At 43.6% G+C, this 116743-nt stretch overlaps 1 protein-coding gene, 1 long non-coding RNA gene and 1 pseudogene across 9 annotated transcripts, besides 3 other annotated features; 2 read left to right on the top strand and 1 right to left on the bottom strand.

Moving 5' to 3' along the window:
- Positions 1-5721: 5721 nt before the first annotated feature.
- Positions 5722-52815, top strand: ADGRE4P (adhesion G protein-coupled receptor E4, pseudogene; annotated as a pseudogene). 2 transcript variants are annotated; one of them, NR_024075.2, is made up of 17 exons: positions 5722-5774; positions 12723-12808; positions 14736-14786; positions 17162-17284; positions 18725-18877; positions 21803-21846; positions 22358-22493; positions 26218-26325; positions 28899-29082; positions 31169-31333; positions 32210-32404; positions 39728-39963; positions 42532-42598; positions 43185-43276; positions 46349-46529; positions 48874-48969; positions 50255-52815. The product of NR_024075.2 is annotated as an adhesion G protein-coupled receptor E4, pseudogene, transcript variant 1 (transcript). The 2 variants fall into 2 exon arrangements; NR_174976.1 differs by lacking the exon at positions 42532-42598 and having other exon boundaries at positions 21803-22493.
- Positions 15552-15611: a silencer, noted in NCBI's record as "silent region_9970". NCBI's record gives its function as "represses an Ori minimal core promoter by ATAC-STARR-seq in GM12878 lymphoblastoid cells {active_cell/tissue: GM12878}" and the evidence as "EXISTENCE:reporter gene assay evidence [ECO:0000049][PMID:35858748]".
- Positions 52816-63122: 10307 nt separating the features above from the next.
- Positions 63123-115994, bottom strand: ADGRE1 (adhesion G protein-coupled receptor E1). 6 transcript variants are annotated; one of them, XM_011527794.2, is made up of 23 exons: positions 115934-115994; positions 113030-113092; positions 107032-107175; positions 106269-106424; positions 106026-106145; positions 105111-105266; positions 104876-104987; positions 101552-101706; positions 99623-99763; positions 99391-99537; positions 97052-97140; positions 94801-94884; positions 89743-89920; positions 87205-87324; positions 83826-84025; positions 81690-81860; positions 78701-78895; positions 76972-77207; positions 75362-75428; positions 68495-68586; positions 66162-66330; positions 65925-66029; positions 63123-63549 (listed from the first exon to the last, which is right to left on the bottom strand). In XM_011527794.2, the coding sequence occupies exons 1-23, from the start codon at positions 115962-115964 to the stop codon at positions 63544-63546; spliced, it is 2937 nt and encodes a 978-aa protein (XP_011526096.1). In that variant the 5' UTR covers positions 115965-115994; the 3' UTR covers positions 63123-63543. The 6 variants fall into 6 exon arrangements, with proteins under 6 accessions (XP_011526096.1, NP_001965.3, NP_001243182.1 ...); NM_001974.5 differs by lacking the exons at positions 104876-104987; positions 105111-105266 and having other exon boundaries at positions 101552-101698; NM_001256253.2 differs by lacking the exons at positions 78701-78895; positions 104876-104987; positions 105111-105266 and having other exon boundaries at positions 101552-101698.
- On the top strand, positions 64870-101581 carry LOC105372256 (uncharacterized). The gene is made up of 3 exons (XR_936288.4): positions 64870-64932; positions 91185-91288; positions 101515-101581. It is a non-coding gene; the product is annotated as an uncharacterized LOC105372256 (long non-coding RNA).
- Positions 77049-77288: an enhancer, noted in NCBI's record as "active region_13869". NCBI's record gives its function as "activates an Ori minimal core promoter by ATAC-STARR-seq in GM12878 lymphoblastoid cells {active_cell/tissue: GM12878}" and the evidence as "EXISTENCE:reporter gene assay evidence [ECO:0000049][PMID:35858748]".
- Positions 115941-116000: an enhancer, noted in NCBI's record as "active region_13868". NCBI's record gives its function as "activates an Ori minimal core promoter by ATAC-STARR-seq in GM12878 lymphoblastoid cells {active_cell/tissue: GM12878}" and the evidence as "EXISTENCE:reporter gene assay evidence [ECO:0000049][PMID:35858748]".

Below are 116743 nucleotides of genomic sequence, written 5' to 3'. Positions count from 1 at the left end.
TTCAAGCTATAATCTTAACACTCTACTATTTGAGTGCTTTTAAAATCAGTAGGGTGTTATCAGTGGGAGGAAATTTATATGTCTCTTTTATTGTCTGATTGAAGAAAAACATTTATGAGCCGGGCGCGTTGGCTCACGCCTGTAATCCCAGCAACTTTGGGAGGCCGAGGCAGGAGGAGCACAAAGTCAAGAAGTAGAGACCATCCTGGCCAACGTGGTGAAACCCTGTCTCTACCAAAAATACAAAAATTAGCTGGGAGTGGTGGTGTGCGCCTGTAGTCCCAGCTACTCAGGAGGCTGAGGCAGGAGAATCACTTGAACCCAGGAGGCAGAGGTTGCAGTGAGCTGAGATCATGCCACTGCACTCCAGCCTGGCAACAGAGCGAGACTCTGTCTCAATTTAAAAAAAAAGAAAAGAAAAGAAAAAGAAAAACATTTATGACTACACAGAAGTTGCCCAAACTTTCCCAAATTGTAAAAATACATCATTAGAAATGTAGTAATTTGACCAGGCACAGTGGCTGATACCTATAATCCCAGCACTTTGGGAGTCCAAAGAGGGAAGATTGCTTGAGCCCAGGAGTTCACAACCAGCCCAGGGAACATAGCAAGACTCTGTCTCTACTCCCCTCCACCAAAAAGTAGCCAGGTATGGTGGTGGACACCTGTGATCTCAGCTACTTGGGAGGCTGAGGTGGGAGGATTGCTTGAGCCCAGGATGTCAAGGCTACAGTGAGTCTTGATCATGCCACTTCACTCTAGCCTGGGCAACAGAGCAAGACCCCGTCTCTATCTCTAAAATAAATATAGTAATTAGTAATTTCAAGTTTATTTTATTTTATTTTATTGAGACACAGTTTCACTCTGTCGCCCAGGCTGGAGTGCAGTGGCGCAATCTCAGCTCACTGCAACCTCGCCTCCCAGGTTCAAGCAATTCTCCTGCCTCAACCTCCCAAGTAGCTGGAATTACAGGCACCTGCCACCATGCCCAGCTATTTTTTGAGTTATTAACAGGGACAGGGTTTCTTTTTTCCTTTTTGAGAACAAGTCGCGTTCTGTCGCCCAGGCTGGAGGGCAGTGGCATGATCTCAGCTCACTGCAGCCTCTGTCTTGTGGGTTCAAGCCATTCTCCCACCTCAGCCTCCTGAGTAGCTGGGATTACAGGTGCCCACCACCATGCATGGCTAATTTTTGTATTTTTAGTAGATGGGGTTTCACCACGTTGGCCAGGCTGGTCTCAAACTCCTGACCTCAAGTGATCTTACCTGCCTCAGCGTCCCAAAGTGCTGGGACTACAAGCATGAGCCCCCGTGCCCAGCTAATTTGAAGTTTATTTAATTTTTGCTCATAGAAAAGCTTTCCATCATCAGTTCAAAGTCATCTGGTTACCTCCTGACTTAACGTTTTTGTTTCATTGTGTCCAAAGTTATTATTGATCTTTTATGTGTAATACTCATCATGTTAGATCATAATCAGACAAGTTCCTTGTCTGATTTATCTCTGAAAGTGTATTACCTAGCAGGAGATTGGGGTCACTGATTGGGTTTATAATGTTTGTTGAATGAATACATCTGGGAAAGACCGTGTGTCAATCTACTGCACAGCAACAGAATGTTATTCTGACATTCTGTCTCCTGAAGAGACACTCTTGGTTTTTTTTTTTATATCACTCTTGGTTTTTTTTTTATACTTTAAGTTCTAGGGTACATGTGCACTCTTGGTTTTATAAATAACGTCATGGGCTGGATGCGGTGGCTCACTCCTGTAATCCCAGCACTTTGGGAGGCTGAGGCGGGTGGATCATGAGGTCAGGAGTTTGAGACAGCCTGGCCAACATGGTGAAACCCCATCTCTACTAAAAATACAAAAATTAGCCGGGGGTGGTGGCAAGCGCCTGTAGTCCCAGCTGCTTGGAAGGCTGAAGCGGAGAATCGCTTGAACCCGAGAGGGGGAGGTTGCAGTGAGCCAAGATCATGCCACTGCACTCCAGCCTGGGCGACAGAGCAAGACTCCGTCTCAAAAAAAAAAAAAAAAAAAAAAAAAAAGAAGCTACTACTGTCTTAAGATAAGATCTGGTCCTGTAAGATGCATAGAGTTATTTTCTATTGTCAGTTCTATTAGTTAAGAAGTTACAAAGCCCAGATACAAGGAGATAAGACATAGACTTCAGCTCTCCAGAAAAGAATGTCAGAAAGTGTGGGGACATGTTTTAATACCATCTCAGGCACCAAGCACACTTAGCATAAGAGGTTTGTTAGAAACAAAGGTGACAATATTATCTAAGGGCATAATTCCATTGGTGTCCAGTGAACTGGCAAGAAAGATCATACGTACGAGCCACTGAACATGACCTTTTAGGCATCAAGTCTGGGCTGCCATTCTGACAGAGCCCAGGTTCTAAGCTCTGATTCCTATATCCCATTCTTTCCAAGTGGACCACCTACGCCATATTTCCAGCCAATTCACATACTGAACACCACTATTTCAAGGCATGGGAAGTTTGCTGAGAAACAATTCCTCTTAAATGATTGGCAAAGGAGGAAGTGATATTTGTGTTTTGTGGTTCAGTTCCACATGTTGGTCAAAGAATGGTGTTTTCTTCTTTTCTTGAAATAAGGGTTTCCTCTTCTATGACAGTTGATAAGAAAGCTAGAATAAGCAGAATCAGGACCAAAGTGTGTATTAATTGGTGACATGGGGAGAAACAGCTGCCCACTCAAATGAGTTAAATGAGGAGGGTTTAATGAAAGGACTGTTTATTTAGGTGAGGGTAGGGCTAAGGGAAATCAACAGAGGATGGTGAGGCACCCTGGGATTAGCAATGTGGGTAATCCAATGGGATTGTGGGTGCCATTGCTAATGGCACCCTGGGATTAGCAATGTGGGAAGCCAACCACTCGTTGGCTTGAAGGCATGAAGGCAGGGAGCATTTATAAGAACCTGGAAAGGGCTTTAGCCTACAGCAGAAAAACCCAACCTCTGTCCAAATGTGCAATGCTGGCAGGGAAGAGGAAGCTAGAGAAGTAAACACCCCATCTCTAGCTGCATCAGCTGTCTTTTCTTCTTCCGGGGCTAACCCTGGTCAAATCCAGCTTCACAGCAGAGTACACAAGTGCCTCATGATCCAGAACATACAGGGAAACCTCTTAATGCACAGGGCCGGTTGCAGAAGGATGGAGAACAGGTGTTTCTCACAATTGCCCAAAGTGAATTGTTAAATGCTTGTTAAAGTTTGGGAAATGACCAGGCCATATCAAACGTTCCTAGACCGAACATTTGCTCCTTGGGTTTTGAAATGGGCTGGTTTCTCTGACGGTGACAGTGTACTGTACTGCTCTACCGAGGCAAGGTGAGATACCCAACGTAGAGATTGGAGAGGAAGGTCATCAACAGATTCTCCTATCCAACGGCTTCTGCTTTTGTTGTTTCTTAATTTGTTCATTGCAGCTCATGAGTCACGCTGCTGTCTGTATCCCTTTCTGGGACTTATTCAGATCCCTCAAGAGAGACACAGTCTGAATGGATTGGTCAGTCAATATTCAATATACAGAACTGTTTGAAGGTACACTTATCTTCTTGGCCATCTCATAAGTTGTTGTTTGCCATATGGACCAATCCATGTTCCAATCAGCTGTGGTTGGGAGGTAGAGTTAAATAATACCATGTCTGACAACAAGAGTGCAAATAACCTATTCCAGGACACCTTGGGAAGTGTCTCAGTTGGCCTTGGGTGTATAACAAACCATCCTCTCCCCATTGAATTTTTTTTTTCTTAAAATAACAACTATTTCATTTAATTCATGATTCTGTGGTCATTCTTCAGATCTGAGCTGGCTTGTTTGTTCCATTCATACGTGTTTATCAGTTGGTGGGTATGCTGGTTGAATAGATGATCTGACACGGCCTTACCCACACATGTGGTGATCGGCAGATTGGCAACCAAAGTGATGAATTATTGTCTATCAAGCCTTGGTTTCTTCAACATGGCCTCTTACACTCCAGCAGGCTAGCATTTTTTTTTTGCATCCTGTTAGCTGTTGTTTCATTGGCCAAAGCCAGTCACATGGCCAAGATTAGAGCCAGAGACTACACTTAAAGATAGAGAATTCTTCCATCCCATGGTGCAATCTATCGCGTGCAGAATTGGACTATGAGCACACAGAATGCTCAGAATTTCAGGGACTTCCTTTGGGTTTAGGCATTTCAGTTTTACATGCAGACAATTTTGTCTTCAGTACAGCTGACAATGGCAGGCTTAATCCGTCTTTCATTTGTCATTTAAAAGATGATGCAGCAGGCTGGGCGCGGTGGCTCACGTCTGTAATCCCAACACTTTGGGAGGCCGATGCAGGCGGATCACCTAAGGTTAGGAGTTCGAGACCAGCCTGGCCAACATGGAGGAAATCCCGTCTCTACTAAAAACACAAAAATTAGCTGGGCGTGGCGGTGTGTGCCTGTAATCCCAGCTACTGGGGAGGCTAAGGCAGGAGAATCGCTTGAACCCGGGAGGCAGAGGTTGCAGTGAGCCAAGATTGTGCCATTGCACTCCAGCCTGGGTGACAAGAGCAAAAGAAACTCCATCCCAAAAAAAAAAAAGATGATGCAGCAAACATTTTGAGTGGTACATGGAGGAGGTGATTACCAGCCCAGCTATCCAGCCATATCTATGTTATTATTTGCATAATTTATTGCATTTACTCATGAATTTATAAAAATAAATGGAAAACAGAAAGATGAAGGTGTTAACGTTAGGGATAATAAGACCACGTTTCATATATGTAATAAAATCAAGACAAGAAGTAAATTGCTTGATGTGTATTTGGACTTGCCAAATTAGGGCATATTTGCCATATTCATGCTGGATCTTACGAAGATTCTTCTTCTTTTTTTTTTTTTTTTTTTTTGAGATAGAATCTCGCTCTGTCGCCCAGCCTAGAGTGCAGTGGCGCAATCTCCGCTCACTGCAAGCTCCGCCGCCTCCCGGGTTCACGCCATTCTCCTGCCTCAGCCTCCTGAGTAGCTGGGACTACAGGCGCCCGCCACCATGCCCGGCTAATTTTTTGTATTTTTAGTAGAGATGGGGTTTCACCGCGTTAGCCAGGATGGTCTCGATCTCCTGACCTCGTGATCTGCCCGCCTCGGCCTCCCAAAGGGCTGGGATTACAGGCGTGAGTCACCGCGCCCGGCCACGAAGATTCTTCTAATACAAATGAGACAACAATTTCAGAATACCACCCTAATGAAACCGTTGAAAATCTTATCAGCCAAGTCTATCAGTGTAATTCTCTTCAATGGTACCATCCCAAAAACCAAGAATATGGATGAGTCATTTTCCCAAGTTGGTCAACTGGAATAGGAAATGAAGCAATACAAAGATATGCTGACTCCTTCCCACACTCTGGCCTTCAACTCTGGTAGTGAAAATTAAATTAAAAAGACCTCTTTGAAGTTGAACCCATATCCTTGGAAGTTGGCTTCACTCTCCATTATCCCTCTCCATTTCCCACTGATCACCATCACCATTTCCCCATTCATTTTCTGAGGCACTTTGATATGGTCCACCATGATAATGTACCACTTAAATTACGGCAGTGGAAAGAGAACTAATAGACCCTGCATTATGCAAACTCCCCAAACAACAACGCAGCCTCCGTGTCCACCCACAAGACTCCTTGAGAAACCGGAGCTCAAGATAAAGAGCGACGTACTTCCTCTTCTGTCAGTTCTGAAAAGCTACCAGACTCAGTGAGAGGCAAGGACTTTTCATCTTTAGGGTAAGTAGTATCTTCCTATAGAAAATAGGAAATATTTTACTTGTGATCATGAATCTAAGAAAAATATTCTGGTTCTGGAAACATTTTCAAGGAGGCCTCATTACATGTCCGGTTACTTTATTTCTTGAAAGCTGCTATGTCGGCTTCTATCTCACATTCATTTTTCCACTTCTGCTTGGGCAAGGAGTGTGTGTGTTGTTATGTGATACTCTGAAACCTGCTGGGATGCCTTATCACGCACAAAGAAGGGGGCAATGGTGTGGAAAGGGGCTTAAGGTGAACTAGAATGATCAAGATTCAAGAAGAGTCTAAGATGAACATAGCTTATAACGAACGTGTTATGAAAAACAAGGAAAACAAGATCTAAAAAGATGAGCGAGTTTCCTAAGTCTGTAGGGTGAATTAACAGCTTTTCCATACACCTGACACCCATAATGTACACATCAGCACATGTGTTTAAATGCCAGCCTCACAGTCATCATCATTATCATGGTGGAAGGGTTTTGTCCTTTATTCATGACCAAAGCAGAGGGATTTACATGTCAACTTTTTCAACCGGCTGGTTATGATCCACAGGAGGAGGCTGGTCCTCTTTAGTGGGTAACGACCACCATGGCACCACCTTAGTGGGTAACAACCAACAAGGCAACAAGCAGAAATGAAAACAACTATAATTATAAAATATCAGTCGCTGCAAACAGTGAGTTTCTTTGTGTGTGATCCTTGGCTCAGTTCTCTGTGTCTGCCTCTCTTTCTCTCTGATGTGAAATTCTTTTCTCACAATTGGTTATGGCCGAAAGTCCCCTACAAATCAGCATCTCTAGAGGCCTCGGCTGTTGTGAAAAATCTTACCACCTTTTTCCTTTCAAAATACTCACTTTAGTTAAACTTGTTTCAAATCAGGCCTCAGCAAAGAAATGCCCTTACCTGGACAGGGGTTCTTTTCATTGAGAATTTTCCAGTTATATTTTAGAGTGGACTTTTTGAAGGGTGGAGCAACATGACTCTAAAAAGAAGACAAATTTTGAAAGAGGAAAGGTATCCAGAAAGTAATCAAGTATAACTCCACCAATGGGACACAAGATTCCCGCAACAGAAATTGATTTCAGTGAAGTAGTATTGTCTACTGCAGAGATTGAAAGTGGTTGGTCTCCTGGTTCTGTATTTAAGGAAAAAGTGGGTGTGGGTGTCTCTAGATAGCCTTTGGTCTCCAGTTCCCCACAGTCCTTATTACGTCCCACCAATGGCCTTATGTATTTATGTCGCATGTCTAGATCTTGGTAGACACTGGAGTTTATGATCTTGGTGAGGTGGTTGTGCATGGGCTTTGGACTCAAGCTGACATTGTCCAAATCTTAGCTTTGTATTTTCCTAGCAGCACAATCTTAAGCAAATGATATCATTGTTTTGAACCTCAATTTCCTCATCTGAAGACTTAGGAGATAATTATAAGACCTACATCATGGCCGGGAGCGGTGCCTCACACGTGTAATCCCAGCACTTTGGGAGACCAAGGTGGGGGGATCACCTGAGGTTAGGAGTTCCAGACCAGCCTGGCCAACGTGGTGAAACCCCGTCTCTACTAAAAATACAAAAATTAGCCGGGCGTGGTGGTACACACCTGTAGTCCCAGCTACTCGGGAGGCTGAGGCAGGAGAATTGCTTGAGCCCGGGAGGCAGAGGTTGCAGTGAGCTGAGCTCGCACCACTGGGTGACAGAGAGAGACTCCGTTTCAAAAGAAACCTACATCACAAGATGGTTGTAGCTTTCAATAAGATAATAGCCACAGAGTTCTTAAGGCACTTGGCCCATAGTAGAAGTTCCGTAAGTGATTTTAGGAGGCAGTAATGGAAGGGGTGAGAGAAGCATCTGCAGCAAAATTTGACTTGCAAGAGGATTCCAGTGCATGATGTGCAGCTGCCTGCTTGGGAATAGGGGGTTCCATGGGATGGGTCTTCTTAGGCCACTACTGTGTTCCTGTGGGGACTTCACAGGACCCTCGTTAATTCTCATTACCACTGGGTAAAAGGTCAGTCCTTAGCATGCAAAGTTGTGATTACAATTGGCACCAGGGAAGGGACATGAGAGATCTCCATGACCGCTTTCATCACCATCATCAGCATCAGCATTACTGTCACTTCCACCATCCTTGCCACCATCACCACAACCATGCAGTCCCTCTTCGCTATTACCATCACTGCCATCACCACCACTGTCATCACCGTCACTATCAGCACCACCATCACTATCGTCATCGTCACCACCATCACCGTTACTACCACTGGCATCACCACCACCAAGACCATCATCATCACCATCACCACTATCACCATTACCACCATCACCATTAGTACCACCATCACCATTGCCACCATTCCTATCACTACCATCACCATTATTACCACCACCATCACCATTGACACCATCACCACCATCACCCTGATTACTACCATCACCCTTGCCACCATCACTGTCACCACCATCACCATCACCACCATCACTGTCACCACCATCACCATCACCACCACTTTTGCCACCATCACTATCACCATTACTATCATGTCCACCATCATAACCACTGTCAGTACCATCACCACCACTGCCACCTTCATCACTACCTCCACCATCATTATGATCTCCACTCCCATCACTACCATCACCATCATGACCACTACTATCACATCCACCACGACCACCACCACCACTACCACCATCATCATCCTTCCCACTTCTCTTCACAGGTAGCTTTATTCAGGACTTACCATGTGCCGGCAGGTCTGAAGGGTCATCTCACTGAATCAGCATGAAACTGTAAAATATGTGCTCTTTCTTAGCTACGTTTTGCAGACGAGAGGCTTGGAGGTAAAGTCACAACCTCAGGGCCACTTAACTAGTAGTTGTAGATTTGGGATTCAAACCCAGGTTTGCCTGTGCACCAAATTCTAAAGCCATCTGACAGTGTATGGCCAGCAAGTAACTGTGCGTGAAGCATGGAGGGAGAACTGTCACATAAACACACAGGCAGCCCCAACAGATTCCAAACTCAGAGATCAAAGCAGCATGAATATATCAAAGCAGGAGTATAGACCTCCCAAGAAGAGTTTTTAAAGTAATTTTGTGGCCGGGTGCGGTGGCTCACGCCTGTAATCCCAACACTTTGGGATAATGAGGTGGGTGGATCACTTGAGGTCAGGAGTTCGAGACCTGCCTGGCCAACATGGTGAAACCCGTTCTCTACTAAAAATACAAAAATTAGCTGGGTTTGATGGTAAGTGCCTGTAATCCCAGCTGCTTGGGAGGCTGAGGCAGGAGAATTGCTTGAACCTGGGAGGTGGAGGTTGCGGTGAGCCAAGATTGCACCACTGTACTCCAGCCTGGGTGACACAGTGAGACCCTGGCTCAAATAATAATAATAATAATAATAATTATTATTATTATTATTATTTTGTTTCCTCTTTTATTAAAACGCTTCATTATATTATTTTTATTGCTAAGGCAATGTACATAATTTAGAATTACAGCTGAAAAAAGAGAAATTTAAAATCACTCATACTGACATTCTTCTATTAACATTTAAGATTCTCTTACATGTAATATACTTTCTTTATAACCTACATTTTGTATTGATACATAATAGTGGCACATATTTATGAGTTACATATGATATATTTTGATACATGCATACAATGTGTAATGACAGAATAATATAACCTCCTTTTGCTCCTAATGCTACGTCATAATCACTTTCTATGGTTGTTTATTTATTTATTTATTTTGAGACAGAGTCTCGCTCTGTCACCCAGGCTGGAATGCAGTGGTTTGATCTCAGCTCACTGCAGCCTCCACCTCTTAGGTTCAAGTGATTCTCATGTCTCAGCCTCCCAAGTAGCTGGGATTACAGGCACTCACCACATTGCCCGGATAATTTTGTGTTTTTAATAGAGACGGTGTTTCACCATGTTGGTCAGGCTGGTCTCAAACTCCTGACCTCAAGTGATCTGCCCGCCTCTGCCCTCCAAAGTGCTGGGATTATAGGTGTGACCCACCGTGCCCGGCCCTATGTTGTTCTAATAGCCTCCTACAACATTATTTTTGCATGTGATATCAGATTGTTTGCATTACACGTAATTGTTGTTTTCCTTCCTGCTTACATTTTGTGAAACTTTTCTGCAAACTACTTAAAGCATCTTCTCCATCAGTGCCTCCCTCATCATTGGCAGCGCCTTTGAAAGGCTTCACAGATCTGCAGAGCACAATATCTTTGCTAATGTGCACTGGAGGTTTTATCTTAAACCCCAATTGGCCACCGACATTACCTTAGGAGAGTGCTTTCTGCATTTTAAATTGATATCCATAGGCCAACGCTTACTAAAATGATCCTTAAAGTCTTCTTTGAAAGACTCATTTAGGCCTGGCTTGGTGGCTCACGCCTATAATCCCAGCACTTTCGGAGGCCCAGGTGGGTGGATCACCTGAGGTCAGGAGTTCAAGACCAGCCTGACCAACACGGTGAAACCCTGTCTCTACTTAAAAAATACAAAAATTAGCCAGGCGTAGTGGCGGGAGCCTGTAATCCCAGCTACTCGAGAGGCTGAGACAGGAGAATTGCTTGAACCCAGGAGGCGGAGTTTGCAGTGAGAAGAGATAACGCTATTGCACTCCAGCCTGGGCGACACGGTAAGAAAGGCTCATTTATAGTAATGTCTAGTACTTCCACTATTTTCTCTGTTAGAAATGATTTATGTTTTGAACAGAAAAGATCTTCACTTGGCTCAAGATTCAAAAGATAGAAGAGGGTAAACTGAAAAGTCTCCTTGCCTCGGCTTCCCAGCCACTTGCTTTCTTTCTCTCTTTTTAAAATATCTTGTTTTATTTTCGGCTGAGCGCAGTGGCTCACGCCTGTAATCCCAGCATTTTGGGATTGGGAGGCTGAGGAGGGCCAGCCTGGCCAACATGGCGAAACCCTGTCTCTACTAAAAACACAAAAAATTAGCCAGGCGTGGTGGCAGGTGCCTGTTATCCCAGCTGCTGGGGAGGCTGAGGTAGGAGAACCGCTTGAACCCGGGAGGCGGAGGTTGCAGTGAGCCGAGATAGGGCCATTGCACTCCAGTCTGGGCGACAGAGTGAGACTCCGTCTCAAAATAAATAAATAAATAAATAAATAAATTTTACTTTATTTTAAGTTCCAAGATATATGTGCAGGACGTGCGAGTTTGTTACATAGGTAAACATGTGCCATGGTGGTTTGCTGCACCTATCAATCCATCACCTAGGTATTAAGCCTCGCATACATTTGTTTTCAAAAGCAACCGATGCTATGAGTTTCTTAGGTACCTTCCAGGAATATTTTATGCAAATACAAAATTATCATACATATATACATGCATTTGATGCATTTATATGTTTGTACATTTGTATGTATGATTTTGTATATACACATATAAATACACATACATGCATATATGGATAATTGTATATAGAATGCTAACATTTTCCTAAAACAGATAGTAACCTTTTATATAAATATATATTAAATATATATTTAATATTTATTAATATATTAATGTATTAATGTATTATATTAATATATTAATGTATTAATGTATTATATTAATATATCAATGTATTAATGTATTATATTAATATATCAATATATTAATGTATTATATTAATATATCAATATATTAATGTATTATATTAATATATCAATGTATTATATTGATTTAGTATATTAATATATTGATGTATTACATTAACATATTATATTAATATATTAATTTTATTATATATTAATAATATATTATATATTAATAATATATTATATATTATATTATTTTCACCATGTTGACCAGGCTGGTCTTTAACTCCTGACCTCAGGTGATCCGCCCACCTCGTTCTCCCAAAGTGCTGGGATTAAAGGTGTGAGCCACTGTTCCCGGCCTATATTGTGTATTTCAAAATGGCTGAAAGAGTAGATTTTAAAAGTTCTCATACCGAAAAATGATAGGTATGTGAGGTGATACATACGTTAATTGTCTTGATATAATCATTCCACAATGTCAGCCGGGGGCGGTGGCTCACGCCTGTAATCCCAGCACTTTGGGAGGCCGAGGCGGGTGGATCACAAGGTCAGGAGATCGAGACCATCCTGGCTAACATGGTGAAACCCTGTCTCTACTAAAAATACAAAAAATTAGCCGGGCGTGGTGGCGGGCGCCTGTAGTCCCAGCTACTCGGGAGGCTGAGGCAGGAGAATGGTGTGAACCCGGGAGGCGGAGCTTGCAGTGAGCCGAGATCGCGCCACTGCCCTCCAGCCTGGGCGACAGAGCCAGACTCAATCTCAAAAAAAAAAAAAAAATCATTCCACAATGTCAAAACATATTATAGCCCATAAGCATATATAATTATTTATGAATTTAAAAATTAAATATAAACAAATCAATGACAGCAATGTAAAAAAAAAATAATAATAAATAAATAAAAAGTGAGTAGTTTGTCCTGTGGAGTTTTGCAGTCTTGATCTTGCCGACTGCGATAGAACAGGATTTTAAATTCCAGCCTTATATTTCCTCAGATGCATCCGTTTTTTTTAGCATTTGTTGGGTGATAAACTTGTTCCCTATAACCAAATACGCTAAGATCATCCTCGCAGGGTGTTTTCCTTGAGAGAGTTACCCAGAGGCAGAATTATTGGGTCAAACGAGAGGGAGAGATTAAAGGGTTTTTTTTGTTTGTTGGTTGGTTTGTTGGTTTGTTGGTTTCGAGATGGAGTCTTGCTCTGTCGCCCGGGCTGGAGTGCGGTGATGCGATCTCGGCTCACTGCTACCTCTGCCTCCTGGTTTCAAGCAATTCTCCTGCCTCAGCCTTACATTTTGATAAGCACTGGCCACGGGGCTTCTGAACTTGGGACCATCAGAAATTGGATTTCATGAGGTTTATTTGTTCCAGGCATTCTGACCACGTCCTGCTTCAGAGAGATTGTTCCCGGCGTCTCAGTGCTATGGGGAGCAGGTTCCTCCTGGTCCTGCTCTCAGGTAAGTGGAGCAAAGAACTCCCTTTCCTTCTCCTCATGCCCCTGGTGTCCTCGCTTGATTTGCTTCCTCAAATTTGGCATTTTCTCCAGCAATAACTGCGTGTGCCTGTCCTAGTAGAAACTCTCCTCTTGAGTCAGTTAGGCTGGGCTGCCCCAAAGCAGAACGAAAACAAGGACTCATGTGTGTAAATAGTTTTTTTGGGAGGGGATCCCAGGAAAGGAGGGTGTGGGGAGGCCACGCAAGAAAGAGTGAAGAGCACTTTAGGAGGCCAAGACGGGTGGATCACTTAAGGTCAGGAGTTTGAAACCAGCCTGGCCAACATGGTGAAACCTCGTCTCTACTAAAAATAAAAAAAAAGTTAGCCGGGCGTGGTGGCAGACGCCCATAATCCTAGCTACTCTGGAGGCTGAGGCAGGAGAATCACTTGAACCTGGAAGGCAGAGGTTGCAGTGAGCCAAGATTCCGCCACTGCACTCCAGCCCTGGATGACAGAGTGAGACTCTGTCTCAAAAAAAAAAAAAAAAAGAAAGAAAGAAAGAAAGAACGAAAAAGAAAGTCATCTGCATTTATAGGAACCCTCTCTGGGGTAGGCTAAAGGGTCACTTCGAGTATCTGCTACATGGATTGACACCAAATGGGTCCGCACTTGGAGCGTCATAGCTCAGTAAGTTACAACCTAGACCTTCCCACCCTGTCCTCTGGGCTTTAGGGTCTTAGAGATGAGAAAAAGAAATCTCCATAGGAGGCATCAGATGCAGTTTAAGGATGGAAGGTTTGTTAAGAGACCTTACAGGTAAGTGATGTTCCATACTCTATGTAAGGGGCAAGCATATTTTTTTCTGTAAAGGGACAGGTAATTTGAATTTCAGCTTTGTGGCCCGTATGGTCTCTGTCTTAACTACTCAACTCAGCTATTCCAGCCCTAAAGCATCCATAGACCTCATGTAAATGAATGGATGTGGCTGCGTGTCAGTAAAACTTTATTTACAGACATAGGCAGCTAAAATTCACATGGTTTTCATGGCCATTAAGTATTCTTCTTCTTTTGTTTTTTTCCAACCATTTAAAATGTTTTATGTAAAAAATATAAAAGTCACCTCAACTCATAAGTCCAGTTTGCTGTCCCCTACCCTATGGGAATCAAGTGATATTTCTCTCTGAAAAAAAATTATTCACAGGAAAATTGGTGTTGAGTGTTTTAGGTCATAAAAATGTCCATGTCAGCCAGGCGTGGTGGCTCACAGCTGTAATCCCAGCACTTTGGGAGGCCGAGGTGGGCGGATCACAAGGTCGGGAGTTGGAGACCAGCCTGGCCAACATGGTGAAACCCCATCTCTACTAAAAATACAAAAATTAGCCGGTCATGGTGGTGGGTGCCTGTAATCCCAGCTACTTGGGAGGCTGAGGTGGGAGAATTGCTTGAACCCAGGAGGCGGAGGTTACAGTGAGCTGAGATCGTGCCACTGCACTGCAGCCTGGGCGACAGAGCAAAACTCTGTCTCAAAAGACAAAAAATTGTCGGTAATGGAAAATTTAAAAGGACCTATGGGGTTTCCATTATATTTTTCTCGGACAGTGTGTGGTTCGAGGTCTGGACTGATATTAAAATAAACTGTTGAATATGGAAAGGAGATTGCCAACTTGGTCTTTTGGTGCTAGGATGTAGAGAAGAAGCTGAATTTGCTGCTGAGTTTTCTGAAATTGGGAAACACAGCTGCAATCAGATGCACTTCTCATACTTCAGAAGGATGTGATGTCCAAATCTGTGACTCTTGTGTTTGTAACCTGCCTGGAAGATGCTATGGTGAAGCTTGCACGTGTGACTGGGCAAAGAGTTAGGGTTAGTTGCCCCTAACTCACCTAGTCTTCAGCCACGCAGAGTCCAGGGGATCCCCGTCTGAATGATCCCCTCCTCTCTCTGTTCCAGGTCTCACTGTCTTACTGGCTCTGCCAGGATCAGAAGCCAAGAATTCTGGAGGTGAGTCTATTCATAGCCAAAGGCCAGGGGAAAGGAAATTGGGATCTGGAAGCTTCCTTTGGAGGAGGGAAGGAGCTTTTTCAAGAGACAGAGCATGGAGTCTCTGGCACTTTCTTCTGACTCTTTGGAGGTCCCAAGAGCTGTTTTCCCATCTCCATCATCACCATCATCTGCATTTACATAGCAAAGCACATCACACGTGCCATCTCAGTTAATCCCCACAACAATCCTACAAACTCAGCATGGGCATTATACCCACTTGATCAAGGGTCCTCCAGAGAAGTGGCTGGCTCAAGGTCACATGGCTGGTGGATGCTAGACTGTCCTCTTTCTTTCCCCAAACCTGTGTCTTGAGTCATTCCAGGAAATACTTTGCCTTCACCACAAGTCATTGCTTGGGTTCCCCCAGAAGCCGACCCTGAGAGCAACTCGTTGTTCTGGGAGGGAATCCTAGGAGGCACCAGCTGGGAGTGGGCAGTGGCATAGGAAGGGGAGGAGCTCATATAGGATCTTTATCAAGCAAGTTAGATGCGGGCAGCTGGAGTTTAATCCCTGGAGGCAGCTGTTGGGTATGGCATGGAGCAGGCACCTCAGATTTGTACCCCTCAATGGGTAAGGAAGCTATTGATTATGACTATGTTCTAAATTGTGGTAAAATGTACACAACGTAAAATGTAGCTTTTTAACCATTGTCAAGGGTACAGGTCAATGCCATTCAACATTTGCACTGTTATGCAACCATCACCACCATCCACCCACAGTGTTCTTTCTAGTTGCAGAACTGAAACTCTGTCTCTATGAAACACGAACTCCCCATTCCTCCTCCCCAAGGCCCTGGCACCCGCCATTCTACTTTCTGTCTCTATGAATCCAGCAACTCTGGGATTGGATCTCATAGGAGTGGAATCATACATTATTTGACGCTTTGTCCTGGCTTATTTCATGGAGCATAATGTCCTCAAGGTTCGTTTATGGTGTAGCATGTGTCAGAATTTCATTCCTTTTGGCCGGGCGCGGTGGCTCACGCCTGTAATCCCAGCACTTTGGGAGGCCGAGGCGGGTGGATCATGAGGTCAGGAGATCGAGACCATCCTGGCTAACAAGGTGAAACCCTGTCTCTACTAAAAATACAAAAAATTAGCCGGGCGCGGTGGCGGGCGCCTGTAGTCCCAGCTACTCGGGAGGCTGAGGCAGGAGAATGGCGTGAACCCAGGAAGCGGAGCTTGCAGTGAGCCGAGATTGCGCCACTGCAGTCCACAGTCCGGCCTGGGCGACAGAGCGAGACTCCGTCTCAAAAAAAAAAAAAAAAAAAAAAAAAAAGAATTTCATTCCTTTTTTTTTTTTTTTGAGACTGAGTTTCACTCTTGTTGCCCAGGCTGGAGTGCAATGGTGCAATCTTGGCTCACTGCAACCTCCACCTCCCGGGTTCAAGCGTTTCTCCTGCCTCAGCCTTCCAAGTAGCTGGGATTATAGGCATGCACCACCATGCCAGGCTAATTTATTTATTTATTTATTTTGCATTTAGTAGAGACGAGGTTTCACCATGTTGGTCAGGCTGGTCTCGAACTCCTGACCTCAGGTGATCCACCCACCTTGGCCTCCCAGAGTGCTGGGATTACAGGCATGTGAGCCAACATGCCCGGCCAGAATTTCCTTCTTTCTAAAGGCTGAATAACGTACTACTGTGTGGATGGACCACATTTTGTTCATTCATTTATTCATTCGTGGGCACCTGGGTTACATACAACATTTGGCTATTATGAATAATGCTGATATGAACATGAGTGGACAAATATCTCTTCTATACACTGCTTTTGATTCCTTTGCATATATTCCCAGAAGTGTGATTGCTGGATCATATGGTAAGATCATATGGTAATTCTGATTTAGAATTTTTTGAGGAATTGCCATACTGTGTCTCATAGACAGTGCATCATTTTACATTTCTACCAGCAGTGCACCAGGGTTCCATTTTCTCTACATTCTCACCAACACTTGTTATTTTCTGTTTTTTTTTTTTAAATAATAATGAAATTGGCTTTTTTTTAATGCACTATCTTCTATCAATCATTGATAAAGGGAGCTACTTAGGAAAGGCATTGTTAACCTGCCATGTGATGAACAAAGAGAATTCTGGTAGCCAGGGTTAGCCTGCAAGGAAAGAAACACAGGTGCCGGCATTTGGAGGTTCACCTATCTGGCAAAAGTGGTGTTGGTGGCAGAAGTGGGACACGGCTGGGCACTGTGTGCCACTGTGTTCAGCAATGGGCTGGGTGCCAAAAGGATGCCAACAGAGGCATTCCTAAGATGACATTCTTCTGACCGCAGCATCGGTACGTGGTAGATGCATACTGAATATTTCTGTTTCTCTGCAGCTTCCTGTCCTCCATGCCCTAAATATGCCAGCTGCCACAACAGCACCCACTGTACTTGTGAAGATGGCTTTCGGGCCAGGTCTGGCAGGACATACTTTCATGATTCCTCTGAGAAGTGTGAAGGTAAAAATATTAACGGGGTTTTAATTTAATCTCTCATTAGTGATAACTATTCTGTTCCATGTGTCCTCTGCCCAAAACACATAAACCCATAGCCCAAATAAAACCCGTACCTCTTCAGCAGACTATTTGACAAAGTACAGCCATTGGCCAGGTGTGCTTGTCCCTGAGTCCTTCAGATGGAGAGCACAAGTATAAGTCTGTGGTCCAGAGCACCTTCTGCCTGTGGGTCCCTTGCTTGAACCTCAGCTCTGGTCCATTCAGCACGGAAGGCTGATGTGGTTGGGAGAGGCAAGACACATAAACATTGCATAAGTCACTGTTGCCCAGGCTGGAGTGCAGTGGCGCGATCTCTGCTCACTGCAAGCTCCGCCTCCTGAGTTCACGCCATTTTGCTATCTCAGCCTCCTGAGTAGCTGGGACTACAGGCGCCTGCCACCATGCCTTGCTAATTTTTTGTGTTTTTAGTAGAGACGGGGTTTCACCATGTTCGCCAGGATGGTCTCAATCTCCTGGACTCGAGATCCGCCCGCCTCGGCCTCCCAAAATGCTGGGATTACAGGTGTGAGCCACCGTGCCCCGCCTTTTTTTTTTTTTTTTTTTTTTTTTAGTCAGAGCCTCACTCTGTTGCCCAGGCTGGAGTGCAATGGCGCGATCTCAGCTCACTGCAACCTCCGCCTCCTGGGTTCAAGCGATTCTCCTGCTTCAGCCTCCTGAGTAGCTGGGATTACAGGCACGTGCCACCACACCCAGCAAAGTTTTGTATTTTTAGTAGAGACAGGGTTTCACCATGTTGGCCAGGCTGGTCTCGAACTCCTGACCTCAGGTGATCCACCCGCCTCAGCCTCCCAAAATGCTGGGATTACAGGCGTGAGCCACCGTGCCCGGCTGAGCCAGGATTTTAGTAGTGTGGTCCTTCCTCATCTCTCTCAAGCTTTTCTAATAGTGTGTTAACTTACCGTATATTTATTCCCCTGCTATGCACTATGTGTGTTAAATTGATTTAGCAAATGGCGTGACTTAAAAACAACATTAAAAACAGCAACATTCCATCCTTATTCTAGTGATTTGACATGCCACCTTTACCATGTTCTAAAGCTCCATAGGTACTTGCATCTGTGTCTGGACTTCTAGTCTATTCCATTAGTCTATTTTTATTTATGCATGCATCAGTACCTCTTTGTTTAGTTGCAGCTTTATACTTTGTTTTAATGTCTGGTTCCCACCTTGTAGTTTTTTCTGGCTACACCTGCATGATAGTAACAACTTGTCTCTCACCCCGTAAAATACATGTAGATGTTTTTAAAATTGGAATTGCATTGGATTTATAAATTAACTTAGGGAGAACATTGATGGACAATGGTTGGGCAATAAAAATTTCATGGGCAAGGGAAATGGTATAATTCTATGAAAATGAAAGCAACACTTTCTCTTGATTCACAGATATTAATGAATGTGAAACCGGGCTGGCAAAGTGCAAGTATAAAGCATATTGTAGGAATAAAGTTGGAGGTTACATCTGTAGCTGTTTGGTAAAATATACTTTATTCAACTTTCTGGCTGGTATTATAGATTATGATCATCCGGATTGTTACGGTAAGAACCTCCAAATCCTATTTCCACTATGAAAAATGGTGGGGACTTGGGGGAGACTCTGAGAGATTCTCTAATTTCAGGCCAGGGTAAGAGTGCAAAGCTCCATCCTAACCCTCGTCCCTCATTCCTTTGTTGTCTTTGATGATATTTTCCAAGATGGTGTCATCCAAGCCTTGGCATCAATAACTATCTCTATATAGATGCTTCCAAATGTATGTGTCCAATACAGGTCTGTTTCCTGAGCTTCCAAAAGGGCAGCTCTAAATTTCTTCTGAATTTCTCTATTTATTCATCTCTCACTCACCTTAAATTCAATTTTTATGTCTATCTACCTATCTACTAAATCTGACGAATTCACACTGATACCTCTGGTTCCAGTTCAACATCAAGGCTTGTCGGAAACTTCCCTCTTTCCTTATTTGTAGCTTCCTTCTCCAACAATGAGAAACCTGTCTCTCACTATCCACAATTTATTTATTTGTTTAATTCCAGTATTATTTCACTTTTTGGGTAAGAGAGATGGGATTTAAGTGCTAAATCTTCCACTTACCATCTGGTTTTCAGTTAATGACTTAATTTCTATATACCTCATCTTTAAATGGGAGTAGTAATATTAATAGTATCTACTGTGTCAGTTCTGTGTTGCTGCATAACAAGTTATCCCCAAATTTAGTGGCCTAAAACAACACATATGTATTGTTTCATAGTTTCTTTGGGTTAAGGAACTAAGCATGGCTTAGCTGAGTCTTTTGCTTCTGGGTCTATCACAGTTGCAATTGAGGTTTTATCCAGGCTGTGGTTTCATCTGGAGACTCGACTGGGGCAGGTTCTGCTTCCAAGCTACTCACAAGGTTGCTGGGAGAATTTAGTTCCTTCAGAGCTATTGGACTGAAACCCTCAGTTCATTTCTGGTGGCTGGTGGGAGGCAGCCTTTAGTTCCTAGATATGTGGGTCTCTACAGCTTGCTTTGTTATAGCAAACACATTAGAATAGCCAGAAAGAGAGCATGAATAAGACAGGAGTCATAGTCTTTTATAACCCACTCTCAGAAGTGACATCCTATCATGTTTGCCATATTCTGTTCCTTAGAAATGAGTCACTTAGTCCAGTCCACAGTCAAGGGAAGATTACCCAAGGATGTGAATTCCAAGAGGCAGGGATTATTTGGAGCCATTTCTGATTCCTTCTTACTGGGCTGAATAGTGTTCTCCCCAAACTGATTCCACCTGGAATCTGTGAATGTGATCTTATCTGGAAATAGGGTATTTGTAGATGTAATAAGTCAAGATGTGGTCATATTAGATCAGAGTGGACCCTGAATCCTACATGACTGGTGTCCTTATAAGATGAAGGATATTTGGACACAGAGACACACACACAGGGAAGATGGCCATGTGAAGACAGAGGTGAAGATTGGAATTATGCTGCCAAAGGGCAAGGAATGTCAGAGATTGATGGCAACCACCAGAGGCTGGAAGAGGCAGGGCAAGGTGTTTCCCTGGAGCCTTCAGAGGGAGCATGGTCTTGCTGGCATCTTGATTTGGACTTCTGCCCTCCAGAACTATGAGACAATATATTTCTATTGCTTTAAGCCACCCAATTTGTGTCACTATATTATGGAAACCCTAGCAAATTAATACACCTTACCTATTCATTATTATTATTTTTGAGATGCGGTCTCACTCTGTTACCCGGGCTGGAGTGCAGTAGTGTGATCTTGGCTGACTGCAACCTCTGCCTCCCAGGCTCAAGCGATCCTCCCACCTCAGCCTTGAGTAGCTGGGACCACAGGCATGTGCCACCACACCTGGCTAATTTTTGCATTTTTGGTAGAGACAGGGTTTCACCATGTTGCCCACACTGGCCTTGAACTGCTGACCTCAAATGATCCGCCCGCCTCGGCCTCCCAAAGTACTAGGATTACAGGCGTGAGCCACTGCACCCGGCCCCTACTCATTATTAATGTATGTGAAATATTTAACAGTCCTAGGCACCTAGGAAGGGTCAGTTAATACTGGATATTATGCTGTATATGCCTTTTCTACAACCTTCAGTGTTCCTTGAAATGAGATAATATATATGAAGGCACGTTATATACTGTGATGTGTAGGCAACTGCTTCTATAATATTAACTCAATTAACACTGATTTCTTCCATGTCACCCTGATGTGTTGGGACCCTCTGCTATATACTCCCACACCATTGTGTCCTATTTATTATTGATTGATTGATTTTGGGAAGTCCTGTTTTATTTTATTTTAGGTTTGGGGGTGGTACATGTGCAGGTTTGTTGCGTGGGTAAATTGCGTGTCTCTGGGGTTTGGTGTAAGAATGTTCCCATCACCCGGGTAGTGGGCATAGTACCTGATATGTAGCTTTTCAGCCCTCATCAGCCTCCCACCCTCTCCCTCTAGTAGTCCCCACTGTCTATAGTTCCCATCTTTTTGTCCACATGTCATGTTCTATTTATTAAGAGCGTCCCTTGCAATTGCTTAATTATTTATTGATAATAACTTGCTTAATGACTTTCCTGCCAGACTTCAGATTCCACAAGGGGATACCTTGGTTTCTTTTCCTAGCCTATATCCATATAGTTCAGCGTTGTGCCTGGTATTGAGTAGGTGCCGAATAAACAGTGTTGACTAAAGCAATAGGTTGGTGCAAAAGTAATGGCGGTTTTTGCCATTTCTTTCAATGGCAAAGATGACCATTACTTTTGCACCAACTCAATATGAAACTGGAAGACCCATTCTAATTCTCTTTTATAATTCTACTGTGCAATACCTTTTAGGCTTCTTAGAGGGGAATTAGGATGGGCTGCAGAATTATTAGGGAAAGACTCAACTTGAGGGTGACTAGAAGAAGGGATGTAAGCAGGGTGTATTTTCTCCCATATCTCTTTCAATGACATCTTTTCTTTCACAGAGAACAATAGTCAAGGGACGACACAGTCAAACGTGGATATTTGGGTGAGTGGGGTGAAGCCTGGATTTGGGAAACAGCTGGTACGTATAACTATGCCATTTTCCTACCCAAACATTAACATGTCTTCCTGTGATTTTTAGGGTAGGGTAGTTCTATCCAGGGGTAATTTTGTCCTCTGTCCCAAGGTCATCTGTCAATGTCTGGGGACACTTTTGGTTGTCATACCTTGGGGGTGATGTGTGTGACTGGCATCTGGTGGATGGAGACCAGGGATACAGCTCAACATCCTACAGTGCCCAGGACAGCCTCCCACAATCAAGAAGTGCCTAGTGCCACATGTCCATAGAGATAGAGAAATACAAGCGTAGGGGGAAAGTGCCTCAGCTGGCATTCAAAGACCTACATCAAGCACCTAGATTCTCAATGCCACACGCACCTTGTAGCACCTTAATAAATATCGTTGCCTTCTGGGCTCCCCACTCCAACACTTGTGCATATTCCCTATTTCTTACATTTCAGTAAGAGTCAATCTAATTAGCTTAATTTTTTTGGAAGGAAAATCTGAGAAGAAATGGAAGCAGAGAGGACTTTGCAAGAAGGGCTACTCAACTAATTCAAAGCGTGGAGTTGAGCATCTGGAATGCGAGTTTTGCTTCTCCAGGAAAGGGTCAAATTTCTGAATTTGATATAGGTAAGAGAGGCTGAGTAGAGTCTTTATGACCCTCCATAAAGACCATAAAGACGTCTGGGTCCTGGCTTTGTCAGGGTTTCTGAATGATGAAATCTGTGGGCTCTCAGGATCACAGACCCTCTACACCAACATTCTACATGAGAAGGACTCCATTTTCAAAAATGCAAATTCAAGGGACAAGAGAATAAACCAGCTCTCTTCTTCTTTTCAACTTCCCTTGGTATGATGGAAAGTATTTAAGAGCATATTCGCTATGCCACCATGGCTAGGGGATAGAAAAAACCTCGGTTATTTTCCTACTCTACTCTCACATAGTAACAAGAACACGGAATACTTCATCTCTGGTCACCAAATTATTGTGGGCTCCTTTTCCACACTGACCACACAGTTCTCCAGTGGACCCCAGCTGGGTGTTCTACAATTCAATTATGACATTATCTGACATTATCAACCAAAGAGAGCGTCAGATCCCACAGGCTGCAAGCTTAGTCCCACAAAAGTATTCTTCACCTCAAATGCCAATCCCAAGTTCTAGGTTGTAACCCGTACGTCCAACTGACAGGCAGTAAATTAGAGTCCCATGACCCCTTCCTTGGGTTTGAGTAATTTGCTAGAGTGACTCGCTTAACTCAGGAAAGCACTTTACTTACATTTATCCATTTATTAAAAATATATTACAAATGGGCTGGGTGTGGTGGGTCATGCCACTTTGGGAGGCCGAAGCAAGTGGATCACCTGAGGTCAGGAGTTCAAGACCAGCCTGGCCAACATGGCAAAACCCCATCTCTACTAAAAAAAAAAAATACAAAAATTAGCTGGACATGGTGGCACGCATCTGTAATCCCAGCTCCCCAGGGGGCTGAGGCAGGAGAATCGCTTGAACCCAGGAGGCAGAGGTTGCAATGAGCTGAGATTGCACCACTGCACTCAAGCCTGAGCAACAGAGTGAGACTCCATCTCAAAAAATATATATATTAAAATAAAAATATAAAACATAAATATATATTTATATATATTATATGTGTGTATGTGTGTGTATATATATACACACATTTATATACACACATTTATATACATATATATACACACACATATACACACACACACACACACACACACACACACACACACACATATATATATATAAACAAATGATACAGATGAACAGCCAGATGGAAGACATGCACAGGGCAAGGTATGGGAGAAGAGGTGCAGAGCTTCCAAGCCCTCTTTAGAGGTGCCACCCCGGGGACCCACACATGTTCAGCAATCTAGAATCTCCTAGACAGCTTAACAAATCTTTTGGATTTGTATGGAGGGTTCGTTAGTTAGGCACGATTGGGTACATTATTGGCCATTGATACCAACTCAACATTTAGCCCCCCTCCTCTTCCTGTATCTGGGATGGGGGTGAAACTGAAAGTTCCAACCCTTTAATCTCACCATTGGTTTCCTTGGCAACCACCCCCATCCTGAGGCTATCCAGGAGCTGGCTAAGAGTCACTACATTAGAATAAAAGATATTTCTATAACCAAGAAAGTACAAAGGATTTCAGAGTTGAGTCACACACTCCTGTCACTCAGGAAATTACAACGGTCTTAGGGACTATATGTCAGCAACTTGAGTCCAAGACCAAATATCAGAACAAAAGATTTTCCTAGTGATTCTATTGCTCAGGAAACTCTAAGGGTTTTAGGAACTCTATGTCAGGAACTCTGGTTTCTTTCTGACCTCTGTATCTGTTAATCATTTCAAAGAACCAATTTTTGGCTTTGTTGATTATTTATATTATTATTCCATTTCCTTTCTCTTTGATTTTTGTTCTTTATTATTTCTTTCCTTTTACTTTCTTTGGGTGGAACTTGCTTTTCATTTTCTTTCTTTTTTTTTTTTTTTTTTTTTGAGATGGAGTCTCGCTCTGTCGCCCAGGCTGGAGTGCAGTGGCGCGATCTCGGCTCACTGCAAGCTCTGCCTCTCGGGTTTACGCCATTCTCCTGCCTCAGCCTCCCGAATAGCTGGGACTACAGGCGCCCACCACCACGCCCGGCTAATTTTTTGTATTTTTAGTAGAGACAGGGTTTCACCATGTTAGCCAGGATGGTCTCAATCTCCTGACCTCATGATCCACCCGCCTCGGCCTCCCAAAGTGCTGGGATTACAGGCGTGAGCCATCACGCCGCGCCTGGCCTTGCTTTTCATTTTCTAACTTGTTGTCTTGGTTATTTAGATTACTAATTTTAAACCATTCTCCTTTCCCAATATATGCATTTAAAACTTAAAACTTAGCTATAAATTAGAGCTATATATTTCCCTCTAAGCACTGCTTTAGCTGCATCCTGCAAGTTTTCATATACTGGGCTTTCATTATCATTTAGATCAAAATATTAAAACATTTCCTGTGTAATCTATCATTTAACTCATGGTTTATTTAGAAGTGTGTTGCTGAATTACCAAATATTTGTGGCTTTTTAAGGTTTCCTTGTGTTAATGGCCTCATTTAATTTATTGTGGGTTTTAATCAAGAAAGGATATTGAACTTTGTCAAATGCTTTTTCCTACCTCAATTGAGATGATCATTTTATCATCAATTGAGATGATTTTTATCTTTCATTCTGTTAATGAGATGAACCCTATTGATTGATTTACATATGTTAAACCAGGCTTACTTACCAGGAAAAAATAGTTGTGATATATACTCTTTTTGATGAGTTGTCTGAGCACACACTATGTAGGATTTCAATCCTTTTGAATTTGTTGAGACTTGACTGATGGTCTATTTTAGCAAATGTTCCATGTGAACTTAGTGTCTGAATTAACATACCAAATCTGGTGGTATAACCGTGGTAAACAGCAGCTTAACCATTATTTCTTGAATAGTTTGAGCATAAGTGAGTCAGGGCTGATGTAGCAATACCATGCCAGCTCTGTGCTCTGCTGTCTTCAACATTCACCTTCACTTTGTGATACAAGAGAGTTGTTGTACTATCACACCCTTTTACCAGCCAATGAAAAGGGGAGAAGAGAAGTTGAAAGGATGCCTGTTTCCCTTAGCACATGCCATTCTGTTCTTTGATCCGTTGGCCTGAAAATAGTTGCATGGCTCTGCCTAGCTGCAAGGGAAGCTGGAAAATGGCTTGTCTTCAGCTTAAATTTAGTAGTTCTAGATGCAAAGAAAGAATAGGTAAATGGTGATCACAGGTAATAAGCAGTCTGCCATAGCACCTAGGACAGTTTTCTCATTTGTTCTGAGACAAACTCTGTATACCCCAAAATGTTGAGGTTGACCTCACAAAATGATCAGCTCTTGTGTTTATAGGTTTACAGGGATTCTTCCCAAATGCAGAAGTTCTGTTCCTAGTGACTATTTTTTTTTTGGAAAACATTTAAATGCTTAGCTACTCTTGCTTATAAAGATTGCATTCTCCCCTAACCAGGGACTCCGGTACCATTAAGTGTCCTGTGGAAACTGCTTAGCTTGCCTATCAGAGTACCAGTTCTGGGAAGCATGCCCTTCTCCTCTCTTGGGCTGTGGCCAGTGTGTTGCTAAGGCCATTTTGGCCACTCCATTTCTACCAGCCAAAGATGGGAACAAGGTGCCACGTGGCCAACCTTGCATAGGAGAGATGGAATCACCAGTAGGAGGTCTTCCAGAAAAGGGAGTTCTTTAGCAAATTATTTAGGTATGAGACTTGAGAACAGGACTGACTTTCTTAATGTTTTCAGTCTATGAAACCAAGAGGTGCAATGAGACAAGGGAGAATGCTTTTCTGGAAGCTGGAAATAACACCATGGATATCAACTGTGCTGATGCTTTAAAAGGAAACCTAAGAGGTACCATATCTCCGATGAATTATCTTGACTCCAAATTCTACACATCATTGTTTTATTTCTAGGCGATTAAACCCTGGGGTGAGAATTCACAAAGCTTTTAAGGTAGGGAGATTCTACATGGTGGAATAAAATGATCTTCCGTAACCACTAACTAGGCATTTTGCAGAGAGAAGTCGGGCTGTCACATGGGGTGTGTATTTTGTGACATACACAAAGGTTTGCATAAGGATTCCTTGAAATGCCTCCTTAAAAGGGACTGGCTGGGCGGGCACAGTGGCTCACGCCTGTAATCCCAGCACTTTGGGAGGGTGAGGCGGGTGGATCACAAGGTCAGGAGTTTGAGACCAGCCTGGCCAACATGGAGAAACCCCATCTCTACTAAAAACACAAAAATTAGCCAGGCATGGTGGTGCGTGACTGTAATCCCAGCTATTCGGGAGGATGAAGCCGGAGAATTGCTTGAACCCAGAAGGCGGAGGTTGCAATGAGCCAAGATCGCACCATTGCACTCCAGCTTGGGTGACAAGAGTGAGATTCTGTCTCAAAAAAAAAAAAAAAAAAAAGGGACTGGCTGATGCATGCTCTGTTTCCATGTAATGGTCTGAAAAGGTAACACTCAATGGTGTCAGATTGCCTTGAACACTTCCTTGAGAAGCGTTTATGTACACCCTTTTTAAAAGAGCTGCCGAGTCTTGTTCTTTACCACAGATTGGAAAACAAATGTTCTCTACAAGGTCCAGAGAGTAAATATGTTAGGCCTTTTGTTCCAGATGACCTTTGTCATAACTACTCAGCTCTGCCATCAGAGTGTGAAAGCAGCCATTGATGATGTGTCAGTGAAGGAGTGAGGCTGTGTGTCTATAAAACTTTATTTACAAAAGCAGGTGGCAGGCTGGGTTTTACCTTCACGGCATAGTGTTTCACCCACACTTTATCTCATCACCTGAAGTCTCTGCAAAGCTCCTGCACTATGTATTTTTTCTAATTTATTTATTTGTTGGTGGCCCATCTCTCTCACTACGACATCGTCAGCTCTCTGATGGCAGGGGTTTTGTCTGTTTTGCTCACTGCTGTATAATAATTCCTAGAATGTCTGGCACACAGTAGAGGATACATAAATATTTCCATGAAACATAAATGAATGAATGCATATAAACTATTTCAAAGAGAAAAACCTGGTTACCTTAAAAATGAAATATCTGCTGCATTTCCTCCAAAAAATTCCTGGTTATTCATTAATCTTCACTCCTTACTGTGAGCGGTAGAGTAGGGAAAGGGAGGAAAGGGATCTAAAAATGAGTTGATTTTGTTGTTGTTGTTGAGACTGACTCTCACTCTGTTGCCCAGGCTGGAGTGCAGTGGCACAATCTCGGCTCACTGTAGCCTCTGCCTCCCGAGTTCAAGCAATTCTCCTGCCTCAGCCTCCCAAGTAGCTGGGATTATAAGCACATGCCACCAAGCCCTGCTAATGTTTGTATTTATAGTAGAGACGGGGTTTCACCGTGTTGGCCAAAGTGGTCTCGAACTCTTGACCTCAGATGATCTGCCCGCGTCGGCCTCCCAAAGTGCTGGGATTACAGGCGTGAGCCACCACGCCCAACCGCGTTGGATTTTTTAAATGGAGCAAATAGAAATACAGATGATAAGTAGCTTTGGTCAAAAATGGGATGGTAGCACGTGGATAACTGCAATTTGGGAAACACTCCCATCATACGGGTGTCCTGTGTGCACTGAACCTCCATGATTTTTTTTCTTTTTTTTTGGAGTCGGATTCTCCATTCACCATCTCGGCTCACTGCAACCTCCGCCTCCTGGGTTCCGGCGATTCTCCTGCCTCAGCCTCCCGAGTAACTGGGATTACAAGCACCCGCCACCACGCCTGGCTAATTTTTGTATTTTTAGTAGAGATGGGATTTTGCCATGTTGGGCGGGCTGGTCTCGAAATCCTGACCTCAGATGACCCACCTGCCTCAGCCTCCCAAAGTGCTGGGATTATAGGTGTGAGCTACCGCGCCCGGCCTGAACCTCTATACATTAAACGGTGGCTTCATGAAAAGGGGAGGGGGAAAAGGAAGACAGGGAGAGGAAGGGTAATAAGATGAGAAAGAGAAAAAATGAGTGAATTAATTAAATACAGTGGGTCATTCTGCATACCTTTCCACTAAATTAGGTACCCCGGAGTGAGCTTGAGGTGAAGGCTGAGAGAGTGTGGTTTTCTTAGCCTGCGTGAGTTCCATGTGCCCTTCTGAGGACAAGCATCTTGCCTCACAACTCTGGTTGTAATGCTCAAGGGCTCATATATATTTTTAGGACTCTGAAGAGCATAATTTGCACATATTTTGCACATATTTTGCACCGCTTATAATGTATGGGGCATTATAATACATATTACGTAGACAAAAATGCTGCACCCCAAGCGACACACGGTGTATTGAACAGCATTTAAGGGATTTCCAAGGGCAGTTTTAGCCATTCATTGCCTGCCCTACGACCCTCACATTAGAGAGTACTGTACTTTCTCTCCAAACTATGGATGGCCACTAACAGTATTTCTTTTCCATTTTTTTCTTCAGAGAGCACTGCAGTTGCCCTATCACTTATCAATCTCTTGGGGATATTCTGAATGCATCCTTTTTTAGTAAACGAAAAGGGATGCAGGAAGTAAAACTGAACTCTTACGTTGTGAGCGGCACCGTCGGTTTGAAGGAAAAAATTTCCCTCTCTGAACCTGTGTTCCTGACTTTTCGCCATAATCAGGTGAGAAACACCCAGGGCTGGGTCTCCATGCAGTACCTTAAAGGGTGAGCAGGTGCAGTCAGCTTCCCAAGTAGGAAACGGAATTCAGAAGTAAGAGAACACACAAGACACGCTGAGGCATCTTCAATGAGATTTTGCTTCACCACAGTGAGGATGGCTATTACCAAAAACTTAAAATATCAGTATGTGGCAAAAAAAAAAAAAAAAAAAAAAGAGGAACCCTTATAGATCTGCTGATGAAAATGTAATGTGGTACAGCCATTATGGAAAACAGTACAGAGGCCTCTCAAAAAGTTATAAACAGAATTATCGTCTGTTCCAGCGATTCCACTTTGGGGTATGTGGCCAAAAGAATTGAAATCAGGATCTCAAAGAGATAACTGCACTCTCGTGTTTATTGCAGTATTATTCACACTAGCTGAGATATGGAAACAGCCTAAGTATCTGTCAACAGATGAATGAAGATTTTTTTTTTTTTTTTGAGACAGAGTCTCGCTCTGTCGGCCAGGCTGGGGTGCAGTGGCGTCATCTCGGCTCATTGCAACCTCCATCTCCCCAGCTGAAGCAATTCTCCTGCCTCAGCCTCCCGAGTAGCTGGGATTATAGGAGTGTGCCACTACACCCAGCTAATTTTTGGTATTTTCAGTAGAGACGGGGTTTCACCATGTTGGCCAGGCTGGTCACGAACTCTTGACCTCAGGTAATCCGTCCACCCCAGCCTCCCAAAGTGCTGGGATTACAGGTGTAAGACACCATGCCTGGCCAATAGTTTTTGTTTTTTTTTTTTCTTAAGGGACAGGGTCTCACTCTGTCACCCAGGCTGAAGTGCAATGGTGCAATCTCGGCTCACTGCAACCTCTGCTTCCTGAGTTCAAATGATTCTCCCACCTCAGCCTCCCGAGTAGCTGGGATTACAGACACCTGCCATCATGCCTGGCTAATTTTTGTATTTTTAGTAGAGACAAGGTTTCACCATGTTGACCAGGCTGGTCTCAAACTCCTGACCTCAGGCGATCTGCCTGCCTCAGCCACCCAAAGTGCTGGGATTACAGGCATGAGCCACCATGCCCAGCCTAATGTACAACACTCAATGTAACTACACTTAATAATGTATTGTACACTTGAGATCTGCTGAGAGAGTGCATTGCAAGTGTATTCACCACGCACACACACACACACACAAAAATATGTGAGGTGTTGGATGTGTTAGCTTCATTGTAGTAATCATTTAAAAATGTATACATCTATCAAAACGTATAAATACAAATTCTTCTTTGTTAATCACACTTTAGTAAAGCTCAGGAAGAAAGGAAGTGTTGAGGCATCCAGAGCTTGCCACAGTGAGATGCCATTCTCACGTTGAAGCCAAAAGGCAATGGAGGAGAAGCTCTATTGAGCTCAGTGGAAGCTGGAGGCAGGAATGAGGGATCGCTCTGCAGAAACTGGAGATGGCTCAAAGCAGAAAGGGCACAGGGAAGAAATACTTTATTTCTCTCTCTTCTCTCACCCAGTGAGTCTCACCAATGCCTCTCTTTGCTTCTATAAATAGCAAGGAAGCTGGCGAAGCCATTCAGAGGGTCAACCCCAGGGTGCTGAGCTGACCAGAGAAGGGCAGAATAGATGGAGAATAAACCCACCGCAGGCGTGGTGATGTGAAACTCTTCCCCTACAAGTGTATTTCCGATCCAGTTTCCAACACTGTGCATTGTGATTAACCTGTAAAGTTGAAATAATATGCCAGGCATGTTGGCTCATGCCTGTAATCCCAGCACTCTGGGAGGCCGAGGCAGGCGGATCACTTGAGGCCAGGGGTTCAAGACCAGCCTGGCCAACATGGCAAAACCCCACCTCTACTAAAAATACAAAAATTAGCCAGGCATGGTAGTGTTCACCTGTAGTCCCAGCTACTTGGGAAGCTGAAGCAGGAGAATCACTTGAACTTGGGAGGCGGAGGTTGCAGTGAGCTGAGATCACACCACTGCACTCCAGCCTGGGTGACAGAGCAAGACTCCATCTCAAAATAAAATAAAATAAAATAAAAAATAAAACCAGGAAGAGACCCACTTTCATACTATTCTCTTTCCAGCCTGGTGACAAGAGAACAAAACATATCTGTGTCTACTGGGAGGGATCAGAGGGAGGCCGCTGGTCCACGGAGGGCTGCTCTCATGTGCACAGCAACGGTTCTTACACCAAATGCAAGTGCTTCCATCTGTCCAGCTTTGCCGTCCTCGTGGCTCTTGCCCCCAAGGTACCAAGATTCATTCCTGTGAACCTGTGTATGTCCGAGAATTTGTGAGTTATCCTCTGCATTTCTTACAAAAAGATTCTAAAGGTCGGGCGCGGTGTCTCACGCCTGTCATCTCAGCACTTTGGGGGGCCGAGGCAGGTGGATCACTTGAGGTCAGGAGTTCAAGACCAGCCTGGCTACCATGATGAAACCCCGTCTCTACTAAAAATACAAAATTAGCTGGGCATGGTAGTGCACACCTGTAATCCCAGCTACTCAGGAGGCTGAGGGAGGAGAATTGGGTGAACCCAGGAAGTGGAGGTTGCAGTGAGTCGAGGTCATGCCACTGTACTCCAGCCTCGGTGACAGAGGAAGACTCCATGTAAAAAAAAAAAAGAAAAGAAAAAGAAAAAAGATTCTAAGACAAGGAGTCAAATGGTAGTAGCTTACTTGAAAGGGGATTACAGGAAACACTAGTGGGGGACTGAGACAATGAGATGGAAGTAAGACAGGTGTCAGTGCAGACAGCATTATCAAGCCAGTTACCACCATAGGTAACTGGAATTTATTCCCTCTGGGGGACTCTGGGAGTCAGTGTAGAACTCACATCTCTGGGTCATTCTATCTGAGCAGCAAGGGAGCTGGAGTATTTATACACTAACTCCCATTAGTCATTTGTTAAGAGCTGTATCCAGCACTGGTCTAGTTGTTTTGGTTTTTAACATTCCTGTGTGATGAGTGTTACTACTGCCCTCATTTTGAAGATGAGAACACTAAGTCTCAGAAAGGTAAGTCAATTGTTTCAGGGACTGAACTAGGAAGCCCATCTGGCACTACCTCAGGAAAATAACAACACCATCGGACACCATAATGGATTCCCCCTTTGGTGTTTTGCAGGAGGACCCTGTGCTGACCGTGATCACCCAGGTGGGGCTGACCATCTCTCTGCTGTGCCTCTTCCTGGCCATCCTCACCTTCCTCCTGTGCCGGCCCATCCAGAACACCAGCACCTCCCTCCATCTAGAGCTCTCCCTCTGCCTCTTCCTGGCCCACCTCCTGTTCCTGACGGGCATCAACAGAACTGAGCCTGAGGTAGGTAATTTACCCAAATTACCTCATTGCCATAACGAATCCAGCCATCTTGTCCCACAAGAAGATGGAGAGCAAGGCATTAGTCAGCAGTGATGATGTAGAGAGGAAAAGTATGAGCTCCATTTCAGTTGTCCTCCTATAGAAGTTGGAATAAGACCTTTACATTCTGAGGGGCCATTTAGCAAAGTGATGGAGTGTCAGGCTGATGGTATTAAATAGGGTAACATTAGCGGTTGTTAGGATCAACTCCAGAATGTCACAGGCTTGCCACAGTAGGAGTTATTTTTTCCTTATGTATCAGTAGAGGGTGAGCAAACAGGTCTGAAGAGTGTCTATCCTGCACCCTCAGGTTGAGGGAGGCTCTGTCATTTTCCATACACAGCTCCCAAGGTCATCGTGGTGTTCACATATCAGCCAACCCGGAGGGGGAAAAGAACATGGCTGAGTTCCCATGGGGGAGGTTAACATGTGCCACATCATGAAGTGGTGCATATCACTTCCCCTCACACTCTATTGGCTAGGACTCGGTCACATGATAACACATAACTGCAAGGGCAGTTGGGAAATGTGGTCTCTGTCTGGGAAGCCACTTCCTAGTGACAAATCTATACTCTGGATTTGAGGGTGGGGAAGAGGCTTGCATTTTTGGTGGGCAGTGGGTTTGCTGCACTGATCTGCGCTTGAATCGCAGCTCTTCACCCTACTTGCTGTAAGACCTGTTGAAGTGACTTCCCCTTTTAATTTATTTAAATTTAATTTTTAAACTGAAAAATATAAAGTATATGTATATTTTTTTTCTGTACAGCATGTTTTGAAATATTATACGTCATAGAATGGCTCAGTTGATCTAATTAACATTTGCATCACCTCACATACTCAGCTTTATTGTGTGTGTGTGTGTGTGTTTGTGATGAGAACACTAACGTATTCTTTTAAAAGTTTTTAAGAATACATACATTGTTACCATGCAACTATGATCACCATGTTTTACAATAGATCTCTTGTGGCTTCCCCTTTTTAAACTTCCTCTGCAAAACAGGGGCCTAATCATAGGATTTAGTAAGAACTTAGCAAGACAAAACATAAAAGATTATGAATTAATCACTCAGAGAACAATGTTCACTTTTATCTTTATCATGATCCTGGCCATCATATTATCCAGGAAGATTTAAAGCTAGATGGTTCTCTAAGTCTCCTGTTAACCCTAAAACACTATGATCACACAGCTAGAAAGTTACAAAAGCACTCTGTTTATATTTAAATTTTTTTTCCTGAGAAATAGTATAGTTTTATGGTTAAGAGTAAGTACATTTTCTGGAGATAGTTTAGGTTCAAATCCAATTTTATTTTTTACTCGCTGTGAGATTTGGGGGCCAGATTTTAACCTCTTGGTGTTTCATTTGAAAATAGGCAGAGGTTGGGAAGACACAGTCCTCAGGCCAAATCTGGCCCACCTTCTGTTTTTGTAAATAAAGTTTTATTAAAACACAGCCTCATCTATTCATTTATATATTGTTTGTGGCTGCTTTTACGCTACAATGGCAGAATGGTGTAATTGCAATAGAGATTTGACTGCATAGCTTAAAATTTGGCCCTTAAAATTTTTTTGTCTCAGAGTATTGAGACAATAATATGAGTTAATACTTAACAAAGCAATTTGATCAGTGTTCACCCATAGTTAAGTGCTCGGAAGGTACTAATTACTTCTCTGATAAAATTTTCAAATGATGTTTTTAAAAACTGTAAAAATAATATTGTGGGTAAGATGGAGTTGACTTAGTCATCTTGAAAATATATGCTTTTATATAATGCTCTAAAATCCTACCTCTTATTTTATTTATTTATTCATTTGATGGATATTTTAAAAATACCCACTGTGTGTCAGGCATTGTGTTGCAAATACATTAATAATTAGGGGACTAGGGGAACTACCTCAGTTACTTTCCCCATAGAGTTCACAGCTTAGAAACATGTGCTGAGGCCAGGTGCGGTTGCTCACGCCTAATCCGAGCACTTTGGGAGGCCGAGGTGGGTGGATCACCTGAGGTCAGGAGTTTGAGACCAGCCTGGCTAACATGGTGAAACCCTGCCTCTACTAAAAATACAAAAAATTAGCCAGACCTTTGGTGGGCACCTGTGATCCCAGCTACTCGGGAGGCTGAGGCAGGAGGATCACTTGAACCTGGGAGGCGGAGCTTGCAATGAGCCGAGATTGCGCCACTGCACTCCAGCCTGGGCAACAGAGCGAGACTTTGTCTCAAAAGAAAAAAAAAAAAGCAGCCACAGATAAAAGTAAATGAATGTGTGTGGCCATGTGCTAATAAAACTTTACTTATAAAAACAGATACTGGGCCAGAACTGGCCCAAAGCCACTGATTTCCTAACCCTGCTCAAGGCAGCAGTGGAAAGGACTTCAAGCTGGGAATGACAGAAAATACTTATCAGGACAACAAAAGTTGAAGGTAAAGATAACTGCAGTGAGATGAAACTAGCAGCAGAAAGAATAGCAACAGGGCTATGAATGGTCTAAGTGGGAGTTAATAAAAATATGGGCCTGGCACGGTGGCTCACGCCTGTAATCCCAGCACTTTGGGAGGCCAAGGTGGGTGAATCACTAGGTCAGGAGTTCGAGACCAGCCTGGCCAACATGGTGAAACCCCGTCTCTACTAAAAATACAAAAAATTAGCTAGGCGTGGTGGCGGGCACCTGTAATCCCAGCTACTTGGGAGACTGAGGCAGGAGAATTGCTTGAACCCGGGAGGCAAGTGTTGCAGTGAGCGGAGATCATGCCACTGCACTCCAGCCTGGGTGACAGAGGGAGACTCCATCTCAAAAAATAAAACAAAATAAAAAAATAAAAACATGAACACTGCTAAAGGAAGTGGGCCAGATTTTAGAAATGTTTGTAAGGGGAGTTGGTAAGACTTGAGGCCCAAATAGATGTGGAAGTGGTGTGTGTGTGAGAAAGCAGAAATAAGGATGAATTAGAGGTCTCCCATTTGGGAGGTTGGGTAGATGGATGGCGAGAAAGAGGAACAGACTTGGAGCGAGACATAGAATGAATTCGGGTTTAAATCTGTTAGTTAGAGGTGCTGGTCAGACACTGGAATTGAGACATACAATAGAAAATTGGAAATAGGAATTTTGAGCCCAGGAGAGATTGAAGCAGGAGAAAGGGATATTGGAGTTTTCTACACGAAGGAGACACTTCAAGCTACAGAAATAACGATCAGTGATAAGTAAAATGGATTAAGAATAAAGCTCTGTGGAGGAGGAAGGAGGCGGTAGAGGGAGGAGGAGGAGGAAGAGGAAGAGGGGGCGTTGGGACAGGAGGAAGAAAGTTCCACACGTGGTCTCTCCATAATTCTCTCCAGAGTCCTTGAGGCCATGCTCTCAGAATAGAGGCCACTCAGTAAGGAGGGTCTTCACAGGTGCCAGGCCCTCTGCAAACACCTATGAGGTAGGGACCACCAGGATGTAGGAGCCACAGTCTCCACATTCTGGATGGGGACACAAAGGCTTAGAAGTCACCCCAGCCTAGTCCACATTTTAATTGCCAATTATACTTCAAACCAGTTCTTCCTTAAGCCTGAATTCTATTTTCTCTTGAAAATCCCCAGAGCAATGGTTCTCAGCATCTTTGAAGTTGGATCCCTCTGAGAATTTTGTTGAAAGCTAAAGCCCTTTTTCCCAGACAAATGTACCTATACACAAAATTTTGAATAAAACTTCAGTTAATTCAGGGACAGGAAAAGCAAATTCAGGCCAGGCGTGGTGGCTCACGCCTGTAATCTAAAGATTGGGAGGAGGAAGATACATGAGATAGACGAGAAGACTCAAAGATAAGCAGGTGAGAATTCCTGGATAGATGAATGTCCAGGACATCAAAGGACAGAAAGTGCCAACTAGGTTGATCAGCTTCTGCTGAAAGGCCAAGTAGAAGGACGGGCACAGTGGCTCATGCCTGTAATCCCAGCACTTTGAGAGGCCAAGGCGGGTGGATCAGGAGTTCCAGACCAGCCTGGCCAACATGGTGAAACTCCGTCTCTACTAAAAATACAAAAATTAGCCAGGCATGGTGGCACGTGCCTGTAATCCCAGTTACTCTGGAGGCTGAGGCAGGAGAATCGCTTGAACCTGGGAGGTGGAGGTTCCAGTGAGCCGAGATCATGCCACTACACTCTAGCCTGAGTGACAGAGCAAGACTCTGTCTCAAAACAAAAAACAAAACAAAACAAACAAACAAACAAACAAACACACAAAAACAAACAGAAACGCCAAGTAGAGAGACTGCTGGATTTGGTAGTTAAGAGGCTGTGTTAGTCAGGGTTTCTGGAGAGACAGAAATAGTAGGATGTGTGTATATTACCTGATTGGATTTACCTGCTTTGTTGCATGCCTGCTATTTTTTGTTTGAATGCCATTCTTGGTGAATTTTAAATTATGAGTGCTGTATCTTTTCAAAAAAATTATTTAAACAGTTTTAGGCTTTTGAGGGGACATAATTAAGTGACTTGGAAACAGTTTGATACATTCAAGTCTTGATTCTAAGATTGAATAGAGTGGTCACGGAATTCTCTTTCGTCTAGGGCTCATTTGGCCCCATTAATGATATAATACTCTCCTGATAATTTTACCTGAAATTCTGGATGTTAGGAGAGTCTGCTCTAACATACAGAGAGCCTGTTTACAGAAAATCTGCTCTAACATACAGGGAATCTGTATATCAGACTCCCCTAACACACAGAACTTCAGGTAAAATTGGGTAATAGGAACAAACCATTTGGACAATAGGAACAAGCTATTTCCAGTTCTGTGTGAACTCAGAAGATTGTTCTGCCTACTCCTCTTTAGGAGCCTTCTCCTAGTTTTGGTTAGTCTCCTTGCAAGCATTTGCTGATAAGTAATCAAACCCTCTGCCAATCTCTCCCCTTCCCCGCTTCCCAACCCCACTGTAGCTCCCTACCCTGTGGTATTTTGCCTCATAAATTCTTTTTTTTTTTTTTTTTTGAGATAAAGTTTTGTTCTTGTTGCCCAGGCTGGAGTGCAATGACGCAGCCTCCGCTCACGGCAACCTCCACCTCTCGGGTTCAAGTGATTCTCCTGCCTTAGTCTCCCAAGTAGGTGGGATTATTGTGCCTGCCTCTATGCCCAGCTACTTTTCTTTTTTTTTTTTTTTTTTGTATTTTTAGTAGAGACGGGGTTTCACCATGTTGGCCAGGCTGGTCTCAAACTCCTGACATCAGGTGATCCACCCGCCTTGGCTTCCGAAAGTGCTGGGATTACAGATGTGAGCCACTGCGCCCAGCCTGCCTCATACATTCTAGATAACTTGGTCTCTGTCTCCATTTTCTAGAGCTGTCATAATGAAGAGCCACCATATGGACGGCTTAAGCAATATAAATTTATTGTCTCACAGGTCTGGAGGCCAGAAGTCTACGGTCTATGTGTTGATAGGGTAGGTTTCTTTTTCTATTTGTTTTTATTTTTTATTTTTTTTATTTTTTTAGACAGAGTCTTGTTCTGTCACCCAGGCTGGAATGCAGTGGCTTGATCTCGGCTAACAGCAACCTCCACTTCCCGGGTTCAAGTGATTTTCCTGCCTCAGCCTACCGAGTAGCTGGGATTATAGGCACATGCCACCACACTTGGCTGATTTTTGTATTTTTAGTAGAGATGGGGTTTCACCATGTTGGCCAGGCTGGTCTCGAACTCCTGACCTAAGGTGATACATGCCTTGGCCTCCCAAAGTGCTGGGATTACAAGCGTGAGCCACCTTGTCCGGCCTTTCCCTCCTTTTAGAAATCACTGTAAACATAAATATTCAATGCCTATTCTCCAATATCTGTAACTCATAATGTCATACATGTCATTTAGCATTTAGTTGTTTAATGTGGGAGGGTAAATCCCATCCTCATTATGTTATCACGATTAGAAATGGAAGCCTTATTCCGCACATTGAATGGAAAATTTTGTGTCTGTGAACACATCTGGAGAATTATGAGAAATCATGAAGCATGACTTCTATAAAAGTATATTCATTTGTTCTGGCTGCCATAACAAGGTACCACAAACGGAGTGATTTAAACAATGGAAATTAATTTTCTTACAATTCTGGAGGCTCATGGTCTGAGATCAAGATGTCAGCAGGGTTGGCTTTTTTTGAGACGCCTCTCCTCGGCTTGTTGATGGCCATCTTCTCCCTGTGTTCTCACTTGGTCATCCCTTTGTGTGTGTCTGCACTCTAATCTCCTATTTTTAAATTTTTATTTATTTATTATTATTTTTTAAGATGGAGTTTCCCTGTTGTTGCCCAGGCTGGAGTGCAATGGCACAATCTCAGCTCATCGCAACTTACGCCTCCCGGGTTCCAGCGATTCTCCTGCCTCAGACTCCAGAGTAGCTGGGATTACAGGCGTGAGCCACCACGTCTGGCTAATTTTTGTATTTTTAGTAGAGAGGGGGTTTCTCCATGTTGGTCAGGCAGGTCTTGAACTCCCAACCTCAGGTGATCCACCCTCCTCGGCCTAATCTATTTTTAGATGTACATAACTTGTATTGGATTAGGGCCCACATATCTGAACTTATTTTAACATAATGACCTCTTGAAGAGCCCTGTCTCCAAGTACACTCACCTTCTGTGATACTGGGGATTAGAACATCAGCACATGAAATTTTTTTTTTTTTTGAGATGAAGTCTCACTCTTTTCACCCAGGCTGGAGTGCAATGGCACAATCTCAGCTCACTGCAACCTCTGCCTCCCAGGCTCAAGCGATTCTCCTGCCTCAGCCTCCCAAGTAGCTGGGATTACAGGCGTGCACCACCACACCTGCCTAATTTTTGTAATTTTAGTAGAGATAAGATTTCACCATGTTGGCCAGGCTGGTCTCAAACTCTTGACCTCAGGTGATCCACCCACCTCGGCCTCCCAAAATGCTGGGGATTACAGGCATGAGCCACCGCACCTAGCCAATAGATGTTTCCACTATAGACATTTGGAGCTCAATTCCACCGAGGATCTCCAGGGGGCAGTGTAGAGCACATGTCTTAGATTGGTAGATTCTACCAATTTTTGTTTATTATACATTTGGGGGCTGTTCCCACGACATGTATTCCTTGGGTTTCTACCCTGCTCTATGCATGATGTAAACAGACTTCAATGGCTAGCAGAAGTCTTCAGAAAATGTGTAGCCCCCAGGCAAAATGTTACAGATGCTCAAATTGAAATTCCAGGCCACATCCAGGAAATGCTAAGTGCTGAGCATATAATCAGGTACAGACCACATCTGCTGCACACCCCTAACTCTTCTGTTCCCTCCAGGTGCTGTGCTCCATCATTGCAGGGCTGCTGCACTTCCTCTACCTGGCTTGCTTCACCTGGATGCTCCTGGAAGGGCTGCACCTCTTCCTCACCGTCAGGAACCTCAAGGTGGCCAACTACACCAGCACGGGCAGATTCAAGAAGAGGTTCATGTACCCTGTAGGCTACGGGATCCCAGCTGTGATTATTGCTGTGTCAGCAATAGTTGGACCCCAGAATTATGGAACATTTACTCAGTAAGCATAATGTGTGTCTTTATGATGGTAGTAGCAATGGCTACTGTAAAGAATAACACCAATATTACAACTATCAAAGCCCTATGGTGCATCAAAAATCGTGCTTCCTCTATGCAGTAGCTCATGCCATTCTCACCATGACCCTATGACGTCAGCAGTTTATTTTCTTACGCACAGGACACCTGGGCCTGAGTGCATTTCATAAACTTCCCCAAAGTCAGAGCTGCAAGGCAAGTAAGTCAGAATTTTCAAGGAAATAGTCTGAATAGCCATGTTTTATTGCTTCAGTAATGAAGCTTGCAAAACTCAACACACAACAGTTAGTTGAAGAAGTCAATATTTTGTTAATGGTGCTTGGGTTAGGAAGTAGGTTGTGCACACACTAAAACATCATGTATGTTAGTTACTGTTGTCCCTTTTTTTTTTTTTTTTTTGCGACAGAGTCTTGCTCACCTGCCCAGGCTAGAGTGCGGTGGTGTGATCTCAGCTCACTGCAACCGTCTCCCGGTTTCAAACAATTCTCCCGTCTTGGCCTCCTGAGTAGCTGGGATTACAGGCACCCGCTATCATGCCCTGCTAATTTTTGTATTTTTTAGTGGAGACGGGATTTCACCAGGTTGGCCAGGCTGGTCTTGAACTCCAGACCTCAGGTGATCTGCCTGCCTCGGCCTCCCAATGTTGTCCCTCTTAAAGTCAAAGAGGTGCTTTGTCCTCTTAAAGTCAAAGAGGTGCTTTGTTTCCAGCTTGAACTCTATGTCCTACCAGAATGCTGGAGATAGAACGGTAGAGGAGTTGACCAACATTTTCTTTTCTTTTTTTTTTTTTTTTTTTTTTTTTTTTTTTTTTTTTTTTTACAATTTTAGGTACTCCCTTCTGATTTTTTTCTATTATGGAAGATGGAAATTTGGTGGTTTTTTTTTTTTAATTATACTTTAAGTTCTAGGGTACATTTGCACAACATGCAGGTTTGTTACATATGTATATATGTGCCATGTTGGTGTGCTGCACCCGTTAACTCGTCATTTACATTAGGTATATCTCCTAATGCTATCCCTCCCCCCTACCCCCACCCCACGACAGGCCCCGGTGTGTGATGTTCCCCACCCTGTGTCCAAGTGTTCTCATTGTTCAGTTCCCACGTATGAGTGAGAACATGCGGTCTTTGGTTTTCTGTCCTTGCCATAGTTTGCTCAGAATGATGATTTCCACCTTCATCCATGTCCCTACAAAGGACATTGACTCATCCTTTTTTATGGCTGCATAGTATTCCATGGTGTATATGTGCCACCTTTTCTTAATCCAGTCTATCACTGATGGACATTTGGGTTGCTATTGTGGAAGACAGTGTGGCGATTCCTCAAGGATCTAGAACTAGAAATACCATTTGACCCAGCCATCCCATTACTGGGTATATACCCAAAGGATTATAAATCGTGCTGCTATAAAGACACATGCACACGTATGTTTATTGTGACACTATTCACAATAGCAAAGATTTGGAACCAACATTTTCCATAAAAGGCCAGACAGTAAATATGTTTGGCTTTGCTGGCCACAAGGTCTCTGAGGTGACTACTCAATGTTGCCCATGTAGTGTGAAAGCAGCATTGACAATATGTAACCGAATGAGTTGATTGTCTTTCAGTAAAACTTATGAAAGCAAGTGGCGGGCTGGATCAGACCCGTGGGCCATAGTTGGCAGCCCTTCGGATAGAACTTAAGTTTGGAAGCTTTTCTGCCTACTGAATGTTAGAGATTCAGGCTCTCAGCTTCCCTTTAAAAATAAGGTATGCTACCTTTGCCATCATAAGCCAAGAAAGAATACAAATTATCTGGACAACAGAGTACCTGGTGCATGCAATATGCTTAATTAGAGTTAGTTTTTATAGCTGTAGTTATCGTTTTTACTATCTTTCTCATTATAGCAATCATTATCAACTTGCTAACTACATTTATTACCGTTAACTCATTGCTAGGAACTGTACTCAAAAACTTTAAGCACATTATCTTATTTAATCTTTCCTACAAGTTCTATATGAAGGCAGTGACAAAATTCTGATGAAAAAAATCAAAGGATATCCAAATAGATATTCTATGTTCATGGATAAGAAGACTCAACGTTGTCAAGATGGCACTTCTTCCCAACTTGATCTATAGATCCAACACACTCCAAATCAAATTCCCAGAAAATTATTTTGTGGATATTGGACAAACGGATTCTGAAGTTTAGATAAAGGAGGCAAAAGACCTAGAATGACCAACTCTATTTAGAAGGAGAACAATGAAGCCAGAGAACTGACATTCCCTGACTTCAAGCCTCAGTAGACAGCTACGGTCATCATTTAATCTTTCCAGTACTTTGATTAGCTCTATTATACACTTGAAAAAACTCAGCCTCAGAGCATGCACCTGCATCAAATGAGAACTCACATCTGACTCCATCTAAAATTCAGGATTCTGACCGAAGTAACTCCTGGCCCTGTTCACATCTTGCCCCAGGAGCCTGTATTCAAGTTCTCTGCCTTCTCCCAAGGAAGAGGCAGCTAATGCTTCTCTCTGTCTCAACAGCTGTTGGCTCAAGCTTGATAAAGGATTCATCTGGAGCTTCATGGGGCCAGTAGCAGTCATTATCTTGGTAGGCGATAATTATTTATGGGTGTGCCCGCCTTAGGTTGACCAAGCATACAAAATGTTTTTCTTATCTAAGGGGAAATGAGATGAAGATAAGAAATAACAGCTTAATGTGATCAGCCCCTCTTCCTGAAAGTACTGTCTCCACTTTTCTTTCCTTGGATTCCTCCTGGCTCACTTGTTGCTTTGATGTAATAATATCACCTCTCCTGGGACTTCTTTTCAAAATGCTGTTATTCATTCCATTCAACAAATATTTAATGGTTGGCTTCTCTACACAGGGTGACATGGTTTCCTGTTTGCCGGAAACTTTCTGATGACACCTGTTCCCTGGTAGAGACATTAATAGCACCTTTCCACTTTCAAAGTCTCCTGGTTTGAATGATAAATTCGATAGTTACCTAATCAAGCACCAAATGCTACAGGGTATATGCTGCGTGTTGTACGTAATAGACCAGAACATATGTGCATACCATCTTTATAAAACCTGTGTCTTTTGGGAAAAGATTCTTAGGCCCTCCTCAAATTAGATTGTATAAAATGGCTCCAAAAGAAAATTCCAAGTCACTTTTTTCATGCGGTTCCCACAGATAAACCTGGTGTTCTACTTCCAAGTTCTGTGGATTTTGAGAAGCAAACTTTCCTCCCTCAATAAAGAAGTTTCCACCATTCAGGACACCAGGTAAGAAGGCATCAGAATCAGTGGTACCCAAACATTATTCCTACGTGGCTGCTCTTTTGGGAAAGAAAGAACCCAAGCAGAAATATGATATAAATTATTCTGGTACGCGATAAAGAGCATGTGAAGGACAATTTATAGAAGAAATAGAAACTCTGATTTTCAGGTAACTTCATTTCCTTATTCAATAAATATTCCTGCTGGGTGTAGTGACTCACACTTGTAATCCCAGCACTTGAGGAGGCTGAGGTGACAGGACTGTTTGAGTCCAGCTGCTCAAGACCAGCCTGGCAACATACTGAGACCCCTGTCTCTACAACAAATTTACAAAATTGGCTGGGCATAGTGGCGTGCGCCTGCAGTCCCAGCTATCTGGGAGGCTGCAAAGGGAGAATCACCTGAGCTGGGGAGGTTGAGGCTGCAGTGAGCTACGGATCATGTCACTGTACTCCATCCTGGGCAACAGAGCGAGACTCGGTCTCAAAAAAAAAAAAGAAAAGAAAAATAAACATTTATCAAGTGCCTCCTTTGTATAACACACTCTTATTATGAAATTAATTCCAAGAGTATCAACATCCTCCTCTCACTCCACCAAGAGCCCATATGCCCCTGGACTCCGTTTTCTTTCCTTTTCTTTTTCTTTTCTTTTCTTTTTTTTTTTGAGACTGAGTCTCACTCTTTTGCCTAGGCTGGAGTCCAGCGGCACCATCTCGTCTCACTGCAACCTCCCACTCCCGAGTTCAAGCAATTCTCCTGGGTTCAAGCAATTCTCCTGTCTCAGCTTTCTGAGTAGCTGGGACTACAGGCACACGCCACCATGCCTGGCTAATTTTTGTATTTTTAGTAGAGACAGGCTTTTGCCATATTGGTCAGGCTGGTCTCGAACTCCTGACCTCAGATGATCCACCCGCCTCAGCCTCCCAAAGTGCTGGGATTACAGGCATGAACCACACCGCACCCTACCTGGACTCCATGTTCTTTGGTTGTAGAAACTCAATTCTCATGGGTACCAATCTATGCTATTAAAAATAATGATGACAAAAGCTAATATTCAATAGAATCTTGATAGATGCTGGATCCTTACCCCAAGAGTGGGTAAGGATCTTGCATTGGTGAGTCACGTGCATGAAAATTAAAGGACTGTCTAATTTCAGACCCTGTCTCAAGACTCCTCTACTTATCAGACCAGTCTGACATTTCTTAAATTTGGTTTCCTCAATTCTTGAGGGTCAAAGTGCCACCCTTCTTGGTGTTTCCCCATCCCCCCATTTCTCAATTCCTTACCCTGTAAGGGCTCACTTCTTCCTTAGAACTGCAAACAGCAAGCTCCATGTCTGACCTCATCCCAGCAGCCATGCCCTGCTGCCAACCTCTTCCTCTTGCTGGTGAATAGACAGTTACCCTGTTGTGCTACACTAGGTTAATGTCACACTTTGGGGTAGAGATTAACTATCTCGTCTATTTCCTAAGTAATAAATCCGAGGTTAACATTGACATGGTGGAAACATCATGCTCTTTCAATAGGAAGGACTTGGATTCTAGAAATTTCAGACATCATGGCAGGAAGGGGAGGCTGGGAAAGAGTTGTTGAGAGACTTGTTCCAGATCTGTTAGAAGCCCCCATCCACTTGAGTCCCTTTGTCTCCTAAGCTCCAGAATTAACCATTGTGATATGGAATCGCATATCTGGCTGGGCGCGGTGGTTCATGCCTGTAATCCCAGCACTTTGGGAGGCCGAGGTGGGTGGATCACAAGGTCAAGAGATCGAGACCATCCTGGCCAACATGGTGAAACCCCGTCTCTACTAAAAATACAAAAATTAGCCAGACATGGTGGTGGCACACGCCTGTAGTCCTAGCTACTTGGGAGGCTGAGGCAGGAGAATCGCTTGAACCCAGGAGGCAGAGGTTGCAGTGAGCCGAGATCGTGCCACTGCTCTCCAGCCTGGGCAACAGAGCAAGACTCCATCTCAAAAAAAAAATCGCATATTTATGGCTCCCTTTCCTGCACCTTGGCTCTGTCCTCTTCTCCCTGCAGACTGACTTCCCACAGCTGATGAACAGGGCAGAGCCACCTCAAAGGCGTCTCACAGGTCCATTCTCCAAGCCTCTTACTTCAAATGCTTAAGAGACAAAATCTGGTTGGCTGGGGGGAAAATGGATTGATTGACTCCTTATAGGTCAGGTGTCTACTGTGGGGCAACTGGCTATGGTCAGTGGGGATGAAGCCATATGGCACCATTTAGGCCAAAGAGAAAGTTGTCATGGGAGAATCCTCATATACCAGTGATTATGCTGTCTCCTAAATGTGGACATAGGTAGGTTTTCTGTCTTTTCTATAAGTATATATCTTTCTGTAAGTGCAAATGGAAGGAGGGCTGGATGTAAGAAAAATCACCAAGCTAGATAGCAGTTGTGGAAAACCTAGGAACCAAATCAGGAACAGGAAGGACTAATTAGCAAGTTTATCACAAACCATAATATTTATTGAGTATCTACTATGTGCTAGGCATTGTTCTAAGGACTGGAGATAAAGCAGTGAGTAAAACAGACCAAAATCCCTGCCCTCATAGAGTTTATATTCCCAGGGGGTAACACAAAAAGTAAAAAGTGAAGTCACACACACACACACCTATACACACACACACTCATCAGCTCTCCCAGCCAGCTGCCATCAACAATCCCACTCCATTATATGAAACACAATATACTTTGTGTGAAGAAACCCAACATTATGTTATGTTCTAAAGTCAGGAATTCACCATTATTCAAATGTTTTAATACAAATTTCTAGAAGGCATTTTCCCATAAATCTTCCAAAAAATCTAGGCAGAAGACATGCAGAGAAATCAAATTATTTTCAACGGTGGGGAGAAAGCACTATTCTCAGTGATTTGCCATGACTGAAGTCATGGGTTCCACTTCATCCTCAAGCTGTGTGACCTTGTTGTATACGTCACTTAACTGCATGAAGCTGTTGTGAGATTTAAATAAGGGAATGCACACAGAGCATTTAGTTAGCACTTGTAGTGGATACCTGGTAAACCGTAGTTATTATTACTTTTATTCCCTGCAGAGTCATGACATTTAAAGCCATTTCTCAGCTATTTATCCTGGGCTGTTCTTGGGGCCTTGGTTTTTTTATGGTTGAAGAAGTAGGGAAGACGATTGGATCAATCATTGCATACTCATTCACCATCATCAACACCCTTCAGGGAGTGTTGCTCTTTGTGGTACACTGTCTCCTTAATCGCCAGGTAAGGCTAATTATTTTGTCTGTCATCAGCCTAGTCCCAAAGTCTAATTGAATGGTTGTTCACGTTCTCACTCTTCCCTGACCTTTTATAATTGTATTTTGGGTTTGTCTTGATTTGGGGATGAGGGTTTAGGTGCTGCTGGGGTATGCTGTATGCTGTGGGTTTCATCTGTTTAGCATCCTAACATATCCTGAAGAGCATGGGTCAGTCAGGATAAAGTGGATTATGCTGCAATAACAAATAGCCCCTTGCCTCCCACACTTAATCTTAGCAACTTAAAACAATAAATATTTATTTCTTGCTTGTGCTACATAACTGTGACTTAACCCACATCGTCTTTCCTCTGGAGTGCAGGCTGAAGGTGTGGCCCCCTTTTTAGAACATTGATGGTTTCATGGCACAGGAAAAGGAGATTGTGGGAAAGCACAGCTTAGCTCTCTTAAAGCTTCTACCTAGTAGTGGTGCACTTCTGTTCTGCTCTCATTTAATTAGTCAAAGCAAGTCACATGGCCATACCTCAGTTCACCAAGAAGGGGATGAATAATCCTTCTGTAGTGAGGGGCACTACAAGAAGTGATGCTGAAATATGTGGCACAATCTACCACAAACTCAAAGAGACTTCAAGTCTAATCCCAGTTCTTCCACTGAGTAGGTGGCTGTGTGACTCTGGGTAAACCGCCTATCCTTTCTGAGCATCATCTGTAGTTTTCTCATCTGCAGATGTGGTGATGCCTTCATTACAGGGTTGAAGACTTAAATGAATCAGTGCAAACTCCTAACATAGTCCTTAGCACACATTAAGATCTCAGTTAGTGTTGTTATTAAGATCTCAGTGAGTGTTATTTCAATTTTACTCTCCATAGAAAATTAGGACAAATTTTCCTGGCATTTTCCCTTTGCTGTTGAATAAAACTACCAGCAGTTAAGACGCTAGTGGCAAAAGGCTATCTTAACACGTCATTAATTTCTCTTCAATCTTTTAGTGCCTTCATGCTTGGTACTTCTCACTCACAGAAGAAGTAAAATATAATTTAATTGTCCTTGTGAAATGATGTCGAGCATTAAATCTTTAAATGTCATTTTTAGCATGTTAAGGAGGTTAGAGGAAGGCAATTCTTGGAATCACAGAGGATGGGTGATTGTAATGGTTAGCGTCAGGGCTCTGAGTAAGATGACAAGGTTTCGAGTCCTGGCTGTGTGACCTTGGGCATATCAATTTAACTGCAAGAGTCTCAACTTCGGATCTTTAATTGTGGGTAGGAGAAATGTCTTTCTTACTCCATTTATGTAAGAATTAAATGATATATTGCATATACAGTGTCTTGAATATAGCTAGTGTTCAATAAATGGTGACCTTCACCATCATATAATCACCAACACCCCCACCATTATCATCTAACCATCATCACCATAGTCACTTTTGTCATTATCACCATTATCATCTTTATAATAATCACCTTCACCATCACCACCTTCATTACCTTTATCACACCTTCATCATCTTTACTATCATCACCATCACCATCATCACCATTACCATAACCTTCATTATCACCTTTATCATCATCACTGTCATCACCATCACCTTTATAATCATCACCTTCACCATCATCACCTTCATCATCTTCATCATCACCATCACCATCATCACCATCACCATCATCACTATCACCATCATCACCATTACCATCACCTTCATCATCACCTTCACATTACTTTCATCATCACTATCACCACCATCACCATGACCTTCATCATCACCTTCACTACCATCACCTTCATCAACATCACCATCATCACCCTCATCATGATCATTTTAATCATCACCGCTACTTTTACCATCGTCCGTTCCATTATCATCAACTTCATCATCATCACCTTCACCATCATCATCACTATCATCACCTTCATTGTCATCATCTTCATCATCACCCTCACCATCATCACCATTACCATCACCTTCACCATCATCAATTTCATTACCTTTATCATCATCTTCATCATTATCACCTTCATCACCATCATCACCATTACCATCACCTTCATCATCACCATCATCATCTTAATTACTTTCATTACCACCACCACTATCATCAACAGTCACCTTCATCACCATCATCATCATCATCTATTGAGTCCTATAGTGTCTGATATTTAATACACATCTTTTTTACAACTGAGAAGTTTGAGTTTAAATAAAATGAATCAACATGGGCATGGCCAAGATTATATGGAAAACTAGAGAGTAGGGCTTGGTGTCTTTATCTTTAGCCTCCCATTTTAGGATCCTTTCTCCCAAACCAAGCTCTGGATGTAACACGGACCTCTCCACTCAAATTTCCAGGTTCGAATGGAATATAAAAAGTGGTTTAGTGGGATGCGGAAAGGGGTAGAAACTGAAAGCACTGAGATGTCTCGCTCTACTACCCAAACCAAAACGGTAAGATCAGCTCCTTCTGAGTGCTTTATTGGAATCCGACATCTCATGCCTCTAGAAGCTTTCTGGTTCCTTGATCTGAAAGAAAAGAGAAATTGCATTAGGTTCCTGTATTATGCAGCTGAAGTTTCTGGGTTTTGAGACCAAAACCAGAACCCACCCACCCTTCCTTTCTTCCTTCCTTCCTTCCATCCTTCCTCCCTCCTTTCTTCCCTCCCTCCCTCCTTCCTTCCCTCCTTTCCTCCTTCCTTCCTTCCTTTTCTCCCTTTTTTCTTGCTCTCTCTCAGTCTCTTCCTCTCCCTCATTCCTGGTTTCCCTCTCCTTCCTTACGTTTTATTTCTTTCTCACTCTCTTTTACACCATCTATCTTTTTCTCTCCCTTCCTCCTCTCTCGTTTCTAACTCTCTGTTTCATTCTTTCTATCACTCCCTCCTTCTCTTCCTCTCTCTTTTCATTTCTTCCTTCAACAAACATCCAAGGGATATTTAACAAAAAAAGTTTAATTTATTAACAACACTCATTTAACACCTATTTATTGTCCGCTATGTGCCAGGCACTGTTTAGGTGCTGGAGAACCATCAGTGGACCCACTGACAGTAGTCCTTGACCTCACAGAGCTAACATTCTAGTTGGGTGAGGGAACTGACAACAGACCCCAAAAAGTGAATTTTATGGTATTAGAAAGTGATAAATGCTTTAGAAAAAATAGAGCAATGGAGAGCAGCCAGGAATGACAGGGTGGGAGGATTCCAGTTTTAAATAAGGTGACTACAAGAAGCTGGCACTTGACCAAAAATCTGAAGGCTGTGTATGATAAAAACGACCTCCGGTTTGTGAAATTACCTAGATTTGGAGGGCTAGGAAGAGACTCTTTTTGGTCAGAAACCACAGATTCCTAAGTGCTGTGACTCGTGAAACTGGGTTTGCCCCTTGCGGCAGCCTGAATGCTAAGACCATGGAGCTATTACAAAGATATGAGCTTTATTTGGGATAAAGAGCTTCTTAGCAAGGGTAGCACTTCTCATTGTGAAGATTAAATGATGTCAAATAAGTTAAGCGCTTAGAAGGCTGCCTGGCACCACAGGAAGCCCCTGTAAATGTTTGTGAAAAGATCAAATAAAATAACCATTATTAGATGGTGGAGTTTTTTTTGGAGGATGGGAAGTTGTAATGTCAGATATTGAGCTTTGGACCTAACAGAAATCCTAGCTTGTCATCTCTGGGCAAGTTAGAAGTTTTAGTTAATTTCTCTGTCACCTTTTCTCCTTATTATCTTCCCCGCAAGTAGGAAGAAGTGGGGAAGTCCTCAGAAATCTTTCATAAAGGAGGCACTGCATCATCATCTGCAGAGTCAACCAAGCAACCGCAGCCACAGGTTCATCTCGTCTCTGCTGCTTGGCTAAAGATGAACTGACCTGGCAAGTGCCATGGCAATGACCCGGAAGTTACCGCTCCTTTCCGTTTGTCTACAGCGCCCCTGTGGTCACACATAGATTGGACAAATGCCACTATTTCTAGCTTTCCTGTGAAAAGTCTAGGCTCATTCACCTATTTTGGCTTTTTATGTTCATAGAAAGAACAAGACATTTGGGAGAATTCTTAGATCCAGAGTCCAGTAGTGTGGCACGTGCAATGAAGTGTCGGAAGGATGCATTTTAAAGATGGCGGGCGGGAGAAGTGGATTTTCTTCTTGCAGCTACTGCCACCTTGCCAGAAACTCACTAACTGGCATCTGGATTCAGCTCATAGTTCCCTTTCTGGCCTCTCTGCTGTATTTTATGCTCCCAAAGATCTTACATTAACACTCCACATTCACATAATTCAACAATTTTCATATGGATCAGTATTAAAGAGGGTGTTGCATTTTGCAATACAAAAATGCATTATCAGGTGCTGGAGAGGATGTGGAGAAATAGGAACACTTTTACACTGTTGGTGGGACTGTAAACTAGTTCAACCATCGTGGAAGTCAGTGTGGCGATTCCTCAGGGATCTAGAACTAGAAATACCATTTGACACAGCTATCCCATTACTGGGTATATACCCAAAGGACTATAAATCATGCTGCTATAAAGACACATGCACACGTATGTTTATTGTGGCATTATTCACAATAGCAAAGACTTGGAACCAACCCAAATGTCCAACAATGATAGACTGGATTAAGAAAATGTGGCACATATACACCATGGAATACTATGCAGCCATAAAAAATGATGAGTTCATGTCCTTTGTAGGGACATGGATGAAATGGGAAATCATCATTCTCAGTAAACTATCGCAAGAACAAAAAACCAAACACCGCATATTCTCACTCATAGGTGGGAATTGAACAATGAGAACACATGGACACAGGAAGGGGAACATCACACTCTGGGGACTGTTGTGGGGTGGGGGGAGGAGGGAGGGATAGCACTGGGAGATATACCTAATGCTAGATGACGAGTTAGTGGGTGCAGCACACCAGCAAGGCACATGTATACATATGTAACTAACCTGCACATTGTGCACATGTACCCTAAAACTTAAAGTATAATAATAATAAATAAATAAATAAATAAAAAACCAAAAACAAAAATGCATTATCATCCTAGCTTAGGGGTGTATTGTCACTGCGCAGGCTCTTTTGTCCAAGACACTGACATTTTCCCCATTTTCTTTGCCTGAGACTTTTTTATTTATTTATTTATTTTTTTTTGAGACAGGGTTTTGCTCTGGTTGCCCAGGCTGGAATGCAGTGACATGATCTCTGCTCACCGCAACCTCTGCTTCCCAAGTTCAAGAGATTCTCCTGCCTTAGCCTCCTGAGTAGCTGGGATTACAGGCGCCTGCCACCACGCCCAGCTCATGTTGTGTATTTTTAGTAGAGACAGGGTTTCACCATGTTGGCCACGTTGGTCTTGAACTCCTCGTCTCAGGCAATCCACCCTCCTTGGCCTCCCAAAGTGCTAGGATGACAGGTGTGAGCGACCTAGCCCGGTCTGCCTGAGACTTTTGGAACCTACATGTACACATGGGTTAAAGATCATTTTGTTTTCTTAGTGTCCTCTTGAACATGTCCCAGTACAAATGTCTGGAAACAAAAAACGTGGGTCATTCGGACTCATTTTTTCGTTTTACCATGTCTAATTACTTTTACAAAGTTACTGGTTTTTAGGTATGTTTTCAGCATATTAATAAATGTGTGGATGATTGTTATGACAGAACAGCTCCAAAAAGATTTTAAATGCTAATGACTGTCAATGTTAAAATAGGCAAGAGTTATCATCATTTATTTGAAGAAATTTCAAACCAGGCGCGGTGGCTCATGCCTGTAATCTCAGCACCTTGGGGGGCTGAGGTAGGAGGATTGTTTGAGGCCAGGAGTTTGAGACGCCCTGGAAAACATAGTGAGACCCCATATCTACAAAAAATTTACAAAATTAGCTAAGCATAGTGGTGCATTGCTGTACTCCCCACTACACAGGAGGCTGAGGCGGTAGGATTGCTTGAGCCCCAGGAATTCGAGGCTATAGTGAGCTATGATTGCACCACTGCACTCCAGCCTGGGAGGCCGTGGTACTCTGTCTCAAAAAAAAAAAAAAAAAAAGAAAATCATGTGAGGTCTTCTTCTAGGGTTGCAGACAAAGGGTTGAGGACTTTTCTGCTTAATTAAAGCAAATGTCTCCTCCATAGATATAAACAGAGTAGTGTACATCCACTCCACCTGCTGGCTTTGAAGTTATGGGATTCCTTTGGAAAAGGGAAAATGAAGGGATATTCACATGGTTGCAAAATGTGTGCATGCAGCGCAACTTTTTGTTTTGCATAATTTCAAATGTACACGAATAAAGGCTTCGTAAAATGCAATATTCCTGGGCAGCTGAGAAACCCTTGTGCCGAATTCCTAGTCATGTTGCGATTGCTCTCTGGTCCATGGCAGTTGAAGAAAGACAGAATAAATAAGCCATGTATTCTAGGTGTTGCAGATTTGAATTCAGACTCCTCTATTGGCCATTTTTCCTCCCTTCCAACTTGAAGGCTGCTTTCTTCTTTTTTTCTTGTTCTTTTTTTTTTCTTTCTCTCTCTCTCTTTTTTTTTTTTTTTTTTTTTTTGATGGAGTTTTGCTCTTGTTGCCCAGGCTGGAATGCAATGGCACAATCTCAGCTCACTGCAACTTCCACCTCCCGGGTCCAAGTGATTCTCCTGCCTCAGCCTCCCGAGTAGCTGGGATTACAGGCATGCGCCACCACACCCAGCTAATTTTGTATTTTTAGTAAAGATGAGGTTTCTCCCTGTTGGCCAGGCTGGTCTCGAACTCCTGAGCTCAGGTGATCCGCCCGCCTCAGCCTCCCAAAGTGCTGTGATTACAGGCGTGAGCCACCACTCCCGGTCGGCTGCTTTCTTTCCTTCCTGCCTCTCTCATTCTTTTCCATTCTTTTTAAGAGCCAATCTGGCTTCTGCTTCCTTCAAAACCGATTTCTTATTCAGGCTTTCAAATAAATCCATCTTTTAAACTCAATTTATTCAGGTCTGTACAACATGACTTACCCTTCTACATGGTGTGCTGTTTCACAAATGATGTCACGTGTGTTTGTAAATCCTGCCTCCCTGAATTAGAAAATTCGTGAAGGCAAGAATGGCAGAGATGATACATTAAATATTCTCGGCCTCCACCTAATTATTATGTCTCAAACTCTGCGCTATTGATATTTTGGGCTGGATAATTTATTTATTTATTTATTTTCTTGCGACGGAGTCTCGCTTTGTTGCCCAGGCTGGAGTACAGTGGCGCAATCTTGGCTCACTGCAACCTCCGCCTCGCGGGTTCAAGCGATTCTCCTGCCTCAGCCTACTGAATAGCTGGGACTACAGGCGCATGCCACCACGCCCAGCTAATTTTTGTGTTTTTAGTAGAGACGGGGTTTCACCATGTTGACCAGGATGGTCTCGATCTCTTGACCTCGTGATCCACCTGCCTCGGCTTCCCAAAGTGCTAGGATTACAGGTGTGAGCCACTGCGCCGGCTGATAATTTCTTATTTGTAAGGGGTTGTTCTTTGTATTGTAAGGTGTTTAGAAGCAGCTTGGCCTTATTCAGTAGGTGCCAGTGACACTTCCCCACCAGTCATGACAATCAAAAATGCCTCCAGAGGGGGGGTGCAGTGCCTCACACCTGTGATGCTGGCACTTTGGGAGGCTGAGGTGGGCGGATCACTTGAGACCAGGAGTTCGAGTTCCAGCCTGGCCAACATGGTGAAACCCTGTATCTACTAAAAATACAAAACAAATCAGCTGGGTGCAGTGGCTCACGCCTATAATCCCAGCTATTCAGGAGGCTGAGGTGGGAGGATTGCTTGAACCCAGGAGGTGGAGGCTGCAGGGAGCCGAGATCGTGCCACTGCACTCCAGCCTGGGCTACAGAGAGAGACCCTGTCTTAAAAATATATATATATATATTTTTATTTGAAATATAAATATTTTTTATTTGAAAAAATATATTTTTAATTTGAAATATATATTTTTTATTTGAAATATATATTTTTTATTTCATATATATATAATGTATATATATAATGTATATATATTGTGTATATATATAATGTATATATATATAATGTGTATATATATATAATGTGCATATATATAATGTGTATATATATATATAATGTGTATATATATATAATGTATATATATATGCTTCCAGACATTGCCACCTGGGAACAAAAATGCTCCCAGTTGAAAACCATTGGTCTAGGGATTAGTTTATAGGTAAGGACAAAGTTGCAGTAATAAATGCAGATGTCTGAGGTGATTTAGGGCAAGAAAAATGAGAAAAACAATAGCTCTGAAACGTGCTATTGTGAATAGCACAAAACGTGAAAGTTTTCAGTTAGTGAGTCAGACCCAGTTCCAATATCCAGGGATTAAAATTGTATAATATTAACATAAGTTGGTAAAATGTTTCTATTCAATTACAAGGAACTAGGGGAATAACTGAATTCTATCTTATGTTAGCTTTGAACTTCCCTGGGATTGGGTGTCCTGCTGAGGCAGGAGAATTGCTTGAACCCGGAAGGCAGAGGTTGTGACGAGCCGAGATCACACCACTGCACTCCAGCCTGGGCAACAGAGCAAGACTCCATCTCAAAAACAAAAAAACAAGGGAACAAACAACAGATACCAGGTCCTTCTTGAGGGTGGAAGGTGAGAGGAGAGGATCAAAAAACTACCTATCAGGTAGTAAGCTTATTACCTGGATGATTAAAAAAAGTCTGTGCATGAAATCCCCATGACATGCAACTTACCTATATAACTAACCTGCACATGTAACCCTGAACCTAAAATAAACATTAAAAAAAGAAGTCTAAGTGAATGGCAGAAAAAAATTTTTTTTTTTTTTTTTTAGTAAGTGAAATGCTTACTGGAATGTCTAAGAAGTTTGCAATATCATTAGAAACAATACTCTTTTTTGAATGCAGTTCAAAATCTCATGACAGTGAACTTCAATCAAGTATCTAAGGGACTCATAGCTTTCTTTTTCATATTTGATGATCATGAGCAGAGTAGCTGGTACTGTTGCTGCCCGTTCCTAATTTCCTTTTCAGCCCCCATCCTCTTCTCCAGGAAACTGGTTTCAGCTGAACAGGAAGTGCTCCATCTGGAAGGTGACGCACTGCCCTACCATTGTCGGGGCAATGTAGCCAATAATTGACTGACACAGGCATAAACAAGGCTTGGGCCCTTGACTCAAAGTGAGACCAACTCTGAGGTATGACTCATGCTCCAGCGCTCCCCGGAGATCAGGCTGCAATCACTTCCAGCTGAGACCATAGCCTTACCCTCCAACTTCCCAACCCCATCCTGACTCCCTCACTTTTCTCCTCCAAGCACTCCCTCAGTAAATCATGGGCACCACAATCCTGGTCTCAGGCTCTGCTTTTAGAACACCTGACCTCAATCACTTATTGTCATTTTATAAATAGTAATATTAGTAATAGAATGAGCACAGGGTTATTGTTACTGGAAAATTAAACAAAAGAGATCTGTTTTGAAGATTCTGAAAATCAGAATCTGTTATTTATAAAACCAAGAGTGATCACTTCACGACACAGAATATCAGAATAGTGTTCTGTTGCTGTGCAGTAGATAGACACACTCTCTTTCCTGGATATATTCATTTAACAAATATTATTAACCCAATCAGTGACCCCAATCTTCTGCTGGATAGTAAACTTACAGAGATAAATGAGACAATGAACTCATCTGAAATTGATCCAACATACCAAGTATTACAAATAAAAAGTTAATAACTTTAGGCAAAATGGAACAGAAAGGTCACATCAGAAGGCAACCAGATGGCTTAGAACTGATGATGGAAAGATTTTCTGGGAGCAAAAATTAAATAAACTTCAAATTACTATATTGGTCTATTTATTTATTTTTTTTTATGAGATGGAGTCTCGCTCTGTCGCCCAGGCTGGAGTGCAGTGGCGTGGTCTCGGCTCACTGCAAGCTTCGCCTCCCAGGTTCACACCATTCTCCTGCCTCAGCCTCCTGAGTAGCTGGGACTACAGGTACCCACCACCACGCCTGGCTAATTTTTTTGTATTTTTAGTAGAGACGGGGTTTCACTGTGTTAGCCAGGATGGTCTCTATCTCCTGACCTTGTGATCCACCCGCCTCAGCCTCCCAAAGTGCTGGGATTACAGGTGTGAGCCACCACACCCAGCCAAATTACTATGTTTCTAATGGCTACTTTTAAAATTATTTTATTTTAAATTTTTATCTATTTATTTATTTAGAGACCAGTTATGAGACTGGCTAATTTTTGTATTTTTGGTAGAGACAGGGTTTCGCCACGTTGCCCAGGCTAGTCTTGAACTCCTGGGCTCAAGTCATTCACCCACCTCAGCCTCCCAAAGTGCTAGGATTACAGGCATGAACCACCATGCCCAGCCTCTAATGGTTTGTTTTTTACAGTTTGGGAAAGTTTTGGCAGCCCTTGTATAGTGAAAAATGTTTGTCTTTAATCAAACACTAAGGGGAACATATAAATTTCTTCCCACTTATAACCTATTACTAATTTTAAAGTCACTTATGCAGTAGAGTGTTAAAATTTTAGCTCAAAGATGTTCATTACAGTGTTGTTTATAGCACTGAAAATTTAGAAATGATACAAACTGGGATTAAATACTTTATGACACATAAACACCCTAGATTACCATGAAGAGCTTCAAAAAAAAAAGTTTTAAAATATTTGGGGCTAGGTGCAGTAGCTCATGCATGTAATCCCAGCACTTTGAGAGGCTGAGGTGGGTGGATCACCTGAGGTCAGGAGTTTGAGACCAGCCTGGCTAACATGGTGAAACCCCGTCTCTACTAAAAATACAAAAAAAAAATTAGCTGGGTGTGGTGGTGCATGCCGGTAGTCCCAGCTACTCAGGAGGCTGAGACAGGAGAATTGTTTGAGCCCAGGAAGTGGAGGTTGCAGTGAGCAGAGATTGTACCACTGCACTCCAGCCTGGATGACAGAGTGAGACTCCATCTCAAAAAAAAAAAAAATAAAGAAAAAGAAAAAAAATATATTGAGTGGCTGAATGAAATTTTTAAAAGACCAAACTGTATGCTTCTTACAAGAGACTCACCTCACCATTAAAGACAAACAGACTGAAAGTGAAGGGATGGATAAAGATATATCATGCAAAGAGAAACCAAAAGTGAGTGGTATAAGTCATACTTATACCAGATAAAATTGATGATAAGTCAAAAACTATCGTAACAAAAAGAACCAAAGAAGATCATTAGCTAATGTTAAAGATATAGCAGTTCAGTGAACCCAGGAGACGGAGCTTGCAGTGAGCCCAGATAGCACCACTGCACTCCAGCCTGGGCGACAGAGCAAGACTCTGTCTCAAAAAAAAAAAAAAAAGATATAGCAGTTCAACAAGAGGCTATAACCATCATCAACATATATACACCCAACGCCAAAGCATCCAAATATATAAAGCAAATGTTATTATATCTAAGGGATAGATAGACTGCAATTCAGTACTTATAGGGGACTTTGACATCCCACTTTCAACAATAGACAGATTGTCTAGTCAAGAAATAAACAAATACACATGGATTTAAACTATTCCATAGACCAAATGGGTCTAGCACACATTTACAGGACATTCCAACCAACCAGTGAAGAGTATACTTTCTTCTCAACTATACGTGGAACATTTTCTAGGATAGATCATGTTAGTGTCCATGTAATGTCTTTTTTTTTTTTTTTTTTTTGAGACTCTCGCTCTGTTGCCCAGGTTGGAGTGCAGTGGCACAATCTCAGCTCACTGCAACCTCTGCCTCCCAGGTTCATGCCATTCTTCTGCCTTAGCCTCCCGAGTAGCTGGGACTATAGGTGTCTGCCACCATGCACGGCTAATTTTTTTTTTGTATTTTTAGTAGAGATGGGGTTTCACCGTGTTAGCCAGGATGGTCTCAATCTCCTGACCTCATGATCCACCCACCTGGGCCTCCCAAAGTGCTGGGATTACAGGCGTGAGCCACTGCGCCTGGTCAGAACAAGTCTTAACATATTTAAGAAGATAGAGATCATATCAAGTATCTTTTTGGACCACAGTGGAATAAAACTAAAAATCAACAACTATAAAAACCTTGGAAAACTTAGAGCTATGTGGAAATTAGACCTTATGCTCTTAAATAACTGATGGCTCATTGAAGAAATTAAAAGGGAAATTTAAAAATTCCTTGAGACCAATGAAAATGGAAACACATCATACAGAAACCCCTAACACATAGCAAAAGGAAAGTTCATAGCAATAAACACCCTACCTCAAAAAGAAGAAAGGTTTCTAATAAACAACCCAACTGTGCACCCCGAGGAATTAGAAGAATAAGAACACAGTAAGCCAAAAATTGGTAAAAGGAAGTAAATAATAAGACTCAGAGCATAAATAAACAAAATACAGACGAAAAGCAAGTCAAAAAATCAATGAAAAGAAGAGTTGGTTTTTTTGAAAAGATAAAATTGACAAACCTTTAGCTAGACTAAGAAAATAGAGAAAATATCCAAATAAATGAAATAAATACAATATAATATCATTAGCTATAGTCTTTATGCTGTACATTAGATTTCTAAACTTATTTTTCCTACATAACTGCAACTATGTGCCCTTTGACCTACTTCTCTCCATTTCTCCCTCACCTCATCCCTGTTCCTCATAACCGTTATTCTATTCTTTCAGTGTGTTTGATTTTCTCAGATTTCACATATGAGATCATGCAGTATTTGTCCTTCTGTGCCTGGCTTATTTCATTTAGCGTAATGTCCTCTAGGTTCATTCTTGTTGCTGCAAATGGCAGGAATCTCCTTTTGTATGGCCAAATAATATTTTTTTAATGATTTTTCTTTTCAGACACCAATTTAAAAACTGTTATTGATGAGTTTACTTCCATTAGAACCAGTAAAGTATAATTTTAATAATTCTAGTTTGGGAACTATAAAATACTTAAATTTAAAATACTTTTTAGGTTCTAAAATAATTACTTTTCAATGTTTCAATGTTTTTAACTACTTCAGTGTTTGAGGGGGAAGCACAATAGAGGTGGTCAATACATTTTTTTTTCTGAGACAGAGTCTCACTCTATCACCCAGGCTGGAGTGCAGTGGCGCGATCTCGGCTCACTGTAAGCTCCGCCTCCCGGATTCAAGCGATTCTCCTGTCCCAGCCTCCCGAGTAGCTGGGACTACAGGCGCCCGCCACCACGCCCGGCTGATTTTTGTATTTTTAGTAGAGACGGGGTTTCATCGTGTTAGCCAGGATGGTCTCAATCTCCTGGTCTCATGATCAGCCTGCTCCGACCTCCCAAAGTGCTGGGATTACAGGCGTGAGCCACAGCACCCGGCCAATAAATATTTTTTGAGTGAATGGATCTGTAATTTTCTGTACACAATTATTTGGATTATAAGATAGCAAAGTTATTTCACATTATATTCATGGGATTTGCAGCCACTTAGGGTTTTCCATATATAATATCTGTACATATTTATGGGGTACATGTGATATTTTGTTGCATGCAGAGTTTGCAATGATAAAGACAGGGTATTTGGGGTGTCCACCATCTTGATCATTGATCATTTCTAGCTGTTGGAAACATTTCAAGTTTTCTCTGCTAGATATTTTGAAATATGCAATACAGTGTTGCTAACAATAGTCACCCTACTCTACCAGTGAACTTCAGAACGTATTTCTTCTACTCATGCATTTTTTTTTTTTTTTTTTTTGAGATGGAGTCTCGCTCTGTCACCCAGGCTGGAGTGCAGTGGCACGATCTCGGCTCACTGCAAGCTCCACCTCCCGGGTTCACGCCATTCTCCTGCCTCAGCCTCCCTAGTAGCTGGGACTACAGGCGCCCACCACCACGCCCGGCTAATTTTTTTGTATTTTTAGTAGAGTCGGGGTTTCACCGGGTGAGCCAGGATGTTCTCAATCTCCTGACCTCGTGATCCGCCCGCCTCAGCCTCCCAAAGTGCTGGGATTACAGGCGTGAGCCACCGCGCCGGGCCGCATTTTTTTTTTAATTGTCTCCTTTCTCCCTCTAGCGGAGACATATGAGACCACAAGGGTAAAAAAAATGTACCAAGTATAGCTTGATGTGTGTAGTACGAAAAAAATCCTGCATGGAGGTCACACCTTTATCCACTTACCTTAGAAATATAGAGCTTCTTAAGGTGACTATATTTCAGACCAACATGTAACACCGTTGTACAGACAGACAAAGCCTTAGGCAAATCTTCTCTCAGGAAAAAACTTTATTCAAGTAGTACAGAATTTATTATCCTGATATCTCAGAAGAAATTGAGATCAAAATTCTTTCTTTTTACATTCCAAATTGTTGCAGTCCAATGCAGAATGTTGACCATACTTTGGTTGTTGTATCCATCAGCAATTGCTACAAATAAATGCTTCATAACAAATAACTCCTGAAACTCAGTGTCTGAAAAATGATACTTTCTTGCTGCTCCTCAGTCTGTTTATGGGTTGGCTGAGCAGGTCTGCTGATGTTGGCTGGGCTCTCTCCTGTGATTAAAGCAGCAAGTTGGCATGGTGGCTGGCTGAGGACAACCTCCACCAGTGTAACTGCGGTGACTTACCCTTCATTCTGTGTTTCTCATGTCCCTCCAGCAGGCGGGCTTGGGCATGTTCACATGGTGGGGGTAAGGAAGCAAGGTGAGCAAATGTAATCGTGTAACTGGTAAGAAGGATTACACATACGATTTTGAAACTTACGTTCCAGTCACATTTCCTAACCTTCCACTGGCTGCAGCAAATCTCAAGTCCAACCCCAGAGTCAGACAAGGAGAGAGTTACAAAGTTACAGGAAAGGGATGTGGCTAAATGGAGACCATTATTGGGCCCATTGATGCCATTGACCTATGACAATTGGCTATGGATAGGAGCAGTGCCATCTCTTGCTTCCATCTCTCTAAGAACTATCACCTCTGTATTGAGCACTCTGGATAAGCCAAGCGTTGAAGACTAATTTATCATAGATGAACTCTTGTTCACAAACATGTGTCCCACCTCCCAAGTTAGGCTGCCAAGAATAACAAAGACAGAGCCTCCATCAACTGAGTTTAATATTGTTAACAAATTGTCCAGTGCATGATATGACTGAGCTAATTGAATCCTAACTGCTTAGGTGACTCAGAGTAAATATTATTCTAGTCTCTGTAACCCTAAACTAAGTATTCCTGGCACGAAAGGAAGAGAAAAAGGGGAACAAGGCATCTGGAGAAGGAGCTTTATGGTCAAGAGCTCAAAACCCAGCTCAACGACCTATGTGGCTGTGTGATCCTGGGATAGTCACTTAACCTCTCTGAGCTTCAGTTCCCCTGTCTTCAAAATGAAGAGTAATCATTCTAATCATTCATTCATTCATTCATTCAACATATTTGTTGAGACGCTACTTAATGCAAATCTCTGTACTTACGAAGCTCACAGTCTATGTTGGAGACACCCAACAAAAAGAGAAATCATAATACAGGGTGAGAAAGCATGAAGCTTTTTGGCACACACAAAAATAATGCCAAATTCTACTGTAGGAGATTCAAAGAATGCTTCCTAGCAGAGGGGATGACTACACTGCAACTCAAAGAGACAGAAGACATCAATTGAGTTTTCAGGGAAGTTATTCTAAGAGAAGATGCAAAGGGTCCAAGTCAAGAAGAAGACATTTCTCTCTGGCTTTAAAGACAAGCTCTGCTGTCAGCATGGCAAACAGAAGAATGTTCTACAATAGTGCTTTTCAGACACCCATGGTTATATTCATCCCCTGGGGATGTTAACATGCAAGTCCTGATCTAGGAGGTCTGGAGTGGGGTCTGAGATTCTTCTTTGCTTTTCTAACAAGCTCTCAGGTGATGCTGATGATCCAGGGACCACGCTTTGGATTGGGAGGTTTTACAGTGCCCATAGAAGTGAAAATACCTGCATTTAAACCTTCATCTTCTTCTCTCCCAAGCTCAAGAATTTAAGGATGGTGGCCGGGCGCAGTGGCTCATGCCTGTAATCCCAGCACTTTGGGAGGGTGAGGCGGGTGGATCATCTGAGGTCAGGAGTGCAAGATCAGCCTGGCCAACATGCTGAAACTCCGTCTCTACTAAAAATACAAAAATTAGCCAGGCGTGGTGGTGCACGCCTGCAGTCCAGCTACTTGGGAGGCTGAGGCAGGAGAATCACTTGCACCCGGGAGGCAGAGGTTGCAATGAGCCGAGATCATGCCACTGCACTCTGGCCTGGGCAACAGACCGAGACTCTGTCAAAAAAAAAAAAAAAATTAAGGATAGGTAGCGATAACTGTGATAGAGAAAATCCTAAATCCTAGCCAAGTCATTAGAAAGTTTCTAGAAAACAGGGAGGTCTTGGTTACCTGAAGGACCTCAGGAAACCAAAGCACTTTCCAAAGGTTGTTGTCACCAAGTGCTTCAACCCTCCAGGGAGTGCTAGAATTCTGCTACATCAAACATCCCCCTACTTACCAACACAACTATTTTTAAGTGTTTGTGCCAAAGTAGCTTATCTGTCTATGTGCCGTCTTGGTTCCCTGGGACTCTCATTACAGTTTTACTGACCATTTCTTTAAAATCACAAAGAGTCTTTATCCTAGGGTAAATCAGTCAGACAGGCGACAAATCATTTATTGAGAGGTTCTCTGTATCAGGCGTATGATAGGCTCTGGAGGGGCATGCTTAGAACCATGCACCAACAAGGGCAGGAGAAAACAAAATGGTAGCCAGGTGTTCTTGGTCATGCCATTGAATTTGGGTCTGTTCTCAGAAACTCTGGAATTGAAGAAGTTGCAGAGCACGAAGATAAAATGGTCGTTTGGAGCAGAAACGCCTGATTTCTCATCAGTGCATACAACCACAGGAAGACCGCCCCCAACATTCTTCCCCAGAGGGTTCTGGGGCTGGTGGGATCCTCATTTCCATGTTAAGCTGAGAAGAGATTTCAGGGTAGGCTCCTGCAGGAAACTACTGTCCTCAACTGTGGCTCCATAGCATATTTGAAAGCAAGAAAGGACTTTAACCCTGTGAGAGAGAAAAGAATTTCCTCAGAGTCTGCAGCAGAATTAATACAAACGTGATTCCAAGGGTCATGTCTACAGGGACAGAAGTATTAAAAATACAGTAACAAAGACTAGAAGGATAAACACTAAAATGTTAAATGCGATTGTCCCTAGTGTGGCAGGCAGAGTTGGAAAACCCAAAAGCCATTCTCAACCTCCTCAGCATTGACAGCGCCCACTCTGGACTTTAGGAAGCCAAACAGCTGTTGGTTCAAAATTTTTTGCCCATATGAGTGGTCACATGATACACTTCTGACCAATTAGGTAAAGGGAAATCTGAGAGTTTTCTGGGCTTTCATTTACTGTTAAAGACAAAGACATGAAAGAAGGGCTTTCTGGTCCTGTCCATCCCTCTTCTTCTTGACTTGAACATAGTCATGATGTCTGGAGCTGTGGCAACCATATTGCAACCATGAAAATACAATAAAATGTCAACATGTTGATGGTGGAATGGAAAACTGGGGAAAACCCAGATTCTTAGTTTAGAGCCTTTACAACACCACTAAGCATAGAACCAGCAACACCAGCAATATTCGCAACACCTAATTCTGGACTTCTTGCAAGGAAAATCATTTCCCTATTTAATTAAGCCACTGGATCTAAGGTGCTTGCATCCAAAAATATGACTCACTGGGATCTGTATGTGGTGGGATAATGGGAAATTTTATTTGTTTTCAATGCTTACAAATGTTTTCTAAAATGTTCTATACCTATACTGTCTTTTTCATTAAAACTATAGTAAACTGCATTATGTTTAAAAATGTATTGCCAAGAGAATATGTCATCCATGATATGGGCAATTTTTCCAGTGGGGTGATTCCTGTGGCTCATTCTGAAATCACTGGACTTAACCTCTATGACATTCGGTTTCCTCATAATGAAAATAGACCAGCTGGGCGTGGTGGCTCACACCTGTAATCCCAGAACTTTGGGAGGCTGAGGCAGGTGGATCACCTGAGGTCAGGAGTTCGAGACCAACCTGGCCAACATCATGAAACCCTGTCTCTACTAAAAATACAAAATTTATCTGGGTGTGCTGGCGGGCGCCTGTAATCCCAGCTACTTGGGAGGCTGAGGCAGGAAAATCGCTTGAACCCAGGAGGCAGAGGTTGCAATGAGCCAAGATCACACCACTGCACTCCAGCCTGGGTTACAGAGCGAGACTCCATCTCAAAAAAAAAAAAGAAAAAAAGAAAGAAAGAAAGAAAGAAAAAAGAAAATAGAGCAGTGATACCTACCTCACTGGACTTCTGCAAGGCTTAACACTGAGATCCTGCTATGTCCGAGGCACTCTTCCAACCCCATTGCATACTGGTTCATCTAATATCTAGTATAACCTTCCAAGGTAAGGATTACCATTATCCCCATTTTATCAGTGAGGAAACTAAGCTATTGAATTATTATTTACTCAGAAAATATTCACTAAGAACTTACTGTGTGCTAGACAGCATTTTAGGGGCGTGGAATACATTGTTGAAAAAAATAAGACATTCTAGTGGGAAAACCAGCTTTGCCTCCATTTGCATATTCATTCCAATATTTCAATATTCCTGAAAATCTACATATATAAATGTTATCCATAATACATAAAAATTTTCTCTATATAAATATACATGTGAAGATATCTATATTTATTTAATTTTTTTTTGAGATGGAGTTTCGCTCTTTTTGCCCAGGCTGGAGTGCAATGGCACAATCTCTGCTCACTGCAACCTCCGCCTCTTGGGTTCAAGCAATTCTCCTGCCTCAGCCTCATGAGTAGCTGGGATTACAGACACCTGCCACCATGCCCGGCTAATTTTGTATTTTTAATAGAGATGGGGGTTTTGCCATGTTGGCCAGGTTGGTCTCGAACTCCTGGCCTCAGGTAATCTGCCCACCTTAGCCTCCCAAAGTGTTGGGATTACAGGTGTGAGCCACCGCGCCCAGCCGGTATCTATATTTAAACTTACATCTTACATTTATATGTATATAATATTATACATTATATGTATATAATAAGTGCATATAAATGTATTTTATAAACATAACATATAAATATGTATTATTTTTAATATGTTACATAATTCATATACAAATGTATCTATGTAAATCTGTTATAAATTATATATGTCTTATTCTTGAAATTTTATTTAAATAGAGAGATAGATAATGTGTGTGTGTCTGCTAATATATACATATAAATCCCCAGTCTTCAACTCCACACTTCATCCATGAGCTAACTAGGGTGGGCACCCTCAGCTCCCATTCAGTACCCAACACGTGGCAGAGCTGAGTGTCACCAAGAGGCCGGCACCTCCCTCGACCAGCACCTGCAGGGAGCATGCAGTCTCTCACCGTCTTGGAAGCGGATGGCATGGAGGACAGCAAGATCCTTGAGGTCTGGGACTGGGAGCTGGGCTTCGTCTTCCCAGTGATCCACCTCTTGTATTCTTCTCGTACCTGGAGAAGGAGACACATCATCCAGATGCAGGGAAATGGTCCAGTGACAGGGATGTTGGGTGGAGGGATGCGGTGGGGAAGGGGGGAGAGGGGGATGGGAGGAGGGGGATGGGGAGGGCAGCAGCTACACACCTGGCCGTTGAGCAGACAGTGGATGAGGAAGATGAAGGCCCCCTGCAGGCTGTTGATGATGGTGAACAGGTAAGCCATGACACCTGCCACAGGTCCAATCTGAAAAATGCCCAGCACCCAGGAGCAGCCCAGGATGAAGAGCTGGGCAAAGGCCTTGAAGGTCAGTAACCTGGGGAGAAGATGTACAGCATGTAAGGCTCTGGGAGGTGGCTATTGTCCTTGCAGGCCACACTTCCAGGAATGGTCTGAGGTGGCCACTCTCCAATTTGCCACCTAGGTGTGGACAAATGTAGGGTGGGGTCTCCAAGCCTAGGTGTTGCAAAATCAAATCCTATAGACATTTAAATGCAATCAGGCTGGGTGCGGTGGCTCAAGCCTGTAATCCCAGCACTTTGGGAGGCCGAGGTGGGCAGGTCACCTGAGGACAGAAGTTCGAGACCAGCCTGGCCAACATGGTGAAAACCCATCTCTACTAAAAATACAAAAATTAGCTGGGTGTGGTGGTGGGTGCTTGTAATCCCAGCACTTTGGGAGGCCAAGGCTGGTGGATCACCTGAGGACAGGAGTTCGAGCCCAGCCTGGTTAACATGGTGAAAACCCGTCTCTACTAAAAATAGAAAAATTAGCCGGGCACGGTGGCAGATGCCTGTAATCCCAGCTACCCAGGAGGCTGAGGCAGGAGAATCGCTTGAACCTGGGAGGCGGAGGTTGCAGTGAGTCGAGACCGTGCCAATGCCCTCTAGCCTGGGCGAGAGAGAGACTCTGTCTCAAAAAAAAAAAAAAAACAAGGATTTGCCACTAGATAGTGGCGGTCACTGCCCAACACTGTGAATGTACGAAAAGCCACCGAGTTACACGCTTTAAAATGGTTAAAATGGTGAATTTCATCTGATGTGAAACTTATTGCTTACATTTTCTGCTATGAGTATGTGTATGTATCAACTTTGTTTTACCTTTTTGTCTTTTTTTTTTTTTGGAGATGGAGTGTCACTCTGTCACCCAGGCTGGAGTGCAGTGGCGTGATCTTGGCTCACTGCAAGCTCCGCCTCCTGGGTTCAAGCTATTCTCCTGCCTCAGCCTCCCAAGTAGCTGGGACTACAGGTGCCCACCACCATGCCCGGCTAATTTTTTGTATTTTTAGTAAAGACAGGGTTTCACCATGTTAGCCAGGATGATCTCGATCTCCTGACCTCGTGATCCACCTGCCTCAGCCTCCCAAACTGCTGGGAATACAGGCATGAGCCACCACACCAGGCCTCCTTTTTGACTTTTGTACTAACTTTTCAAACATATTTAAAATGGATAAGGGATTGGATACCGAAGAAAAAAGAAGCAAAGAATGTTATTAGGTTACTGACAATAAAACCTAGATGATGGTTGCTGAAGTTTCTTAAAATGAACAGTAGTTGAGTGGGGAAGTTAGGAAACACAATTGACCTGTAAAAATATTTAAGAAGTCCCAAATCCCTAATATAAAATATGTATAACAAAAGTAATGAGATAGAATATTTCACGCATTAAATCAGCAGAAAATACATCAAAAACAATAAACTCCAGTGTTGACAATGTTGCAAGTAAATAGGTATTCTCACCGTCGGAAACAAATTTTCTGAAAATCAATTTACGACGCACATTCTAAAAGCATTACAGTCCAACCTACTCTTCAGGCAGTTGGATTTGGGTAGTTTCATGTTTAGTGTTGTAATTAAATAACCATGGTGTGGAAGGATTTACCTACAAGGGTGCTCAAGGCAGTATTGTTTATACAGAGAACAAACCAAAACCAAAAACACATAGAAGCAAATTAAGTGTCCATGAATATGGTATGACTTAAATACAATGTGCTACAAATTTACACCATATTGTAGAATAATATCTAATGAAGTCAGAAATCATCAGGACATTCTCGAGAGAAAAAAAACCATAAAAAACAAAATAGTATGATTCAGTTTCTTGTAAATGTGCACATATAAGTATACACAGAGAAAAATTAGAAAATTTATTAAGAGTTGTAGTATATGAAACACTCACTGTTCCTAGTAACCGTGCTAAATGCTTTGTAAGGCACCTAAAATAAGCAATGTTAATATCCCCATTCTGTAGGTGAGGCAAATGGGCTTCTGAGAGGTTACGTAACTTGCCTAAGGTCACACAGCTCGTAAATAGTTGAGCTGGACTTTAAGCCTCCAGATCTAGATGGTGTGATATGCTAAACAGACCTCATCACCTCTGTCTCAGGCATAGGACCCAGCACACAAGAAGTGCTCAAAGAACTTTTCTGGGAAGAAGAAAGAGGAAATTAAAAGAGGGGGGGAGGTGAAAGAGGGCTTTACCTGGTGTCTTTTAGCGTTGAGACTTCGGCATTAACACTGGAAAGCCTCTGCCTCAGGATCCACAAGGTCCAGGTCAGGAGAAGGGAGTTGATCTGCAAAGTCAAGCAGAAGGATGGAGAGACTGGATATACAAATAGACAAGGGCCAGAACACCTATAAAAAGAGAACTCTGGGCTGGGCGTGGTGGCTCACGTCTGTAATCCCAGCACTTTGGGAGGCTGAGGCGGGCGGATCTCTTGAGGTCAGGAATTCGAGACCAGCCTGGCAAACATGGTGAAACCTGTCTATACTAAAATACAAAAAAAAAAAAAAAATTAGCCATGCATGGTGGTGGATGCCTGTAATCACAGCTACTCAGGAGGCTGAGGCAGGGGAATCACCTGAACCTGGGAGGCAGAGGTTGCAGACAGCTGAGATTGTGCTACTGCACTCCAGCCTGGCAACAGAGTGAGACTCCATCTCAAAAAAAAAAAAAAAATACAAAAATTAAATTAGGCAGGTGTGGTGGTGCACACCTGTAATCCCAGCTACTTGGGAGGCTGAGGCATGAGAATCACTTGAACCTGGGAGGCAGAGGTTGCAGTGAGCTGAGATTGTGCCACTGCACTCCAGCCTGGCAACAGAGCAAGACTGTGTCTCAAAAAAAAAAAAAAAAAAAAGAAGAAGAAGAAGAATTCTGACCCACGATTTATAGCAACCAATCCAGAAAGCCAAAGAATGATCCATGCAGCAATTGAACCAAGACAGCAGGACTTAGTTAGTAATTGACAGCTTCCTTAATTTTTGTCCCTACTTCCAACTTAGGACCAACAGGTAGAAGCCAATAGGTACCCCTAACCAATCACACAGGATACCCCGCTCCTAGTTAGCCACCTACAGCTTGCCCATCCGTGCAACAGCCTCCAAGCAGGACTTACCTGTAGCCTTCTCTTTTTTTCCTCTATAAACCTTCCCCACTTCTCTGCCTGCCTTTGAGTCTGAGCCAACGCGAGTGATGATGGTAGCTGACTCTCGTACTACTGGACTACAGAAATCTCGGAATAAACAGCCTTTGCTTGTTCTCAATGGGGCGGTCTCTGTGTATTTTCCCAAAGTGCATCCAGTACGTTAGGACATAGACTGCGAACTTGAGTGGAGTTTATTATCTTGAGTTTATCTTCTAAAGCCCTCCCTCAAAAGCATTCCTGAGCAAGATATACATACACCTGGCGCAGGGCCTGTTCACCCACGGCAATACTGACATTTGGGTCAGAGCATTCTTGGTGTGTGGGGGCAGCGGGGAGAAGGGGGCTGCCTTGTGCACGGTAGGATGTTAACCAGCATCCCTGGCTTCTATGCACTAAATGGCAGTAGAACCCACCTCTCTAGTTGTAACAACCAAAAATGTCTTCTGGTCGGGAGCGGTGGCTCATGCCTGTAATCCCAGCACATTGGGAGGCCAAGGTGGGTGGATCACCTGAGGTCAGGAGTTCGAGACCAGCCTGACCAACATGGAGAAACCCCATCTCCACTAAAAATACAAAATTAGCTGGCCGTGGTGCTGCATGCCTGTAATCCCAGCTACCGCAGAGGCTGAGGCAGGAGAATCGCTTGAACCTGGGAGGCAGAGCTTTCAATGAGCAGAGATCATGCCATTGTACTCCAGCCTGGGCAACAAGAGCGAAACTCTGTCTCAAAAAAAAAAAAAAAAAAAGTCTTCACACTTTGCCAACTTCCCCTTAGAGGGAAAACTGCACCAGTGGAGAATCACGGCCCCAGGGGAATTATTTTTTCCAGATGAGTAGAACTTCCAAGAAAGCCCAATGTCCTTGAAGATTTGGGAATGGGTAAGATAAACATTGCATTACTATTATTATTGAGACGGAGTCTCGCTCTTGTCTCCCAGGCTGGAGTGCAATGGCGCAACCTCGGCTCACAGTAACCTCTGTCTCCCAGGTTCAAGCGATTCTCCTGCCTCAGCCTCCTGAGTAGCTGGGATTACAGGCGCGGGCCACCACACCTGGCTAAATTTTGTATTTTCAGTAGAGATGGGGTTTCACCATGTTGGCCGGGCTGGTCTCAGACTCCTGACCCGAAGTGATCTGCCTGCCTTGGCCTCCCAAAGTGCTGGGATTACAGGCATGAGCCACCATGTCTGGCCAACATCATCATAATTATTATTTCCATGATTGTTCATACCTAATATTTACTGCACTCTTGGCAATGCCTGGCATTGTACTAAGCATCTCACACATATGGTTTGTTCATCATCACCACCACCTCCATGAGAGAGGTCTAGAGGGGAGAACTTGGCATTTCAAGGAAGTAGAAAGTTGGCTGGTACAGCCAGAGGGCCGAGCAGGCAGGAAAAAGCCAGAAAGGGACCCTAGGGAAGTTGGGTAGGGCCAGGCAGTGAAGGATCTGAGGTGTCAGGCTCAGGGAGTGGACATCACCCTGAGTGCAATGGAGAAGCTATAGAACAGTTTCACACAGAAGAGCATCAGGATCAACTTTGAGTTTTAGGAATCTCACTCTGAAAATCCCTCTCGCTACAAAACACCAAAAATGCTGGAGGAACCCCAACAGATAGCCTTTTAAATTTATTTATTTATTTATTTTTATTTTATTTTTTGAGACCAAGTCTTGCTCTGTCACCCAGGCTGGAGGGCAGTGGCGCCATCTCGGCTCACTGCAAGCTCCACCGCCCAGGTTCACGCCATTCTCCTGCCTCAGCCTCCTGAGTAGCTGGGACTACAGGCGTGCACCACCACGCCTGGCTGATTTTTTGTATTTTTAGTGGAGACGGGGTTTCACCATGTTAGCCAGGATGGTCTCGATCTCCTGACCTCGTGATCCGCCTGCCTCAGCCTCCCAAAGTGCTGGGATTACAGGCATAAACCACCACGCCCGGCCCAGAATTTTATTTTCTAGTCCACCCTTTCAATAAGAATGGGGTCTTTATTTTATTTGGTGGACTCTACACCTTCTTCAGACCCTAGGGCTTGCCCATCCAACTCCACAAATGACCATTCAATCTCCAAGGTTTTAGATTCTTGATTTTAGGAAATACCCTTAGGGCAGCTACAGCATTCTGGTTCATTACTGCTGTCTAATTTATGGCCTCTGAAGATTTGTTTTTATTTTCTTAACGAGCTTAAGAGGCTGTCTGTTGGGGCCAGGCGCCCCAAGACCTTATTTGGAAATAGAATCTTTACAGAAATAATCAAGTTAAGATGAACTCATTAGGGCAGACCCTAATCTGACTGAAATATGACTAGTGTTCCTTTTTTTTTTTCTTTTTTTTGAGACAGTCTCCCTCTGTCACCCAGGCTGGAGTGCAGTGATGTTATCTCGGCTCACTGCAACCTCTCCCTCCAGGGGTCAAGTTATTCTTGTGCCTCAGCCTCCCGAGGCTGGGACTATTGGTGCCTGCCACCACGCCTGGCTCATTTTTTGTATTTTTCAGTAGAGACAGGGTTTTGCCATGTTGGCCAGGCTGGTCTCGAACTCCTGACTTCAGGTGATCCACCCGCCTCGGCCTCCCAAAATGCTGGGATTACAGGCATGAGCCACTGCACCTGGCCGGTGATCTTACAAATGGGAAAATTTGTTGGAGAGGGGTCTGGAACAGACCCTCCCTCGTGTTGTCATGGGGAGCGTGGCCCTGCCAATACCTTGATTTCAGGCTTCAAGCCTCCAGAACTGTGAAACAACAAGTCTCTGTTGTTCTAAGCCACCCAGCATGCAGTAGCTTATTACGGTGACCCCTGAAAATTAATACATGCCCCCCATTAAAAAAAATCTGATAGACATCAGCACAAAACCTCTGTGGAGGAATATAATTTCAAGCATTCCCAAGACTTAGATCAGTCAAGTAAACATTACAAATGAAACTAGGCACAGAAAGACACATTTCACATGTTCTCAGTTCTTTGTGGGAGCTAAACATTTAAAACAGGTGAACTCATGGAGCTAGAGAGTAGAACAGCAGTTACCAGAAGCTGGGAAGGATAGTGAAGGGGTGGGTGGGGAACAGGGAAGAGGGGATGGTTAATGGGTACAAAAAAATAGAAAGAATGAATAAGATCTAGTATTTGTTAGCAAAACAGGGTGACTATAGTTAATAATAATTGCATTGTAGATTTAAAAATAACCAGGAGAGGCTGGACACAGTGGCTCATGCCTGTAATCCCAGCACTTTGGGAGGTCGAGGCGGGTGGGTCACCTGAGGTCATGAATTCGAGACCAGCCTGGAAAACATGGCGAAATCCCGTCTCTACTAAAAATACAAAAAATTAGCTGGGCGTGGTGGCGCACACCTGTAATCCCAGCTACTCGGGAGGCTGAGGCAGGAGAATCGCTTGAACCCAGGAGGCAGAGACTGCAATGAGCTGAGATCATGCCATTGCACTGCAGCCTGGGTGACAGAGCAAGACTCTGTCTCAAAATAAAAATAAAAATAAACCAAACAATAAAACAAAACAAAAACCAGAAGAACATAATTGGATTGTGTGTAACACAAAGGACAAATGCTTGAGGGGACAGATACCTCGTTGACTCTGATGTGATTATTATGTATTCTGTGCCTGTATGAAAATATTTCATATACCCCATAAATATATACACTTACTTTGTGCCCACAAAAATTAAAAATAAAAAAAAATTTAATCCTCGAAAAATATGACAAAAGACATAAGGGAATGAGCCACCATGAGTGAGAGTCAGAAGAATCATCATCTGGCAGGGCTGTCAAGTCTGGATGGAGGTTGGGAGGCAAAGAGATGGGTGTTTAACATTCCCTGGCCTCCCTTTGCCTCGATCCACCATTTCCCTCTGTCATCTCACTCCTTCCCCCACAATTCCTCCTAATTTCTTTTTACTTTTTCTTTCATTCAACATCTGTGCCTAGGAGATGACATAGGATTTAAAAAAGATTTATTTAGGCAGATAGTGAGGGTAAGGAAGTCCTCGGTAAGGTTTTCCTTTTAATGAAAAGCAGCTCCCAAATCATTTTCTTTTCTAATGGAGAGCAGCCGGTAGAATCGAGCTATAGACATAGAAAGGCAAGCTAGAAGCTTGCATGGGTGAATGCTGGCAGTTGTGCCAATAGGAAAGCGGTTACCTGGGGAATAGGCATGTTCAAAATGGCAGCTCTGGCTGGGCGCAGAGACTCACGCTTGAAATCCCAGCACTTTGGGAGGCTGAGGCAGGTGGATTAACTGAGGTTAGGAGCCTGGTCAACGTGGTGAAACCCCATCTCTACTAAAAGTACAAAAATTAGCTGGTCATAGTGGCATATGCCTGTAATCCCAGCACTTGGGGAGGCCGAGGCAGGCAAACTACGTGAGGTCAGGAGTTTGAGACCAGCTTGGCCAACGTGGTGAAAACCCATCTCTATTAAAAATACAAAATTGCCGGGTGTGGTGGTGCGTGCCTGTAATCCCAGCTATTCGGGAGGCTGAGGCAGAATAATTGCTTGAACCCAGGAGGCAGAGGTTGCAGTGAGCCGAGATTGCACCACTGCACTCCAGCGTGGGTGACAGAGTGAGACTCCGTCTAAAAAAAAAGAAAAAAAAAATGGCAGCTCCGTCTTCCCTTTTCTTTGTAAACCATGTAGACAGTAAGGAGAAGACAACATGGTGCCAGCCAAGTAAAGACCCCATTTGCATAATAAAAGATCAGGGTGGGTGGCCAGCTTCCTCGCGCTCTACGTAAATGTCACACTGGGTCCAACCAATCTTTGGGCCCTATGTAAATCAGACACCGCCCCCTCAAGCCAGTCTAAAATCTGTTGCACTTTGCTGCGGGCCAGAAGTCCCACTCAGGAGGCCCTCTCTCTTGCAAGACACAGAGAGCTAGTCTCCTTTCTCTTTCTTTTGCCTATTAAACCTCTGCTCTTAAACTCACTCCTTGTGTGTGTCTGTGTCCTTGATTTCCTTAGCATGAGGCAACGAACCTCAGGCATTATTACCCCCAGACAATGACACTGCTTCAGAGAGACTCATGGACCTGTGCACAAGACGGATACAATTATGGTCCCTCCCAGGGGTATTTGCCTTTCAGAAGGAAAAACAAAATTCCCAAGTCAAAGAAATTACTCTGTAACTTCGAAATCTCAAGAATGAAGGATTGGAAGGGAGAACTTTTTTTTTTTTTTTTTGAGATGGAGTTTTGCTCTTGTTGCCTAGGCTGGAGTGCAATGGCGCAATCTCGGCTCACCGCAACCTCTGCCTCCCTGGTTCAAGCAATTCTCCTCTCCTGCCTCAGCCTCCTGAGTAGCTGGGATTACAGGCATGTGCCAACACACCCAGCTAATTTTGTATTTTTAGTAGAGATGGGGTTTCTCCATGTTGGTCAGGCTGGTCTTGAACTCCTGACCTCAAGTGATCCTGGGCCTCTCAAAGTGCTGGGATAACAGGCATGAGCCACCGCAACCTGGCCGATAACTTATTTATTTATTTTTTTTTTTTTGAGACGGAGTTTCACTCTGTTGCCCAGGCTGGAGTACAGTGGCATGAATTTGGCTCACTGCAACCTCCATGTCTCCTGGATTCAAGCGATTCTCCTGCCTCAGCCTCCTAAGTAGCTGGGATTACAAGTGCTCGCCACCACACCCAGCTAATTTTTTGTATTTTTAGCAGAGATGGGGTTTCGCCAAGTTGGCCAGACTGTTCTCGAACTCCTGACCTCAGGTGATCCACCCGCCTCAGCCTCCCAAAGTGCTGGGATTACAGGCGTGAGCCACCACGCCCGGCCTGGAAAGGAGAACTTTTGATGGGAATAAGTGACCCTCTCAGCTGCACACGTCCCTGGAAATTCCAGATCTCGCAGGTCTCCTTGCTCCTCCTTCAGAACACACTTCGCCAGGCTGTTGTAGTATTTGCTTACCACTATAACTGTGCAAACTGGCCCCAAGAAACTCCAGATGAACCCTGTCTCTGTATTCAGCCAGCAGCTGTGGAGAGAAATAGGAGGAGTCAGCGCTTGTCTCAGAGTCCTGACCTTACAGTTAACCCTGTCCCAACAAATGCCCTAGTGGAGGAGAACACTGGGAGGTGAGACTCAGATGATGCTCAGGATGGTCCCGGTTGCAGTTCAGTTTCCTTTAGATCACTGCGCTTCCTCTTTTAGACCTTCTTCCTGGGCAAATGTACCTGAAATGTTTACCTAGTGCCCAAGGTTGAGCTCATTTCCCAATTCACAACTTTGTAATCCTGTTTCCCTCTATGCAGAACTCTCCACTGGTACACCTTATCATTCAAATCTCAGCTCAGGCCGGGCGTGGGGTCTCACGCCTGTAATCCCAGCTACTTGGGAGGCTGAGATAGGAGAATCGCTTGAACCCAGGAGGTGGAGGTTGCAGTGAGCTGAGATCACGCCACCGCACTCCAGCCTGGGTGACAAGAGCAAAACTCTGTCTCAAGATAAATAAATAACAAATAAATAAATAAATAAATAAATCTCAGCTCAAATGTCACCTCCTCTGAGAAGCCACTCCTGACTATCCTTAGATAGGGCAACCTGTCTCTGCTCCTGGTATCCATCTAGCAGAGCTCACTGCATTTTTAAAACAGCAGCTATCACTATCGTAAGTTACCTTGTTTAATTGCTTGTGTAACTGCAAACTGTCTTCCACTACTAGACTATGAGTTTCATGAGAATTTGGGCCTTAGGTGTTTGTTCATCTCTGAATACTCAGCACTCAGAGCACAGCCTAGCATAGACAAGATATTTCATAAAATTGTTTATTCGAAGAAAGGAAGGAAAGAAGGAAAGAAGGGAGGGAGGAAGGGAGGAAGAGAGGGAGGGAGGGAAGGGAAGGAAGGCAAGGAAGGAAGGGAGGGAGGGAGGGAGGAAGGAAGGAGGGAGGGAAGAGGGGAGGGAGGAAGAAGGGAGGAGGGAGGGAGGGAGAGTGGGAGGGAGGAAGAAAGGATTGGCTCCTTTTATTATGTCTCTAGTGTACATTAGCTGCTTTTACAACACAACAACCATTCCGTCATGTTCAATAACAGCACCCCAATATTCCCCCCACTTTTTTCTGAGATGAAGTCTCGCTCTTGTCCCCCAGGCTGGAGTGCAATGATGCCATCTCATCTCACTGCAGCCTCCGCCTCCCGGGTTCAGGTGATTCTTCTGCTTCGGCCTCCCGAGTAGCTGGGATTACAGGTGCACACCACCATGCAGAAGTATTCCTTTCCCACTTTCACCCCCACCACCCCCCATGTCATACACGCAAGAAAAGGAAAATAATCAAGTTAGGTAAACCAGATGTTCTCTTCCTGGAACATAAACCTCAAATAGTAGTGATCCTGGATTTGTGCAGTGCACAACCCATGCTGCTGTACATGGTGGTCCTGAAACCAATAGTACATAATAGAAGAGCTCGATAAATGGTAGCCACAACTACTGCTACTGTTGTTACTCTTCTTGTTGCTCATGTCATTATCACCATAAGCCCTGGCAGCAGGGTCTTCAGGAAGAGAGAGGATGTCACTCACCGATTATGCATTCCATAGCCCTGTGGCTGCACACTGGCAGAGATCACCACCACCAGCATCGGCAGCCCATAACCAAAGGCACAGATGTGCAGCATCTTGATGTTGCGAGAGCTGAAGTAATTCACCACCTTCAGGTTTCTGACCATCAAGAACAGTATCACAGCCTCCACCAGCATCCAGAAGAAGCAGGCAAGGAAAAGGTAGTGCAGGAAGCCCGCGATGATGGCGCAGCCCATCTGGAGGGGAGAAGCATGCGCATCAGAATCCTCCACCCCAGAGAGAAATCGAAAGGAAGAAAGGAAGAGAGAGACTCCTCGGCTGGAAATTCCCCAAACCTAGCTCACTCATTCATCTCACAAACATTTATAGAGAGGTGCAGTGGTTCTTGACCACAGGGAGGAGCACTTCTTGGTAAGGAGACCCATGGTCCTGGTTTGTCTGGACCTAAGATTTCCCAAGACGCATGACTTTCAGTTCTAAAACAGGAAGAGTTTTAGGAAAACTGATTGTCGATCACCCTACTTTAGGGAATGGTTGAAAACAGGCGGGTTCAGCAAACTAGACCCCATAGGCTGGCTGCCTGCCTTGTAAATAAAGTTTTACTGGCTGGGTGTGGTGGCTCATGCTTGTAATCCCAGCACTTTGGAAGGCTGAGGCAGGCAGATCGCTCAAGCCCAGGAGTTTGAGACCAGACTGGGCAACATGATGAAACCCCCCTCTCTATACAAAAATACAAAAATTAGCCAGACATGGTGGCACAGGCCTGTGGTCCCAGGTACTTGGGAGGCAAACGTGGGAGGATCGCTTGAGCCTGGTAGGCTATAAGGAGCTGTGATTCGGCCACTGCACTCTAGCCTGGGTGACATAGCAAGACCCTGTCTCAAAAAAACTAAAAAAATTAAAAATTTAAAAAAAGAAAAGAAAAATAAAGGGAAGTAGAGATTCTAAACTGTAGCATTATCGACATCTGTAACATTATTGCAGAGTCATTCTCTGCCGTGGAGGGCTGCCTTGGGCACGACAAGATACTTAGCAGTATCCCTAACCTTTACCCACCAGAGAGCAGTAGCACGCTGCTCCAGTTGTGACAAGGAAAAATGTCCCCAGACATTGCCAAGTCTCCCCTGGGGACAAAAAGCACCCAGGGAGAGAACCTCTGGTTTAGAAAGTAACAGGAGGGGCCGTGCGTGATGGCTGAAGCCTATAATCCCAGCACTTTGGGAGACCAAGGCGGGTGGATCACCTGAGGTCAGGAGTTCAGGACTAGCCTGGCCAAAATGGTGAAACCCCGTCTCTACTAAAAATACAAAAAAATTAGCCGGGCATAGTGTCTCATGCCTGTATTCCCAGCTTCTCAGGAGGCTGAGGCAGGAGAATTGCTTGAACCAAGAGGCAGGGGTTGCAGTGAGCCAAGATCGTGCCATTGCACTCCAGCCTGGGCAACAAGAGCGAAACTCAGTATCAAAAACAAACAAACAAACAAACAAAAACAAGTAATAGGAGGAACCACTATAATTCATAACACGATCAGGGACATAAGTTTAAACTGAGAGCTGTCACAAGGAGTCAAGCAGGTAAGAAGCTGGGAAGTGAGTGTTACAGGCAGAGGGCACAGCATATGCAAAGGCCCTGAGGTAGGAACAGGGATAGAGGGAGTTGGCTAGGAATGAGCTGAGGCAGGTGGGGAGAAGATGGGGCTTGGTGGGGACACAGCCCGAGCGATGTAGACCTTGTTGTCAGTCTTGTGTATACCGGCGAGGAAGAGAGTCTTCGCCAAGAGGAGACACACGCAGAGGTGCAGGTGGAGGTAGGTGTTGTGATTTCGGATGGAGCGACACAGCAGAAAGGTGGCGATGGCCAAGACGAGGCACACCAAGGAGATGATAATGCCTACATGGCTAATGATGTACAAGGAAAAGTCCATCTGTCAGGAAGGAATTTCAGAGTTGGCCTGAGAATGGGATCAAAATCCCCCCAGGCGGGAAGAAGAGTTATCTAAAACCCTGGCTCGGGCAAAATTAGCTTGGGGGAATTTTCTCCCTCTAACACTCAGAGTGAACTAGATACTGTCCTTCATTATCCTTTGCAATCCACTGGCATCCACCAGCACCTATTCCCAGTCCTGTCCTATGCGTTACTCCATGTATTACTGGGGCTTGATGTCCACAAACTACATCTCCCAGAATCCTTTGGAACTAAGGTCCTGGATGTAATTTAAGTTCTCCAGTGAGATACATCTGTGAAGGTTTTGGAATGCAGAAGGGAGGCAAATATCAGCTTTCGGCAGACAGGAGTGAGCCTAATTCCACATTTCAACTGTCCAGTCCCCAATTTCATGGTGGAGTGGGGTGGCAAAATGACAGCAGCAATTTCTGACCTCTGAGTTACAGCTGCATTGGGGGATGACCTTGAAGCCAAAATTGAAGTGACAGCCCCCTGACTTCAACTCCTCCATCCCCTCCCAGAGATTTTTGTGAGCACCCAATTCCCTGTGTTAAATGCCTTTCTGCTTGAAATACCTGGGGTGGTTTTTGCTTCCTGTACTGAATCCCAACTGATAATGCAGACATTCAGGAATGCTTCAACTTCAGGAGTGGAACGTGACAAGCTAAGTCCTTCTTCTATGCCATTTATTCATAATTAATTTTAAAATTAATTTTAAATGTCTCTGAGTGGTTTCTGTGGGTTAAAGATAAGCCAGGCACCATCTTATGAGCACCTCTCTATGATATTGTCACAAAGTGGTTAAGAAAACTGACCATTGGCTGGGCGCAGTGGCTCATGCCTGTAATCCCAGCACTTATGGGAGGCTGGGGCGGGTGGATCACCTGAGCTCAGAAGCTTGAAACCAGCCTGGCCAACATGGCGAAATCCTATCTCTACTAAACAAACAAACAAAAAATATTAGCCAGGCATGGTGGCGGGCACCTGTAATCCCAGCTACATGGGAGGCTGAGGCAGGAGAATTGGTTGAACCTGGGAGGCAGAGGTTGCAGTGAGCTGAGATCACACCTCTGCACTCCAGCCTGGGCAACAAGAGTGAAACTCAGTCTAGAAAAAAGAAAAAGAAAAAGAAAGAAAAAAACTGGCCAATTTCTAGTTGTGTGATTTTGGACAAGACACTTAACTGCTCTGTGCCCTCAGTTTCCTCATCTGTTGAAAAGAGAATATTAATGGCAATTGCCTTATAGAGTTGTTTTAGGATTAAATGAAAACATTTCAAGTACAACTGTGCCAGAAGCATACTATATAAATACTAGTTATCAGTATTTTTTTGTTATTGTTGTTCTCATTTTTGAGATGAGAGAGCTGGGCTCAGTGCAGAGAAGTTAAGTGACTTTTCCAAGAAAACACAGCTAGAAAGTGGTAGAGACAAGACTTGAAACTAAGTCAGTTTTGTTCTGGATCCAGTTCTCTTAAATCCTAAGCCACAGGGTCCTCGAAATGGCACTTACTTATGGCCTCTCTGGTAGGGAATTAAACCTTGGATCTACCATGATAGGAAAGGATACTTTCTTTCTTTTTGAGACGGAGTCTGGTTCTGTCACCCAGGCTGGAGTACAGTGGCATGATCTCAGCTCACTGCAAGCCCTGCCTCCCGGGTTCACGCCATTCTCCCGCCTCAGCCTCCCGAGTAGCTTGGACTGCAGGTGCCCGCCACCACGCCCGGCTAATTTTTTGTATTTTTAGTAGAGATGGGGTTTCACCGTGTTAGCCAGGATGGTCTCGATCTCCTGACCTTGTGATCTGCCCACCTCGGCCTCCCGAAGTGCTGGCATTACAGGCGTGAGCCACCGAGCCAGGTGAAAGGATACTTTCTACAACACTAATGAGGATGTCCTTCCTCTCTTCCAAATCTACTCATTTACCAAGGCTTATTTCATATTGTTTCCTCATGATCTATCATCGGCTCTCTTGGAAACACCTCAGAATTCTTTTTGTTTGTGTGTGTGTGTGTGTGTGTGTGTGTGTGTGTGTGTGTGTGTGTGAGACAGAGTCTCACTCTGTTGCCAGGCTGGAATGCAGTGGTGCCATCTCAGCTCAGTGCAACCTCTGCCTCCCAGGTTCAAGCGATTCTCCTGCCTCAGCCTCCCAAGTAGCTGGGACAACAGGCATGCACCACCATGCCCAGCTAATTTTTATATTCTTAGTAGAGACGGGGGTTTCACCATGTTGGCCAGGATGGTCTCGATCTCTTGACCTCATGATCCGCCCGCCTCAGCCTCCCAAAGTGCTCGGATGACAGGCATGAGCCACCACACCCGGCCAACACCTCTGAATTCTTACAGCATTTCTTCTTGACCCATTTGCATGTGTTAGTGGAAAGAGACTTCCCCAGATTTGAATTCCACCTGCTCCAATTTCTAGCTTCAGGACTAGACGGGCCACTTTACCCATTCTGTGAAATGGGTCTAAAACCACTTAACTTAAAGAGCCCAGCACACTGTATGTGCTCATTAAGTAAGATCTGTGATTGCTCCAGTGCCTGGCCCTACTTAGGGTCATTATTTCTCATTGTATATTTGAGTTTCATGGCCTCCCAACCAGACTGTAAATTCTGCAGGGGCAAAGGCATATCACCTACCCCTTCTGTCCCCGTGACTCCATCCCACAACACCCAACCCCATGGGAGACACACAACAGATGTTTAATCAATATTTTCCCATTGGATTTGGAGGCAGATACTCTGCCTCAGGGAACAAATCATCAGTACTGACCGTGAGCTCCCCAGACGCCATGATAACGGCAAGATTTGCCATCTGATTACAGCTGCAGATGGTATATGTCTCAGAAGCTTCCAGGATCACACAGCCAAAGGATGTCCATCTTCCACCCTTCACATCAGTGCTCCAGGAAACACAGATGGGCCTCTCAAACTTCTGCTTTGGCTAAAAAAAACAAAAAAACAAAAAAACAAAGGTCTTCTGGGAATCCCCATCAAATGGATTAAATGTGACCATCCTCAAGAGTCACTGGGAACAAGAATACACAGGGTATGTTCTGAGGGAATGGGGAAAAATGCTGGTATTTCATTATGCAGTGAGGGCCAATCTGATAGGGCAGCTCACATTGCTGTTGCTAGAAGAAAACTCCTCCTTTCATCAAATCCATAATAAAGCCTTCTGCATAGTCACTCATTATTCACTTATTCATTGAATGTGTGGTTTGTGTGTGTGTGTGTGACAGAGTCTCACTCTGTTGCCCAGGCTGGAGTGCAGTGGTGCAGTCTCGGCTCGCTGCAACCTCTGCCTCCGGGGTTCAAGCGATTCTTCTGCCTCAGCCTCCCAAGTAGCTGGGATTACAGGTGCCCGCCACCATGCCTAGCTAATTTTTGTACTTTTAGTAGAGACGGGGTTTTACCATGTTGGCCAGACCAGTATTGAACTCCTGATGTCAAGTGATTCACCTGCCTCGGGCCTCCCAAAGTTCTGGGATTACAGGTGTGTGTCACCATATCCAGCTAATTTTTGTATTTTTAGTAAAGATGGGGTTTCTCCATATTGGCCAGGCTGGTCTCGAACTCCTGACCTCAAGTGATCCTCCTGCATAGACCTCCCAAAGTGCTGGGATTACAGGCAAGAGCCACCACACCCAGCCTCATTCAACGTGTTTTTATTGAACACCTATTACATGCCTTGATCTGTGCTGTTTACAGGAGACATGAGAAAACAGTTCTTCCCCCAAAAAGAGATCATAGTGCAGTGGGAGAAAAAATCATAAAAACCAAGTAAGCAGAGAAATATTTTTAGTAACAGTTTAAGAACAACATGCTTTAAGAATGTATCCTAGAAGGGTGGGCACGGTGGCTCATGCCTGTAATCCCAGCACTTCAGGAGGCTGAGGCGGGTGGATCACCTAAGCTCAGGAGTTCCAGACCAACCTGAGCAACACGGTGAAACTCCGTCTCTACTAAATACAAAAAAGTTAGCTGGGCATGTGGTGGGCACCCGTAATCCCAGCTACTCGGGAGAATGGCTTTACCCGAGGAGGTGAGGGTTGCAGTGAGCCAAGGTTGCACCATTGAACTCCAGCCTGGGCAACAAGAGTGAAACTCCATCTCAAAAAAAAAAAAAAAAAAAAAAAAGCGGGCATGGTGGTTCATGCCTGTAATCCCAGCACTTTGGGAGGCCAAAGCGGGCGGATCACGAGGTCAGGAGATCAAGACCATCCTGGCTAACATGGTGAAACCCCGTCTGCACTAAAAATACAAAAAATTAGCCGGTCATGGTGGCGGGCGCCTGTAATCCCAGCTACTCGGGAGGCTGAGGCAGGAGACTGGCGTGAACCTGGGAGGTGGAGCTTGCAATGACTTGAAATTGTGCCACTGCACTCCAGCCTGGGTGACAGAGTGAGACTAAAAAAAAAAAAAGAAGCAACCACCACATAGCAGGATCCAGGATCCAATCAGATCAAGACCTGGCAACACCCCATGGCCGGATCCAATCAGATCACACCTCCCTGCATCACTTCATTGTAAGATGCAATCAGATTGCAGTTCATTACCCACCGACTATAAAACCTGCCCCAGCCTCCCAGCTTGGGAAGACAGATTTGAGCCAGACTCTTGTCTCCTTGCTTGGCAGCCTTGCAATAAACTTCTCTCTCTACAAAAACCCGGTGCTTCGGTGTTTGGCTTTCTGTTGCACATGGGCAAATGGACCTAGTTCTGTTTGGTGACAGTGGGAGACCTCATTCCTCTAGCGGTAGCTTCTGTTAATTGGCTTGAATTGCTGGAAATTGTGGAAGCTTACCGGCCTCAATAGCTTCCCGTAAAAAATGAGAGTTAAGGCAATCGAGAGACGAGGAGTTCCCAACAGGTAGACAAGAATCTCAGTAGAGACCTCTTCACAAACCTGAATGTTCTCCAGAGTGTAGATGATTGGATCTGAGAAGCCGTCTTTCTTCTCTCCAGTCATTATGCCCCCAACGACTCGAGAATTCATCTTCAGCTTGATCTCAGAGGTGGTCAAGGGAGCCTGGTGGTCTTTGAAGAAGCGCTCATTTAAAACCGATTCCATGCCCACAAAGGAGACAAAAGCCACACCAGTGGTCTCTGCAGGTTTCCCCAAATGAAAAAAAGGAAGGAATCGTTTGCTCAATTGTTATTATAGAAGACCCAACACACACACACACACACACACACACACACACACACACAGAGGGAGGGAGGGGGAGAGAGAGAGAGAGAGAGAGAGTCATGCACCTCACCGTGCTGCTCTGAGATTAAAATAACCAGCGGGCTTCTAGAACCATTAAAAAAAAAAAACCTCTGGCCGGGCATGGTGGCTCACGCCTATAATCCAGCACTTTGGGAGACCAAGGCGGGTGGATCACGAGGTCAGGAGATCGAGACCATCCTGACCAACATGGTGAAACCCCGTTTCTACTAAAATACAAAAAATTAGCCGGGCGTGGTGATGCGCACCTGTAGCTCCAGCTACTTGGGAGTCTGAGGCAGGGGAATCGCTTGAACCCGGGAGGCGGAGATTGCAGTGAGCCGAGATCGCACCACTGCACTCCAGCCTAGTGACAGAGCAAGACTCCATTTCAAAACAAAACAAAATAAAAACTTCCACAGCTGGGCAGAGTGGCTCACGCCTGTAATCCCAGCACTTTGGGAGGCCAAGGCAAGTGGATCACTTGAGGTCAGGAGTTCCAGGCCAACCTGGCCAATATGGTGAAATCCTGTCTATACTAACAATAAAAAAACTAGCCAGGCGTGGTGGCAGGTGCCTGTAGTCCCAGCTACTCGGGAGGCCGAGGTACGACAATCGCTTGAACCTGGGAGGCGGAGGTTGCAATGAGCCAAGATCCCGCCACTGCACTCCAGCCTGGGTGACAAAAAAAGAAAACAAAACAAAACAGACCTCCCAGTGCTCTTACCTGGAGAAGTCTTGGCTACATTTAAAAATAAATTTGAACTTGTGTTTTTAAGGGACAATGCAACTCAGTGGGAAATAAGTTCTCCCACATCTATGGTTATTCTGTTTCAGTCTCTTTGGGGAGTGTCCCCTTTAAATATGGACGGTCTCCAGGGATACGTCCTATGCCGCTTCCTGTCCCAACCAGACAGTACCAACCCCCAGGCTTCATCTGCCCCTTGGATGTCCCCCCAGACATCATAAATTGAGCAATTCCTCTCCCATCTTCTTTTTTTTTTGAGACAGAGTCTTGCTCTGTTGCCCATGCTGGAGTGCAATGGCAGGTTCTCGGCTCACTGCAACGTCTGCCTTCCGGGTTCAAGCGATTCTCCTGCCTCAGCCTCCCGAGTAGCTGGGATTACAGGCACCCGAGACCACACCCAGCTAATTTTTTGTATTTTTAGTGGAGACGGGGTTTCACCATGTTGGCCAGGCTGGTCTTGAACTCTGGACCTCAGGTGATCTGCCCGCCTTGGCCTCCCAAAGTGCTGGGATTACAGGCGTGAGCCACCATGCCTGGCTCTCTCATCTTCTTTTATCTGCATCTCCTACTTCAATAACTGATATTACCTGATCTGGAACCTGGAGAGTCATCCTTGAATTCTTCTCCCCGCAAAACAGATTCCTCCTCCTTAATGTGCCTTGAACCTGTCTTCTCCCCACTTCTCCCTTCTAATTAGCCTTAGACCAAGCCTCACATCTCTCTCCCAGACCACTGGCTTCCTCACAAATGTCCTTGCCTTCCCCTAGCCTCACCTCTCCAATGGATTGCCCATATCACAGCCAGAGGATTTATTTCTAAAAAGACATCTATCTGGAAGACATAATCAGATCATCCTGCTGTATACAGAACTTTCCAAGGCTTTCTGTGCCCAACAGAGAAAGTCCAAATGTAATAAACTGGGATGCAACACCCTCAATTCTTTTTTTTTTTTTTTTTGAGATGGAGTCTCATTCTGTCACCCAGGCTGGAGTGCAGTGGCGCGATCTCAGCTCACTGCAGCCTCCACCTCCCAGGTTCAAGCAATTCTCCTACCTCAGCCTCCTGAGTAGCTGGGATTACAGGCACCCGCCACCACACCAGGCTCATTCTTTATATTTTTAGTAGAGATGAGATTTCACCATATTGGTCAGGCTGGTCTCGAACTCCCAACCTCAGGTGATCCACCCACCTCCACCTCCCAAAGTGTTGGGATTACAGGTGTGAGCCACCACGCCCAGCGACCCTCAATTCTTTTCCCTCTCTCCCCCACATTCCTGATGCTCCAGCCCACTCTACTTTTAGTTCCATGACCATACCAAGCTTTTTTTCAACACAGAGCCATAGCTTATACTTCCTGTAACACACTCTCTCCTGCTTTCTCTACCTATTCCTCAGGACTTCGCTTAAATAGCTCTTCCATATTGCACACTGTGCTTTTACATTAAAGTATTAATCATAGCATTAATCGTATGCATAGATCAGATCAGGGGCTGGAAAACTGTGGCCTATGGGCCAATCTGGTTGTCACCTACTTTTTTAAATAAAGTTTTATTGAAACATGCCCAGGCACATTCATATTCATATTGTCTATGGATGCTTTTGCACTAGAATGGTAGTTAAATCATTGTGATAGAGGCTGTATTAATTGCAATGCTTAAAATAGTTACTAACGAGCCCTCTACAGAAAAAGTTTGCCATCCCTGACACAGATTAGCACTGTCCAACAGAAATACAGTATGAACCACATATGTAATTTTAAATTTTCTAGTACACATTTTTTAAAAGTAAAAAAAGATAAAATTAATTTTAATAATATATTAACTCAGTATAAGCCAAATATTATCATTTCAACATATAAATGTGATATTTTAAAATTTAAAGATATATTTTAAATATTGCATATTTTAAAAATTTAAATATTACATATTTTAAAAATTTAAATATTTTTTATTTTTAAATTATTTTAAATATAAAAAAGATGAGTGAGACGTTTTAATCCTTCTTTTTGTGCAACAAAGCTTCGAAATACAGTGTTTATTTTAGGTTTACAGTACCTCTCAACCTGGCTTATACAAATTTCAACTGCTCAACAGCAGAATGTGACCAGCACATATCATATAGGCCAGTGAAGGTCTCAGTACTCCAGTATTATAAGGTTATTTAATGTTTGACTTCCCTAGCACATGGAAAACTCTCTGAGAGCATGGACCATTTCTACCCTCATTGGTTCTCAACTATCTGGCACTGGTCTTGGCACCTAGAAAGGGATCGATAAATACTTATTGATGGAATACACCATAACCTGCATTCTCAGGAGAGGACCTGTACCTGTGGATTCAGATTCCTCAATTGTGGAACACCCGATCTTCATCTTATCCCCCTTGGCTACCAAGTCCAACGTCACATTCTCTTCACTGCATTCTTTGTTGATAACTTTGCTCTCAATGTCTAAAAAGAGAAAGGGAGAGTTCGTATGAGGTCACCCAGAAAGTCAGTCCTGAATTTGGTTTCTGTCCAAAAAAAGGTACACCTCCATCATGGCGAGCAAAGGAAAAGAATAGAAAGTTCAATTCATCATAGGAAAGATCTTGAGGCCCATGATGAATGATAGGGGGACCATAGCACCAAATAAATGAGTAACCCAGCTGGAGCCTTAGAAGTGAACTCTCATCTCCTAGGGGGTGCATCAGGGAAAGATGGGGTCAAAGTCAACAGTGATGGAAGGCAACAGTCATGATTTTCTCTCTAAGTTTTTTTTTTTTTTTTTTTTTTTTTTGAGACGGAGTCTCACTCTGTCACTTAGGCTGGTGTGCAGTGGCACGATCTCGGCTCACTGCAAGCTCTGCCTCCCGGGTTCACGCCATTCTCCTGCCTCAGCCTTCCAAGTAGCTGGGATTGCAGGTGCCTACCACCACACCCAGCTAATTTTTTGTATTTTTAGTAGAGATGGGGTTTCACTGTGTTAGCCAGGATGGTCTCGATCTCCTGACCTTGTGATCCACCTGCCTCGGCCTCCCAAAGTGCTAGGATTACAGGTGTGAGCCACTGCCCCCGGCCTTATATAAGTTTTCTAAAACCAAAAGAAATAGTAAGGGATTGGGGCAAGCCTAGCATGGTACACAAGAGCTCAGGTTCTGTAGTCAGATGGTGGTAACTGGGAGGTCCAGCTCTGCCACGCACTAGCTGCCTAAATTTGCGCATTGACTTAACCTCTCTGTGCCTCCAATTTCTCATCTCTATCATGACAAGCATTGCAGGACCTAACCCACTGGCCCTTCATGAAAATAAACTAGATAATGGAACAAGAAGTATCCTTGTAAAATATAAGCCAGATAATACCATACCTGTTCCCAAATTTTCCAATGTCCTTTCATCTTCAAATAAAATCTTGGCTGAGTACAGTGGTTCAGGCCTGTAATCCTAGTACTTTGGGAGGCCGAGCAGGAGGATCACTTGAGCTCAGAAGTTCAAGACCAGCGTGGGCAACATAGCAAGACCTCATTTCTACCAAAAATTTTAAAAACTAGACAAGCATGGTGGTGCACACCTATAGTTCCCAGCTACTCAGGAGGCTGAGGCAGGAGGATCACTTGAGCCTGGGAGTGCAAAGCTGTAGTGAGCTATGATCACACCACTGCACTCCAGCCTAGGTGACAGAGTGAGAACCTGTCTCAAGAAAAAAAAAACCTTAACTCCCTACATTTATCTACATTTCCATCTCCCTTCCTTTCTCCTACTGCTCTCACCATCTTCAATGCCACTTCAGCCACACTGTGCACCTCATTGTTCCTTGAATTCTCCAGGTATTCCTGCACTTGCTCTTTCTGCAGATATTTACGTGGCTCTCTTCCCTGACATCCCTGCCCCAATGAGACTTACTCTGATCTTGCTATATAAAATAGCAACTCTCCCTGTAATCCCAACCCTCTCTAACCTCCCTAGCCTGCTGTACTTTTTCTCAATAGTGCTACCTCTATTTGGTATACCAGATGTCTGTTTGTTTATTATCTGACTCAACTCACTAAAATATGAGATTCATGAGGCTAATTTTGTTCACTACTGGTTGGAGTCCACCAAATACTTTATTTCCACCTCTTGGCCGTCTGGGCATCCATTAGGTAGGAACTTCGTAGGTTTATGTGAATGATACTGGAACTACTACCAGGAGTGGGGTGCTAATGTAAAAGATCTACAGCAACCACTATTCCCAAGTAGTTATCTATCAAGTATGTATCAGTCAGGAAAGGATCAGTCTTGCAGCAGTAACAAACAACCCTAAGTCTTAGTGGATTAAAAAATAACAAGTGTTTACATCTCATTAATGCTTTGGGTCTATTGTAAATTGACTTGAGGCCATGTTCTATATTGTCTTTATTCTGGGACCCAGGCAGAAGGAGCAGCTGTGATCTGAAGCACTGTTATTCATATGGGCAGAGGGAAAGTTCTGGAAAGTCTCATACCTGCAACTACTCTATTCCCATATTTATTGGCCTGAGCTACTCCCCAAATCCCACCTAACCACACAGTAGCCAGGAAGTACAATTCTACCATGGGCCCAGCAGGGCAAACAGGAAGTACTTGAGCACAGCCTATGACTGTCATACCTTAGCCCAGCACATAGCAGCTAATCAGCAAATATTTGTAGAATAAATTAATGATATGGTCTTAGCACAGTGCCTGGCCTTTGCCAAGCACTCAGTGAATGGAAAATGTTGTTAATATGATTAGACTTGCTTTGCTGTGAATTCAAAGTTTTTAAACAGTTGGGGAAAGAATGGGTGGGAAACCCAGGGAATATCCCATTGCCAAAGTCAACTTTCAAAATCATCCCCTAGGTGTAACCTTGCCACAAAGGGTGTCTCCTACCTAAGTATTCCGTCCGAACAGCCGGAGTGATATTTGCTGAGGGTTTCCAAAAAGATGCCAGTGTCATGCTTTCCACACTCTCCAGGAAGACTGTGGCCAGGGAGGACGTCTCTTCCTTGGTGAATTTAGTCCACGTGGATATTTGTTTAAGCACAGGGACAAAGCTCTCAGTTGTATTCTGCAAGGAAAGATGTGTTTGTTCATTCTCTCTCTCTCTCTCATTAATGAAATAACAGCTGTCCCTTTTCTGATTAAGAATAGGCTGGGAGTCCATCCAAAGGAGAATTAAAAGGGGCATCCACTCGGGCTCCTTTTTCTGATTCAAGAAGCCCCATCAGAAATACAAATTCAGGCCGGGTGCAGTGGCTCACACTTGTAAGCCCAGCACTTTGGGAGGCTGAGGTGGGTGGATCATGAGGTCAGCAGTTTGAGACCAGCCTGGCAAACATAGTGAAACCCTGTCTCTACTAAAAATACAAAAAAATTTAGCCGGGCATGGTGGCACGTGCCAGTAATCCTAGCTACTTGGGAGGCTGAGGCAGGAGAATCACTTGAACCCAGGAGGCAGAGCTTGCAGTGAGCTGAGATCGCACCACTGCACTCCAGCCTGGGCGACAGTGAGAGAGGCTGTCTGAAAAAAGAAAAAAAAAGAAATACAAATTGAAGTTCAGGAATTCAAGACCAGCCTGGACAACATAACAAGACCCCATCTGTACAAACAAATTAAAAAAGAGCAGGCACGGTGGTGCATGACGCTAGTCCCAGCGACTCAGGAGGCTGAAGTGGGAGGATCTCTTGAGCCCTGGAGTTCAAGGCTGCAGTGAGCTATGATCACTCCACTGCACTCCAGCTTGGGTGACAGAGTGAGATCTTGTCAAAAGAAAGCAAGAAAGCAAGCAAGAAAGACAAATTGATGTAACCTTTATGCAATGCAGTAAGTTTGTACCCATAGCCATGTAAATTGCATATACCCTTTGACACAGCAATTCCCCTTCCTGGAATTAATCTTTTCAGAAATACTTAAAAGTTGTGCAAGGATCTTGTCCAGTGATGTTCATCTCAGGATAGTTTGTGGAAAGCCTAAATGCCCTACAGACTGGGTCAATAAATGAAGATGAAATCAAATAACAGCCATACAGCTGTTAAAATGAATATTGCAGTATACCTATAGGCATTAACAAGCAAAAGGGTCTCTGAGCCACTGTTCACTAAAGCAAATTACAGAGTATCATGTATATAGTATTGCATTTGGTTTAGAAACAATTGGTTTAATTTAAAATTTTATATTATGGTATTTATGTTCTGGCATATAGAAATAAAAATAGCACACACTTATTACGAGCCAGGTATTGCTCTAAATGTCTTTTATATATTAACTTGTTTAATTTGTAGAAGATATCTATGAAGTAGAGGCTATTTATGATTATTTTGATTTTTGAAAGGAGAAACAAGGACTCATATCTAGCAGGTGGAAGAACCACGATTTGAACCTTGGCAGTCTGGCAGCAGAGGCTGAATCATTAATCACTGTCCTAAACCTCTCATAGTAAGTGCTCAATAAAATGACTGCACTGTGTGTGCATGTGTGTGTGTGTGCTTATATATGTGGGTGTGTGTATATGTGTGTATGTGTTGGGTTGTGTACATGCGTGTGCATGTGTGTATATCTCTGTGTATGTCTATGTATGCCTATGTATGTATGTGTGTTTGTGTATATGTATGTATACGTGTGTGTATATATGTGTGTTTGTGTATGTGTGTACATTTGTATATGCCTGTATGTATATATGTGTGTATGTGTGTCAGGAGTGTGTATATGTGTGTGGATGTGTATGTGTGTATCTGTGTGTAGATGTCTGTGTATGTCTGTATGTGTGTATGGGTACATGCATAGATGTGTGTATACATGTGTGTATGTGTGTAAATGTGTGTGGGGTGTATGTGTGTAAATGTGTGTGGGGTGTGTGTATGTGTGTAAATGTGTGTGGGGTGTGTGTGTATGCATTTGTATGTGTATGTGTGCATGTGTATGTATGTTATATGTGTATATGCATATGTATATGTGTGTATGTGTGTACATACTGTGTGTGCATGTGTGTGCATGTGGGGGAGGTGTATATGTGTGTGTACACGTGTGTATACGTGTATGTATTTGTATGTATGTGTATGTGTGTGCGCATGTGTGTATATGTGTGTGTGTTTATTTGTATGTGTATGTATGTATATGTGTGTATGTGTGTACATGCTTACAAGGTAAAAAGATAGGGGAAGATACTTATCTACCTCTTAACACTGGATGTGTTTGAGGAATAGGATTAAGGTAAGAAAAACAATAACAACAATAGTAATAGTAATATTCATATGATTCCCCTTATTATTGATTATTATCAATAAATTGACTATCACATGTGACTCTGACCCAAGCAAAAAAAAAAAAAAAAAAAACTAAAAGGAATCCAGAACCTAATAAATGCAGGAAAATGCATTAAATGAATTAAATCCAGTCAGATGGTAGAGGAAATTAAACTGAAATTTGAGCAGCAATACAAGTTTCTATCTATCCAAATTAGATGATAAAAGGAAAAAAAGGATTTCAATAAACACGGGGTAAGCGGGACATTTGAGAGATATTTGTCCAAGAGAAACAGGAAGCCCTGAGCTCTGTAATCCCCAAAAGGCATGGGTGTGGGACTCCCCTCCCCACTGACATAGCAGAAACATCTCAACTAGGACCATCTCCAGGAAACATAGTACTCAGTTCGACAACTGGCAAAATCTCTTCAAATCCCGCCCCTCTGATATGTTAAATTTATTCTTAGCTAGGGAAGTTATTTTATATCCTCAGGAAAGTTAGAAAATTTTAGGCAAACTAAACATCCTTAGTAGGATTTGTGTTAAATTTAGAAGTTTTTGACATCTTTAGCATAATCTAGAAACATCTCCTATTTAAAGAGTTGGGGCTGGGTGTGGTGGCTTATGCCTGTAATCCCAGCACTTTGGGAGGCTGAGGTGGGTGGATCACCTGAGGTCAGGAGTTCGAGACCAGCCTGGCCAACATGGTGAAACCCCGTCTCTATTAAAAATACAAAATATTACCCACGCTTGGTGGTGGGCGCCTGTAGTCCCAGCTACTTGGGAGGCTGAGGCAGGAGAATGGCATGAACCCGGGAGGCGGAGCTTGCAGTGAGTCAATATTGCGCCATTGCACTGCAGCCTGGGCAACAGAGCAAGACTCCATCTCAAAAAAAAAAAAAAAAAAAGAGTTGGAACAGTTTGACACATTAGAGAAGCTAACCAATAAACCACATAATTTTATTGCAAAAAGCAATTAGACTTGTTATTTTAATATGAACAATTTAAGAGAACGTGGCTATTTATAAACCATATTGAATGTCTAAAAGAATCTGAATTATTATATTTATAGATTCGATCGATTGGATTTATGAGTCGCTCAGGACCCAAGTGACTTTGCCTATTAGATTTGTAAATCCTCTTCACCAGGTACTTGAAATTTGGGTGGAGCGGGAGGGGGGAATTGGAATATTTATAAACATAGTATAAAACATTCGAGGAAATTGAACTAAGTTTGTAAATAGGATTAATCATTTATCAAAATTTAATCTGAAAACCCTAGGGATGAATGTATACTTTATGAATAAAAATAAATGTATTAATTTAAAATTAATACAATTATAAGTAAAAGTGTTATTCTTATTTTCATACAAAAATAACCAGATTTATAAAGAAAATGACAATATCAATGAGTTCAACTTAAAGCTTAAGAAAAACTAGCTTTTGGCTAGACTTGGTGGCTCACACCTCTAATCCCAGCACTTTGGGAGGCCGAGGCAGGTGGATCGCCTGAGGTCGGGAGTTTGAGACCAGCCTGATCAACATGGAGAAACCTCGTCTCTACTAAAAATACAAAATTAGCCGGGCATGGTGGCGCATGCCTGTAATCCCAACTACTCGGGAGGCTGAGGCAGGAGAATCGCTTGAACCTGGGAGGTGGAGGTTGCGGTGAGCCAAGATCGCACCATTGCACTCTAGCCTGGGCAACAGAGCAAGACTTCATCTCAAAACAAACAAACAAACAAAACAAAACAAACAAACAAAAAAAACCACCAACCAATTCTGTCCCCCTGAAAAGATGAGAAAGATGAGAAAGTTCTTGAGATGGATAATGGTGATGGTTATATACAGCAATGAGAATGTGCTGAATCTCATTAACAGTAAAAAGGAAGGAAAAGAAAGAAGGAAGAAGGAGGAGGAGGAGGAAATGGCATTGTTTATATACACACTATCCAGGCATCTCAAATGCACTATGCTGAGTCAAAGAAGCCAGTCTCAAAAGACCACATACTATGTGGTTTCATTTATATAACACTCTTCCAAAGACAAAACTCTGGTGACAGAGACCAGATCAGGGATTTATAGAGTTTAGTGGTGGAGGGAGTATCTGACTATAAAGGAGAAGCCCAAGGGAATGTTTGGAGATAATTAAACTGTTCTGCATCCTAATTATAGTGGTAGTTCAACAAGTCTATTCAGGTGAGAAAACTCATCAAACTATACAAGTAAAAAGGTAATTTTACTGTATGCTAATTTTTCAAATCTTACAGCTATAAAAAATTAAATATTAATTCACAATCCATTCATTATAAAGAGATATTTCTTTCTTTCTTTTTTTTTTTTTTGAGATGGAGTCTCAGTCTGTTGCCAAGGCTGAAGTGCAGTGGTGCTATCTTGGCTCACCACAACCTCCACCTCCCGGGTTCAAGCAATCGTCCTGCTTCAGCCTCCTGAGTAGCTGGTACTATGGGCACCTGCCACCATGCCCGGCTAAGTTCTGTATTTGTAGTAGAGACAGGGTTTCATCATGTTGGCTAGGCTGGTCTTGAACTCCTGACCTCAAGTGATTCATCTGACTCAATCTCCCAAAGTGCTGGGATTATGGGTGTGAGCCACCACGCCCAGCCATAAAGACATCTTTCTGCACCCAAAGTGTGCCCAAGATGTTTGAAACTCAAAACACAATTTAAAAGACCCAATCGTTACCTTCAGAGAAACTACGGTCGTTTTATTTTCACACACTTTGTCCAGAACGCTGAAGATGTTATTTATTTGTGCACAAAAGGAGACCTGCGTCCCAGAAAAAAAAAAAAAGAGCATTTGTGAGCATGAATCGATGTATTCCCCCAAGCATGTAATCTACAAATTAGCCCATAAAGCCCATCATATGAGGTGGCTCTGAATTCCTGAGTCTCTAGAATTCTCAGGGAAACTAAAACTCATTACTTGATCAGAATTAGAATCACATCACCTTTTCCTTCCATGAATAAAAAAAGCAAACATAAACAAATAGCAAAACTACTTAGTGATTGCTGAAACCAGCTCAATCGGGGACACCCTAAGCCAGCGGCACTAGAGAAATTATAGACACACACACAGGAATATAGAGGTGTGAAGTGGGAAATCAGGGGTCTCACAGCCTTCAGAGCTGAGAGCCTTGAACGAGGTTTACCCACGTATTTATTAACAGCAAGCCAGTGATAAGCATTGTTTCTATAGATATTAGATTAACTAAAAGTATCCCTTATGGGAAACGAAGGGATGGGCCGAAATAAAGGGATGGGTCTGGCTAGTTATCTGCAGCAGGAGCATGTCCTTAAGGCACAGATGGCTCATGCTATTGTTTGTGGTTTAAGAACGCCTTTAAGCGATTTTTCCGCCCTGGGCTGGGCAGGTGTTCCTTGCCCTCATTCCGGTAAACCCACAACCTTCCAGTGTGGGCATTATGGCCATCATGAACATGTCACAGTGCTGCAGAGATTTTGTTTATGGCCAGTTTTGGGGCCAGTTTATGGCCAGATTTTGGGGGGCCTGTTCCCAACCAGTGATATTAAAAGAAGAGGAAATGTATGAACTAACAGTGGTCCATGTGGAATATTATTCAGCCATAAAAAGGAATGGAGTTCTCTGATATGTACTACAGCATGAAAGAACCTTGAAAATATCATGCTAAGTGAAAGAAGCCAGACACAAAGGAGCAAACATTGCATGATTCCATTTCTGTGAAATGTCAAGAATAGACAAATCCACAGAGACAGAAAGCTGATTAGTGTTTGCCATGGGCTAGTGGGAGGGGAGAATGGGGAGTGACTGCTTAGTGATAAAAATATTCCAGAACTTGGCTGAGCACGGTGCTCACACCTGTAATCCCAGAACATTGGGAGGCTGAGGCAGGTGGATCACTCAAGGTCAGGAGTTTGAGACCAGTCTGGCCAACATGGCAAAACCCCGTCTCTACTAAAAACACAAAAATTAGCCAGGCATGGTGGTGGGTGCCTGTAGTCCCAGCTATTTGGGAGGCTGAGGCAGGAAGAATTGCTTGAACCCAGGAGGCGGAGGTTGCAGTGAGCCAAGATCACCCCACTGCACTCCAGCCTGGGCAACAGAGCAAGACTCCATCTCAAAAAAAAAAAAAAATTTCTAGAACTAGATTGAGGTGATGATTGCATAACATTGTGAATGGTCTAAGTGCCACTGAATTGCACACTTTAAAATAGTTAAAGTGGTGAATTTTATGTTATGTGTACCTCACCACAATTAAAAAAGAAAAACAGTGGTCCAAGGCATGTGGGAAGCCCATAGCCAATTTACAAGCTCATATTTAGAATAGTGACATTGATTTCTAAAGAGGTCATGGAGTCTTTACTCATTGTAATGACTTCATTAGACAGTCAGGATGTCCAAATTCCTTTTGGCCTGGCTGGCTGTGTAACACCCCCACACCAACATTACTCAGTTGCAGCATCAACACCTTCACTGGCAGGAAGACTCCAATATATTCTCCCGTTCTTTTATTAAGAGAATCCTCAAGTTTTAGATAGGCAAACATTCTCTCTTCCCAGCTTCCCTTGCAGCTAGGTGGGACCATGTGACTAATTTCTACCCAATCAGGTGCAAGCAGAAGTGGTGCTGGGTCATACGCTTAAAGAGAAGGACCGTACTTTTCACTTCCTCTTCTCCCCTTCCCACAAGCTGGAATGCAGATGTGAGGGCAGGAGCTGGAGCTGCCACCTTGGGCCACAAAGTGGGAGTCTTGTGTTGATGCTGGCAGAGCATAATGGAGCCATGGTATGAGCTCTGCACAGCTTACACTCAGCAGGTTACAGAGGAGAAAAATAAACTGCTGTCTGGTTTTGGCCACTATTACTTTTGCCTTTGTTAGAACTGCAAAAACAACATTCTACCTAAATGGCTTCTAAGAAAACCTCAAAAACTAGGAACCTTAAAAAATACTTGCATATGCAGGTTTCACTGCGGTTCCCTCTTGGCATTGCTGGATCTGCTTATTATCGGGTATCACATCTTCCTTACATTTGAAGAGAACCCCTAGGAAGAAAACAACAGCAACCAAACCAAACTTCAACCTCAGCAAAATAAGATGAAAATTCAAGTCTGATTTCATGTCCTCCCGTGCCCGACTTAAAATCCATCTATTACCCTAATACACAAGGGGGAAAATGAACAAACCACAACTACACACTACAACATGAAGGACGTGTTTACTACAACACACAATTTTCTAATTTGCTCGGTTTCACTCAATATCATGCCTCTTAGAGGCAATCATGCATATGATTGTGGATGTATGTCTTTTATATGTGTGACTTCTCACTCAATATTATGTCCCTGCACAGCTTACACTCTAAGAGGCATGATATTGAGTGAAACAGAGCAAATTAGAGAAGTCATACATATAAAAGACATACATCTATAGTCATATGTAGTATGATATCATTTTTACAAAGCTCCAAACACAAGCAATACTAGGCAGATATTGTTTAGGGGTACATACCATGGGAAAATATTTTTTTAAGTAGGGAAATAATAAACACAAAATTCCAAGTGGCTGTCTAAGGAGGATACAAGGAGATAGAATGGAGAAGAAACATATAGGAGAACCAGCGACATTGATGATATTATCTTTATTATATTTGGAAATACATCAGATATATTCATTTGCTTGTTATACTTCATTGCCTCCAATAAGTTACACATATTTTTAATGTAATAAATAATACATAATTTAACAGTTTTAAACCTTTCATGGTTCCCCATTATTCTTGGGGGGAGGGGAAAGGACTCTGAAATTCTTTTTTAAAAGAAAGGTTGGCCGGGCACGGTGGCTCACACCTGTAATCCCAGCACTTTGAGAGGCTGAGGTGGGAGGATCACAAGATCACGAGTTCAAGAACAGCTTGGCCAACATGGTGAAACCCCATCTCTACTAAAAATACAAAAATTAGCTGGGTGTGGTGATGGGCACCTGTAATCCTAGCTACTCGGCAGGCTGAGGCAGAAGAATCATTTGAACCTGGGAGGTGGAGGTTGCAGTGAGCTGAGATCGCGCCCCTGCACTCCAGTCTGGGCGACAGAGTGAGACTCCATAAAAAAAAAAAAAGAAAAAAAAACAAAAGACAGGGTCTCACTCTGTCACCCAGGCTTGAGTGCAGTGGCATGAGCACAGCTCACTGCAGCCTCAACCTCCCAGGCTCAAGCGATCCTCCCACCTCAGCCTCCTGAGTAGCTAGGACTACAAGCCCATGCTACTACACCTGGCTAATTTTTTATCATTATTTTTTGTGGAGACGGAGTCTTGCAATGTTGCCCAGGCTGGTCTTGAATTCCTGGCCTCAGGTGATCCTCTCACCTTGGCCTCCCAAAGTGCTGTTTATAGGTATGTCACTGCATCCAGCCCTTTCAAAATTCTTCACAAGCCACCAAGACCCTGCAGAATCTGACCTCTGTCCACTTCATCAGATATGTCTACTGCCACTTCCCCTTGTCCTCATTTGGTGTGAGCCTCAGGACCTTTGCATCTGCTATAACCCAGAACAGCATGATCTCCATTCTTCCTCTAGAGAAGTCCTTCTCCTCCTTCAGGTTTCTGCTTAAATGTTGTTTGCTTGGAGCATAATCAATATCCTATTAGCCACTTCAAAGCACACTATGTTTTGGCCAGGCGCAGTGGCTCATGCCTGTAATCCCAGCACTTTGGGAGGCCGAGGCGGGCTGATCACGAGGTCAGTAGATCGAGACCATCCTGGCTAACATGGTGAAACACCGTCTCTACTAAAAATACAAAAATATTAGCCAGGCGTGGTGGCGGGCGCCTGTAGTCCCAGCTACTCAGGAGGCTGAGGCAGAAGAATGGCGTGAACCCGGGAGGTGGAGCTTGCAGTGAGCCAAGATCCTGCCACTGTACTCCAGCCTGGGTGAAAAAAAAAAAAAAAAGCACACTTTTTTGTTGTTGTTTCATTCATAGTTATAATTAAATAATTGGGTGTGTGTGTGTTCTGGCTCCTTCCCTAGACTATAAGCTACAAGAGGACAAGAAGCATGCCTATGATATTCAGGACCAAATCTTCAGTGCCTACTGCAGGGTCCTGTTTAACTAATTAATTAATAGGTACTCCAAAAATCATTTGTTGAAAGAGTAAATGGATGAAGAAGAAAAAGAAACAGAATATGTGGATGAGGCAACACTAAGAGGAAGATCCCGAGGTTGGGTAGAATGAGAATTTTCCAACCAAAGCCAGAAACAGATTCCATTGCCAAGACATACAAAGAGATTATTACTTTGGCAGCTGAAGTTGCCATCTTTCTGGGAGCCTTCTGGATTGGGATGAAAGCCTGCAATGCAGCCACAGCTGTAGGAGCCCAGGGCATTGGTGCAGATAGAATTAGGACCACAGGTTGATGGATCTTGGCGGCACTCATCAATATCTGCAAAGAACTGGAGAATATCAAGAAACCCAGAAGAGCAAAGAGAAATGTCTTTTCTGGATTGTCCATCAAACTCTCTGCTCACCTCTACATTCCACTCCTTGGTCTGTGAAATTCAACTGTCCATTGCTTGGTGCAAAGCCAGGGTGGCAGGTGCAAAAGTAGCTCCCAGGAGTGTTGGTGCATGTTGAATTGATGGGGCACATTTCAGTGCATTCATCAATATCTGTGGGGTACAGAATGGGTGTGGAGCCAAGTTGGCCAATGAGCCAACAAAATCATGCTTCCCTTTGCAAAATATGGAGTCATGTTTCACTAGAAAATGGTGTCCCAGCCAGGGACTACATTTCCTAGAACCCTCTGCATCTAGGTGAGGTCATGTGACTACTTTTCACTCATGGAATATGAGAGCCATGATATATGTCACTTCAGGGCCAAGGTGGTCAAGAAGTGGGTGTGACTTCTCTCCTCCCTCTTTCACCTCAACTGGCTAAACCAGGAACACCAAGGCTCTAAGGAATGCAAAAACCAAAAGATGGAGAGAGATTGAACTCCTTTATCACCATGTGGAGAAAAGCTGCCCACCAGCCAGGTATATCCATATTGAATTATTATGAGAGTGATACATTTCTATTATGCTAAGCTAGTAATGAGGCAGGAAACAGGACTCAACTCCAGATGAGGGACTCAGACACTGGACAAAATTGAGGACTAGCTAAAACAAGGACAGAGTGGAAGCAGCTTTCCATAAGACATGCCCACCAGTGTGCCAGGTCAGTTTACCATTGCCATGGCAATATTGGGGAGTTACTGCCCCTTTCTATGGCAATGACTCAATGACCCAAAAGTTACTACCCCTTCCCTAGAAATTTTTGCATAAACCACCTGTTAATCTGCATATTATTAAAAGTAGGTATAAGTATGACTGCAAAACTGCCCTGAGCTGCTGCTCTCTGCCTATGAAGTAGCCCTGCTCTGCAGGAGCTGTAACACTTACAGAACTGCAACACTGCCTCTTCAATAAAGCTGTTTTCTTCTACCTCTGGCTTGCCCTTGAATTCTCTCCTGGGCAAAGCCAAGAACCCTTGTGAGCTAAACCCCACTTTGGGGCTTACCTGTCCCGAATAAAAAATTAGCTGGGCATGGTGGCACACACCTGTAATCCCAGCTACTCAAGAGGCTGAGGCAAAAGAATTGCTTGAACCTGGGAGGCAGAGGTGGCAGTAAGCTGAGATCAAGCCACTGCACTCCAGCCTGGGCGACAGACCAAGACTCCGTCTCAAAAACAAAAAACAGGCTGGGCGCAGTGGCTCATGCCTGTAATCCAAACGCTTTGAGAAGCCGAGGCAGGCAGATTACCTGGGGTCAGGAGTTTGAGACCAGCCTGGCCAACACGGTGAAACCTTGTCTCTACTAAAAATACAAAAATTAGCTGGACATGGTGCCACATGCCTGTAATCCCATCTACTTGGGAGGCTGAGGCAGGAGAATTGCTTGAACCCAGGAGGGGGAGGTTGCAGTGAGCCGAGATTGTACCACTGCACTCCAGCCTGGGCAACAGAGCAAGACTCCATCTCAAAACAAAACCAAAAAACAAAAAAACCCCAAAAAAACAAAAAACAAACAAACAAACAAACAAAAAGAGGCACACAGTGGAGGGGTTGAGAACATGGACATTCTGGGTTCATAGCCTGGCTCTGTCACTTACAAGCTGTTTGTTCATGGGTGCTATGGACTGAATGGTGCCCCTCCTCCAAATTCCTATATGGAAGCCCTAAGCCCCAGTGGGATGTTATTTGGAGATGTTATTTACTGCTCTATCCCCAGTGCCTAGAATAGTGCCACGTATACTGTAAGTGCTCAAGAGGTATTTCTTTAATGAGTGAATGAATGATTATTGGCTTCAGATTTGCAGATGAAAGTCTCAAACTCAACCAAGACCCACCCTAATCCCCTCACTGCTGTCTTTTCAAACAGACTTGGACCTGACTTCTCAGAAGACACCCCCACCTACCTTCACACGATGCTTTGAGACCCTGGAAACTCAAGTGGCCACTGCTGGATTCAAATCCTGGGTTGCAGAAACAAGAGTAGTTTCCAACAGTGTTATTACAAGTTGCATGCTCTGGGCAAGCTCTTGGATCTGCACATTCATCCACGTCTGAAGAGTGGAAGAGAAAACCCAGGTCAAGGTAAATGAGAAAGCAAGGAGTAGAGACTACAAATAGGAGATGCACTCTGAGTGTTGATTTTCAGCAGACAGGGCTGATGCTCCCCAATATCCATGTTCCCCCCTTCTTCCCAGGCACACAGTGGGACATATTTCCCAGTTCCTTCTTTCAGTAGGCATGGCCATGAGAGCAAATTCTAGCCAATAGCATGTAAGCAGAAGGGTGGCAAATAGTTTCAAAACATAATTATCAGAAATTGGAAAAGTAGCCATAGTCCTTTACTTCTCTCTGTATTTACACCCCAAGATGTAGATTGTAAGAGATGTGACTTTACCATACCTTGCATTAAGAGGTGGAGTCTGTTTCTCTACCCCTTAAATACAGCTGGCCCTACGACTTGCACTGACCAATAGAAGACAGTGAAGTAATGAGGTGCTAATTCCAAACCTGGGCCTCAAGAGACCTGTTGGCTTCTGTTCATTCTATTGGGCCTCTGATCTCTGCCATATGAACAAGCCCCTGACTAGCCTAATGAAGAACAAAAGACCAAATGGGAGAGAAATGAATCATCCCAGATGAGCCCCAGACATGTGAGACCCATTCCCTCCTCCTTGTAATAATGTAACAATACAGCTGAGGACTGCATTCCCAGCTTCTCTTGCAGCTAGGTGTAGCTACATGGTGAAAATCTGGCTAAGGAGAATAAATAGAAGTGATGTGTGCACCATCTGGTCATGCCCTTGAAAAGAAAGAGCATACTCTACACTTCTTCTCCCTTTTCACCTGGGCTGGAAGATGGACAGAGTGGGGTGATCCATTCCCAACCATGGGGATGAGGCTCACACCTAAGGTGGCAGAGGCAACAAGACAAAAGCCCAGCCAAGGTCAGCTGACTGCAGACACAAGAACAAGACCAGTTGAGACCAAAAGATCTGGCTAGAATAGACCACTTAAAATGTCAACTCATGGAATCAAGCGCTAAATATATGGTGGTTGTTTTTAGACACTAATTTTTAAGACAATTTGTTACCCAGTGATAGCTCACTGCTACAAATGGAGTAGCAAAGGCAGAGATGATTTCAAACATCTCTTAAACTAAGCCAGGGGGATATAATGAGGGCTTGACCACTCCTTGCCTTTCTCAATGGAGTCACCATCCCATAAATGAATGTGGAGAATAACAATGCACTAGACACAGGAAGATGGAGCTCTTGTCTCTTGGTGAGGACATTCTGGCTGCAGTGTAGAGGATGGATTGGAGAGAATAAGACTGAAAAAGGCAAGACTAGAGAGGAGGCTGCTGCAGTGATGATCAAGCCTGAACCAAGGATGGAAAACAGTGGAGGAATTCAACACATATTTATTTATATATTTATTTTTGAGACAAGGTCTTGCTCTGTTATCCAGGCTGGAATGCAGTGATGCAAGCATAGTGCACTGCAGCCTCAACCTCCTGGTTTCAAGTGATCCTCCCACCTCAGCCTCCTGAGTAGCTGGGACCACAGGCACATGCCACCACACTTGGCTAATTTTCTAATTTTTTTTTTTTTTTTGTAGAGACAGGGTCTCACTATGTTGCCCAGGCTGGTCTCAAACTCTTGGTCTTAAGCGATTCTCCCATCTCAGCCTCCCTAAGTGCTGGTATTACAGGTGTGAGCCACCACACCCAGTCTCAAAACATATTTAGCAGGTAGATTCTCCAAGGTGTGATGACTGCTTTAATGTGAAGGGAGAGAAAAGATTAAAGATAACTTTCTTTTTTTTTTTTTTTGAGATGGAGTCTCGCTCTGTCACCCAGGCTGGAGCGCAGTGGTGTGATCTCGGCTCACTGCAAGCTCTGCCTCCTGGGTTCACACCATTCTCCTGCCTCAGCCTCTCAAGTAGCTGGGATTACAGGCACGTGCCACCAGGCCCAGCTATTTTTTTTTGTATTTTTAGTAGAGACGGGGTTTCACCTTGTTAGCCAGGATGGTCTCCATCTCCTGACCTCATGATCTGCCTGCCTTGGCCTCCCAAAGTGCTGAGATTACACGCAGGAGCCACTGCGCCCGGCTGATTAAAGATAACTTTCAACTGTTAATTCAAATACCTTTTAGGGGAACGTTCTGAAGTTTAGACTTTAGAATCTCCCCAGAATAGGTTTTGTGTGTTTTGTTCTTCTTGTTGTTGGGTATTTTTTTTTTTTGAAACAGAGTCTTGCTCTGTTGCCCAGGCTGGAGTGCAATGGCACAATCTCAGCTCACTCCAACCTCCGCCTCCCAGGTTCAAGCAATTCTCCTGCCTCAGCCTCCCGAGTAGCTGGGATTACAGGTGCCTGCCACCATGCCCGGCTAATTTTTTGTATTTTTAGTAGCGACAAGGTTTCACCATGTTCGCCAGGCTAGTCTTGAACTCCTGACCTCAAGTGATCCATCCGCCTTGGCCTCCCAAAGTGCTGGTATTACAGGCGTGAGCCACCGCGCCCAGCCCAGAATAAGGTTTTTCCACCTCAGCACTATTGGCATTTAGGGTCAGATTATTCTTGGTTGTGGGGGCCTTTCGGTGCATTATAGGATGTTTAGCAGCATCTCTGACCTCTTCCCATCAGATGCCATACACAGCACCTCTCCCCACCATCACCGGTTGAGACAATCAAAAATATCTCCAGATGTTGCCAATGTCCCCTGGGGAAAATATCGGTCTGGAGACAAGTGCACCCCATTATATTCTGATACCATTGTTTGACTTATAGTAGGTCCTCAGCAGGAGTTCAAATCCCAGCTCTTCCACTTAATATTTGCATATAGTTCACAGATCCTATAAAGCAATTACACAACTGAGATCACAAAGCAAGTAGCGAGCAACACTGTGACAGGAACAAAACCCTCAAATATCAATATTAACCTTGAACAGAAATGGCCTAATGCTACACTTAAAAGATATAGATTGTTAAACCAGATAAAAATTTTTGTAAAAAAGACCAAACCATGTGCTGCCTACAAGAGACCTACCTAACATGTAAAGACACCCACAGGCCCAAAGTAAAGGGATAGAAAAATATATAGGCAACTATATATTTTTACCTCTCTGAGCCCCAATTTTCTCATCCCTACATGAGAAAATCCCTTTCTCATATGGTCTTCCAGTGAGATGACCCTTAATTAATTAAGCAGGTAAATAATAAAGAGATAGAGTTTCTAGAGATGAATCCAACTTGACAGCTGCAATTGTAGCTTCCCATGGAGTTGACACAGTCAGAATGCTCAGGGCAGACGCTGCTGGTGAGGGACTCACTGATATTTGCAAAGCAGTGAAAGAGGGTGAGCAGATAAGAAATTGGGTGCCTCAGTTCAGAAATACATGAACTCACCCCACTGATAGATATCCACTCAAGACCCATCCCTGGGAACCTGAGGGCATCACCAGTACAGGAGAAATTGCCCGGCTTTCCTGGGATCCAGTCATTTCCAGTGGGAGAAGAGAAACCATCTAAACAGCTGCACTTGTACCTCCCTGACATGTTTTTGCAGGATGAATTAGGACCACAGGGCTGGGGGCTTTGAGAACATTCATCAATATCTAGACAGAGAATTGGAGTTACAAATTCACTTATACTAGATAGAAGACTGTATTTTGCCAAAAAAAAAAGTTAAAACAATATCTCCCATCCCATATGCGCTTCACTTTGGTACTTCTTCTGTCAAGCAATGGAAGGTACGTCCCCATCTTGAATCTGAGCATACTTGTGACTATGGTGGAAGTGACACTAGGTCATAAAAATATCATGTACTTCCACCTTGTTCTCTTGGGATGCTTATCCTTGGAATCCAGCCACCATATTGTGAGGAAACTCAACCATCCATGAAATTTTACAGTGACCAGGAATTATTTACATGATCAGAGAGAGGAAGGGTGGGGAAGTAGGAAGGAAGGAAGGAAGGAAGGAAGGAAGGAAGGAAGGAAGGAAGGAAATCATGTTTGCTAGCAATACTAGCTAGCAATGCTGTGACAGGAACAAAACCCTCAAATATCAATATTAACCTTGAATAGAAATGGCCTAATGCTCCACTTAAAAGATATAGATTGTTAAACCAGATAAAAAATTTTTTAAAAAGACCCAACCATGTGCTGGCTACAAGAGACCTACCTAGCATGTAAAGACACCCACAGGCTCAAAGTAAAGGGATAGAAAAAGATATAAGCAACTATATATTTTTACCTCTCTGAGCCCCAATTTTCTTATCCCTACATGAGAAAATCCCTTTCTCATATGGTCTTCCAGTGAGATGACCCTTAATTAATTAAGTAGGTAAATAATAAAGAGATGGTCATGGATACCTTCACAGGTGGAGTTTCTAGAGATGAATCCAACTTGACAGCTGCAACTGTAGCTTCCCATGGAGTTGACACAGTCAGAATGCTCAGGGCAGACGCTGCTGGTGAGGCACTCATTGATATCTGAGAAGCAGTGGAAGAGGGTGAGCAGATAAGAAATTGGGTGCCTCAGTTCAGAAATACATGAACTCACCCCACTGATAGATATCCACCCAAGACCCATCCCTGGGAACCTGAGAGCATTACCAGTACAGGAGAAATTGCCCGGCTTTCCTGGGACCCAGTCATTTCCAGTGGGAGAAGAGAAACCATCTAAACAGCTGCACTTGTACCTCCCTGACAGGTTTTTGCAGGATGAGTTAGGACCACAGGGCTGGGGGCTTTGAGAACATTCATCAATATCTAGACAGAGAATTGGAGTTACAAATTTACTTATACTAGATAGAAGACTGTATTTTGCAAAAAAAAAAAAAAAAAAAGTTAAAACAATATCTCCCATCCCATATGCACTTCACTTTGGTACTTCTTCTGTCAAGCAATGGAAGGTATGTCCCCATCTTGAATCTGAGCATACTTGTGACTATGGTGGAAGTGACACTAGGTCATAAAAATATCATGTAGTTCTACCTTGTTCTCTTGGGATGCTTATCCTTGGAATCCAGCCACCATATTGTGAGGAAACTCAACCATCCATGAAATTTTACAGTGACCAGGAATTATTTACATGATCAAAGAGAGGAAGGGTGGGGAAGTAGCAAGGAAGGAAGGAAGGAAGGAAGAAAATCATGTTTGCTAGCAACACTAGCTAGCAATGCTGTGACAGTAACAACACCCCCACATATCAATATTAACCTTGAACAGAAATGACCTAATACTCCACTTAAAATATATAGTTAAACCAGATTTAAAAAAAAATGGGGGGTGGGGGAGTACCTACATTCAATACCCAGCCAGCTTTGACTTGATTTTCCTACCAAATGCTGGATGGTTTGAGGGGACATGAACTCACCTTTGCATCGCACTCCTGGATCCTTGAAGTGATTTTGCCCATTGCTGGACAGGAAGCCTTGTTTGCAAGCGCAATAGTAACTGTCCACTGTATTGGTGCAGGTGGCATAAGCTGGGCACAAGGTACTGTCTCTACAGTTATTACCTAGGCAGTGTATAAAGAAAAGTTTAGACAAGATTAGAGCATTAGAGTGAGGCTGCAAGGGAACCCAGCATACAAGGGTGGAGGTGACTGTTATGGGTTGGATTGTGTTCCTCCCAAAAGATACGTTACAGTCCTAAACCCTGGTACCTGTGAATTTCATCTTATTTGGAAACTGGGTCTTTGTAGATGCAATTAAGATAAAAGTTAAGATGAAGTAGTGCTGGAGTAGGGTGGGCCACAGGTGTCCTTATAAGAAGAGAAGAGACACACAGACATGCACAGGGACAGTGCCATGCAACAGTGCAAACCGGGATCAGAGTGATATGTCTAGAAGCCAAGGAACACCAAGGATTGCCAGCAATAACAAAAGCCTTAAAAAAAGGCATGGAACAGATTCTGCCCTATAGCCTTTGGAGAAAGACTGGCCCTGCCAATACCTTGAATTCACACTTCTGGACTCCAGAACTTGAAGAGAATAAATTTCTGTCATTTTAAGCAGCCCTAGGAAACGGATACAGCAACCAATCATATTTAACCATGTACCTCAAAGATCCTAGACCCTTTCTACTCAGAGTAGGGTCTGTGAGTCAGCCACATAAGCATCTCCTGGGAGTTAGATGGAAATGCAAAATCCATTGAATCAGAATCTGCATTTGAACAAGATCCCAGGTGATGTGTGCGCACAGGGAAGTTTGAGAAGCACTCATCTGGATCCTTGCTACCCAAAGTATCCACAGACCAGTATCACCTGCCTCCCCTTGGATTCCAAGAACATCTTGGAAAATCAGGTACTAATTCAGCAGGTCTGGGGAAGGGGGCCGGGGATTTTGCATTTCTAACAAGTGCCTGGAGGATGCCAATTCTGTTGCTCCATGGATCACACCATGAACATCCAAGCACTAGACAGAAAAGTGTGAGAGTGAAAACTGCAAATTTCGGGACAAGGCAGATCTGAGTTCAAGTTCCAGCAGCAAACCTCAAAGCCAAGAATGGTGGCTGTTCCCCCAAATCCATTCCACCCTCTTCCTTATAATAATAGAACCATCCAGTTTAGGACTGCATTCCCAGCTTCTCTTGCAGCTAGCTGTGGCCACCTGGTGAAAATCTGGCCAAGGAGAATGAATAGAAGTGATGTGTGTACTGTCTGGTCATGCCCTTGAAAAGAAAGAGCATACTCCACACTTTTTCTCCCTTTTCACATGGGCTGGAAGATGGACAGACTGGGGTGATCCATTTCCAACCACGGGGATGAGGCTCACGCCTAAGATTGGAGAGGCAACAAGGCAAAAGGCACCTGGGAGATGGAATGACCTCCTAGGCAAGGTTGTTCCACGACGCTGTTCCATCTTCAAGTTGGAGATTTATGAGACAGATAAAAATAAACATCTGCATTGTTTCATTCATAGTTATTTTGTTTCTATGGAAACAATCAACACTCTATCCTAGCCAATCCAGTCTTGGGACAAGTGATTTCACGTGTCTGTACCTCAGGTTGCCTGTTTAGCCACCACATTTAATAAGCCTCCAAGCCCTGTTGATCCCCCTTCCCAAATATAATTTGACAATTACCCATTTAACCCCACCACCTTGGCTATGCCTGATCCAGATCTTCCTCTGAATTTAACATTTCTATATACCCCATTGTCCTCCACAATCTTCTACTCCACACCATGGTCATCTCTGAATGCACATTTGATCTCCCACCTCCACCCCTTGCCTATAATGCTCTTTGTTCTCCTTAGAAATAAAACTCAAATTACTCAACATGAACTGCAAAGCCCCCAGTGACCAGACCCAACCACATCATTCAGCCTCATCATGTCAGTTTCTCTTTGCACTCCATTTCTAGCCTTCCTACCACAGGGCCTTTGCACATGCTGTTCCCTCTGCCTCTGCTTTGCCTGGCCAGCTTCCACTCATTTTTCAGATCTTGCTTTAGCATCACTTCCTCCAGGAAGCCTTCCCTGACTCCTCCACAGCTCCCTGAGCTCTTCTTTTATGGAATTCATCAAAACCGTGACTGCTTGATTGTTTCAGTGAGTTGCTCCTTCATGGCCACCTTCACCACCACACTGTGAGCTTCAAAAGGACAAGACCACAGGTGGGAGCAGGCTCCCAGGTGCTAGGAAAGAGGCTCACTTGCTGCTGTCATCCTTGTGGCAGGCAGAATAACAGACCCTTCCAAGAGGACCATGTCCTAATCCCTGGAACCTGTGAATATGTTATGGTCCATGGCGAAGGAGGAATTAAGGTTGCAGATGGAATTAAGGTTGCTAATCATGCTGATCTCAAGATGGGCATATTATCTTGGATCATCCAGGGGCAATGAATGTAACCACAAGAGTCTTTATAAGTGAAAGCTGAAACCAAGAAAAGCATTGTCAGAGTGATGTGATGTAAGAAAGAGCTGGCCAGCCACTGCTGGCTTTGAAGTTGGGGGAAGGGGACATGAGCCAAGAAACATGGTTGACCCTAGATACAGGAAAAAGTAAGAAAATAGTTCTTCCGTACAGCATCCAGAAGGAACGCAGCCCTGCCATTGCCTCTATTTTAGCCCAGTGGGACCCATTTCAGACTTCTGACCTCCAGAATGATAGGTAAGTTTTTTTTGTTTTAAGCGACCAAGTTTGTGGCAATTTGTTACAGCAGCCACAGGAAATGGGCACCATTCCCAATACCCATATGTGAAAATAAAACATGACTCAGAGAGGTTGAGTGACTTACCCAAAGACACACAACCACATCTGCTGGAGAGCAGCAGAGCCAGACCTTTCAAAATCCAAAGTACATGCAAGAGATGGAATCAACCTAAGTGTCTATCAGTGGATGAATGGGTGAGGAAGATGTCGTATATGTACTCAATAGAATATCATTCAGCCATAAGAAATAATGAAATCGGGCAGGCGTGATGGCTCACGCCTGTAATCCCAGCACACTGGGAGGCCAAGGCGGGCAGATCACCTGAGATCGGGAGTTCGAGACCAGCCTGACCAACATGAAGAAGCCCCCGTCTCTACTAAAAATAAAAAAAAATTAGCCAGGCATGGTGGTTCATGCCTGTAATCCCAACTACTCAGGAGGCTGAGGCAGGAGAATCACTTGAACTGGGGAGGCGGAGGTTGTGGTGACCCAAGATTGCGCCATTGCACTCCAGCCTGGGCAACAAGAGCAAAACTCCGTCTCAAAAAAATAAAAAATAAAAAAAGAAAGAAAGAATGAAATCCCATCCTTTGCAGAAACATGGATGGAACTGGAGGACTGGAGGACATTATGTTAAGTGAAATAAACCAGACACAGAAAGACAAATATTGCATGTTCTCGTTCCTACGTGGGAGCTAAAAATCATCATCATCATTATCTAATGGAGGTAGAGAGCAGAATGACAATTACCAGAGGCTGGAAAGGATAGTGGGGAAGGGGGATAAAGAGGGATTGACTGGTTGGTACAAAAACCACAGTTAGATGGAAGGAATGAGATCGAGTGCTCAGTAGCACAGTAGGGCAACTACCTATGAGTCAGGACATGTGACATTTGTCTTTCTGTGCCTGGTTTGTTTCACTTAATGACCTCCAGTTTCATCCATGTTGCTGCAAATTGTGGAATGTCATTCTTTTTATGGCCGAATAGCAATCCGTTGTGTATGCAGACCACATTGAGTTCAACCATTCATCTGTTGACGGACACTGAGGTGGATTCCATATCTTGACTATTGTGAATAGTGGAGTTGGGTTTTTTATCAAAGAAAGATGGGAGTCATGGGAGGATTTCGAGCAGAGTAGGGACACAACATAAGGTTTTAACATGAGCCTTCTGGCCACTGGTTGGAAGACGAACTATAGAAGATCAGAAATAAACTGACCAAGGAGGGGGTGACTGCACTTGTCCAGGTGAAAGATGTCAGTAGATACAACCCAGAGGGAATCAATGAAGGGAATGCAATTCAGGATTTTTTTAAAGCAACACTAACAAAATTTGCCGATGGATTGGATGTGAGGAGTGAAAAGAGAGGAACCAACGATAATGCCAACATCAATTAGGAGTATGGAAAAACTAAAAAGTATCATAAAAACAGAAGGAATGGATTATCGTGATTGTGACATTATTCACCCTGTTTTTGTTACACATTTGGTTTTGAGATCTACGTTCTTTGCTCCTATAATGTGCCTTGTTTATTTCCCTTCCCTGCATGAGGCCTCAGATGGTATCTCTCTTCTCATTTCCAGCTTCCTCTTTCATCTGTAGAGGCAACATTTCTCTATGCAGACTTCCGGCATTTTATCACTTGTGGTCTCTTAATGCTGTAAGTTTCCCATCATTCTCTTCCACTAGCCCTCTCCCTCACAACTGAAACCCACCAAGGTCAGAGTAACAACCCGGTCTTGTGGGACTAGGTACCTGTCCACCTCCCCATCTCATCTCCTGCCCTGTGTCATCAGTCACACTCACCTTCGCTCGGTCCTCCAAATTCTTTCCAACCTCAGGACCTTTGCACCCACCGTTCTGGCCACCAGACATGCCCTATCCCACCCTGCCCCTTTGCCTGGGTAACATCAATTCATCCATCCTTTAAGTCCACTGGAACATCACTTCCTTGAGAAAATTTTCCCAACCATCTCAATAAAGCCCTTTTGAAAAAGTCCTACAAAGGGGCCAGGCGCAGTGGCTCATGCCTGTAATCCCAGCACTTCGGAAGGCTGGGGTGAGCAGATCACCTAAGGAGTTCAAGACCAGCCTGGTTTCTAGTGAAACCCCGTCTCTACTAAAAATACAAAAAAATTAGCCAGGCGTGGTGGCGGGCGCCTGTAGTCCCAGCTACTCGGGAGGCTGAGGCAGGAGAATGGCGTGAACCTGGAAGGCGGAGCTTGCAGTGAACCGAGATCGCACCACTGCACTCCAGCCTGGGCAACAGAGCGAGAATCTATCTCAAAAAAAAAAAAAAAATGTGAAAGATGAGCTGTTAACACAATATAGACCAAGTTGCTAAGTTGCCCAAAGAAGAACCAGGAAACAGAGACACTGGGAACAGTTGTATTAGTCTGTTTTCATGCTGCTAATAAAGACATACCCGAGACTAGGTAATTTATAAGGGAACGAGGTTTAATTTGACTCACTGTTGCACATGGCTGGGGAGGCTTCACAATCATGAGGAGCAAAATTATGTCTTACTTACATGGCAGGAGGCAAGAGAGCTTGTGCGGGGATCTCCCATTTATAAAACCATCAGATCTCGTGAGACTTACTCACTACCACGAGAACAGTATGGGGGAAACCATCCCCCATGATTCAATTATCTCCAACTGGCCCCGCCCTTGACACGTGGGGATTCTTACAATTTAAGGTGAGATTTGGGTGAGGACATAGCCAAACCATATCAACAACTACGAACTGACAATGTCTTTCTTCCTTTATCCAGCAAGAGTTTATGTAGATGAGAGTATTTAACAAAACATAAAGAAGTCACTTTTTTTTTGCACATTGAGTTGTAGTTTGAGTAAATTCCATCCCTACTCTCACTACACTACCATTTATAAAGCTCATACTACATACCAGGTGGTTTCCAAAGCTACCTCTTTGAATTAAAGTTTCACAACATCCCTATTGTTATCTGTATTTCACAGCTTGGGAAACTGAAGTTCAGAGAGGTTATGTGACTTATCTGAGATCACACAGCAATTCTAAGCACAAAGGAAAGAGCCTGAAGTGAGAATCAGGAGACTTGCATGTTAACCCTTGCTCTGCCGCTAACTAGCTCCCAGCAAGCATCTGGATGAGGCTCAGCTTCCTGGGATGTTTCCCCGGGGAGAAAACTTTCTCTACCCCTTCAGGCATCTGCATTCTCTCTGGCCAACTTACCCTTTGTGTTTGGTTTCCGTGTGGGTCTTATGTGCCCTTCCCAGCTGTGCATAACACAACATCCTGTGAAGAAAGAAAAGAAAAACACCATGAACCACCAAAAAAAAAAAAAAAAAAAAAAACCTTTTGGGCTCAACCTGCAAAATTACTCCTGGCTTGGCCCCACAGAAATAGGTTTGAAGAGGCTAGATGACAAACCTAGTTAAGGAACAAACATACACTATTTTGCATAAGCTTAACAATGACCATTCCTGGTTTTCTGTACTTTGCTTTTGCTTTTCATTTTGTCTGTCTTTATCTTCTTTTTCTTTTTGATTAAATAGTTCCAGGCTAAGCACTGTGGTGCACACCTATAATCCCAGCCCTTCGGGAGGCCAAGGTGGGAGGATCACTTGAGACCAGCAGTTTGACACCGGCCTGGACAACACAGTGAGACTTTGTCTCTACAAAAAAAAAATTTTTTAAATTAGCTGGGTGGTGGTGACAACTTGTAGCCCCAGCTACTCAGGAGGCTGAGGTGGAAGGATTGCTTGAGCCCAGGAGATAGAGACTGCAGTGAGCCAAGATCATGCCACTGCGCTCCAGCCTAGGTGACCCTGTCTAAAAAAAAAAGTTCTAGCTGATTTTCAAAAACATACATTAAAGCATGCATTCTCAAAAGGGGTGATATATCCTCTAAGGACCCAAACTTGGTTCTCAGGAAGAGATCTTTTTAAGCTTACTCTTTTATGTATAAGATACATATGTATATATAGAAAATACATATATAGGTATACAGTATATCTGTAGTATTAACATTTCATGAGAGGGTAGGGCAATTCGTTTTTCTTTCCTTTTTTTTTTTTTTTTTTTTTTTGAGATGGAGTCTCACTCTGTCACCAGGCTGGAGTGCAGTAGCGTGATCTAGGCTCACTGCAACCACCAACTCCCTGGTTCAAGCTATTCTCCTGCCTCAGCCTCCCGAGTAGCTGGGATTACAAGCACGCACCACCACGCCCAGCTAATTTTTGCATTTTTAGTAGAAACGGGGTTTCTCCATGTTGGCCAGGATGGTCTCGATCTCCTGACCTCATGATCTGCCTGCCTCAGCCTCCTAAAGTGCTGGGATTACAAGCGTGAGCCACTGCGCCCTGCCCATTTTTTAGTGTTTAAAGGCAATGCAGCCCTGCAGCATTTAGGTCTCCTGCACCATCATCATTATCGCCATCATTATCACTATCATCATCACCATCATCATCTTCATCATCACCATCATCATCATCATTATTATCACCATCATCACCATTATCATCATCACCATCACCATTATCACCATCACCACCATCATCATCATCACCACCATAATCACCAACATCACCATCTTCATCGTCATTATCACACCATCATCACCACCATCATCATCATTATCCCTATCATCACCATTATCATCATCACCATCATCACCATCTTCATGGTCATTATCACACCATCATCATCACCATCATCTTCATTATCACTATCATCACCATTATCATCATCATCATCATCACCATCACCATCATCATCACCATTTTCATCATCACTATTATAACCACCACCATCATGATCATTATCATCACTATCATTATCACAACTCTTTGCTGATTATCTTCAGGGCAGAATAGGGAGTGTTAATGGTTAATACCATTGCCAACACCCCAAAATAACAACTCTGCATGCCTACATTTGATGTCCACAGGCCACCTATTTCTTCTAATGTAGCCTGCCAGTCAACAAGTCCCACAGATCTAAACTCCCAAATTCTATCTATTATTACTAACAAAAATTCTTCTACTCATTCATTAATTATTTTAGAGGTAATTCAGCATGCTGTTTAGGCATACAAAGTCTGAAGTCAAAGTGCTTAGGTTTAAAAATCTGGCTTCACCAATTAATGATTGCGTGGCCTTGAGGAAGTTATTTAATCTCTTTGTGCCTCAGTTTCCTCCTTGGTAAAATAGGGTATTCAGATCCACTCTTCAACAGCAGAGGAAACCCATACTTGCTACTTAGAATATGTCCCCAATATCCTCCATTCTTAAATTTGATCCAATGACCAAAACACACAAGACATAGAAGAAAAACCAGAAACACAGAAGATAAACAAGGCTGAGACAAACTGACACCTGAAGAAAGAGAAATAAGAGCACAGGAAGGGTCTATCTCATCCTTCAGGACTCAGCTCGAACTGCCCCTCCTCAACCCCAGACTTCTCCCTTCAACATAACTCCCGACCACATTCTATAACAACTTCTTTCATAGCACTTATCACTACCTGAAATTCCTATGTTTACTTATTTTTTGGGGCAACATAGTATAGTGGAAAAGCTTACAGACTCTGAAGTCAGACTGTCTGGCTTGAAATCCTGCCTCTACCCCTTATTGACTAAGTGGCCTTGGGAAAATTATTTTATCTCTTTTGCCTCAGTTTTCTCATTTGCAAAATAGGACTAATAATGACCCAATGTCATAGAAATGTTGTGACAATTGGATACACTCTATGTTTAAAGAAGTTACAGCAGTGCTAAGTGGGCTATGATCATCTGTGCCTTCTTTCCTGTCTGCTCCTACCCACTAGAATATCAGCCTCAAGAGTGCAGGAACTTAGTCTTTTTTTCTCACTGCTATATCCTCTAGTGCCTAGAACAGCACCTGACACACAGGACTTGCTCAGGTCAAATGAATGACTATAGAGAAAAATCTATCCTAACAGATGGACTTCCCTGAGCTATGGAATTTTGTCAAAGGTTCCCTGAATGAAGGTGTTTGCAGCATCCAGTCTGGACTTATGATCTCTTGGCTGGACCATCCATGGCCCTCCCATTTCTCCTGAAGTCTATTTCCAATCCAGGCCTCCCCTAGCCCCCCATTCAGCCTCACACTCACCCCAGAAGAGGAGCAGGTTGAAGCCACGCATTATGCTGTAGTTCTGTCATTCAAAGAAAAGAAACTTTTCTACTAACGCTGGGTTTTCAGTAACCAGAAGGTGTGCGAAGAGGGGAAGGCGGAGTCAGAGTTGCTCAATGCTGCCTGGTCATCATAGCCCTTTTTGCTGACTTGCTGCAACTAAAAGACAGCCTAGAAAATCCTAATTTCCCCCTTTCTTCACAATAAAGAGAAGTTAATCTGCCTAATGTATATCATTCTCTCTCTCTCTCCTTCCCATGGTCTCTCCCTTTTTCTTTCCCATCAACATCTATCTCCCATCTCTCAACACCTTCTTTCATTGCACCCAATAAAGGAGCTTCCGCTTCCTGCCTCCAGTGAAGCAAATCTCAGCCTTTAGGGTCTCTTCCCAGTCTCCCGTATAAAGACAGCCATCACAACCATCATGTACCAGGCAGTGTGCTAGGCACATTGGCAACAAAGTGTAATTTCATTATCATGTTAACCTTGTAAAGTAGGAATTCCCCTCCCTCCCTCTATTCACCAACAAAATGGAAACTGAGACTTGCAGAGGAGTTATAACTTGTCCAAGATCTCTCAGACTTGAGATTTGAACCCAGGACCCTCTGATTCCAGAGTCAAGAGCTTTAACCATCTTATTTTCCTTCAGATCTCAACTCTGTCTGACGATTATACAGCAACACTTCCACCCCATTCCCAGCTTCCTAACTCTCTCTGGTAACATCTTAGGGTCTCACAAGGGCAGACCCTCAGACAAGGATTCTAGCAAAAGTAGTTTATCAAGAAGGT

Source organism: Homo sapiens, chromosome 19 (assembly GCF_000001405.40).
Source record: "Homo sapiens chromosome 19, GRCh38.p14 Primary Assembly".
Taxonomy (NCBI): Eukaryota; Metazoa; Chordata; class Mammalia; order Primates; family Hominidae; genus Homo; species Homo sapiens.
Note: the sequence above shows the minus strand (reverse complement) of the source record. Positions and strands in the feature narration are given on the sequence as shown.

Excerpts from the sequence above, each read along its gene's own strand:
- ADGRE1 (XM_011527794.2), bottom strand. The coding sequence starts at position 115,964 with ATGCGTGGCTTCAACCTGCTCCTCTTCTGGG. Across the intron at positions 94,885-97,051 it reads CCGCAGTGAAACCTGCATAT|GTCTCCTTTTGTGCACAAAT; the intron begins GCAAGTATTTTT and ends TCTGGGACGCAG. Across the intron at positions 77,208-78,700 it reads TACACAAGACTGACAACAAG|ATGGGCTGCGCCATCATCGC; the intron begins GTCTACATCGCT and ends TCTCCCCTCCAG.